The sequence below is a fragment of the Cyrtonyx montezumae genome, unplaced genomic scaffold (genome assembly GCF_038088225.1).
Source record: "Cyrtonyx montezumae isolate F1298 unplaced genomic scaffold, pur_monq_1.0 scaffold_4, whole genome shotgun sequence".
Lineage (NCBI taxonomy): Eukaryota > Metazoa > Chordata > Aves > Galliformes > Odontophoridae > Cyrtonyx > Cyrtonyx montezumae.
The window spans coordinates 9,149,951-9,271,846 of NW_027072045.1; the positions used below are offsets into that span (position 1 = coordinate 9,149,951).

General features: G+C 44.9%; 2 protein-coding genes across 4 annotated transcripts; one reads left to right on the forward strand and one right to left on the reverse strand.

Annotated features, from left to right (window-relative positions):
• The first annotated feature begins 55,433 nt into the window (after nucleotides 1-55,433).
• On the forward strand, nucleotides 55,434-62,907 carry SMNDC1 (survival motor neuron domain containing 1). Its single transcript, XM_065747023.1, has 6 exons — nucleotides 55,434-55,441; nucleotides 55,700-55,819; nucleotides 59,364-59,506; nucleotides 60,586-60,747; nucleotides 61,484-61,637; nucleotides 62,354-62,907. The coding sequence occupies exons 2-6, from the start codon at nucleotides 55,700-55,702 to the stop codon at nucleotides 62,489-62,491; spliced, it is 717 nt and encodes a 238-aa protein (XP_065603095.1). The 5' UTR covers nucleotides 55,434-55,441; the 3' UTR covers nucleotides 62,492-62,907.
• A 6,026-nt stretch (nucleotides 62,908-68,933) lies between these two features.
• MXI1 (MAX interactor 1, dimerization protein) lies at nucleotides 68,934-118,113 on the reverse strand. Of its 3 annotated transcripts, none has more exons than XM_065746651.1 (6): nucleotides 117,785-118,113; nucleotides 109,868-110,000; nucleotides 94,392-94,421; nucleotides 73,904-74,018; nucleotides 72,521-72,692; nucleotides 68,934-70,813 (listed from the first exon to the last, which is right to left on the reverse strand). In XM_065746651.1, the coding sequence occupies exons 1-6, from the start codon at nucleotides 117,963-117,965 to the stop codon at nucleotides 70,653-70,655; spliced, it is 792 nt and encodes a 263-aa protein (XP_065602723.1). In that variant the 5' UTR covers nucleotides 117,966-118,113; the 3' UTR covers nucleotides 68,934-70,652. The 3 variants fall into 3 exon arrangements, with proteins under 3 accessions (XP_065602723.1, XP_065602722.1, XP_065602724.1); XM_065746650.1 differs by having other exon boundaries at nucleotides 68,934-70,816; nucleotides 117,785-118,106; XM_065746652.1 differs by lacking the exon at nucleotides 117,785-118,113 and adding an exon at nucleotides 110,629-110,852 and having other exon boundaries at nucleotides 68,934-70,816.
• Nucleotides 118,114-121,896: the final 3,783 nt, after the last annotated feature.

Sequence of the window (121,896 nt, forward strand, 5' to 3'; positions counted from 1 at the left end):
GGAGCTGGCGGTTACGGAGTTAAAAGTGCAGAAGGGTTTTAAACTAAAGGCTTTGGGGAAGGAAGAAATGTGGAAGAACGCTGTGTTTGGCTGAAGCTTCCAAACCTCTGTTAAGAAAAAAAAAGATAGAACGAGGGTAGTGGAGTGGAAGTGAAAAAACAGAAAAGCCCCAATTAAGTTAAGTCCCTTGAGTAAGGACGTAAGCAAGCTCCTATATGTTGCTCTATCTGCATGTGTTTCAGAAGAAGTGGCACAGCCACCCATTTTTCAGGGAACTTAAATGCCTCATTTTTGTGGAGTTAAAGAATCTACAGGAAGAGAATAAATGATACTTGAGTTCATCCCATCTGGCAGCCAGGATCTGTTGTAAGATGCAGCTAAGAACAAATCCCTTCTTGTCATAAGACCATGTCAAATTCAATGTTTACCTTTAAAAAAGGGAACCACATGAAAGTGAGGAAATTCACTGAAGTGGATAGTTAGAAGCAGTAAAGCACTTGTAGATGATGTAATGTCGCCTGAAGATGCTATACAGCAGGCTCAGTGTCAGATAAAACATTCAGAGGAAAAGGTAAGCCAACGTGATTAAAGCATGTAACACTTCTGAGATGTTAAAAGAACTCTTCCAAAAAACAGGGTGTTAAGGAAGATGGAAAGTAACATGAAATCTGACAAAGGGGATACGAAGCTATAATAAAGCACAAGGAAATGAAGAAGAACTTGCATAATACTGGATGATGAGAATATTTCAAGCAGGAGTTTGCTGGTGAGATGGCATGGTGTAAGGATGTATGTGAAAGCAATAAGATAAGGCCGCTGCAGGAAATGAGAATTCCTTGTGTCAGCGTTCCTGGAGGAGCTTCCACGCAGGATTACTCTTTAAAAGGAATGGTCATAGGGCACACTTGCACTACATCTTCAGCTGCACCAGGCTGATGGCCACTTGTGCTTTCTTTGTTTTCCTTATTCCCTTCCTTGTCCCCTTCCACATGTCAGCACCAGCCAGGTTTCCTCTCCACACTGTGCCTGGGCAGCACTCAGAGGCCATGTATGGGTTGTGTGGTTCAGGCTCAAAGCAGCTGGATGCTGTCAGCCTGCTGGGATGACTCATGGAGGTTGGCACGGGCTGGTATTCTTTCCCTGATACAAAACTGACACAAAGCAAAACGTCCACTCTTTGTGCCTCATTGAACTCCTATATAAATTAAGAAAATGGCTATCTCAGGAGGTTGCCTCAAGAATTAACTGATATGGACAAAGCTTTAAGATTCTTGGATGCACATACAAATTATTTAAACAGCTTTTAAACAGTTCTCTTTTAAATGTGAAACAGACACTGCTACATCAAGGTCTTTTCAATTGGATATGCGACCAAGATGAAAGCAAGGGTCTGGAACTGATCATCTTCAAAGTGGAAGCACCTGGGGCAGCTGCTCAGCGTGGATGCCAGTCGCCAAACACGCACTGGAAATGCAAAACATTCTGGCTGGTGATTCGTTACATCAACCATTTTTATCTGAGCTGGATAAGGCTGTGAATCAATACAGCACGGACATCCTGTGATGGGCAGAGCCACTGCAATTACTTCAAGTAGGGGCATACAAAGTTGTATCCCCTTTTTCTCAATGTTTCTGCTTATTCCATAACTAAGCCATTTAAAAACTTTCTGTTTCCCCTCCAAACATCTCCCACAGGCACATACATTTAGCCATGCAGCAGCAGGTCCTAGTTCCAGAAGCAGGTTTTTTTTTAATGAACATATCTAGTTTTTAAAGGTAGCTCTCCCAGACTTTACTTGGAGCCGTGCAGCACCGAAACCAAGCACAGCCTGCAGTGCAAACAGATAGCTTCCACAATACTAATCAAAGCACGCTAACACTAATCACAACAAAATTAAATTAAGATAACGGGCCTTTGAAGATTGCCTCTCTTTCTTAAATTGATTTGGATTTTCCTTGTCACGTTTATCTTCCAAACTGAAAATTTAAGTGTTCCTGTTCTTCTGAAAGTGTGAGTGTGGTCTATCTAAGGGCACTACAGATTTCTCAGGGTGGAAAGCCTCTTTCCTATCTGTCCCAGCTGAGCTCCTGAACCACAGACGGAGGGCAGGCAAGGTCAGTGTTCAGATACTTCTTAGCAAAGCTGGCAATCTTGGTAAATGCTTTGGATGCATAGGTACTTTACTCCACACATCCCTACTTGAAATATCACACGATCCACTCATGCCATATGGTCTAACAAACAAGCTTAAGGTTTAGGCTGTAGTTGTTTCTTTAAATCAGACCTTAGGTCACCAACCATTAGGCTTTAGGCACTTTGAAGCTCATGCATGTAATTAAATCCAGTTAAATAAAGGTTAAAATCCACCTTTCTTTTATACCATCTTGAGCACTGAACTGAAATAAGCTGATGTTGTCTCTGCACTCTTCAGCACTGCCCAGAGATCAAGCCATCCTATTTCTCACATTGGGATTAATAAATGACTCTCAGCTAACCGAACCTCTTAACTTCCATGATACATTCAACTGTTCCATTTCCAAATATTCTATCCACTTCCAGGATTGTTTTTACTACAGTCTCATATCAGCCTCGCAGTCTCAAATGCCTGTGTGCCCTTCACATCTCCATGACAAACAGCTGCTCTTTTGCCAAGGCATATATGGAGAGCTCAGGGCAGAGAGGAGAATATACGTCACGCACTGCAGCAGAGAGCTTTCAGCTCTTTGGAGCACCCAGCTCAATCACCACACCAACTTTTCTCTCCAATTTTCCCTTCAGTAGAAGGTAGGGGCCAAATCCAACTGACACCTACCAGCGTGGACTTCACAGCCCTGCTGTCTTCAGCAAACCCAGCTCAAAGCTCTCCGTTCCTGCCAGCCTTCCCGCGTTCCTGGACTTCGCTGAGTAGCTGTTAAGGACAGAAATAAATCCTTTGTTTACTGTGGAAACCAAAGAACTGCTTTAACCTCTGGCTAAAAACAGGTGCATTTTCCTATCAGGTTCATGAGTCAGTCATCCCAGAACAGAGCGGTGAGCTTGGAAAGCCTGGCACTCACTGGAAAACAGGAAAGAACGACTTTTTAATTAAATGGTGGTAAATGTCATCATCCGTTTTTTCTGGGTGGCTTTTTTCTTTTTAAGTCATGTTAAATGATCAGTTTAACACAGCTCAGGCCTGTTCCTCACACGCTCCTCTCCTGCATGGTATTTCAGCATCATGTCCACTTTGGGATGGAAAACACTGCTGTTGTTGGACTCCTAGGGAAAACAGCATGGATAACATGTGTCTGCATAAACTGAGCAGGCAATTAATGCCTCTGTAATATACTGTGTGCTTGGCCCAGTATCATCAGACTTTCCAGCATAGGGATTTGTGTATATATATACATATATGTGTGTGTGTGTATTTTTTTTCTAAATGTGAAAACAAAGTGCTCCCTTTCTGTGGAACTGTTTTCACATAAAACAGCATTGCTTCTCACATACCACACAGCCAAGGAATTCTTAAAAGGTGACCTTCAAAACTCACTTCTTTTTAATGAATTCAAAGAAGTTTAATGCTGCAATGCCTTTCCTCTCCAATTTTAACACTAGAAATCCAGGTCTGATTGCCCTGTTTTTTTTCCACAACCCAAAGACTTCCGACAGTGTCCCAAGGAGCTGCTCTAAAGGTATTTCCTCACTGCACAGTTAACTCATGTCCTGATTCCAAGTGAAGTCAGTGGCTCTTGTAATACACACAGCAAAGGTGTGCTCCCAGTCCAGACCAGCTCACCCAGTTGCCTGTAGAGGGCAAGTAGGACTGGACCCTGTCTGTTTTGCACTACAAATACAGAACTGAAAAATAAATAACATATAAATCATCCATTCTGTCAGTTCTTCAGTGCACCTGTCCGAGTTCTCCCAGAGCAGCCAGGTGGCTGGGAAAGAATCCTGTGCCTCTGAACACAAGAAACGAGCAGCTCCATGGCCAGAAACCATCAACAGAGTCACAGAAACGTGTTGGTTTTGCTAGTGCTTCACTAGATCAGAGGTTTATGAAATAAGGAGAGATGTCAGGTTCCTGAGCAGCAGGGATGTTCAGAAGAGTTCTCTGCATGTTTCTGTCCTCCACAGAAGATCAGAGAGTGAACAGAAAAAAAGTCTTGGCATTTTTGGCACTCAAATTAAAATGGGTAAACGTGTCTTCAGCATAATGGAGGAAGACATAAATCCCCCTCAACAGAGTTACAGATAGTAGCAATCATCAAGCATCCCCACTTTATTAAAACCAGTCTTCAAAGGCTTTTCACTTTATCTCACAAACATTTCCAGTTCCTGTCCATCCCCACTCCATCTCTCTTAACAGCAGAGCATACAGACAGGTCAAAAACAGGGTGAAAAAGTGGTCTTTCTGCCCTGCCAATATTACAGATTGAAAGCTCTGGAGAATGGGAGGGTGATATTTCTATGTGCTTTCACAGCACAGAGGGAAAAGAGGTCAATAAAACAAGAAAATGAACCCTGCAGCTGCCATGGTACCAGTCCTAAAACGCACACCTTTCTGGGTCACCCAATAACAGCACAATATTGATAAATGAGAGTTAAGAATAGGATGGACAATGAGTGGAGAAAGCAATAGCAACAAAGGGAAAGCTGAGTGGGAAGGAGGCAGGGACTGATGAGCATGAGAAAATTAGGAGCCTACAGTTAGCCCTGGCCGCACACTGAGCGGGTGGTGACTGAACCACCACAGGTTGGGGAAAAAAAACCCCTCGTGCATTCCCAAAACAGCCACCAGCTGATCTGGTCCTGAGGTGACTAATAGCTATTTGACACTTCGTGGCTTTACTGGAAAGTTAATTTATTTTGCTTTATTTTTCCCGACATAAAGAGTTCCCTTGCTGAGTTCCAGGGAAATGAAGAGGGAACTCAAGAAACAACTCACTTCAAAGCTGCAAATGTCACAGTGATGTTCATGGGAGGGAAGTGGGGAATTTCATCTGGTTTGCACTAAAACATCCCAGCTCAATCAGGCTCACATCTGGCAACTCAAACACATCCTGCAGTGAAGGGACCCAAGAGCAGAGAACGTGAAAACACTCCAAAAGAGGAAACGTAGGCTGGTCTTTGACAAAACATAACGTGAGCCGGGTTTTGTTGTACTGTGCTCTTGTTCAACTTCTTGTGGCGCTTGGGGACACGGTGGTGATGGGTTCATGGTTGCATTAAGTGATCTTAGCGGTCTCTTCCAACCTTAATGACTCTAGGATTCAAATTAACCTTTCTGACTTGACCTGTATTTCTCTTGTTTCTGGCTGAAACCCGTTACACCTGCTCTCCAGGTTCATGGGAACACTGTCAGCCTTCAGAAACTCCTGCATTCCTCTTTTGAGCCCAGCTCCTGCAGCCCAGAGGTGTCAGGTAGAGAACCACCCTGGGGCACTCACATGATGCCATCAGAAGCCACCATGCAAAGTCAGTGTCCCTTCCTCACACAGCTTTCTTGGCACTTGTTCCTACAATTCACATTTTGCTGTAAGGGAGGAGCAGGAAAATAAACATGACCTGTGCTTCTCCAGGACATACTTGCAGCCCAGCAGCTCCTTCTGTCAAATTAGCAAAAGGAACTGGCAGAAAGGAGCCTGTTCTTCCAGCTCTGCCCATCACCTGATGACAGGAGCAATCGATTCCAAATGCAAATAAAATATTACGAAATGAGTAAGAGTCTGTTGTCCTTGAAAAAGGTTTGCAACCAGAGAGCTGCATTTTTTTTTCCCCCTCCCTTTCTTAGTAAGAAGTTCTGAAAACAGAAATAAATGTCAGCTGAGTCATCCGGAGGTGCTTAGTCTGCAAGTTTCTCAAAACACAATAGTGAGGGCTGAGATTTTGAGAAGCTGGAGTCAAGAAGAAAAAAAAAAGATAGAACCATGCTGGTCCCTTTTCCTCCCATTTTCTCAGCATCCTTACTTGCACTATCAGCAGAGATACAGAAACATCAGACCAGCAATTCAGGAAGCTCAGAAACATTAACTTCTTATCAAGTTTGCATTTTTGAACACGAGTCTTATCAAGTGGGATGAGGAAAAAACTGTTTTGTTTTTTTTTTTCTTAAGAAAACAATAAACAAGGAAACCACCCACGAAGCACACTACCACAAGTTACAGTTTCAAAGTGAGCGTTTCATGTAAACCCAATTCCTAGTTTTGTGAAATTGCTGCTGAGAAAAGCTCTGACCCACAAGTAACTCAATTAAAACACTTTCAGGCCTTAATTTCTCAGGACTCATACTTGGGGAATTTACATTCCCCCCCCCCCCCTTCCCCTGCTACAGCAAGTCAATCCTGCTCTCAGTGCTGATGGTACTGAATAGGCAGGGAAGGAGAACCTATCCTGATTTTTTTATGGCTTTGTCCTCAGTCACAAAGACCAGATGGGCAATTTCAAGGAGAATGATTTTTATGTCTGAATGGGAAACACACAGAACAAGAGAGCACAAAAGCCAACCTCCTGTATTGCAGGTCCCTCCTACAGCAATCCTCAGAGCTGAGCACAAAAAGCATCGCTGCCTCTCCAGACCCCTTGGAGAGGGAAAGGTTTGTAACACTACAGTGCTTTGTAAAAAGACACTGCACAATTAAATGCACCAAGTTCATAAACCAGTTTCTTCCTTCACAGAGAATACAGGATGGGTGAACAGCAAAAGGCAGAGCTCTGCTAATAGAAATACAATCAATCCTTTTTCTCTTGTGCCGGATCTCACGTGTGCACGTACTTGGCGTGCAAGTAAGGCAGTGCAAGATTATTTGCATTCAGTCATTACCTCTTACTGAATGGCTACGACAGGAAATAACCATTTCTACGACTCTATTTTACTCCACTCTCCAGTACTTCTCCCCATCCCTTTGCTCTGACTTAAACAATTATTTCTACACTTATACAATCCTGATGCTAACAGTCTCACCTGTACTGATTAAACCATTGTAAAGGGATTACCTTCAGTTAATCCTCATTGTCCTATAGAAACAAATTAGAGCAGCATTTGAAATGGATACCAGTCGACTCAACCTGTGTGTGTCTGAGGCCTCTGTTGTGCTAATGAGTATCTTCTCACTGCTTCCCTTTCCAAAACTCAAACATGGCATCCAGACCTATACAGCCCTTTACAATCCATGCCCATAACACAACACATAAGTTAATTAACAATCAGTTTATACTAATAAATTGTCACATGCTTTTGGAGTATATCTGAAGGACATACCCTGCATAACATTATCCCTTGTGCTTGCTTGAAAAAGATCAGATTTCATACTGTAAGACTTCTGCCAGTCTGGAAGTAAACAGTCTCTCTTTATGGCACCACCCACCAAATCCACTTTCCAGTGAGTGAAAACGAAAGGGTTAATTTCTCTGTCTCTAGTTAACCTTTCCAGGCTATTTAGTTTCCTTTCCGACTCCATCCCATCAGAGGCATGTGAGGTGAAGGATAGAATTACAGACTGGGCATGTTTCCTGTACTTAGTGGGTGGATAGAGCACAACTTCCGCACTAATAATGTCAAGGTAATTAGGACATCCTGCAAAACCTGTAACAGGGAAGAAATAACCATTGTTTATTGTCTGTTCTGCTGCTGAGGTAGTGGGCTCCCTTCGTAACTGTTCTTGCCTTTCATTTTGAACTCATCTCTAACTTATCAGAAATACAGTTGGGCCAAGTCCAAGAGCCCTGGGATTCCCAGTACAGTCCTGGACTAAAAATCTAGTTTGTATTGAGCAATCACCAGAGAAGAACAAGCCACACCTGTAGGTCTGAGCATGTGTGATATATTAAATAGCAATTCAAAACAAGATAAAAACTGGCAAATTTAGCTTATCTGATTGTGTACTTGTGAACTCTTCAATAGAGTCTCCTGCTTTGGAAGGGACCCACAAGGGTCATCACTGTCCATCTCCTGGCTCCACAGAGAATCACCTCCCCCCCCCCCAAAAAAAAAGAAAAAAAATTCAGACTGTGTCTGAGAGCATTGTCTAAACTTCTTGAACTCTGGCAGCTTGAGACCATGATGACTGAACAACCTGACCCTCCCCTGTCACATTTAGGCACCATTCTTTTGGGTCCTATTGCTGGTCACCAGGGAAAAGTGCAAACACCTTTGCATCACACAGTACAAAAATATTAAGTCAGACTATTTTATTAATATTATCCTCCTAAAAGGATTGAAGGTACCAAAGCCAAGTTTTGTTCTCCATCCAGGTACCTCATTCCCAAAGTACGAGTACAGGCTGCTCCTGGAATCAAAGGCCCTTTGACTTAGCTTAAATTCACCCAATAGCTCCACTTCTGCTTTTAGATCACATGGCCATCTACAAATAGAAGGGATCCTACCATAGCACACAAGGAATGCTGCTCTCTCTCTGAGCATCTGCTCTGTCTTTATTCAGCAGTAGTTTTACACCAAAGGCAGTGTTCACCAAAACTCAGGCATTTTGGTGCTTGCATCACAACCTCCGCTTAATCACCTAGCTACAGCTGAAGTGGGAAACACCTCTCCTGAGCAGGCAAGCTCAGTTACTGCTGGCCCACTACTCCTCCCAGCCCAGTCTTATGGGCCTGATGCCATCACTGACACCTGCATCCATCCTTCATGCAAGCACCTGAGCCACCAGGCTGCAGGAATATGACTCTGGATCAGTGGTTTATCAGGGTGACACAGTCTCAACAAGATGGTTCAAAAGTATGTCTTGCACACTGCCTTCTTCCACAAAAGAGCCCCCAGTCCTGTGATTGGGACATTTCTTGTGCTGATGAGTCTAAACTCAAGAAACCCTCAAAAAGGGCTCTCCCCATCCCAGAGGAGAGCCCCAAAGGACAGCAGCACCAACCTCCAAGTAGTGACTTTGGGTGATGAAGCCCAGCAGCCCCTTGAGGCCCTGCAGGCAACATAGCAGAGTAAGATTTAAATCATTCTGCTCAGTGTTTCCTATTGCCTCCCTTAGAAAGCTTCTCTCTTTGACACGGTCCTAAGTGAATGTTATTTAGGACCAGGAGCTCTTCCTCTGCCCTTTGGGAAGTCAGACTTAGGATGAAAGTAACAAGATTTTCTTGTGGGACAGGGAATGTAGCCAGAAGAACAGCAGACAAGCTTTTTAGCTCTTTTTCAGATCTCCATTTCACAAGATTTTTAGCAGCAGACAACTGACCCTGCAGGTTTCTTATGATCTGTTTCTCATCTCACTAAAAATATGTCCAAGATGGTATGATTGCATGGGTGTGACTTTGGGAACCTGCCCCAGCCCAGGTGTCCACATTCACTAAGGGGGATGAATGGAAAATGAGACAACTGTGAGACCATGCACAACTCTGCCTCTCAGAAAAGATCCTCTCTTGGCTGTTCTGGCTGCGGCCGTCACAGCCTGTGTGTGCAGGCAGATGCCAGCACAGCCCACCCCTTATCACAGGAAGTGGCTACGTGGTCAGATGCAGACAGTCATATGGCTGCTCAGCCCTGCCGGAGAGCTGTTGGGTTCCTGAAGCCATTTAGATGCATTAGCAAGGACCATCTCAGCAGCATTTAAGCCTTGGCAAGGGAACGTGACTGCGCAGGCATACCCTTGACTGGGGCCCATGGTTACTAATTCATGTCCATGCTGCCCAGCCAAACGGGCCTTATGTCCATTACGGAATACAGATAATGATCTGTTAAATCGTTGCTCTTTCCTTTTGTAACATTTCCTGTCTGCTGGGTGCTGATGTTTGTCAGCGCTGCAAGGAAAGCAACATCGATTTTTTCCTCAGCTGGAGGACTTCAGGATGCCATGTGCCTCTTGTTTACTCCTGCAAACACTCCTCCAGAGAGCCTTGGCTTTGCACACATTGCAAGCACAGCCTGCACCAATATCCTGAGGGGAACTGTGATTCTTAATTAACGACAGAGTCCTTCTAAAGGTGCCTCAATTAAACTTGTACATCAGGGCACCAGTGTGCTGGGAATTTTCCCATTCTTCTCACGTGGAACAAGCTGTTGCCATCTGCAAAAGATACTGATAATAATGCTGGGTCTGAATTGATAAGAGCGCTGCTGCTGGGCTTGTGGAGAGGGATACCTGTTATACAAGCATTTTCCAAAGGGGCTTGTGTATAGTGAAGTCCTGCACTTGCTTTTCAGATCTGCCAGGTTTTCCAACTACACTTGTGATCACCATCGAACTCAGACTGTGCATTTCAGATAGGGGGAGGAAGAGGAAGGGAAAGTGGATCTTGGGTCCTGAAATAATTAAAGACGGCTCTGAAAGACTTTTTCCAAAAGATAAGATTGTGAAAATAACTAACAGCAAAAGTCAACACAGAATTGCTAGCTAACAGAAGATAATGGAGGTCTGTAACAGTGCTCTTCACCCTGTAACATGACATTGGCGTCGAAAGTCTGGTCTACACTTAGAATTTGCTAGCATAATTATACTGCTAAAAACACCAGTGTAGCTCTGTTTGGACATACTTATTTCAAAATAAGGACATTCATATGGGGTGGAAATACTGGTGTAACATAAGGTATAATTATAGTGGTAAACTTCCCTGTTCAGACAAACCCTAAGGAAAAATAGTTTGCCTGGTCCATTGTGTGCACTGATTTTAGAAGCCACCTCTGACCTACAGTCTAAAGGAGCACCCCCACCCCAAGGGCAGATCCCGCTGCCTGTGTGCTTCTCTAGTTGCCAGTTTGGAAACAAAAAGCTGAATCTTACAGGAAAACTCACCTTTGCACAGAACTCTGGAAGGAGGTTTATGGCCAAAGTGACTAAGTGACAGCAATGCCTTTGGTCTAGCTCACTGCTTCCTCTTTGCAGCTCGAACGTGGGAACAAAGCTGTGGGATAACTGGGGGTGGGAGAGACGCAGGCATGGTTGGTCTGGGCAGTGCCTTTCTCTCAGACAGAGAATTCCGTGCACAATGCAGCCTGTGCTCGCAGCCCTCTGGAGGAGTGAGGGCCAAAAGAGGTTAATAACTGACCCTAACCCTGCTGCCTGAGAGTGGGTTGAGCTGGGGCTGAGGCAGCAGAAATTCCCACTGACAGGACCAAAGCAGTCACCTATTGATAGACTTCAGCTCTACACAGATTCTGAAGAACGCTCCTGCTGACAGTGTTGCTCAGGCCACAGAAAAGGTAGGGACCTCATTAAGCTGCTCCTCTGCAGGACTTTTCAGCTGGTTTTGCCCTGAAAATGAAAAACTTCAGCCACGGGACTTGGGCACTGTAATCCCACAGGCTATCTGTGAGCAGCCCGGACCTTCCTGCTGGCGCCTTGCTCAGCCCGGCCCGCAGTGACACAACACGTGGTTTTCAACCACTTCCTTTGCAACACTGCCTCGTGGATCTTCCCACCAGGAATGCCATTTCCCTTTGCTAAGTCTTTGTGTTATTTCAGTCATATCCAAGGAGCAATTCTCCCATGTGACTCAGCCCTTGAAGATACACAGCTCCTAAGAGAGGCAGGTGTAGGCTTTTAAGTCCTGAGCACATTGCACCAAACTCACAAACAAGGATTAAAAGTGAGGAAAGAAATGCTCTCTCTGGCCCTAGACTTTCCACTACTTATTTGTGCCAAAGGACACTGGAAACAAAGCAGAGAGGTCATAGCTTGGTTAAAGACAGAACTGGCCCTGCTCAGTGACCGCTCCACCGAGGCCTTCAGTTCCTCCCTCTGCTAACTTCTGAACAGAGAAAAGTTGCTCTCAGTTCTTCAGATTTTTGAATGATTTGTTCTCAGAGCTGTGTCTGCCCCCAGGAACTCAGAGGTGTTGGGGAGGCACAGCAAAGAGCCTCTGGCTCTTTTCTGCCTGTGCTCTGGCAAACAGAGCGTGGCAGAACACCGCAGGTGGGAGAGGCCTACAAATAATACTGCTAACATAGTTTTGTGAATTTATCAGTGGAAACCCTTCAGGAGAGAAGTGAGTCACCAGAGGGCTTCACAGCAGGCTGCAGACATCACCCAGCTGTCAGGGAGGAAGCAGATTCCCTTCATTTTGCAGTGCTATAAGCAAGCAACACATTTGCACCAACATTATGTCAGGAAAGAGCACCTAGAAGGGATGACTGATGCAAGCAAAGGAACCAAGATGTTCTGCAAGGATGCATTTTTAGAGGCCCTCTTACATTTTGCAGGGCTTCTTGACATCCAGAATGCTTCATGTTGCCTCAAGTGTTGCTGTCTGAAGGAGAAGCCCAGCTGGAGCATTCAGACTGTGCTGGGCTTCAGCTGCTGGCTGAGACCTGTACTGCTTCCTCTGTTGGTACTCAGCTGCCATAGGTTTTCATCAGACTGAAGTCACACAGAATGTGCACACATTTTAATATAATTCCTCAGAGGGGGACAGTCTTCTCTACGCAGTTATGACAGCTTTGCATAGCCGCAGGTGGCGAGAAAAATCAAAACGTGCTTTTACAACAGCAACTGCAGGAGGAAAGTGTTCCATCACTGATGTGAGGCCACGACCTCTCAGACCTTGCTCATGCTGGGAGCACCCAGTAATTCCCCTGACTCTTCTAAGGAAGAGGCAATCTCACTGAAGACATTGGCCACCGTTGTTGAAACTTCTTGCACAGAAGAGACAAGAAGCAGAGCCATTCCCCACCAGGAGACCCTGTAAGGGGTATCCTGCACAGACAGACTCTCCCTCAGCTCAACAGATAACTTTGCATAGCCACAAACACTACAGGAGCTCTGCCCAAGTCCCTTGTCCCAGCTGTTCGCAGCTTGCATGATGCAGAAACAGCACAGACTCCTCGTGAGAGACTCACAAAGTCCTGTCTGTTCCCATTTCACTCTGAATCAATGCCTGGACTTGATCCTGAGCTGGTTGTCCTGCAGGGACACCAGCACGACCCAGTGCCACCTAGCCACCAGCCACAGTGCCAGCAGCACCAAGTCCTGTGCACACAGTTGTCCCTAAGAGCCCGCAGAAGTCACCAAAACCAACTTGTAAGGCTGTGCTGCCAGCTCTGCCCCTGACGTGGGACAGCAGCTTGGTTTGGTGTTTGTTAAAGGCTTCCTGACCCAGCCTGGCCTCCTCATACCAGCGCTGCTCACAGACAGACTTCCGTACATCTTTGTAACAAAAAGCAAAAAGATAATGAGGGACCTATCATGGTTTTGGCTAACTTTCATTTCAGGCTTTGTAATTCCTCTGAATCAGAACCAAGAAGTGAAACCATAGGATGGGGGTGCAATGAAAATCCCCAGAAAGATCCAATCTGATGAGAACCAGTCTCCCAGCAGCTCTACAGTGCAATCTCAGCTACACCATGGCTGGACCTTAGCAAGAAAGTCACAGAATCGTAGGGGTTGGAAGGGACCTCCAGAGATCCTCAAGTCCAGCCCCCTGCTAGAGCAGGTTCTCTATAGCAGGTAGGAGAGGAGACTTGGTAAACAAGTCCAAGCAGGAAACCCAGTGGGCACCTGAAGATAGGATGGCTATGACATGCACGGAAGGAGAATCAATGCTAACACACACTAGCAGCTTTCATTAAAGGATTTAATGATCAGTTTAAACCAATCTGAGTCTGCTTCCTTCCTGCCATATATTGCCATGAGCTCTCTTGTGTGGGTACCAGTCATCACGGGATTTGGTGCAGTGCCAGACCTGCCTGCTGATCCAGTTGAAAAACAGCCCTGAAAGTAACATGTCTTCAGGCAGGCAGCAGCAGAATCCTTTCCAACCCAAGTGCCAGCACCAAGAAGGGAGGTGACAGGAAAATACAGCCACGTGCTCAAGGGAGGACAGGACTGCTTCTTTCAGAACAGTGCAGATCTAAAGTGTGAATCTGTACTCCTCTAGCAGCCTAGAGAAATCATTTAGTTCATAACAGGTGGCTAGGGGAATACACACGTGTCCCCACTGAGGACACTTACCACAGAGATGAACTTCCATGTGAAACAGTAGAAGATTACATGGGGCGTGGGGTATAAGAAGAAGATAATACACTGCACAACTCCTCACCTCACATGAGTAAAAGCCACCACATTTTAGTGGAAGAAGCTCACTCATGTCAGACTTATCCTTTGCATTAGTGTGGGCAGTTCTGTAGAGCTGAGCTGATGTGAAGCACCAGAAATGGGTTTCTGAGTTTACTGACCTGGAAACACCAAATTTTAGAGAATGTGGGAGTGGTACCATACTGCATGAGTCTGAATGATGCCAGTTTATCATGGGTGTTCTGCACTTCTGAAAAGAAATGGTCCAGCTTAGCTCACTGGTCACCAGAAACCAGACATAAAACATTGTACCCTGAAGCTGCATGTCAAACTAAGACATGCTTTTGCTTCCCAAATAAATGTTTCATTCTTTTTAGAACAGAAAGCTGCAAGGTAAACAAAACAGCTGCTTCTTTCTGCTTTTTGAAACCAGACTTCCTTGCCTCACTTCAGAGCCCTGAGCCTGACGCTCTCTACCTATAGGGCTGAGCACAGGGCTGTCCTTTTAGCAAATGATTCAGTTCTGTGTGGATGGTCTCACCTAGCAGAGACATAGCTTAGACATGAGCCACTCAGGCATTTCCTCTCAGACTGTTAGTACAGATGCCAGTCAGCACAAGGGGCGCAGACGGATTCTTACAGTGTGGAAATGCTGCTCCCCAGGAGCTCTGCGGGGGCTGCTTGCTCGTTTCACATATCAGTAGGCATGGCCAAGTCATGAGAGAGTGACTCGGTGTGGCCAGCTGTGCTTGTCCCCGGGGCCACAGTTTCCTAACTGTGGGATGTGGATGAGGCTGCTTTCACCAGCCCTCTCTCCAGGGAGACGAGGTAACAGTTCAAGTTGTACCCGTGTCCAGCTCACCCCACCCAGACAGTTTTGAGAGACGTGGTTTAATGGCATGATGGCGATGGGTTTGTGATCGGACTAGATGATCTTGGAGGCCTTTTCCAGCTTTAATGATTCTATGACTTGCTGGGCTGGCAGAAAGCAACGGAGTGACACTGCCTATTTGGGTTACAACCCATTGCACGTTTGAGAATTTGGCTTTTTGATTTGTAAGTGGTTCTTATTTTTATCTGAAAAGAATTTTAGTGCAGTTTGGAACCTGCACTTTCCCAAACAAAGGAAAAGCAAAAAGCACAGAGCTTCAGCTCCAGCCTATCTCCAGGAGAGAACTCAGTGAGGAAACCACTGACAGGACACAGCATTTCCAGCACGTTTGAAATCTGAGCAATTGTGGATCACCTCTGTGTTATAAGCAGAGGTAACGAGAGAAGTGAGGGAGTTGCTTCTGTGAGTGACCTAAATCCATGCCACTGGAGGAGAAAGAATAGAGCTCTACCCTTGATTCTGACACGAAGGTTTGATTCCATCAGGTCCACAACTCCACGTGACCCAGGAGATCTCTCCTGAACACCCACTTAGTTACCAGCCCCCAGCACACCAACTGAGGTAGCGACACGACGAATTAGCAAGGGATGCAGTGTCACACCATGAATCAGGTAGAGGTTCATTCAGGAGGGCACTTATTTACAATTAGGCTACGTCAGAGCAATTCTGTTAGAGCCAATTATTTGAAAGTTACTAAGAAGACCGGTGAGCAAACACAGAGAAAGGCTGACATTTGGGTAGATCCTCTCTATTTAGCAAGAAGGACACAGAAGTATTGGCCTGGCAGCAGCCTTTTCAATATAACAACATCACAGGGACAGGAAACGCATGCTGTTTTCCAGCACTGAATTTCTAATTCTGGCATCTTGCTTCCCTTGAACAGTTTTTGTCTTGTATGTAGCTGCACTAAAGCATCATTATCTTTTGAAAGCCTGGCTTGCAGCTTTTTTGTGCTACAGTCGAACATGAGCAGCTTTTTGGCTTTGTAAGGAGCAGTATTGCTCTGTCATCAGGGAAAATTGAGAAATTTCTTTAGCGACAGAGGAGCTACCGAGGGAGAGAGGGAGGAAATGCAGCTCTGTAGCTTGCTATGGGCTCTGCTGGTTTTGTCAGGAACTTTACAGCTCTTATATAATGTTTTTGGATAATAGCCAGCTCAGCCTCACAGAACTGATGTGGTCAATTTTTTTTTGGAAAACAGAAGAGGATTTGAATATAGCTGATATCTTTGGGTAATGGAATAAAAGACAAAGATGGTGCAGTGAAAGCTGCAGCTGGCATGCATGACTTCTAAAGGCAATCCCTGAGAAAGTGCCTTTGTCACTGATTCTTCCCTGGCTATGAATGGCAAAAGTATGACCAAATGCTACAATGGCAAAGAATCTGAAAAAATACTCAGTGCACTCTGTACAGCTTGGGGAGCCCCAGCCGTACCCAGCACAGAGGCACAATTGGCAGAGTTGAGTGGGAATAAGTATTGTGTTCTACAAAACAGCAGCAGAACGGCAAGAAGCTTCACAATATTACAGCTCTCATGGTTAAAAACACAACCCAAGAAACCCGTGTACCTAGTCAGTGTAGTTACACTGGTACCACAGTCCCCACCTCACATTTCCCCCACTTAGAACAATACACCAGGTGTATATCGGTCAGGCGAGCACCTTGTGGGAGTTGCCTGTGACTTGACATGCCAAAGTATTTGGAAATTACTGGATAGCAGGAAACCTGATCTCACTGTATGCCAGAGACAAAAATACCCCAGCATTGCATCATACCTGCAGCATTATGTATGGCTTGCATATTTACCTACAGGGAAAAAGGAGGCTCTTCAACTGTGAATTATTATTATTTTAACTTTAAAATGACCACTGTCCCAGTGAGTGCCAAAATCTCACTTGAGCTGCCCCCGTCGATGTTCTTTCCCTGTTGAACCTGCTCTGGTGGGGCAACTGTCACTGCATCTAAAGGTGGTTACTCCCTTTGCTGATCTGTTCAGGCAAACCAAGCATATGGCACTGTAATTTTGGGCTTATTGAGCAGATGACTGATTTGAATAGCCTAAAATCTGTCTCCAGAATCTACAGTATCAGTATCAAATTATACTATTCTGGGAAATACTGGATATAGCTGCTTTCTTGGTCAGGTCCCTTCAACTGCACCTATGGCACAACCCAACGCACTTGCCATGGCGTCAGGTCCCATGTCTGGGGCCGTCGTGCTGACATGTGAGTAGGGTGCAGCGTCATTGGGGACTTTTCAATACCCAAACATATCAGCTGGCACCAAGAAGGGGAAAGGAAGTGGTGAAAAGTCATTCCTTCTGGTGGCATCGAACCCTGAGATTGCATCATATGAACAAGAACAACCGCACTAAACCCTTTGTGCCTGCCTGGGGATTTGTGATTTCCATTTCTCATCTGTGAGCTGTAGCTGAATTTAGTTTCAAGCTATGACATTCCTCTCTCTTATTTGTTCCCATCTATATTCCTGGTTCATCCCAAATTAGCCTATGGCCCAATCTAGACCATAACAGCCAAGGACTCAATTATGACTTGTGTTGCAATCAGGTCTGGGAACAAATGATTTCCGTTTTGTGGTGTTGATGGGAACTGTGCCCCTGAAAACTTGAACCCAGAGAAAGCCAGATGGTCCCATCGCCTCACTGGGTGGGGGAAAGGAGCTGTGCTGGCAGAGCAGTTCCTGTGCTGCTGTGTTAGACTATTGCAAGTGAAAATTACTTTCTTCATCCTTTAACCCAAGCTCACATACACGTTTTTGGTGGGTGGCATGTTTGGCTCTCACACTTATTGTTCCTCTGACTGACAGCTGGCAGAGGTTGGTGGGTGATTTTCATGACAAAAAGGCTTTTGTTTGGCACTCCTTTCCAAATAGCAGATGAGAAGCAAAGGCACACAGCAATATCCAATGAACACAGCACAGCTCTTTCCAGGGATATTTTCTTTTGTGTCATTTTTCTATAACAAAAATAGCATTTTCACCTAAGTGTATGCACTTCTGGAGAATGAATATATATATATATATATATATATATATATATATATAATATATATATATTTGGTGTTACTCCTCCAGAATAAACATAGATCTTTTTATTTCCTATGTGCTGGGAAGACTATTCAGTTTGAATAGCTCTCCAATAGAATCTCAGAAAGAAAATGAGCAGATTGAACTTACATCCTAGCTTTAGATTCTCCTAACAAGTCTAAGCAAATTCAGCTCAGGTATGAATCTTATGAGTCTGAACAAAACCAACTTCCCCATAGCACTATGAAATAGGTAACTACTGCCTGCATTATATAAAAGATTATTTAAATTTTCCTTGTAAGTAAAACTGTTTGCCCAGTGTCACAAGAATGTTTTGGTAGAGGCAAGAATAAATCTGATTTCTTGTCTGCCAGTCTGCCTTTTAGGCAGCTGCAACTGAGCAAGCACTCTGGGGATGGAGATAGGCAAATCCAGACCAAACTGGGAATAGGAGGGGAAGAGAATTTGACATTGTGTCAGGACAAAAATTATCTTCCCTGTGGGAACTGTACTGCTAAGTCTCCTTCCAGCAGATGCTGGAGCTCAAATTAAAAGCTGATCTTTGTTCTTTTACCTTGGAAGTGCTGGGATCCCACAGACAAAACCTGAGCACCAGCGCTTCCCAGCCCTTCACTGACATCCCAGGAGAGTTCTCCTCTGACACCAATAAATACATTCACGCCAGATGGTTTTCAAATATGTATCAGCAAATATTTAAGGTGCATTATTCTTTTTTAGGAACAGCTGCTTTCTACTGCTTAAAGAAATGCCTGTTAGTGAGAGGATAAAAGATGAACTCAGCAGAGAAGTCAAAGGAACATGTGATTTGCTCTGACACCTCACTTCGTAAATTAGTTCAAGATTTTAACAGAGGGAAATGATTCTTTAGCATGCTGAAACGCATTAAGGCAAAGCTTGATTCCAGCCTCCCAGCCCCAGGTTCTGGGAAGCTGAGGAGTGCCAGCAGCACACCTGGCTGTGTGCTCCTCCAACGTCCCAGCACCAGCTCCAGCCCACAGGTCCTGCTTTGTCCAGGGGTCCTCACCGTGGCATAGCCTGGAAGATATTTCTTAATTCTGCCTTCCTCTGAGCAAAGAAACACAAAATGATGACCTGGCTGCTGAGAGGAAGAGCAGACTGATGTCCCTTGATAATGTTGTGTTTGGGTGAATATTGTTATATTCTTTGTCAAGAGAACTCACTGGTACTGACAGCACTCTGGTTTTTCAAGTCTGAATTTGGGAGGGGCTGAGGATATGCAGTGGGAGGAAGCAAGTGCCTCGAAGTGGAAAAGGCGTGTGAACTGTCAGCTGCTGTGCTGTCAAGTGATTAATGAAGACCATCCAGGGCTCGCCTGGATTACCGATGCTGAGCAGTGCCTCAACACACCCATCTTGGGCTGAGCCTCCCCATGCTCCTGGACACTGCAAGCAGAGACTGCCCTAATGCAACGCTTTGCAGGGATACCCCATGCCCTCCCGCTGGGACCAGTGCAGCCACTTACCTCCAGTCACTGTCAGTACTCTGACTTGCTCAGGTTAGGTAAAAAGTCCATCTGTAATAACCCGTCCGGATCGTTGGAGAAGACCCAGAGCCCCTCCTACACAGCATCTGTAGGAAAAAAATAGATTCAATTGCATTGGTCTCTGAGGATAAGTCCTCAGAATAAAGCCTAGGCCTGCTTAACTTAGCAGGCATTAATACTGACAAGAGTGCAGGGTTCATCAGTCAAGCTAATTTGTTGAACATTACCCTGCTGTTGCTTATCTGCGATAATCTTTCCTGCTGGGAGGGCAGCAGCAGGCTCCCTCACTTGGTGCCCCTCTGCATGAGCTAGCATTATATCCCAGCCACTGCTCCAAAGGCATTGTAACATGTCTGTTAAAAAGCAGTCACAAAGAGGGAAAGAAGTATACTGGGGCCCTTTTTGTTTCTATTCCACAAATTTCCAAGGAAGGCTTTCATTGTGCTGTAACTGTTTGGTGCCGTCATGAGAACCAACTGGCATCAAGGTGGATGAAACTGAGGGTTTGGGAGCAAAGTGGTTGTGAAACTTATTTCTGATAGCTCTGATTCTCATTTGTTTTCCCAATATGCACATGGGAGAAGTTGTGTGGGAGATGTCCCTACGTCTTCCATCAGGATCTGAGAAAACTTTTACTCACTTGTGAAATTCTCCAGCAAAAACTGCCTGAAGCCTTTCAAAAACACAGAACGTGCAATACTAAAAGAATACAAAAATATCCTTCCCTTGACAAAGCCTTCAACAAAGGCAGAGTAAATGATGAGAGCAGACTGCTTTAACAGGGCACCACTCATGGCAACAGAGAAGGGGAAGGGCTGAGGGACCATGCGTTCGCTGAAGCATATGGTTACCAATTTGCTGGACATATGTTGTAATTCCCCACAGGGCACAGGAGGACTTCTGGATTAAAGGGTGTAAATCATTGGTTATCAACATAGAATTACATTCTATTATAAATGTACAGAGTCTAAATATATACCTTTTCCTCCCTGGAGATCTCTACCCCTAGCTGTACCCAAAAACCACAAATCACAATGTGCATTGCTTTTAAGAAAGAAAAGGAAAATAACTGTTCACACAGAATTTTTTCCCCTTTGCTGCTTACTTTTGTTGTGTGTGGGGAGGGAAAGAAAATGGAAGTGGGGGGAGAGGAAGAAGAAAGATAGAAAAGTGTCTTGGGACACTTTATCTCATAATTTCCACTGGGAGCCATTGATCACAGATGTGCTTTTACACCATAGCAGCACCTAATTATTTTTCAGGACTGTTGTAATACATGTTTAGGAATTTCTGAATAATAGAACCATATGGTAACATTGTCAGAAGGAGAAAATAGGAACCCAGTGGGTTGGGGGAGGGAGAACACATTAAAAAGAGCTGGCTGTAAATAGAAAACAATTTGTCAAACAAAGAATGAGGAAAGGGCAGGAATGTGATTTTTTTTTAAGATAAAAATTTTCTTCACATTCTTCAGAAAAGATTCCAAGAATGTTGTTCTTTGTTTCTCAGCCTTTTTGCTAGAGTCATTCCCAGAACATCTGTCCTGTGAGACTCAATACAGCTCTATTGCAAAAGTTTTGGAGGATGGAAGAGCTTTACATCCGTCCAAGAGATGTGGCCATGAAATGCACAGGGAGCACTGGATGTGCCATTGGCTGTGTGAGGTTTGCAAACATCTCTGGAGCAGGCTGCACCCTCAGAAGCACAACCATACAGGAACCTGGTACCACTCCTCCTGAACAGGGCTGTCAGCAACACCATCACTTGCGTTGCAGCTGCCAGTTCCAGACTGGCAACAGTTCTTATCCAGACTCTTGCTGGATAAGATTCTCAAAAGGAAGAGGAATGCCTGAGAAAAAACACATGCTTTGTAGCGGGTAGAATTGTGCTGAAACATTACCAAGGCTGAGCTGCATTTCCCTGCCATTAGAGACAACCTTATTGCAAAATGGGCAGGTCAGAGCTTAGCTTCAAAGGCAGCCTGGGCCCTAATCTGTCTAGCCAGGTGGATGAGAGAACACACGCTACAAGTGTGTGAGCACTGGCATAAAGGTTCTTTGTCTCAGTGCTTAAAGGATTCAGGGAAGTTTCCAGGATAAACCTACAACACAGCACCAAGCACAAGGTGCACCACAGACACACAAAAGACTTTCTTTTTTTTTTTTTTTAAATCACACTGCCTGGGGTTAAGTGACTCCACATGATACACATGTGCATGGGCATTGCACTGCAGGAAATCCACCCAGCTGAAATCAAGGCATCACAAGGTGACCTGCACGGCAGTGGAAGGAGCCTCTCCTGAACAAATGGATGCCACTACAGCGATCACAATGTCCCCAGCATGAGGCTGGGGCAGTGGTAATTGTGCAAAGTGCTCCTTATCCATTATCCTTTACTGAAGCTGTGTTCTTGATTGTGTCTTTCAAAAACACGTCAGGGCCTCTTCTTCCTGGTCCTCAGCAAGATGCAATTTCATCTCTCCTCCTGCAGAGCACATTTTAATCAACCCGCAAAGGACCAACACATTTAATTGGCCCAATGAGCTAATTGTAAATCTTCATGCCTGCTTTCAGGTTCATTTCAAATACACTTCATGAATGAGCATCACTAACAATTTTAGGCTCACATTTTTCCAGGGGGCCCAAGAATTCCTCATTGCAGCTATGTTCTTCTGTATATGGAAACAACTGAAGTCACAAATGAGAATGGTTAATCATCTGGCTAAAAGTGCAGAGAGCACCAGGTTGCTGGACCTCCCTCCAGAGGTCATTCATTGCAACCACAGCTGATTGCAGGAACAAAATTGGAAACTGCTTCCCACACATAGAACCATAACATCACTGAAGCAATGGAGAAGGAAATTTGAGTCCTGCATTCCTCCCTCACCTTAACAAACAAACAATCAAACAAAAACCACAAAGACGACAATGAAAAACCAAGAGGACTAATGGACAAAGCCAAAAGCGACTGCTCAGTCTAGTCAAAAATAACTACAGATGACATTAAGATATGTTGCCATCATCTTTTGCTTAAATAAGTAAACTTCAAAGGAATGAGAATAAACTCTTAACGCTTATTTCTTTTGTTTTCCTGAAGCTAGCTGCAAAGTAGCTTGTCTGGGCACAGCTAATTACCTCCCTACACACCAGGCTTTTTTATTCTGCTAAGATTCAGCTTACAACTGGTAATTAAAGCAGTGTAACATTTTGCATAGACCAATCTTAAACTTGGTCCACATTAGACCCTCTGCACTGCCTGAGGTGCTGGCTAAGAAAGATGGTGACCGTGATGTAGCTAGCACTAAACTCAACTGTTTCTACCTGTCAATACTCAGACCTATTACTCTTCCAAGTACTTTTTAGTTTGACATTATCTTTCTGTTTTTGCATACTATTGCCAGATTCACCCCCTTTAACCTCTATTTAGCAATTACCATTTGCTGGATTTCTCTTTCTCACAGCATGACTTTTGGATGATTCTCTTCCCAAATTTAGAGGCTCAACATTGTTTTATTCTCAGGTTTTTCATTCTCCAAATCATATTGTATTGCCTTTTGTCAACACAGGTTGTCACAAAATCTCTCCTATCTTATCATTATGAGCTGTCTGCATTGTTGCTCAGGGTAGAATAGGACCATTTAAAATTTCCAGCTCAGCACCAGAAGAGCCCAGCACACTGCTCATGGGCCAACACGTTGCACAGGAAATACATTCCCTATAGACATTCTTAGATGGTAGACTGGAAGTTGTACATAATCAAACTCTGTTTTCTTAGTGATTCATGGAGGATTTACATCTACAACAGACATTCAACATAACAATAATTACTTGCCTACATCCTTAACAAACCGCACTACCAAGAAAGACTTTCCAGATGCATTTTACATGAAAAAGGTTCAAGTGATAGCTTCTTCTGCGTTTATAAACCTGACCTAGAGGCACTCCTTTGAGATACAAGGAATTTTAGATTTCATAGCTTGTTTCAGCATTGACTTATCACTTACTCTTTTATGAGGAGTATTCCAGGGAGTGCCAAAGATCCTTTCTGTAGAAAATGTTTATGTAAAAAAGTCACAGCAACCCATGAAATAGTACACATAAATGAAGTCTTGTTGTTTCAGTCACAATGAGGTAATAATAACAATATAAGAAGAACAAAACTGTAGACTGCAAGTAGAAAAAAATACTAGGCACTTTGTTTTTTTTTGTTTCTCTACCTGCTTGCAAAGATAGCCCCGCTCTCTGAATAGTGGATTGCTTTAAACTCCATGGCTGTAACACAGCCACCCTAGATAAAATTTAAGGCTTTCTGCACGGACACCAGTCAATCGTTCTTATGACTGTGAATTTGAAAACACATATTTCTTCAGCTCATGAAGGTGACAATTCAGTCTGTGACAGTCTATGAGGTGCTGAAGCTGGGCACTTCTACACGCTCCCTTGGGATGCTACGAGTCCAACTGTCCAGTACCTGTTGTGTCCCAAGAAGACAATCTGAGGCTCAGCTCTGAAAAAAGGCCACGTAAAACACTGTAGAACAGAGCCATTTTCGGTCTGCCGTAATGCTAGTGGGTATGCAACAAAGGAGTCACGTTTCTAACGTGTCAGCTCTGCTTAGCATCCTTTCATATTTTCTTTTTGTCATACTGCTGACTAACCTGACAGTTTAATACAGTGTGAAGCGAGGCAACATGATTGAAGAGCTTGAGAAATATTTCACCAAATACTTTGTGATAGAAGTCATCCCATTCCAACTGCTTCCCCTCCCTCCTCTTTTTTTTTGTTGAGAAGAGGGTGTGGAGAAATGTGTTGCTCAAAACCAAATAGGGTCTTGAGAACAATCCATGTGCATCCCAGACTTTGATAATTTGAAAGCTGGCCTCTATTTTAGAAAGTTTCCAGCAGTGCCAAAGACATACGGGAGAAGGGCAGAGAGAAGCCAGGGCCTTTCCTGCGCTGGCAGTGTGGGCCTGCCACTCCTCACTGGAGAATCCCCACAGATGACTCACAGATTAGCTTGATCAATTCTACTCTTCATTTTCTTTCCTCTCTATTAATCCTGACACTGCTCTCCCCCTAAAACAAAACCAGAGTTGTTCTTCCCCTTTATGCATTTCCTTCTGCTCTCTATTTTAAATACAGCTATTAAAGCACAGCATCCTAAGAAGACCACTCCATTTGTACTCAGTCATCCACATTTAGAGGCACTGGAAGGAAAACGTTGCTGCTACCCACAGCTTTCAGCCATTTTCCCAGGCCCAGGTAAACCAGCATCATTAATCTCTATTTCTTTCTTGTCTGCTTAGATGTTTTATATCCTGTGATACAAAGAATAGTGCCTTTTGCTGAGGAACTGTTAATCCTCTTAGCCTTAGTGTCATAACTGAAATTGTCTTCCTGTCTCATCAGCATTCAGGAATTTTGAGAAGGAAAGACAGAAACCAGAACACACCTTATTTAGCACCACCAAGATGTACTTCAAAACTGCAGAAACGTTCACAAACTCATACACCAAAACCTAGTTTTGTTCCCCCAAAACATCATCTGTTCTTTAGCAGGACTTCCTTCATCATCATTGGTTAATTTGCTACATTCCCACTCAGTGCACTTCAGCACGCATTTTTGTACCTGTGTGACTTTAGTTAGTGGTCAAAATAGAGCAGCTTTTTAAATAAAATTTTTAGCTTTAAAGCTTTAAGAAGATGCTTATATTCCAGAATAAAATGTATTAATATAAAGATCCTCATGCAATCGCATCTGCTATTGGAAGGATTACACTATACAAAATATGCCCATGTGTACACAGATCCAGCTACATTAGCACAGGCTCTGTGTATAGACCAGGCACAAATTTATGGTGCTCTGCTTCCCAGTTTCCCACTCCACTACGATGCAGACTTCATGTTCTGATCATGACTCAGGAATGAAATACATTGCTTCACTAACACTTCTTGTGGAGAAGACTTCCACAGTTCTGGATATCACATGCATAGGTGTAGCACTGGAAGAATTTATGATGAAAATCCAGAGAAACCTTGGTGACCTACAAAGCAAGCCTAAAGGCATCACTCCCTACCACCACACCTCTCTGGCCTACAACACTGGGGAGATAAACTGTAGAACAACATCGTTTAGTTGTTCCTGTGAGCTGCGGTGGTGGGAACATCCCAAAGCTAGGGGTGACAGCAAAGAGAAGCACTGGTGACATGCAGGCCACAGATGATGGCTGCAGACTCAATTAGAGCAGCTCTGAGATGGGTTTGTGATTTGTCTCACACAGCTCATAGTTTCAGGTTGAGTTGAGGTTTCAGTCAAACTTCTGTGTTCTGCTGCAGGTCTGGGGTACTGCTTGCTGGTTTGGAAACGTCAGCAACTGGAATCAAGTCAGGAATACAGATAGATACAGCTAGACAAGGGGACTGATCCAAGACAGGTCTTCTTTCAGAATGGGAAAGCTACAGGGAATCAGCTTTGCTCAGCAGCAGGTGATGTAATGTCTCTGGAAAGTAAGACATACAGACAGCTCTGATGAGTCCTCTCTGTCACAAGAACAAGAGCTGGGGATGGAGGACATTCACACAAACGTGGGAAAAAGCAGAACAGAGGGAGGAAGGAACAAGCAGACGGGGAGGAGGAGGTGCTGAAAAACGGCAGGGAACAGCTCTTTCTGGGAGAGAGTTGAAAGGATTTTGCACTGAGGAAAGCTGTCGCCAGTTATTTTTGTACAGATTTTAAAGTTCACTGAACCCAGCTCTGGAAGTTGCATGTTGTGTTTTTGGCTGGCAATATCAGCGTACCATATGGAGAAGCCTCAGTTTGAGCTTTACAATATTGTTTGGATTTGATACTGACGTATTTTCATCAGCACACCCACCTTGAATTGTATGTTCTTTTCTTTTGATGGATGAAATAAACCCATGAAACAAAGAAGAAAGACCTGAAAACATCAGAAGAATTGCCCAAGGAAACTCTTGCATTTTGAATTAAACCTGAAATTCATTGACTTTAGCATCCTGTCACTGACAGCATCTACCTGATACGGTTGATCCCAGACAAGAGGAAGAAGCAAGAAATATGCTGTCAAGACAGAAGGGCACCTTACTTTTCAGACCTAGCACACAGGAAGGATGTCCATAATTAAAGAGATCGTTGTCAGGGGAAACATGAGAGTCCCAAGGAGCACCCTACGAGCTGCACTGAGGAGCTACAGGACAATAAGGGAAGCCTAGGAAGACCAGCTTGATCAGGGCAGTACCAGCATTTGGGTCTCTGAACCGACTGCATTTTTAGACTCTTCAGCCAGCCTCTGTCCCTGCATGACACTTCTCGCTACAGACTACATTTTAATAATCTGTACTTTCCTCTGCTAAATGCCATCAGCAGCATGAGATCAAGCAATAGTAAGAGGTCCTCCTACACATCTCTTCCCCCTCCTTGCAGCCTGTGCTGCACTAAACCACATATTTGCATTTTCAGAGTCTGCTTGCCTGAAATGTAATTGAAGACATACAGATCATCTGTTTACAGTAACAAATTACAGTAATTTCGCTGAGACTTTCATAACAATTTTACTCCTAAACATGTCTATTTTTCACATGCAGTTAAAATACAAGAAAGAAGATGGCAAGAGGATCAAAAAGCCTGCAAGGATAAAGAAGGAATACTGAAGTAATCTGTGCTATGGATATAAGAAAAGTTATACTGAGTGATACTCCTGTCTAAGCAGTGTGGGTCACACTGCAGGAGGGAGCCTGATAGTAGTGAACTTGCTCTAAAACCTCCTGAGCATCCCTCTAGCACCCATGTCCATACTCCCTTCCCTTGGCATTTCTACTTGTTAATCATTCCACAGGCTACAGGATCAGTTCAACTCCTAGGTACTATCAGGAGCCACACCACACAAATTCAGATTGCACCACTGCCTGGTCACTTGCCTCTCTGTAGACATTCACTAGAGGGAAAAGTTCAATTGGATCTAATATTTCCAGATTTTTCCTGTACAAGTGGGGGAAAAAAAAAGAAAGAGAAACAGCATAGATTTGTATTTATTTGCACTGACTGACTCAATTTAAAAACTGAAACCATGATTTGGAAAACAACCAAAAAGAAACACTGCTTTTGATGAGATCACTTATATTGACTGCAGTTGACATGATTGATATTCCACCAGCCTGCCTACTTACTGCTCAGTTCCTGACTCCCTGTTGGTACTTCTGAAAGCAATTTTCCACCTCTGCTTGCGCTGGAGTTGGAGCAGTGTGAGAGAGACAAAAAACAGCTGCTGCACCACCACTGCACAGTCATTTCCATTTGTCAGCATTTCTGCAACATTTACCCAGTTCTGCCACCTCATAATCATTAGAAGTAATTACCATCACAAGCACTGCTGAGCGGGGAAGATGTATAGCTCCATCCATCACAGAGTACACTGAGCTGCTGGGTGACCAATGTCCCCAGTGATAGCAGGGTATGGAACTCAGGTTTACCAAACCAAGGCTCAGTGCTCTGCCACTCTTAGTCTGGTTAAGTTGAACTCTGCTCCACTTTCTCTCATGCTTTCAGCATATCCACCAATTTGTTCTCAGTTTTAAAGGAAATTAAAATTCATCTGCACAAAGTTTTTTTTTTTCTTTTCCATTAGAAATCACAGTTATGTACATTAAATCTTGAAAGTATTAAAACCAGTCTGGAACCCAAATTCTCCTCAAGTTTCACCAAACACTTGATTGCATACCTGTATTCATTTCTCCCACAGAATACCTAATTATCTGGCCTAAGTACCAGATGACAAATTCTAAACATACAAATTAAATTCATAAAACTTACAATTTCATGTTTACATCTACTATGTAATTGTCATCTGCAATGGCAACTTCATATTTGGAGGAACACTAGGAATGCCAGTTTCATTCAATCCGTATGGTTGCCCTCTCCAAAAACCAGCTCTCTGCCAAACCCTGACCCAACAAAGGCAAAAGAAATCTATTTCAGAGGGGCCAATACAATTTTATACTTGCATTAATGACTGACATCATATTCACATAAAATTGCATCTTTCTCTTTGCATGAAGATGAGAAAGTGAGATATCCCCATTGTCTTCAGCAGTCAGATATGAAAAGGAAGAAATGGCCTAGAAGAAGCTAGAAGCTCTTAAATACAGGCCCTAAAAGAAGTCCTATAAGCAGATTACTGTTGCTAGTGAAATTCTTTATTTTCATCACACGAGAAAGCAGATAAAGCACCGATGATATTCTATAGATTAATAGGATGTAGGAAGTATTATTCAAATACTCTGATCCCATCAAAGAAGTCCAGTTCTTTTCACAAAGCTGTTGATGAAGAGGTGACATCCAGAACACACAGCCAACACTGAGCTCCTAAACATCTCCCATGGGCATAACTGACTACATCAGGATGTGAAATGTACTTATTGACAAGAATTTTTGCATGGAGGCAGCTATAACAGACTGCAAAAAGCTTTCTTTATGAAAAGAATGACCTGAGAGGACAGAAAGTGACATCTTATGGGTATATGACAGTTCTGGAGGAAGGGTGCTGAATTCTGACACCCAGGTTATAAAGATATGGCTTCACATCTTCTCCTCATGAAGGAACAGCAGGTTGTATTTAGGTGTGATGTAAACACAAAATGGCCAACAAAAGTCTGGAACTGTCCCATTTATAAGGAAGATGAATTGACTTGGGAGAAATTCAGTTGTCCATTCATCAGCTTGCTTGCTTGGATACCCGAGCAGTAACTCATAACAATGTCACTTAGTGCAAAACATTTTCCTGTTTCAGAGGTGCAATTACTACTGCATTCAATTTAAAAATATAACATTTATTTCAAGCACTCCTCACTATCAGGTATGGTGTTGCAAAGATAGGGTCAGTACACACAGTAGGTTAGAACAGGCACTGCTCTGCCAAATTTGGTCCTCATTTACTTCAGAAGCTGCTCAGGTGTTAAGAGAGCATTGAACACAAATACCATCCTAGCAGACAGGGCATCACTGTCTATAGACAGCAATGCCCATAACAGCCACAGGAAGCAAGAGGCTGTGAAGTGTGTATTCCTTCAGCTGTATTTTTACCAGTATCACCTATGTGTGTTTCAGTTCCTATCTCACATCTATTTATATGATGTTCACGAAAGTATGTGAGCTGGCAGTAAACTCCGCTGCCTATCATTCTGCAGCTGAAATCATAGATTCCCCTGCAACAAATAAAGGTAGATAAACCCTTAAGATGAGCCAGCATCCTGACAGACAGAACCAGCAAATTGCTCTATTTCTGTAGCATACCTTTAGGGACAGCTCGGCTCCAGTCCACACAACAGTTCATTAGTGAGATACTACATAACACAACAGATGTAGGTGTGCAAGGGAAGCAAAGTCATCACTACACAAAGGATTTTGTAGATTTGAAAATACTTTTCTAAGAATTTGTAGTATCATTTGCCTCAAAGCCTGCTTAAACTCTTACATTCAGAGCTCTGTTCAACGGCATTTTAAGCTACACAAGAAAAAAATAATTACAATATCATGAATACTTCTGTAAAAAAAGCTAAGTGAATTCCATCCAAGTGAAAGGAAGCAAAATTGACTGACATCCCTGTGAGCTGAATTCTCTGTTTTAGTTGCAAAGCAGTTCAAGGGCAAACACAAAGCCAGTTTTCCTCCTACACTAAGTATGTTAACCTGAGGAACCTTCCAGGAAATTCAAGAAAGAATGCATCCATTCATTCACGTATTCATTTTCTGCCCTAAGACAGCCAGCTAAGAAGATATGGCCGGGGAAGAAAGAAAGATAAGAACTTCATATGAGGCAGAACCCTACCCGTTACAGCCTTGATAAAGGCCACCATGTGATTTTAGATGATCTTTAAACAAAAATAAAAGCCAAAACAAACAAAGATAGCCAACAGAAGGCATTCAAAAATCAGGTTCTGTAGTAAGGAAGGGATACACACAGCTATCTGTCCTGCCCTTAGATGCTTCCTTTAAGAAAAGAGAAGGGAGTACAGCACAAACACTGCTGGAGTCATGTGAACCTTTTCAGCAGCAGAAGCACTTCACTCTCCAGATGCATTAGGAGGGAAGTGACATTTATAGCTGTATTGAAAACAGAAATAAAGAAAAGCAATTTAGAGACCAGTTGTTTTCCCTGCTTTACTTCCTCTCTTGCTTCCTTCTAGTTCATATACTCTCCAGGAAGAAAGATTTGACTCCCCTTTGACTTCCGAACAGCTGGCCTGCCTCTAACAAATGAGACACCAGAAAAGGAAAGTTAGGAGTGATTGAGCTGCTGAAGAGACCCAGCTGACCTTAGGGTATCCTAAGGCCTCCCCTCTATTAGAAAGGCCCAACAGCTCCCAAGGAACAAAGTAGAGGCGTTTCCTCACTACAGTTCAGAGAAATCTCTGTTTTTCAAGCAACTGCTAATATTTCTCGTCATAGCTCAAATCCCACTCCTGAATTTGGTTTGAGGAAACCAAGAACATCATCAATGCTGGCTTTACTATTACACCACTGACAACTGCTATGAGCCTTGCATATGAGAGACTATTAATTTCAGGTAGGAATTTCAAAGTAGTTGACTCAATGGCATATGAAAAACGCCAGGGCAGGAAGAGAGACATTGTGTTTGTTAAGAGTTGCAGATGGTAACTGAAACCCATCAGATAGCAAAGTGCTGTGCACGTTCCTTAAGCAACTCAACTCAGCAAATACAGAATGCTAAGGAATGGTACATTCCTCAAATTGTTTCCAAAATGCTGGCCCCAGTTAAGACCTGCAGACCCAAAGCTCCTAATGAATGAACACGCTGGACTTTGATGCTCCGTGCACAGTGTCAGAACTGGCATACAATCTGTGGCAATATTTGTCAGAAATGTCCAACAGACCATATGACAAAGGGTGATGCTTCAGTTATTATCGATAGAGGATATTTTTTGCAACAGCTCTCAAGTTTCTTGAGATTTTACCCAGAACCTGTTGTCATGGTTTTATGAGGCTGCTCAGAGGAGTTTCTCTTTAAAATGCCTCATCTTGGAACTCTCTACTGTCTCTGCATCCAAGTGGAGTGAAGGTCTCCTAATGATGACAATCATCTTGGACATCATTGCATGAAGTCACTGAACTCTATATCCAGCTCTTATTAGAAGTGAGCTTGAAGTGGTAAATGTAGGTCCTTGTGCTGTTATAAAATGGCAGATGATCAGATGCAAGATTTAAGCCCTGTCTCATGTTTCGAGCAGATGTGTGAAAAGGCTTGAGAGAGTTAAGCAGTGGCAGTCTTTATCCCAAGCATGTGCTGCCATAACACACCATGAAATTGTTATCTTGCAATGACTTAATCTGTGACCTGAAAAGTATCCCCCTCCCCAGGAGGGGGAAATAATGCTGTCCAATCTAAGGCTGTCACTCACAAACCAAGTACAATTAGCCAGAGACATGTTGCTAGATAACAGCTATAATGAACCCCAAGCAGAGACACACCTTCCCTGGCAGGCTGCTATTTGGCCTTGGAAAACAGTTTCAGAATAAATAAAACAAAAACAGAAGCCATCACATTAGCTGCTGATTTTTCACCTCCTACTCAAACACTCCATGCAGATCCATGCTGGGCTCTGTCAAAAGCAAGTAATTACTCTCAATCAGAGATATTTGGCATGGAGGGAGCGACTTAGTGCATTCCTTGGGGTGGGTGGGTATTTTTATACTAATTCAGATAATGGAACTGCCTTGCTGAGTGGGAGAGGACTACTCATTTCCAAGACTACCTCCCAGCCCCCCTTTCACTCCATTCCCTCATTTTTAACATACTCCCACTGCTTTATGACTGGTGCATTACACATAACCAGCTCCTGAGATGACTGCTTCTGGGTAATAGGAGAGAATTGTTCACATTCCAATGTTGGGTGAGTTGATTTACTTTTTTTTGTATTGCATATAACAATGCATATATTTTACTGCAACGTATTACACATATTACAACGAACCACAATTTTCCCCCTGCTTCCTCTCCAGTTATACAGTTCAGCAAGGTGACTGAGAATGCAAGGAACAAACAAATCAGATTAATCTCTTGCTGTAGAATGAAGATATGGCCAGCTTGCTCAGAAGGTATCAGACTGGAGCCCAGTCATCTCAGCCAAAGCCAGGACAGGACAACTGATATCTGACTGCCTACAAGGCCTCCAAGCTGATATCCTGGGCTGACAGCTTGTCTGCACACGTACTAACTTCTTCCTATTTGCTAAGCTGGAATTTGAATTTCTGGCCCCTTTCACTCCTTGTCAGATGATAACGTGAGTCAAGGGAGAGCATGTACTTGTCATGCTGAGACCATTCCAGGTACATTCCTGACATACCATCAGTACAGGCAGCTTATTCCACAGGACAGCCAAGACCCTTCCTGCTTCCAGGACAGCCAAGACCCTTCCTGCTTCCAGCTACCCTAAAGCTGTTGTCCCTGCTGGGATCCATTAAACTGTGTCTAAATTGACATTTTATCTCCACTGTTTTGTAAGGACTTGGTGGTGTTTGTAAAAAGCTTTTTTGCTAATCAAATACTAAAAACTAGTGTTGCACAAAGTAAACTTGTTTGCTGCAGTTATTTTTGTAATCATGTGAGCACAACCCAAGAAAAAAACATCCAAGTAACACTTGAGCATTATGCACTGATAAGGTACTCCCCTGCTAAGCACACCGGGAGAATTATGCCACGTTATCACTGCCAGCCTCATTGCCTAAATGGCACAGAGGTGCTTGCTGGAAGATCATTTACTAGATGTTTATTTTTCTTTAACCCAAGAGTTTCCTTCCCTTCCACTTTCAAGTACAAACTCTCCAGAAGAGAATTAAAGATGCTGAATGATAGCAGCAGCAAAATGTCCTCCTAGCCTTATCAGGGCTGCACAACTGCCAGCTGCAGATGGCTGTGGCATCCAAGGCAAGATGTTCTCAGGGGCTGCTTCTGACAGCACACTGCACTATGACAAGCTGCAGCACAGCAGAGGTTTCATAGCGCATGTTCCTCACCAGAGTAATGTTGCCCACCACACAACTGTGTAAGAGCAAATAAATCAGAGGCATATCCAAATCTGAGTGTTCATTATGCGGAAACACTGCCAGCAAACTTCCCCTATGGGATACACAATGTGGTCTTCAGATACATTATCTCTAGCAGTAGACAGCTGGAAGACAAAGAGGAGCTATATGAGCCTTTGAGACGTGATGCCATACTGTTCAGCACTTGCATTCCTGCCACTGTGTTTTCTCCCCTGTTATGAATCACAGTACCTTTACCAGTCAGGTAGAGTAGCTGGCCAGAGGAAGCAAATCTTAGCTCTGTGTGATTAATTCTACAGTGAAAGTGATTAATTACATTCTTGCTCTTATCATTTCAAACAAAGCTGAAGAAAGGGAGCACCTTTCTGCCACTGGCAGTTTATTTAGATTAAGACAGGTGAGTCTTAAAGACAAGTTGGTATTTGAACTTAATCCAGGAAGAAGGAATGACTGCTGTGATTTACCAACTTCAAAGATGTGCTTTCGCTTTCCAGGTAAAAGAAGTTAAATTGAAGGAGGTATGATTTTTCTACAATCGGCAAGGCCACCACTTAAATTTATAACATTGAGCAGGTAAGTCCTCAGATTTTCAGAAGAAACACAGTTACTTGCTACAGAAGAGAGAGGAACAGTTATTTCTGAGGTAGCATGGCAAAGCATGCAAGAGCAGGGAAACAGGAGGGAAATACAACGGCAAAAGATAAAAGGTTTTAAAATGGGTTATGCATTAGGAAACAGAAATTACTCACTTCTCTCAAACTAAACTATGCTGAGTTTTACTCTGTTATATATATTTAGGCTTCCAATCCAGTCAGACCTGCATTAGCATCACAACACTGAGTCACTCGGCTGACTGATGCAGACGTATGGAGCTCTCCAGCTGAAGAACTTCAGCTTTCCAACTGAACAACAGAAACAGGGAGCCTTCCTTCTTTTCTTTTTTAATTTTGTGTGTGTGAGTGTGTGTTTGTGTGTGTATGTGTGTGGGTTTTTTTCCTTTTTTCACTTGCTTCTTTTTTTTTTTTAAACACATTCCTTCTCTTAATAGTATTGTCTTTAAAACAGTGTATCCTGAGTGTTATAACTTAGAACCTCAATTATCTTCTTGGACAATACAAACCAGGAACCTGAAAACAAATGTTACCTTTCGTGAAAGCCTGGTTCATCTGAAGTTGAATACCTTCTTTCCCAGTTACCTTCTTACCCATAAGTAGCAGACCCTCCCACAAACAGTGGCCATGGGAAAAGCTGCTGCCCAAGTACTGTGATGCCCCACATCAGTTTTAGTGGGAAACATTAAAAGTCCCAATTGCACAAGTATTCCTGGAACACCTGAAAGCAGTGAAAGCAGGTTAGCTGTGAGAGGTTAATGAATCCTGAAAGTACTAAGAAAGCCAATGCTTTGCAGCACTTCTCAAGAAGATCTGGCCACAGTAGTTGCCATAATGATGTCTCAAGTCACCATACATCTTAAACAACAACAACAAAAATTAAACCCAATTGCATCCTTAACCAGCCGTTTGTCTCTTAAGTCACTATTAATAAGCAAAGCGTAGCTCTTCGTCATCCAAACTGATGAGAGCACTTTGCCATTAAAGTCACTTGCCCATAAATCTAGAGCTTATCTCAAGCAATTTCTGACGTGTGTGCAGAGGAGTGAGAGAGGAACTCGGTGAGCAGCAGGCGGAGTGAGCACACAGATGCATGCTATGCTCTGGACCGAATGTGCAGATCACACAGAGATACGGCACAGCTAATGACATATTCCCTTGCCAGCATTAAGGTTCCATTAAGTGGTGAATCACTCTGCCATCTGCAAATAGCGGGTCCTCCCTCGTCACCCACCCCACTCAGGACAAGGGAAGCTTGAAAACAACTTTCAGCTCTTCTCACTTGTCTGTATGAGCAGCTTCATTGTCTCCTTCGGTGATATCATTGGTAATCTTTTCACTTTTCTCTCAATGGGATTTTACTACCATATAATGTAATGCACCGAGACCAGCAGGTTTTTAAACTGCACAAATACAAACATTAACAACCAAAATTGACACCTTTGCAGACAGCTGCATAGACAAATAGATGGTTTCATGTTTGTTGCCATTAAGCAAGGCAGCATTCATTTCAGAGCCCAAATCGAATATGAAATATCACAAGAGAGCATTAAGTTGGGAGGCTAGCAAATTAAACTGAATCCAGCTACTTTCTAAGCTACTGATCATGTAGCAAGTTCCAGAGACCATAGAAACCTGGCAGGTCAGCTGCAAAGAACAGCCTCATTTGCAGATGCCTGCCACACAAGTTGTACTTGGTGGCTGGAGCTCCAAGGCGATATCAAAGCATAGACAGGGAGCTCATGCCACCTGTTTCCACAGCTGCCAGTAGGACAACCATGTGCCAGGAACCGCTTCTCCTCCTTGTTCCAAGCAGGCCAGTGAGTCAGTCATTGGGGTGGCCAAAACCAAGACCGTTACAACAGCTTCAAAGCCACTGTGAATGTGGTTCCCCAAGAACGTCCTTAGTAGCAGTCCACGTTCCACGTCATTCCCATCAGGGAGCTGGCATGCCTCTTGGACACCCACGCTGGCAATAAGAATGGATAATTGATCCAGATGCAAAAAAAAAAAAAAAAAAAAAAAAAACACCAAAAAACAGAAAAACAAAACAAAACAAAACAAAAGGTTAACTTTTGCTGTGCTAGCAGCAAGAAGAACCTGGCATGGAAGCTGGTTCAGATGACTTCAGCAGTGTTGCCATAAAAAGCAAAACCACAGCCAAATGATCTGTTTTAACAAGTTCCTTTTTTTGTTTCAAGCTAGTTTTGAAAGCTGCAATTTAAACTCCATGTTAGATAGTATCTCCTCCCTTAACATCTTTTCTTTTTCTTTTTTTTTTTTTTTGAACATTCATCTGGCTTCCAGATCAAAATGAGACCGCTGATGGTCTTCAGATTAGTTTAGGGGGGAAAAGAAAAGAAGAAAAAAGCATTTCAGAGAGTCTAACAGGTTTCTACTGCTGAATGCAGACTTATAAACAACAGCCCACAGCAATCTCCTTTCCCTTGAGTTATCTAAAACCTAAGGCTGTTCCCTCTCTACACTTGGTTAAGAATAAGGGGCTTGGAGCCACTCAGAAAACACCTTCTCACCATGGTGATTCAAGCTCTAACTTCTATCAGGATAAATAAAAGAAGGGTATTCACAGTGCTCAACACCTACTTTACCAGTCATCCCTCCTAAATCCCACACTTAGGTAAATAAGAATTGAAACCTTGCCACGTTGCCATTACCAATTTCAAGGGCTCCACGCTGAATTGAACATGACACATACAAAATTGTTGGCTTTTTGGAACACCTGGGAAATCATTTCTAGCTCAAGAATTACTTTTTCAGATTTCGTATTTCTGAAACTTACTTCATTTTTCTGTACAGAAAAGTATCTGAAGAGAGAACAAATTGTACATACTGTTCAGCTAATGTGCAAATCTATCCACTCCTTACGGCATGAAGGTTCTAATCTCTTCTTCACTTTGCATTATAAAGAACACATTTTTGTTTGGTTTGGTTCTGGTTTTGGGCAGAGCATCTTTAAGTGCTGATTAAAACACCATTTTAAGTTTTTCTAAAACAAATATGCAGTTGACAGGTTTAAGTGGATTGCAGATGAGCACCTTTAACAAGTTTAAAATCAAAGAAGTAAACCAATGTTGTCCTACAAGAAGAAAACAATTACCAATTCATTAAGGCTAGTTCAATACACCACCATCCAACAAAGCTCTCGACAAAGACACGCAGATTGTCACAGCTGTCTTAAGCAGCCATTACAAAAGAATCATTCAAAACTACTATCCACTTATTGGCTTAAGTTATTCGGGTTCTCCCACTACTGTCAAGTGAGACAGCAATGCAGTGGCAACCCCCTGACAATTGCTACATGTCCATAGCGGGTGGAATAAAAAAAACTTTGCACCCTCTGGCAGAAAGCTCCTGAGAACCAGCTGTGCAGGGCCACAGCGAGCTGTGCTCAGAGAGAAGCAACAAACCGCATCACAGAATCACAGAATTGTAGGGGTTGGAAGGGACCTCCAGATATCACTGAGTCCAACCCCCCTGCCAAAGCCCTGGACCAGGTTGCGCAGGTAGGCAATCCAGGCAGGTCTGCAATGTCTCCAGAGAAGGAGGCTCCACAACCAGTCAGCCAGTCCTCATCGTCCACGCTTCTTCACCTTTGTGATAAGGATGCTGTGGGAGAAAGTGTCAAATGCCCTGCTGAAATCAAGGTAGACTACACCCACTGCTCACCCCACATCCACCCAGCCAGTAACGAAATCACAGAAGGATAAATATAAGCTGATATAGTTGAGCTTAAATAAAACAATTTTTCAAGGTCATCTTGTGTGTTGTGTAAATAAAATTACTGAATTCTCCAGGAAACTGAGGTTTTCTCCTTCTCTCCTTTTTTTGCCCTATTTTGTAAGATCCCACAAATAATACATTAGTACTGTACTCAGTGATTTAAGTTCCTTCTATTTCATGGTCAAGAGGTTTTTTATTTCTTGTATTCCTAGCTACCATTGCTCAAATTTCAAATATATTGTTTAAGAGCAGCTAGTCAAGCAACTTGGATGATGTTGTCTCCACTCTCTGATGGAAAAAGCGATGCATTTTATGGTAGTCATCAATGAAGAAGCATTCGTGTCATCTGCATGTCACTGACATCAGCTCTTCATATGATTTCTTCCTTGTGTTCCCTGCCATGGCCTCAATTACCCACAGCTTCTATGCTCTCTCTTCCCATCATAATGGTTTCCTCCTCACAGTCATAACAGCAGATGTAGGAGCTGGGGCAGAAGTGAATGAACATCCCTCTATTCTCTCTACATGTCAGTACTTTCCCCAAGTCACCATTTTGTTAACTGCACAGCAGTTAAGCTAATGCCTCAGTATTAGACTCATGGGATATTAAGAGTTACATAGGGGGAAGAGGATATGAGTAGCAGCAGGAAATGTTAACATGAAATGCTTTAAGCAAGTTTTTCTGTTCTTTTGCATCAGGTCTGTGTTAGTAATCAAACAAGATCTCTTACTTAAGAAGTAAAAAGAACTGAAAAAAACCCACATTTTAAAGTAAATGTAAAAAAAACACTGCAGGGAGCAAACGAACAACTTTCTTTGCAAGCATATGTGGCAGCTCTCCCTCTGGGAAAAGTTTTATTTTTCTCTTCATGATTTATCCACAAGTCAAACCTCCACATACACCCCACCCTCCAGTGGCTGTCAGTTCATATGGAGGTTTGAGACATGCCTGTCACTGATGCATTTCATGAGGAGGCTTTATAATGTCAACTTAATTTTCCATTCTGACCAACTCTCTCCTCCTTAGACTTCCCACAGGGTGAGAAGATGTAAGAAACAAGAGGAGTCAGCCACCTAGCTTCATATTTCAAGTGAGCGGCTGTAGCCTGAGCTGAATCAGAGCCTTTGAAATTGAGTCATTTTGTCTAGTTCACTCTAATGTGATAAGCTAGATGGAATAGAAATTCTATATATTATTAACATGAAATTATTTCAAAACACGGAGTTAAGATAAAAGCAGAGTCCAGGGAGGTCTAATCTGTGCCTGGCAGCCCACACTCTAATCACATGCCGATTACTTTGTTAGTCATCTCTTCATCAGTGCTCTCAACCCACTCCTGCTCCTCCTGCAGTAAACTTTAATTAACCAAAGAAACAGTGGACTTACTCACTGAGAATGGGAAAGCAGAAGAATGGAGGCACCAAAGGCCTTTTCTCATAGATGAGAGCCAACTGGTGTGGAAGTAAAGTTACCTTTTCAAACCAAGCCAGAAGGAATGTGTGAGTGAAACAGTTTTGATTTTGAAACAAACCAAAATTGAAGTTTTTTGTGATATTTTGTGTGCTTTCACATTTCTTTCCCTGGCATGCCTTTTAGGATAGCAGTTGGTCTTTTACAATAAAATAAATTGACAAAAAGCAAACAAAAAAAAATCAACAAAAAAACAAAAACCACATAAAACAAATAGAGCAAAATACAAGTCACCTGCATGGAGAGTTTGATAAAATCACCGTTCTTCATCTGCCATGCATTATCCCTATTCTGATGGGACAATTGTTAGCTAAATGACAAAAACAAGCAAGTCACATAATAACAACGTTTGTACTTCAGGGTGAGTTCAGTTCTTTCTAATTTTAGTGAGCTAGCACCACCCCTGCATGTCATGCTGATTACAACAGCAACAGCATCTGTCATGCCACCACCAAGTAAAATCTGAGGTGTTATGGTTTTGTTATGCTCTTAGGGATAATAATTAACCATTGATGGAAAGGAAACCACTTCAGTAGAGCGTGATCCTGCTATATAACCAGTTGAACAAGTTGCTATCACTTGACAAAGAGAACCTGTGATAAAGAGAACCTACGATGGAGCGAAGGCTTTACCCTCCTGGATCTCCATCCTTGCATTAGCAGCTAGCATGCTTCCTTACAACATCGAGCCAGGTAACACAAGGCCTGGAAGACAGTTAAAGGGAAATAAGGTTCTGACTCTTCAGCATTTCCATATAAATTCAGGAGCACTTTGCTTGAAGATCCTACTGAGTTACTTTAGCTATTAGGCTATTACTGGAGAAACTGACTGGCAGTCACAGGCTCTACTAGGTTTTACAACAGCAGCTATTTGGGCCAAATAAAAAGCAGTGCTTTGGACTGAAGCTGCCTGTTAGTCTTGTATGCTCATAAGACATTCTGCATAGTGTGCTGCACCAGGACATATGCATAACTTGCAGTACTGTAGTAGAAACCAGCTTTTGTGTTCAGCAACTTAATATTAGGCATCGAATGGATGTAGCTCTGTATTACCCAGTCATAACAGGCTGCTAATAGAACTAGCCTTAGGTTGTTAGGTAGATCTGTCATTTCCACAGCCTTGCTGCCTTCTGTTCTTCTCCTAAGCTGTATATTATTTTATCAATGTCCCTCTAAGCTCTTCTTTTTATCCCCAGTTCTCACCATAACTTACACACTGCCAATCCTCAGCACTGCCACCTCACTCCTCTCTTCCTTTCTCCAGGTCATAATGTGATGTACATCCTCAGGCCAGCACCTCCACTTCAGTCACAACAGGCCAAGATCAGCTACACAGGGATCCTGCTTTTGACAGTGAACACTGAAAACACATAGTGTATTTTTCCTCCATCCGTGGAACGACCTCTGCCCCTCACCTTGCTATCAGTTGGCACATGATCTCATGCCTGATCATGTCTGGACACAAAATAACCTAATAACTATGTTTGTGAGGAATGAGAGTAAAGCTGCATAAGAGCTCACCATCTGGACAGTGTTTGGTACAAAGCTGCCACTCAGTGCTACATTCACATACCAAACCAGATCCATCGTTAGGAAGCATGGGCTATACCCACAGCTGAAGCAGGGCATATCACAAAGAATTAATCTCTGTTTTTACATACTTTTTTTCTCAGGCAGAGCTGTAAAAGCAGCATCCCTGATCTGGCACTTTGGATGCTACTGCTGCACCCCAAAACAACAAAAGAAGTACCAAAGATAATGAAGTCTTGCTCCTCCTAAGCACAGCATGAAAGGCAGGAGATTCTTACCATTAAGGCTCATATTCCCTCTCAGGAAATTTCAGTTTTGCTCTGCAAACTGCTATCTCCCTCCCTGAATTAAAAATAAAAATAAAAAAAAACCTCACAGCACTAGGTGCACTCAGTCACTTCTATATTTCACATACCAGAAAGAGAATGCCTGTTGTTTTGGCACAGGAAGAACATACAGGCAGCCACTCTTAGACTTGCTGACCTGGCACAACATTCAGCTTTAATGTAGAGCTATTTTCCCATGCAACTCATTGTTAACATTTAATTGCAGACACTGTAGAAAAGGCTACAGGATTCGGAGAGAGGTTATGGGAAGAAAAGTGTTATCTGGAATATTGTTCTGAGGTCCAGTGTACAGCCACGGAGAAAGATAGCAGAGGCTGCTTAGCTAGACAGAGGAACTAGCACCATGCAACAGTCTACCACCAAGCACAAGAGAGCATCACCATAGAATCAAGTTTCGTAGTTTCTCTTATTCCCAGTATAAGAGGACATAAAAATCACATAAATAATAGAGGTGTAATAAACCATGACTTGAATCCCTGACTGAAGAGGCATGGCTTGGAGCTGAAGAAGCCCATGTTTCTAATGAGTGCTCACTCTGATTTCTGACATAGTGATGTGTAAGTCACATGAATCAGTAAAAGCATGCAAATCAAATGTGGATCAAATCAAATTCAACTCTGAAGCACAGAAAATTCACATACTAATGTAAAACTCCTCAGAATGTAAAGAACTACTATTTTGCTGTCAATTACGTGGTATTCTGATCTCCTGTTTGATTTAGGGCTTTCAATTCAGATACAGGTATGTCTTATGGACTGATTAATATCAAGAGGTCTCCTCTCCTTTGGAATGCACACAAGAAGCATGGTAATTAAATAATTACTCACACTCAGAAAGAACAGACTCCACATGCCTTCTGTCATGATGTGTTAAAATCCTTAAGCCAAAAATCACTGTTAAATGTTCTATCCAGCACGCCCACTATAGCAGACATTGATGAATACCTAAGTGCCTTCTCCATTCTCTTTCATACACCCTCATGCCCTGACAGAAGTTCCAGAATAATAACACAACAAATCAGATGTGTCGAACAACAACAAAAGAAGTTTTAACTGTTTCACAGTCTATTTACTATAAATAATTATCACACTTCACCATACCACCTCGACCATCACAATCCAAGTCCTTTCAGCTCAGTAGGACCCTTGAATCCCTTCTGATATCAAATTCCTACCACCAGAAGCTGTAATTTATTGTGTCACCCAGCTGGAATCCTTAGGATATTTAAAAAAAAAAGAAAAAAACCCGAGCCTTTCAACAGCATTCTCTTGATTACCTAATTTATATTTAAAATTAACAATAATAATGCTAAAACACCCAGCAGTCTAATTATCAGCTGCTTTTCATTTGTACTCCCATTAATTTCACAGCTGCTTTGCACAGTGACAGGCTGCTGTATGAAGACTGCCTTTGGTTCAAACCCCTTCCATTCCTTTCATAGAGAATGACGTCACAAAGCACTGAAACCTCCGCTTGGTATTCGGCAGATGCCACTTCCATGACACACTATTCAAACAGCAATCTGCAAGAATGACATGATGTTCTAAACAGAAAAGACATTTGCTCTTGAGCTAGAGAAAGTGTTAATTTTCACGTATCCTCTCATCTCCTCACTATCCAAAGCAATTCTACTTCGAGCCATGTGTTTCAGCTTACCTGTGTTGCAACAAACCATGGCTGAAAGAGGAATGGTGTAAATACAGCATCTGCTGTTGAGTGGTGGAGGCAGAAATGCTGGCATGTCGGGCAGACTCACGGCAGGACACTGAGGCTTCAAAGTACTCTCTTCCAAAACGGATCCAGCTGGATCCCTATCTTGGCAGGAACACCTCAGAAGCAAGAAAGAACCTGAAATTACTTGGCTTTGCTTGGCTTTTAAACATGCTAAACTGATTACTTGGCTTTTAAACACGCTAAACTGACTGAGTATATGTCAACTTCATGTTTCAGCTTCTTCAAAATATATTTTCTGACATATCTCTCATTTGCCAGGGCATTCTTCTGCCAAGCACGTGGGCACCTAAATGGTAGAACACAAATCTACACCAAGAACAAGCCTGCACCAGCTCATCTAAGAATATGAACAGCTCTGCAAGGCAGAGCCAGGCTGACTGCAGACTGGACAGTGTAGTGAAAAGCAAACAGATCTATTATACCCATGAGTTACATAGGAACAGCCTCAGTGTAACACAACCTGCCCTTGTTTTGGCCTTTGAACTGTCGCTCATAAACGTGGTTTGCTGAAAGTGATGCTGTTTTTATGTATGAATTCCTGCACACTATGAAGCAGGCTGGGAGCTGCATACCTGTTTCATGTTTAGCAAGAACTTCCTCTGTAAGATTTTACCTTGTGCCTGTATCAGCTGGAACCATTCTGACCACCAAAGGATAAACTATGTCTTCATAATCAACAGACAACCTGAGGTATTTAATTTTCCTTGGTCAACTAATCAAAATCAGCTGTCCACACTCCACCCAAAAGCATAATTCAGTGCTCTCAACTACAGTGACAAGTTCAACTGAGAAATCTCCAAGTAATTATGTTTTCACAGCAGCCAAACATATAATCATATAAAAAGAAGTAATTTCTATCCATTCACACTGCCCACAAATAAAGAACCAAGATAATACACAACATGCAAAATGTTGTTTTTAAAGCAGCCATCAAATGCCAAACCCAGCCCTTGGACTGAGATGTTTGTGTGCTCCTGATGTAGATCAGCAGGAAAATGGGATGTTTGGCTCCTGGTTTTCTTAATTAGATTCCTCAAAGTCACACTGACAGCACAGAGAGCAAAACAGAAAGGCTACAGTGCTGGACATGTTTCATTTCTGAAGAAATTAGCTGTGTCTAAAGGAGAAATAATTAACATGAAGAAAAGGTAACGATCCTTGTGTAAATTCCACCTGGAGCAGAAGATGCTGTTCTGCACACATAGATCTTGAGACTCGAGCAGCTTATAAACCTCAGGGAGTCCCAAAGCAGAAGGTACAGCCTTAAATACTAACTGGGAGTGAACGCCCCAACCTGGGCCAAGAGGAGGGAGGAAGGAAATACACATCTGCAATTTCAGGGGTTGAGAGCCAAAAAGCCAAGAAAAAACCCAAAGCCGTGATTTTTGCCGAAATTTTTGGATTAATCATTTTTGTTTGCTGTTAACTTTTAAAGATCAATCAAAGACCAGAAATAGTCATTTAAGGAAAAGTGTAATAAGCCCAATATCCTTGCAGAAATTTGTGACAGGATCTGCTTGATTTGGTTCATATTTTAAAACAAATCAGAGAGCAAGTTTGGATCCAGCCTAGGTTCTGCGTTTCATTTTTAATTATGCAATAACCAAACTATAAATAGTGCACTTATTTGAAGTTCTGTTACCACGTCCATCCAAAAAAGACTGTTTTGTCGTCCCTTCTAATTACTCACAGCCACCACACACAACTTACTGATGATAAACGCCTGATAAACTGCAACTGCGTTTCATGTCACCATACAGCTCATAAATGACGAAGTAAGCCGGAAGTATGCTTTTACAAATGAATCTGGAATTAATCTGTTTCAAGAGTTTTAAGATTTTGAAGTGATAAATGGCAAGAATTGGGAGGGAAACACACGAACTGCAGGCTAAGCACACGTTTACTATAAATGATGCTCCCTCTCTCTTGCACAGCTATAAACATTTGAGTGGTTTATTTTTTGAAGGGGAAAGGAACAGACGACAAAATTAGATTCAATGATTCTGTTTATCACAGAAAACATGAGGTTTTCATTTATTAGCTTATAATTAGGAGCTCTGGGACCTTTCGTGATAATATGCTTCGCTAGCTGAGTAACAGCATGCGTAGGATTAGTCATGTCTGTAGAAGTGTCCCGAAGTTTCATTTCCATTGGCGTATTTACCTGACAGACGCTCATTTTTTCCTGTGAGTTGTAGCTTTCTGTAGTTGTGTGCTTCAGAACCTTCTGCGTCACCTGCCTGTGGCTCAGCACATGCTGGTGCCACAGGCTCCATCCAGCAGCACTGGGGGAGCGCGAGGGTCAGGCTGCGACAGCAGGCAAGGAGGAAGGATGCAGTAGGGAAGAACAGAGGGCTCACAGCTTGCACATCAACATATGTTATGTGGGCCACAAGAGAGCAGAGCATGCGTCAGGCTGCCTCGATACTATTTTAAGCATCAATGGGTAAAATAAATGACTTAGCTGAGCAACCAAGCACCCTCCTTTCGTTATATGCTCCAGCTGAGGAGTCTGAATGGATGGCATAAGTCATGGGCCTGCTGCCCTCTATCTTGTGATATTTCCACTCTGCAGAAGTGCAGCAATGGTAAGATGTGACAAAATCAAATCCCTGTCAATACCTCTGGCCCCCATGCTTTGAGTTACATTCTTCATATAAATCCCAGCAAGACCCAGTCATCCCAAAAGAGTTGTCTGTAACTGCCTACAATCGGAACACCAAATGAACACTGGTGAGCTTATCTTAGCTATCTCCCCTCACAAGCTTGAACCAAATCTGAATATGGGTGCACGAACAACTTCACCTCACGTCCTCTTTTTTTCAGAGGCTTGCACGAATCAGAAGACCAGTATAGAAGCAAGAGCACAAAACTATAAATGGGACTCCTAAATGGTTTAATTGTGTGGTAAGCCTTCAAAACCTTAAGGTATTCAAGTTTTCTGCACCATACACAACTTTACACACACCCCAAACACGGCACTAAGACACAGGCCCCTTTCTATGGGGCCCGCATCCTCATGCTACCTGTGTGCTGTTTTCTCCATGGGCAGTTCACTGTCTGCCTAAGGGTCGTCTCAGACCCTTGTCCCCAACCAAGTGAATCTCCAACACAGCTGAAGTTAACTTGAATGGAAGCCCATCATAATGGAAAAGCAAGAAAAGAGAAAATCATACAGCAAAAACTACTTCAGAATGCATTTAACGAGCATGTTATTATAAGAACAGCCCCTAAATAAAAATACAATCTTTGTCACATTTTTATACACAAAAGCAAAACATAGTGAGGCAAAGATAGCTAAGCCCAAGCAGTGGCATTTAGCTGCTCTACTGTTTACAGCTTCAAAACCAAATTCAAACAGAGGCAGATTTCCCTAATGAAAACAAACATCTCCACAGGGCTATTCTGTTTGGGTATTTTTTTTATGAGGCAAAGGTGCATTTAACTTAGTTCAGTTCATCCATGCAGTATGCACTACACATTGACTTCTTACATTTCTTCTTGCATCACAACTCAAATTGTTAACCCTCATCTGCAGGCTAAACCACTCCTAATTTCCTTCCGTCTATTATTTCATATTCTCCTTCCTCTCTTCCTGTTTCTACTTTAAGGATATTGACATGTCAATAATTGGTCTTATTAGACACACAGAGTGTTTTAATACCACGCAAATGGAAATATACTCTCTGGAAGCTTGACTAACTCCAAATGATAAGTGAATCAATAGCTACTGAACTCTCTATACTAAAATCACCTGTATTATTAATACAGCTGATGATAATAACAGTCCACAGAGACTTGTAGGGTTTCAAAAACAATACTGTTCCCCGATCAGATCTGTTCAGAAGCTCCAAAGAAATATAGACAGAATATTTCCCAAGAGGTTTCACTAAATAAATAAAAAAGAAAGGATTAGCATGGCTGATCTAATACTTCAACCACTCTGAACCATGGTTCCTGACAACAGCTCCCTCAAGGTTAGCCTTAAAATTATATCACAGCCTAATTTGATCTTGCTTTACATTAGTCTGAAATCATGTCTATATTTTATTGAGCTCTTATTCTGTTACTGGTTTTACATATTAGCCAGATTAAATTTTTAGGATGGTTTCATGGTTTAGAAAAGCATCATCATCTACTGGTAGGCAGTTTTTAGTACAGCAGGAAATGGAATTAGGAAAGATCTCCTGACTTAACTGAAGACGCCACTAAAAGCATTTGTCAGCTGCAAACACAGTGCCCTCTCGATCTCAGCAGTGACCTGGGGGAGTGCTGAGCACACAGCTCCTCTCTGAGCACGAAGCAGCTGTGCTGCACTGATGTCTCCCACTACTGTTGTCAATATCATTTCGGAATGTGCAGTAATTGGGCAATGAGAATGATGTTGTGCCTGCTCTCGAACTCTAAAAGAAAAGTGGAAGAAAAACAAGTCTTCCATTTTCTCCTTTCTGGAAATGCATGTTTGAATCCCAAAAGGGATTAAAAAAGAAATTTACTTTGAAAAGTCAACCGAGGATATGCGAATAACTATTTCCTATGCTCCCTATTCTGGTTTAACAGGTAGTAGCTTTCTTCATTTTATTACAACAAAAGGGAAATTGAGAATGCTCTAGAAATATTAACATTACAGGTGTCAGGGACATCCGTCTGCTGGGAGATATCTCCAAAAAGAGGCAGAAAGAAAAAAAACCAAAAGAGACATTTTGTTATTGTGCATTCTCCTTGTGGCTTGAGACATCAGCATTGTGACTCACTGCAGGGACAGAGCTGCTCCCTGGGCAACACAACCTCCTCGTGCTGGCTTTGTTCCTCATTCTAGCACAAACTGGTCATCCCCTGACACCGAATGAAGAGATTTCCTTATTAGTCATATCTGGATCTATAATGCTGGCAGATGATGTTTAAAACAAGCCCACTGCTGCTTCAGGCATGCGGCCTCACGACATTTCAAAGCTAAGTAGTTTCATCAGGTATGGGAGGGAGTGCAGAAAGAGGAAAAAAACGTTAGACATGAAGGCGCGTTGTGATTCGTGTTAAAGCCATAGCAGTACCACTCACAGGCAGCTGGGATCCGTATTTAGCCTTTCACATTTATTTACCTGCTTGACAAAGCCCAAGGAGATTCTGAGATCAACACTTAAAAAAAACCAAACAAGCAGAAAAACCCACCAAGCCTTAAAGCCCAGAAGGCTCAGCTCTCAGCTGCACTTTGGCTGATCCGTTGTCCATCCTTGCCCATCCTTCCTCAGGCTGTAAAACATTGTGTCTTCCCGTTATGCAATTAAAAACTACACACCAGAGAACCCTGACAAACACAGGAACAGGTGCTGGTCGAAACATGCTCTGGCCCACACCTGTCCTGTAAAAGTTCAGTACATTACTGACCTGGTGTAAACCTAAAAACTGTGAGAAAAGCAGGCTGCATCTAAGTAATTAGTGTGACTGAAAACGAAGTTGATTCATTCAGAAGGTGCTGCAATAGTATCAAACCAGACAGACATTACAAATTAAACTTACAAGAGAAACTTACTCGGCTGGCATGCTAACGGGGGTAGCAGAGATGCTGGGAACTCCTGCAGAAATAAATTCAGATTTCCTCCAGTGGCAATGTGTTTGAATTTCTGTCAGAACTTTGCCCACTGCTGAGTACAACCATCTCCTCTGTCAATTCAAGAATTATTTCCCTTGGAAAAAAAAATCCCATGAATAGAACAAGAAAATTTATTAGAAGGGATAATGCCCATTGTAACAGTCATTGACCATAATTAGTATCATCTTGTTCCCAATCACAACGGCTGCTTTTCATTTTAAGCTCTCTCCGCTGGCAACAGTTCAGGGTCCACTGCCACCAAACAATGCATTTTACCCTCTCACCAAATGATGCCAGTAGGCTTGACCAAGAAGAGGACAAACACCCCCATTGTAGGAGATCTCATAAGAATCCATCACCCATCCCTAAACCAACGAAGTACCATGCCATGCTGCAAATCCTCCTGCAGCCCTGAGGCGTTGGGATAACTTTGGATCTATAACCACCCTGAAGAACTGAGTCCTCTCCCAAAGGAAGCATATCACCAGGAATTCAAATCTTCATGGAAAAAAAATACAGCATATGAAACTGCATAACAAATCGACTCCACGCTTTTTTCCTTTGTAAGTAAAGGGTGTCAATAGCACCCCTGAGAGAAAAGCTTGGAAGTAAAACTGTAAAAAAGCAACCAAACAAAAAGTTCTAGTGTTTTTGCTCAATACACAGTGAGTAACCATTATCCCATTGCCCACACGTGTTGACTCCTTTGTGTAAACAAGAATCAGATAGCATGCTCCTGATAACCTGCTGTCTTGGTTTCCCCATCGTATTATGATGGATATTGCAACATTTTAATATGAAAGTTAGCATTTAAAGAAATACCATCAGGCAGCTCTACATGCTTTTCTCCTTCAAGTGACATATAATACTGGAAATACTGATCAAGAGAGTTTCAACTGTTCAAGTGAGACACCCTCCTTTTATTATCAGCCTCTAGATAATACTTGCTCACCCAGCATCCAAACTGACTTTGTTTGGACACAGCTGCAGTGACATACACAACAATTACTGTAAGAGAAATTTCAGTTTCATTTTCAGAGGAAACATCTGCAGGAATTTCAGCTTCCCTAAGCATTGCATCAGGTGTAAGACAAGACAGCATTACCAAGAACAGGATGTTAAACCACATGAAAGCAGTCTTGCGGCTCAAGTAGTGACTAACACGATGTAGAAGAGAATATTTAACAAGTTCATTCTTGCAACAAGATGGGCTGTTGCCACATCTCGCCGCTATCTGCATACTTCAGAAATTCTCTCACTTAGGAGAACGTGTCAGGAAGTCTGTCAGTGAAGGGAATGATGGAAGAATTTGGAGCAGGGATGTGCATATTTTGGATTTTATGCAGACTATACATGTTTACGTTGGTGAAGAAAGTACATGGGTCCATGTGAATTCTGCAGCTACTATAGAAGAGCCAATGTTTCTCTAGAGGTTCATGCGTGATGTAAATAGCAAAAATAACCCTAGCGTAGTTCACTACTAGAAATGTTGACTCTGGGCAACTTCAAGGCTCCCAGCATGGAAGTAAAACACGTCATGACAAAGTAGACTTCAATAGTCTTTCATTCTGCTCACAACTTGGTTCAGTGTCAGCAGAACTTGCCAGAATAACTTCAACATTTCCACCTCTTCTTTCAGATAAAGTCTTTGCCAAGGACTCCTCAAATTCTGTTTTAAAGAGAGAATTCTTCCTTTTCTTACTGCCTTCCACTGATACTCATCAGTACTGCATCTCAGCATTCTTTAAATATTAATTTCCATAACATACTGTAACTTTATTATCCCTTATTCTACTGGAGGGCAGAGAAATCAAGACACAAATAACCAGAGGTGTCTGAGGGACTAATTAAAGTTCTGATCTCATTAACTTTAGAAGTGATGTCAAACAAATAGCACTCCTTTCACAAATAAATTATCCTGTCTCAAATTTCTTCATTCCATTGTTGATGACCCAAAACAACCACCCAGTATGGCTTAAGGAACACTGATCAGGAACGGTAACTGTTGCAGGTCAAGATGTTATGAATCTCTGAAACTAGGAACGTACACAGCTCCTGAAGGCAATCTGATTGTGCTCCACTGGCAGCAGCAGTACCTCCAGCTGAATCTGAGCTCCTTCAGTCACTTCTCAGTGTCAAGTCCCACGGGGCAACTTGCTCTAAGTTTACACTCCCCCTGACTTTTTGCTGTACATCATTCACACAGTGCAGGTATTCCTACGCAGGAAACTAAATTCAGATGTCTATAGTGGCACCCTGTTGCCCTCTCGCAAACCTCATTTTCTCTTCTTTCATCTTATTTTCCTTTAAAATATGACAAAGAAGCAGAACTTAAAAACTGCAGTCTCTTTTATTATTTTATCTACACATCCTTGATTACTATAAATCCTCTGTACTGAACGGAACAGAGAATAAGAAGAAGGGGATTTGAAAACATAGTTAAAGACCATAGCCTAACACACAAGCAGAAGTGCTCAAACTAAGGACACGTAGGCAAGATTCACGCTGGGATTTCAGGTGCTTGCCTTCCATTCTCACAATATAACATGCTTGCTTGCATCAACAAAAGACAAAAAGCGAAGTCGGTGAAAAAATGAAAGCAAAGTCACCCAAGGAGCCTGTTGCACCACTGGCAGCAGCAGGGGTGGGTGGGCTCAGGGCAGCACAGACAGATGCCAGCACAGAGCAGTGGCTGCTGGCACACAGCGGAGCTCCTGCGGGCAGAGCAGCTGCTGCTGCCAGGCTTCTGCCTCCCCCCACACCAATCCCTCCATTCATCACAGCAGCACTCCTTGTTCTGAGCTTCCCAGGTCTCTCCCCACACATAAACACAAAGTACCCCTACGCTGTTCCCATGTTAACCTCGAGTTCCTGCTTCCCAACACTCCCACGCTGCTGGCTCAGTGCGTCAGGCTCCTCTAATCCTCCCAGGCTCTTCTACCCACTGCGCTGGCCCTTGCTCCCTATTTCCAAGCTCCCATCATCTTCTCAGCTTTACTGTCATCTAAACCTCGTGTGAACAGAGGCAATCTCAGCCACAGCCTTCCCAGCACCCTGAGCTGCAGAACCAGCATCTCCAGCAGCCTGCTGAGGCTCCCAGGTGGCCAGCACTGACACGCTCACTGACACAGATCATAGAGTGCCTCGTAGAGAGAAGTCACACCCTGACTTGGCACATTCCTCCATACTGGAGGCACACATTGAGCTGAAAAACCACCTGACAATCTGCCTGTTGTGTAGGCCTGATGCAGACCCCTGAAACAGACCAGTTGCACGTTGGCAGGTTGTGATTTCCTACTGGAGCCACCATTCTGTGTGGTTTCACAAAGCTGACAACAGCAGGTGAACAGAAATCCCAGAACCTCAGACTCTTCTGGAGCAGATGATGCCCTAATGGATGCAGGTTTTCTGCCTAATTCTGACCTTTTCTTCTTATCTCCACGATGCCCCGCCCTGTCTCTTAATCCTCATTCAATTCTGATTCACCTCTCCCCCTCACTTTGAGTCACTGGGCCTTTTCACTGTTGGGGCATAATTACTGTAATCATTCAGAGTACAGAACATGTTAGAACTCTCAATTTCTCTTCTTAGCACCATACCTCAGGTTGTCTACTGGGGTTACTGAGAGTTTAATTATGTTCAGAGCTGTGGATGCTTACCTGGTTCACTTCACAAACAAACTCCTGTAAGAACAGGTATTTAAACAACCAATAATTAGGCCAAGTTTCAGGAGAGTCTAACAGCAAAAAGAAGCAAACAAACAAAAACAAGAACCAAACCATCCTTAAAACAAGAAGGATTTATGTATGTAATTTCAAGTCCACGATTTAGGACTGGAACCTCTCAGGGAAATACCTGTTCACCTGTAATCACATGCACAGCCCATCAGCAATTTTTTTAGTAATTCAGTTTTGTACATTAAAGCTGCTAAAGGTTTCAAAAGCCTTGCCAGAACCAAAGAGCCAGGGCAGAAAAAAAAAAAAATCAGCCCAAACTTTGCAGGAGCAACAAAAACAATGTCTTGTAATGGCAAATATCACTAACTGCATCTATGGACAAACTGGATAGCTCTGCTCACAATAACAGTTACACAAATAAACAAAAAGCAAAAGAGTAAAATCAATAACAACCACAAAAAAAAAAAAAAAAGTTTTGCTCAGAGGCACAGTTCAACTTAAAGAAGAACAAAAATATGTTCAAGAAAACAGAGCTCATAATTGAAGCATCAGTAGATACTTGGCAGTTTGATCCCAAGGAACAGACCACCAACTTTCACATACTGAGACATACTGCCCTGCGATCAGGGCCATACCTGCCAGAAAAGTGTAAGAGCTTCCAACATCTCCATTTTGGCCTCAATTTGGATTGCACTTCCTATGGCTGGCACAGGCTGCCCAGAGAGGTGGTGGAGTCTCCTCTGGAGATGATCAAGACCCACCTGGACACCTACCTGTGCAACCTGGGCTAGGGAGCTGCTCTGGCAGGGGTGTTGGACTAGATATCTCTAGAGGTCCCTTCCAACCCCTACAATTCTGTGATTTTTACTAGTGACAAGATCCCTGTGCTGAGCACAGCAATCCATCCATGTAAAGTTGACAAGGACATTAAGCCTTCGGGTATAATAGCTGCTGCTGCGTTACTGGCTGCTGAGCACTCAGCTCTCAGCTCCTATCTGACCCTTTACTGCTTCAGGATTTAACACGAGAGAATGCACGCATCAAAAGACTGGACAGACACAGATATCTTGGAAAATAAGTTCAGAGAGATGTTGCCATTAGTTCCAATTGAAAAAATAATGTCGAAAGAGACGTAATTTTGGTCGGACAAAAGACACGTTTCCTGCGATGCTAGTTACTCGGGCTCGCGGTGTTTGTGCAGCAGCAGCACCACCTATTGGACAACAACCGGCAGAGACAGCCCAAAAGCGTGTCCATACATCAGCTGGTACTACAGCATATGCACAGCTCATAAAACCCAAGCGTTTGTGAAGGGAAGAAGTTCTGCTGCCCAAATATGAAAGTGCTGAATACAGTTAGCAATGCCCAGACACGGCACAAACATGTGACCTTCCTTTGATCTCTCAACAAATACTGAAAGAACAGAATCTTGGCAACTGGATATACACTGCTTTAAATAGAGCTAATAGATAATCTCTAAATACTGAGCATTTCATGAGCTGTAAAACATACTGTTTGAGAAATGTAATCTCTCAGATAGCGAGAAGTCTGTATTATTATTATTATGGTTAGTTTCCAGTAAATCACCTTTATTTACCGAATTTTCTAACATTATTCTGTGTACTTTTAGTTTTCTATCAACCGGACCTCTCTATGCTTTTATGTTCTGAGTACTTCATATAGTTTTCCTTTCAAATTATTTGCATATTGTAATCAGGTCACTCCCAATCTACCTTGAACAGATATCCAGACTGAGTATTTAATCCTTTCACTGAGACGCTTTCTCCAGCCATTCAACAATGCTGCTGGATCTTCTTACAACTCTGAAGATCACACAGCTGCAGATTCCAGAACCGTATATATGATTTCAGTATTAATTACAAACAAAATGTTTTATAGAAGTAAAACAATCTCCTTAACTCTTGCTCCTACTTAGGCAATCACACTTTCTTCTTAAACTACATCACAGCAGAGATAAAAGAAGCTTGTGTGCAAGGTGTCCTTGCAGACAAGTTCTGCAGAGACTTGCACATTCCTTTCCATGTCTATACTTACTTTGTGAGCTCTCACCAAATAAGGCTTCAGTTACAAAGGTTGATCGACAACTCATGAACTTTGGCTTTCCCGTGCAGGCTTAATGGGCAAATTAATATTAACTTATCTTCCCTGGGTAGCATAAGTTTGGAGTTAATTACATATGCAACGCATGATACAAAGGGGGGTTACATACAAGGGAAGCATGTATTAGGTGGATTGGGAAGTCTGTCACCTCTGAGGAGTTCAGCCAGTGAGGAAAGAGGGACCATACAGCCAGCAGAGAGAGATGAAGAGGAGGTTGTGCCCCCTGCTAACCTGAGATGCCCTACAGGGAAATGCCCCCAGCAGACTCTCAGCTTTCTTTACTCGAATAAAGTGAAGACTGTCCTCTGTCTCTTCTTGGGACAAAGACAACTGAACAAGTCTATGTGAGCAATTTTTTTTCCCAACGATTGCTTTGGAGAGGAGTGCACAGCACACACCTCCCGTGCTGTTGCAGATACAGACTGGATTTCTCATTTCAAGACACAGGGCTGCAGCTAACTGCAGTAACGTGGCCTGTAGCTCACAGGCACGCTCACAGCAGCGAAAGGCTGCTCAACATCAGCAGCTCTGCTCACCTATACATGTGATTCAAGAGAGCAGCAGATACCAGCAGGACTAAACACCAAAACTGCTCTGCGCTGTTCGTCATGAAACGCTGCCTACCTCAGATCAGCACTTGAGCAGCCAGAAGACACCTGTGCTCGGTACTGCCAACCTGAGCCGCGCGAGCAGCACTGCCTCAACAGCTGGCATTAGTGATACTAGGGACACCGCTACAGCTGCGGGCAGCCCGGATAGGACAGGACACCCCACGGCCGCAGGGCAGGGCAGGGCAGGGCAGAGCTGGGCAGGGTTCGTCCCTGTCAGCACCACGCGTGGGCGCCACAAACCACCGCGCGCATGCGCCCATGACTATTCCCGGATGTGGCGCCGAGCACCCCCCCTTCCCCCCTCACCTTATTCCCCCTTTCACGTGACGGAGCCGCTCCACCAATCGGCGCCGGGCTCCGGCGGCACGTGATCCGCGGGGCCGCTCTCGCGAGAGCCGTCCCGCGCTGGCGCTTGGTTCCGCCCGCTTCCCGTCTCCTCACGTAGCGCGGCTCCGGCGATCGGGCGGTAGCGGCCCGACGGCACCCAGCGCGGCGCCCCCGGGCTCCTCCAGCGCCCGCCGAGGTGAGAAGCGGCCGCTCGGTCCCTCCCGGTCCTTCTTTGCAGCCCCGCGGCCTCCCCCTGGCCGCTGGGAGGCAGCCCGCGCTCGGGCCTGGGCCTAGGCCTGCGTGCCGGCCCGGTCTCCCCGCACGGCGCAGGCGGAGCGGCGCGGCCGGGCCTCGGGGCAGGGGAGGGCTCGGTAGTTGTCGGCGCAGGTTGGAAAGCTGCGCGCCCGCTGTCGTGGTGTGTGTGTGTGTGTGCTGAGCTGTGTGTTTCTTGCAGATGTCGGAAGACCTCGCCAAGCAGTTAGCTAGCTACAAGGCCCAGCTCCAGCAGGTCGAGGCGGCCTTGTCTGGGAACGCCGACAATGAGGACTTGCTGAAGCTGAAGAAGGACTTACAGGTGAGAGGGCGGGAGCAGCCCGTGGGTTTAGGCGTTTTTATCACCTTTCCTGGATGTCTGTGTGGCAACCAACACATTCCCTTGGTAGGTTTATTGCTTCCTTTTCTCATTAATTGTTGAAATTACAGCAGGGTTGGTTTGGGGTGGAAAGAACACTGACAGAGTTTGCTAAACATTAGAAAGTTACACACTGGTTAAAGGATGTCATTTCTTCCTGTTGCTTTTGCCATGCTGAAGCCCAGTAGGTAGGCTTAACAGTACTCCATTCTGCCTATCTTGGAGTTTTCACACCCTTGATCTAGGATCTGTGTGTTCATTACGTGCATTTGCAGAGATATAAACTTTAGATTGTATTTCTGTCTTCATTGTACGTCTAGCCCTCTGTTTAGACTTATGTAAGTGAGGAAGACAGATGTGTCCTTCATTTGCCACCAGCAGTTTCCGTAAATGCAAAAAGCTAAAACTATTTCTGCCCTTAGGGCACTGTTCAGTGCCAGAAAGACCCCCAGCTAATTTTAAGTTGATAAATGGTCTTGTGTATATAAAGATACATGAGCGTATAGGAAGACAGCAGTACTGTTCAAACCTCACATAAGAGCACAAGATGCTGCCTCCTTTCTGTTGTGCACTGCATTAACACGATGAAATTTTGAGATACATAACACTACTACCCAAAGTGGAGTAACCACTATTCCATATAGAAAAGCAGCAATAAAAATGATGCATCAGCCGACGTATGAGGAGTGCCTCCAGTCAGTGCTCTTTAGAATTCCTTTTCATTTATAGAGGCGTGGTGCCCACAGGGTACTTAATAGATCATCTTAATGTCCTTTGTTGTACACTGTTGAAAGCATGTGTATATGTTTATATTTTTAAAATGCACAGCAAAACCCATATGGGATGATATTTCCGATACCAACACGACCTCGGCTTTGATATGCAGAGATCATTGATGTGAAAGGACAACTTGCAAACTTTTTTGTAAAAGCTTTCTGCACAGAATGGGGAAGATGTTTACACTTTCGTCCCCAAAAGGTTTGCTATTCATATGTTCCACCTTGCAAATGACATAGACAATGTTTTGCAGAGTTGATATGTCAACTAAACACTTGTAAAAATGGGTTCAGTGAGTTGTATCCTGACTATGTAGCTTTTCTTTTGTTCAGAAAGACTGTTACTGTGAGAATGAAAGATCCTCCTGGAGAATTTTTAGATAGAGATGCACTACTGCGTTTTGTATACTGAGCTTATTCCTGAGTAACAGGATTGAAAGAAATCCTACAATAAACTTTCATACACACTTAGCTCTTCGCCTTTTGCATCACTGAAACACTTCTTTGGACACTGTCCGTACAGTAAAGCAACAAACTTCACATTTTGTGTGAAGAAGTATTGATGACTGCTGTCATCTTTTGTCGTTGGAGACAGCATTGGCAGGAGCTGCACTCTAGAACATAAAGTTCTGCCTGAGTTTCTAGAGGGCAGTTGGTGAGGAAGAAGCACAACAGACTGTCTAGAGTTCTCTGCAGGTCACGCTCCTGTGCCACAGGGCCATGGCAGCCAGCCCTGCTCAGCTCAGTTGGCCGTACTAAACTGCTGTGGCAGTCTCTCATTGAAAAACCTTCCTATTCCCTTAAAGACTGCCACAGAACTACCTTATTTGTTGCAATAACATTAGTGTTGTTATCCTGCATACACAGCACTGCATTTGTGGATATCAGGTGAAGGTTTTTACCAAAAGTTTGCTACTTCTGCTTGGTGTTTAAATGACTTCATCAAATTAGAAGAATTCTTGGTAGACTAGCTTTCAGCAACTCAGATTTTGAGTACTATAATAAGCCACCAAGGAATGTGGCAAGAACAAATCAACACTTCTGTATCACACTGGTACCCGATTTACATGTATTTGATGTGCTGAGATAGCACCCATTTCAAACCATGCCTTTTGATTTTCAGAATATAGCTGGCCGTGTGTTGATTCATGGTTTGGGATTTCTCACCTGAAAGGAAAAATTATTCTGATACTGTATTTCTAAAGAGCTCTCTCAAACTGTGCAACTTCAGAGTCTGTTCTGGCTCAGCTACGTTTTTGAAGACAGAGGCCAAAGTAAATAGAAGTAATTTTCAGCATGTCTTTGTGCTTCTGGTTACTACCTGTTGTGATTACTGTCACAGTTAGAAATGAGCAGCTCCTTAAAACAAAGAACAGAGCTTCTGTTAGAAAGGTGCTGATAAATGAAGACATTAACAGCTGTAACAGACAAACGAGCCATTCATTCCCATTGTTTAGGTTACTGGATAAAAGTGCACGTAAGGGTATGTTGCATTAACTTACTATTTGGGAACTGCTTATGATCCTTTATGTTCTTGAGGACTGAAGAATAGCTTCTCCACCACCTTTTCCCAAGCCAGTCTTTTTAAGTCCACAGCTGAAGTAAGCTGTAAGGAAGGTTAAGGCTCCACTGACCCTCAGATGAATATTGTTCATCTGTAACTGTCCTTTAGCTGATACATTTCCTGTTAGTGGGAAGAGTGTCAATGTTTCATGCTGTGATGCTTTTAAGGTGTGGAGAATTGTTTGTGACCAGAGTTCCTTTGCCTTGCACAGAAAGTTCAAATGTTCTTTTCGATGCTGGCTCCTAAATGTTCTTTAATTCTAGTCAAAATCAGTGGTCTTGACGTAGGGGAATAAGAATATAATATGGGCACGAAGATGGGGGAGAGGGCAGGCTGTGTGCTCCTGTCTGAATGAGCAATAAAGGAAGTGAAGGAATTCAGTAAGCACACAAACTAAAAACAACCAAACAAAAAAAACTCTTTGGACGAGTAAGGGAAGGCCTGACCTGAAATCTTGAGGTCAGTGCACGTGGAAAAAAAGGAACACCCAAATTGATTACAGAAATCTATTTCTTTAATGTGCATCAGAATGCTTTTTAGGGAAGATAGGGCTTTACTGAGTGGCAGTCTTAGAGAGCACGCTTCCACAATGGCTCTGAGTGCATCAGTTCAGCCAGTCCACCTGTTTCTGAATAAACTGAGAAGTGTTCAATTACTTGGATTTGCTGCAATTATAGCTGTGTATTTTATAGATGACTGTATATAAAGTAGCTAGTCCCAGCATGGAAGGTAAGGAAGTAAGTGCTGGACAGCCAGAGAACACAAGCATCACGTACTTTCACGTTTTGTCTTCAGAGCACCATCCTGCTGCTCTCCTGCTCTGCCACTCGTTCAGTGCTTTTTGGTCAGTAACCAAAGTGTTGAGCAGCCCTGTATACAAAAACTCACACCACTGATTTTTTTTTCTCAATTTCTTTCTGTCGAGGCCCCCTAGCTGTGTCTTTATGCCTACTGATAAAACAGTTCCTCTCAAAAGAAATTCTTTAAAAATAATAGGTAACTTTTTAAAGTTTTGGGGAAGGCATGGGGATCTTTACTGAGATACAGCAAGGCCCATACATCTTTTATCTGTATGCAACGAGTGAATTTGGAAATGTGCGTGGCAACAGGATTCGAAAAATTATTCTGTTATTTTTGTCTTTTATAGGAAGTCATAGAACTAACCAAAGATCTCCTTTCAACACAACCTTCAGAAACTCTTGCAAGTTCTGACAGTTCTGCTTCTGCCCTTCCCAGTCACTCCTGGAAGGTTGGGGACAGATGTATGGCAATATGGAGTGAAGATGGACAGTAAGTGTAGAAAACTTCTCTAACAGTTACATGAAATAGTTCCATGGTAAGAAACTTTCATTCAGCTTGAACTGCCCCCAGGGCAACTAATAAGCAAAAAAATTGGGAAAGAACTATGAAATCAGCTTTTGTGGTACCCCCTTTAATAAAGGTCAGTGCTGTAGATAAAAGCAAAGAGCTGTGGGATGATTTTCTAGAAGTGCCCTGTTTGTTATTAACCTTATAAAAGCAGAGTGGTGTTGGTAAATGAACAATTATTAATGTAATAAATGGCAGACTTTCATGAATTTATTTTATGGCAGTGCTTCATAAAGGTTTCAGGCTATAGGATTCATGATGTTATATTCAGGTATTTGTCGTTGATCACTGTCAAGAAAAAATGCTTGCTGCATCTCAATTTGTGTGAATAATTGGAAATTCGTTTTTAATTGAAAATGTTACTTTTTGGCTTTGAAAAAACTGACTATGTAAAGTAGCTGTAGAATTATTCACTTCTTGGATTTAAGTCTCCTCTGCGTTAACGTTTCAAGTTCTGGGAACCAAACCAGTTTATTCTGACTTGCTAATTTTTTAAACTTTGTTAAGTGTGGGAGGAGAAACATTTTGAATGCCTGAGGTTTTCTCAACTCCATGAACACGAAGATGTGGAAAATAATGGGACTAAATCTTTACTGTCATGAGCTGCCGTGCTCCGAAACGTCTCACTCAATTCCCTGAAAGCTGTATTCTTTGAACAGTGTATCTTGTTGGGACTTTTTCCAGTCCCACGAGCTATCAGAACTAGAAACAAAACTAGGATTTCTGGTTAGACTGCCCAAGCAGTAACCATTAGTCTTGATAACTGTTGAGACCGTTGCTTCTTGATGCTTAAGGCCACATACAACTGAACCTGGTCTTACACTTGTGCCCTTATGGCCTTAAAAACAACTTCTTGGTTTGATTTGCTTTGTCCCTGAAAATGAAGGCTGATGCTTGCAATTTAATTTTACTTAATGCCATTAGCTGGGTGACAGTGTAGGTGTTGACGGGCTGAGTATTAAACCTTTACTCACATGCTTACAGCCATGATATCTTTACAGGTGTTATGAAGCTGAGATTGAAGAAATAGATGAGGAGAATGGAACAGCTGCAGTCACTTTTGCTGGATATGGGAATGCTGAAGTTACACCGCTGTTCAACCTCAAGCCTGTGGAAGAGGGAAGAAAAGCAAAAGAGGACAGTGGCAACAAACCCATGTCCAAGTAAGTAATATACAGGCTGAAGTCTGAAAGCTACTCAAGTACACTTATCACTGCAAAGCTCCTGCCTCTGTCTCTCTGTTGATCCCATCACTGGGGACATGTGCTTTATTCAGTAGCCTACTGTGCCTAACAAAGAAAAGTACTAAAGGTATTTTTCAGGTTTGAAAGCTTTTGGGAACAAAAAAAAGGGAGTACAGTTTCAGAATTTGAATCCAGAGGGATCACTCTGAGGGATATTTTGGCATAGATTTATATTTGATCTTCCTTATCTTCAATGAAATAACTTGTGCTCCTTTCCTTCCACCCCTGCCTGATACTGGTAAACATGTGTGCTTCAGTTCTTCTGAAAAGCTTCGACTTTTCACTTAAGTAAGATAGCTAAATTTTCCAAACACTAAATGCTTCTGAAATGTATAAGTGACAATAGATATATTTCCAGTTTTGGAAATAAACTGCGTGCAGTCTTGTGGGCTGCTGCATTTGGCGTGGTCTCAATCAGGTGGTCATTATTATTATGCCCAAAATACATAAAGGAGCATTGTAACACCTTGGCATGGAGACAATGTTTCCCTCCTTGAATTTGAGGTCATTTACAGGCTTTGTTTTATGTATTTACATAAGAAAAACTGCTGTGCATGCCCCTCTCTTAAAGGGGTTTTAGTTTCTTACAGATACTCTACAAATATAAAGACGGAGGCACAAATGTAAAGCGTCTCTTTTTTTTCCTTTCTTCCAGAAAAGAGATGATAGCTCAGCAACGGGAGTATAAGAAGAAAAAAGCTTTGAAAAAAGCTCAGAGAATTAAAGAACTTGAACAGGAACGAGAGGACCAGAAAGTCAAATGGCAACAGTTCAACAACAGAGCATATTCTAAAAACAAAAAAGGCCAGGTTTGTTTACTTCATGTCTATATGGGAATAGTTAAAGATGATTAAACCCTGTGCAGTAATTAGGGAGAGGGGAAGAGGGCATGTTAAAGGTAGCTTGTTCACCTGTGACTTTTCTGAAATGTGCAGTTGGGTGTTGGTGCTTCCAAGGCCTGGCTGTGCACTGGCTGACTTTGGGGTGTTCTTATGACACTGAGCTTGCACTTACCTTGGAGAACTGGCTTCACTATTGGTTGCAGTGCAGCATTTGTTGGGGTTAAGATCCTGGGGCCTTTTTAAGGCAACAAAGTCCTCCTGTGTTTATGATGCAACACATGGCAGTAATGGCTGTGGACTAGTAAGCACGTTGCAAAAAAAGTTAGCAAGGACATCTTAAAGCTTTGCTTGCATTTGTATCCTAGCTCAACTGAGAGCTGCTGGATGTGCTAAAACTTAATTCTCCTTTGCGAGCACTTACTTACCTTCCTCATAAGGTGATCTCTGTTGAACTGCATTCATTGTTGGCTTGACCTGAGGCCACAGGGGCAAAGATCACATCCAGCATATTAGCAGGTGAGACAGGGCTGGGCTGGCACCACGCCCGAGGTGAGCTGGCCTTCAGGAAGCGTGCTTGCCTACAGAGCAGGGAGTGGAGGATTTTGAAACGCTTCAGATCGTAACGTTTGCCTGTTTCTGTAACCGAATCAGTCATTCAGTTGTGTTTTCTGTTTCGTCTGCAGGTGAAGCGGAGTATCTTTGCTTCCCCAGAGAGTGTAACTGGCAAAGTTGGAGTTGGAACATGTGGAATTGCAGACAAACCCATGACACAGTATCAAGATACCTCTAAATATAACGTCAGGCATTTGATGCCTCAGTAGCAGCGGAAAAAGGTCGAACTTCATCTCTGCAGGGCTTTTCACTTATCTTTTTATCATTATATTTTTCTAAAAGTAAATTATTTGTTGGCACATAGCAAGTAGTCCATTTTGTCACCATCACTTTGGCTTCAGCTGATATGAGCCTTAAATTTCCCAGTATTGATTTGACTCCCCTCATCTTTTTTTTTTTTTTTGTAGTTGCATTGAAATACATTCTGCAGGTGAATGCTTTCATGAACTGCTGCTGCCTTTTATGCTAAAAGCAGCAGTCATCTGGAAGTCTGATCTCCAGAATCTTCCATTTGTATGGATACTAAAGTTTTCTTTTTTCCTTAAGGAAAGTGGTGGTATAAAAGTGGCACCTTTAAAGCCTCCCTCATTGCTGTGCTGGTCTCAGTGACAAGCTCAGTGTTACAGAGCTGCTGCAGCACTGGGAGAAAGATTCCATCATAGCTCGTAAGTCACGTGGGATTGCAAGGGAGGTTCTTGAGTACTCCCTTCTGAATCCACTGAAGTAGATTCGTACAGCTGTGAATGAGGGCAGAACAGAGCTGATGTGATCCTTATTACTAAGTATGATTCATGTGCTAGAAACAATAAATATGGAGAGAGCTTTTTTTTTCTTTTCTTCAATACTCACCAGATATTAACAGGAAGTTATTGAACTGTAACCAGAACAACATAGGAAGAGACTCTGGTTCCAAAGAATGGAACTGCACTTAAAGCGATGTCCCCTTTGCCCCAGGGATTAGAGGTAGGAGAACTCCAGATTGTTATGCTTTGGAAATGTCATCGCCTCCCTTCTTTGTAGTTTCCAAACTTAACAGTTTTGATGGTACGGTCACAGACCTTGAACAGGCAGTAACATCCTGTCTGGGCTGCCTCCATCTCGTGAAGTAGTACTGAAGCATAGCAGGAATGAATGCCTAGATGCCACGTAGCTGTGAGTGAGTGAAGGTTAGTCTCGAGTTTCTGACTGTACATTACTGCCTGGCCCTCGTGTTCATTGTGACTTCAGCTGTAGTACAGTGCTGCTGAGCCCCTTCAGTTCTATTCAGGAAACCACGTGTAAAAGCTCTTGCTTTTTTTTTGTACTTTCTGTGACTTGCCTTTCTTCTGTTATGTCTCCCACTTAACGGTAGTGGTGCCATCTCTGAACCCATAATGTGTTTAAAGAACTTAATGGGTAGCCCTGTACACAATGTAGATATTATTTTTGTAAAATCTAGGGCTGAGTTAATGGACAAGAGTACATCAGCTGTTTCCCCCATGAAATGATTAAGGTACATCTTGTTCATTGACCCCAACCGTTACTTCCCTGTATATTACATTACTGTAGCTCATTTTGTAATTTGTTACCTAGATCAGGTCACGTCAGCAGTTGTTGATGCACTGATTGGTGGAGATGTCCATCACTTACCTGAGTCACAACTCAAGCTAAACTCTACAACTGGTAGTTTAGAATCCATGCATAGAAAGAAGTTTTCCCTATAATGGGAGAAAGTGATTTTTATGAATACAAAGTGTGTTAATTTCAGTTTTGTATGTTTAACTTTTATTAAATAAAGTGTTTAAAATCTGCTGGATATATTTGTCAAAGTCAGCGTAAATGTGTGGCTTGGGGGAGAGGCACACATGGGATCTGCTGCTGATGCAGAAGAGATGTCTTCCCATCTCTACAAGGGTATAGAGAACACGATACTCAAAAGTGAATCTAAAGCATGTCACTAGCAATGCAAAATCAGACAGATCCTCATTGCTCGTCTTTGCTGCTAGCTGGGGGTAGGTGTAAACTTCTTTCTGTCTAGAAAAGCTCTCTTAATTCATGCACACTGAGATAATCTGAAGGAAGACCCCACTGCTTTTTGGAGAGGGAGTTGGTACTGCACCTGCACCCTAACAACCATGCCTCAGCCATGCCATTGGAAGTAGTTCTGCAACACTTCCTCTCCTTGAGGAAAGTCACCTGTTGTCAGACAGCTGTGGCAGGATCCGTGCCACTTCCACTAGGCAGAAGGAGCACTTCCTCAAGGTTACACAGAAAGCACTAAAACAGAACTCAGAGTTAAGGGAAGGCTCAGATGCCTTCATGAGAACTCCATCTGATCAGTTTTCCTTACAAAAAAAAGAGGTGTGGAGAAAAGAGATGCAGACAGCAACACAAAGAAGGAGTTTGAACTCAAGCAATTACAATTCAACGCGGGATAAGTTTAGGAGGCAAAAAGGTGCTCTGCTCCTACCCTTCCTCTACTAGCCTGAGGTGGCACACCGGCACTGAAAGCACTCGTGGGTCAGGCCCAAGAGAAGTACCGCTGCTGCACAGCTGGTGGTGCTCTCGGCACTGCAGCACTTGTCCAATCTTCACCTGCTCTTTGAAAAGCTTCGTTTAAACCGCACTGCAAAGAGACAGAGGTGTCTGCATCATCCGTACGGTAACCATCCGTGCCGCAGAGCCAGCCTAGCTACCTGTGACCTGATGAAACGACTCTGAGGTTCTGACCTCTCAGTGAAGGCACATACACAAAAGCACTATTTCTGGTCGTAAAGGAGTTACCTTTCCAAGCTGAACTCACCTAGCTGTGATCCCTTGGTCCATACAGAAGTGCAAAGCCTTTCCCATGATGAATGCTGATGGAAAATGTCTGAGAATGTCTCACTCCTGCCTACAATGAAAGATGATTCTGCTTCCCAGAGAGAAATCCTCAGTGAAGAATCAAGCAATGCAGGCTTTACACCTTGTTTTTAACAGACCTATTGAACACCCACACAGCAATGCTGAGGAGATCCAAAGCACTTCATTGCTTTGAGACAAACTGCTTTGAAAAGGGGATAAATGGAAGGAATTTCCCAACCTTGGCAACGCCAAGCACAAACTAAATCACCAGTAGCCCAAGTCAAGGAATGAACTACATGCAAGCTCTGACCAGCAGCCATGCTTAAAGCCACCACGAAGTGATTTATGTTCTTCTGGTGACTTTTTGCTGTGTGTTCAAGATCAAAATTATTCACTGCAGAAATGCAGACCTGCTGTGGCATTCACAAGCTCAATGGAACGTTATGGAGAGGACAAACTGCCCACAGCTGACAGCACACAGGTTCTGGATCACTACTGTTTCTTGCAGTAGGAACCATGGGGGAGGCACATGAGAGCTACGGCTAGCTGGAAGGAAATAGGAAATGCCACTGTCCTCCAGACTCATACATACAACAGCCAGATCCGTATGATGAAACATCCCAGAGAATCTTACTGCTGAAAAATCCCAACCTGGGAGCATCCCTGGAAGTGGGATTAGTGCTATTAGCAGTGCTCAGACCCGTTTACTCGTTATTCCTCTCTGCCTGATTTCCTAGCTTGGTTAACACCACACCTCCAGTATGTGAGCACACCTCAGGGCTTCACAGGCACCGGCTGAACTGCTCCTCACTCCCTAAAATTGTGCTGAAGCCACGGCCCTCCCTCCACCAGCTGAGGATTGATGTAAAACCCATGCTGTGCTTTGTTTCCTCTGAGTAAATGCCATATTAAAATGAGGCTCCCCTGCACGACCCCGCAACACAGCAGACTACAATCCACATTTTATGGATGAATAAAACAGAGGCAGCTTGGTATCCAATAACTCGTTAAAGGCCAAATTCATCAGCTCATCCCACCAGCTCACTCTGGAAATCAGGATGTTTGGAAGAAAAAGTGGATGCGTGGAAACGTTCGGCTGTCAGCTGTCTCTCCTGTACCCCGAGGAACACAAGCCTCCCCAGATCAGTAAAAGAGCATCCTCCCTTTGGAGAGAATTCCTCAGCTTTGGTCAAACAGAGCTCCACCACCAACAGAAATCCTAAACCCTACAGACTTAATAGTATTCACAGCCATAGCACCAACACCCACTGCCTCTGCATTCCTACTCCTGCCTAATAAATACATCAGTCCTCTTTTCACAAGGAAATGAGCAGCAAATCGGGGCACAGCACAAACGTATCACCTTCAGTTCAACATCTCTGTACCATGCAGCTCCTCCACCCGATGCTCACCCTCCCAGCCACCACTCAGATCTATCGGCCAATTGCAAGCACGTTTGACAGCACATCAGTATTTCCAACAGCATTAATTTTCTAGATACCTCGTGCAGACCGCAGGACACAGAGGAAGAGAGGTGCACTCCTCTTCCCTGAGGGTCTGCAGGACAATCCAGAGGATTTATCTCAGACGAAGAGGAGTTCCAGTTGCTATCAGAGCACAGAGTTAATCACTCACCAGAGAATCTGCCACAGGACAAAGCCCCAGGAAAAAAAAAAAACAAAGCAAAACAGATTTTATTCTATTATTAATGGACTTTTTTTTTTTCCTCCCTTTGTTAATATTATTTCCCCTCTCTCTAAATTCAGAATAAAAACCACCCATCATCTTCCAGGTTGTTAGCTAAGTTTCTCTTTCTGGTGACACAGAGCTGGTGCCAGAAAACACGTAACAATAGAAGTTTATAGCTCAGTTCTGGGAAAAACAAGAGTCCTCCATTTAGTGAAGAAGACAGATCCCACATCCAGCGAGGCCAGGTACTTCTCTGGTTTCACCGACACAAAAACACAGCCTACAGACAGGGAGCAGCACGTAAAAGAGAACAAAGAGCAGCAAAGCAAGAGGCTGGAGCTCAGAGCACAGTGACAGACACGAGCAAACACGGAATGAAAACACAATGGCAAAAGCTGGAAAATGATCCATATGTGCAGTTAACCCCATTCCTGTTGACCTACAGATTTCTTGAGACAGACAGATTTGTGAGCACCTTCCGTCAGTGCCGCGCCTCTAATGGAACGGACATTAAAATGACCTTCAAGTGACAACTCATCACAGGATAACCGTGACAAATGCAGCCAGATAGTCATCTCCACCTTGTGTGCAGACACGGGATGACATACTGTAATACGCTTGTGTCAAAAGAAGGAAAATGCAGGATGGTCTTTTTAATGGGTTTGTCCGTAGCAAAAGGACCCATCAGAGATGCAATCTGCAGAGGGAGGACTTGGCACACAGAGCTTAGATGGGGCTGTGTGTGCTGCCTAAGGAAAGCACATCTGATTCAGTTCCACAGGAAAAGGTGCCGTATTCCTGTAAAATTAAGTGGAGAACAGTGCTAGGACTTCTGTTATACTCCCAACATAAAAGCAGGCCACAAAACAACAGCATGCAAGAAGAAAACCATAACAAGAATCTCACTCAATCTTGCAAATATAAAAAGGGAAATGTGACTCCGTGCCCACACTACTGCATTTCTCCAGGCGAAAACAACCTGCTGGGTATGGGTAGACATCTAGGGGCAGTAAATCTTGCTCTGTGGATTCTCTTAAACAGTGCAAGGGACCATCCTGGCTTTCAAAAGAGGAAAAACTTGACCTTACAGAAGTGCAGCTAAACATCATTTGCCCTTATGCTGTCCACAGATGCGTCCACACCACTGCAGAAGGCCATCAGATCAGCCAGGCGTGATCTGCCCTTGGTGAAGTCGTGAGAAACTCATCTCTCCCTGCTACATTTTCCCCCAGTATCTGCAGCTGATACCAGACCTGTCCAAGCCCACGGTGCTATGAAAGGTGGGAGACACCAGCCCTGTTGCATGCAAACAAACACTTCCAGCGTGTTGAATCCAACCACAGACACAATTTTATACCAACTAGGAGAACAGAGCAACCTGAATTTCACTATTTCTCAGGTGTGATATCTCTTTCCCCAGTGGCCATTTAAAAGAAAACAAGAGTAACAGGAAGGAGGAGGTGCTGAGACAGCTAAAGGAAAAGGCTATTAGATAAGTAATTCTCACTGGAATTCAGCTGCTCAGCACCAGGGCTGCCAGTGGTCAACTCTTACGAGCAATAATGAATAAATGAAGTCAGCTTGCTAGAGATTCCTCTTCTTCATCAGTACCCCAAACTCCTATCATCCAGAGCTTATATGGACCCCAAACAAATCAGAGCAGCACATTCTTCTTCCAAAACCCTTGGGCCCTATTAATTAACCTAGCACTCAATTCAGTCTGTGACAGACTCCTGTTCCTTCCAGGTCACCTCCCAGAAGGAAGAACAGATGTACTGAGCCACTGTACTACATACACAACAGTGAAATTAACAACAGCAACCTGGTCCAGACACGATAAACAAATTAAGAACAATTAAAAAGAAGATAGAAACAAGCACACAAAACAAACAGAAATAGTTCAGCCACGGAAAGATTATTTCTATACTCAAGTGTACGTGCTGTGTCTCTTATGGGGGATGACACGTTTTGAGAAGAGTGGGGAAAACACCGGAATATTTAAACACAGGCAATTCATCATAATGCACAGCTCGACAGCAGAACCACTCAGGATCTTCTTATCACAGGATCAAAGGGCACAAGAAGAACAAAGTGAGAGCTAAAGTGATACGAATGACCAAGATGGAAGAACACAACTCATTTCAGATACAGAAATGTTTAATGGCGTTAAAGTGCTACTTTAATGGGGAACCATATGCTAACATTTAAACACAATTCCACTGCACTGCTAAATATGGTTGTTTTTATTTATTTTTTTTTTTATCTTTTTGCCCAACCCTACCTAAAACAATAAAATAAAGTCTAAAGGACTGAAATTAACAACCCATTCAAATCAGCAATAAGTTATGAATTTTATAAAGCATTTTTTTTTCCTCTTCTTTTCTTAGTAATGAGGGGTAGTTAAATTACTTAAGGATATACAAAGTTTCAAACAATGCCATAGGTGAGAACTCTATTAAGGTTTTTAAAACTTGGAGAATGAAATAATCCTGGCCATTATAAAGACAAAAAATAAAAATAACAAAGCAAAGCCCTCAAAGTGCAGGTTAGAATGCTCATCTCTGAGAAAATTAGAAAACATTGCTGGAACAGCTCTTAACAGCACCTGCACAGGTGTGATGGCAAGGCCCTTGGGAACAGGACGTGCAGTCAAAAACATTACATTAATGTGAGAGACGTGCTGAGCTTAACTAGGTTAACTACTGGACTGGAACTTCAAAAGTCAGCAAAGGGAATGATTCTAAAAAGAAATCTGAAGAAACCCTCACCAAATCTGGCCTTCTGCAGCTAGCACAGCCTCCAACCACTGTGTGCACGGCAAAAAGCATCTTTGCATTTCATTGGGTCAAGTGCTTCATCAAAACAGAGACCTTTTCATGGCATAAATTCATATAAAAGACATCTAAGGTTTTGTGTGGACAAGCTCTAAAAAGACGCATCAGACTTGGGGTGTTTTCTCTCCCAACACATTTACAAATGTTTATCAAAAAATCTCATCAAATAAAAAGGTCATAGTGGCTCAGTATCTGGGCATGACTTTCTGGCATATCACCTCCTCTATGTGCTGGTTTCTTCCTGCCCTCAGTTGGCCGTGCGCCGGCACATGGGCACGCATCTACCGGGAGATCTGCTGTTGGTGTCACAGCCTGAGGCATGACACAGCCCGTGAAGTGCTGGTAGATTACAAGTGTGTACCCCATGCTTTAGCCACGCATCAGAGGTACTTGCCTTTTATGTCCAACAGAAAGCTGAGCTGAATGGTATTCTTTCCTGAACATCTCTTTGCTGCCCCTCTCTCTGGGCACAGAATGAGACCTTAATCATTACTGTTGACGTTGTTACCCCTAGGCTACATATGTCTTCAAAGATTTCCTAGTACATTACAACAGCATTGGATTGTGATAAATTGTAGGACGTGGTCCTTTTAGGGCCACAAAAGCTCTCCAGAAGGGCCTAAATTAGGTTGTTCAACCTGAATGCAACGTACAAAATTCTGACATTTCTCAGATCTCATGACAGAAAGAGAGGGATGAGTCTCTAGTATCCTCTTTCAAACAAATAAATTCAAAACAAAGTGTTTTGTCACTAATGTCTATATCCAGGTCCCACAGAAACAAATGGTTATCACTGACTTCAATGGGACTACGGTTTGGTCTAACTTTTTGCCAGCAGGAATTGGACTTGGTAACATGACCAAATGAACATGTGGGTTTCTTTCTTAACCCAAAAGGTTTTATTTACAGGTTTCTCCAGGACTAGCTGTCAATATGTCATTTCTGAAAGAGGATACTGGCATACAGGACCCAGTTTGATCACCCCAGTGAAATCATTCACCCTGCACTGTCATCTCACTTGGTTCTAGGAAGCAAACGAGAGCTTGACACTGGCGCTGGAGTAACCCTCGTCACTCCCAATACTCTGCAAGCTGCTGTGATCATCAATGTCACTGATGCTGGTTGTGCTGATATTGTCCACTTCTCCATGGGAGAACTCTGTGCTTTCAACGTCCACTTCAATCTCTTCTAAAAGAAAGGAAATGAGAGAAACACAACACACAGATTAGCACCACAAACACAACTGGCCAGCAAGCTGCCAGGACTCCCTCGCTCAGAAAGGAGGCAGCAGTCTGGCAAGAAGACTTTCAGTGTTCTTCCTTGAAGTGGGATAGGCACTGGACATGATTTATAAAAAGATTAGCTATGAGATTGGAGTTTTTCTTCGAGAGTTTGCAAAGGGAGTTGACTCCTCAAGCATACAGTCCACATTATCAGCATAGGCAGGCCATCCTATGAACTTGTTATTCTAACTCTGTTCTTTGGAATTCATTACCCCAGTGTTGGAAACAAAAAGAAATGAATAAAACAGAGCACGAGGTTACCATGCTACTTGCTTCACATCACCTGCTCAAAGCTAGGATCACAAATAGGGCATTACCATGAGGATTTGGGTTATTTTCAGATGGTGGAACTAAAAGCTTAAATCTATTTTTTAAGAAGAAATTAGAAAGCAGTAACCTAGTCAGCAAGGCATCTTGGTTTCCACAGCATTTAAAAATTTTCCAAAATCTATGTTTTTTTCCCCAAACTGCAAATTCAAACACAAACACAGGATGCTTGACTCCGCCAGTAAATATGGAAGTATCTATGTTGCCTACCTAGGATCCACAGCTGAAATGTTTCAAAGAAGAAAATTATCAGAACTCATTTAGCTATTCAGATCACATCTATCCAGTTTTCACTGAGATGACTTGCATAGGAAGCTTGGAAAAGGAAGGGAGGTGATGGTAGAATGATTCCTGGAATTTTAAGAATCAATTTGCTCAGTTATGTTTGTGTTTGGTTACGCCACAGTAGGCCCAAAAGAGGAAATACACTGGAGAGAATGAGAAGTTAGATGTTGCCTTGCAGCATGGCTTTTTGATGCCAAGACATACAAACAACAAAAAAAGCACAATGGATATTCCATCGTCGACAACAAGTATTTGGCAACCACCTTTTGACCACAGCCATTTATGTTTTCGTAAGTAATGCTTTCACTTCTTGGAGGGCTCTTCAGAGAACAGAGAACATTAAATGCCACAGAAATCCGTGAGCTGACAAAAGCAATGCTTCTTCCAAACTATTTAATCAATTAACTCATGCAAAGGACAAAACTTTTCATGTATGTTATAGAATCATAGAGTCCTTAGAGTTGGAAGGGACCTTTGAAGGTTGCCTAGTCCAACTCCCCTGCTATGAACAGGGACATCCACAGCTTGATCAGGTTTCTCAGAGCCCTGTTCAGTGAATGTCTCCAGGGATGGGCTTCCGTATCTCTGGGCAACCAGTTCCACAGTGCCTCACCACCCTTCACTGTAAAAAGGCTTTTTCCTTATATCCAATCTAAATCTCCACTCCTTTAGTTTGAAGCCATTTCCCCTTGGTCCTATCACCACAGACTCTGCTAAAGAGTCCGTCCCCTTCTTGTAGCTCCCTTTTAGATACTGAAAGGCTGCTATCAGGGCACCTCAGAGCCTTCTCTTCTGCAGACTGAACAGCCTCAGCTCTCACAGCCTGTTCTCATAGGAGAGTGTGTATGTGTGTTCATATATATGTGTGTACACGTGTGAGCAAAATCAGTAGCCTAAATACCAAAGGTCACAGAGAAGGGCATAGCTGAGAGACAAGAACTGGATCCGCCTCGTCCTCCCTCTTCTCAGAGCCCACCACCAGTTCAGAGACACCCACCTCGCTCAGAGTCCGAACGATCAGAGGAAATGGTAGATCCAATGCTGTCCATTCGTATTCGCTCTATCTCCTGAGGACCCTGTAGTTGTTCCAGTCTTCTCTTCAGAAATCTTTGTTCTCGTTCCAGGTTCTCAAGCTGGTGTTGGCTTCTCCTCTCGACCTCTTCAAGTTTCTGTTATGATCAAGTACATCTCAGTAACAAGTTTCATCCTTTACTCCTTCCCCTCTCACCTCTACTGCCCAGCCACCTGCTTTTTACTTAAAGACACTCCCAGATCTCAGAAGGACGTAAGCTGCAAAAGAGCACTGAAGGAAGCTGCCTTCCCTGTTCCAGAAGCCCCTCTTGGCAGCTGCCACGCAATCTCTTCCCAACTTTTCTGGTTTCCAAACCCTGATGAATCATACACATTGGTATCAAAAGGCTTTGAAGACAGGCCTCTCTAAATGAAACTAATGGAGACACAGCAGTTTGTGGGTCATTCCGCGTGGCTTCAGCTACATGCGTTACCAAGCATGTCCACAAAGGGGCCTCAATCCCCTTAACCAAACCAATCTACTATTTGTTACATTTCACTGTAACATAAAGACGTGCCCTGGGAGCTCTGCATTCTTTGCTGCATGGTTTAGTAGGATTTCTCAGAAACAGTTTTCTATTTAGTGAGCGATTTACATAACCTACTACAGATTTCTTTGATCACAGCTGGGAAATCTACCAGGGCACTGTTCTTTGTTTCCTACAACAAGCACATTGCATAAGGAGGAGTCATTTCAGGCTAACCCCATCCCTCCAACAGTGTTTTTTCTCCTTCACCACCCATCCTCCCTCCCACTATCCTGAGCTATGACAAAGGATTTCAGCTTTTTCCAGATACTGACAACGTTGTATTTTCTCTTCATGCTTCACTCTGCCAGAAGTAAAACTAGAAAAGTGCTGGGCTAGCTGGCTGCTTCACATACGAAACTTCAGTAAGCCAACCCTGTCTCGCACTCTTGGGGTTTTGTGCTAGTGCTTCAGCAATGAAAACTTACTAGCACATCAGAAAAATAAAAGTAGCATGGAGTGGAGTTATTCAGCAGTAGACACGTTTTTCATGTAAGAGCTTCAGTCATCAGCGACTGATCACAATACAGAACGAGACCCTTAGTCTCCAAATCAAATGTTTCCATAGTCAACAGAGTTCATTATGAACTCTTCAAACAATGTGGTTTGTAGTAACGATAAAGGATTAAACAAGGGGGCAATGCTTGTTTAAGGCACCTATATATTAAATAAAGGTGCTAGTCTCTTTTAACACAAAACCACCTCTCAGCAGCAAGAGCGAGCAACAGAACTGCACTTCCAGTCAGCCTGGATGGAAGGAAGCTGGGAAAAGCAGCTCTCACCTTGATATGTGCTTTGGCTTTGTTCAGCAGCCCAAGCGTTGTGTGCCTGGTGCAGTCTGGTCCTAGTGGTATCAGAACTTTTAAGCGTTCTAGACACAGGCGGAGGTGAGCTCGGCTGCAAGGGGAGAAGAGGATCAGAGTTAGCTTTCAGAAACACAATGTCACTCCCTTCTCTGCTTCCATTCTTTCACTCCATGAAAAGCGAGCCGCTTTTCATGTTTCCTTCTCTTCATAGTCACAAGATTCCCCACAGGTGCTGGGACAGACTGCCACTAAGCTATTTACACTGCAAACAACAGCTGCTCACCAATACTTGCACGATTGCTAACCTCTGACAGACACTGTTTATTTTCTTGCTGTCTGAACTGATAATCTGATTCAGTGGATGAACTTTGTGCAGACACAATGCACAGTCGGTACAAATACCTTGGGGGTTGCCTTTCCCTTAGCTACTTGCTGTTGCACTGAGATCTCTGAGAGAGCACTTTCAAATGACTAATACACTGTACACTTGTGCACTGTCAGTTCAGGGATGTTTGCTATGAATCAATCCAAGCAACATTTCTATCATTTCTTTGCACAAAATCTGAAAGAGTGAAGAACAAAACCGGTTAGCCTAACACACCCAAACAATCCCTGCTGGCAATTAAATGGCCCAAGCACCGCACTGGGCCCAAGTCTGAAAGGCTGCTGCGGAGCAAGGTCAGTGAGAACAAGAGAGCCTGAACCCTTTGGGCAGCCTGCTGACCTTGGCTCACACTTCCAGAGAGTCTCAAGCACAGCAGCATCGCTGATGGTTTGAGCCATTTTCTGCAGAACACGGAACCTGGGGAAAACGGTTCGGGCAGCAGTGGTGAAGCACATCATCCTCGGGCTGCACAGGAAAAGCAACCCTGCTGATCCTCCTCTGTACCACGTATGCAGGAACAAACAGCAGATTTATGGAAACTTATCAAGCCTGGGTTGCCTTTCCCCCCCCTCCTTTTCTCTTTCTCAGACATTAATGATTTATGTCTAAACTTGTCATCTCAATCAATAACACAATGACATCAGCTTCACCATTCTCATGCAAGAAACACCAGTGCAAAAGAGTCCTGAAAGCCTATCCCAACCCCTGCTCATACACAAAGAAACCAAATCTTAGCCTGATGCATCTCAATACAGGGAGAAAAAAAATAAAGAGCATGGACAGTTCATTTCCATTTGTTTTTCAAATTCACTATTGCTCCCAGTTTGAAAGGGGTGGGGGAGAAGAGTCTGTAATCAGGCAATTATGTCAGTGACAAGCAAGGATGATTAAGGGTGGAAGGGTCAGGGGTTTTGCTGATGAACTGTCAGCACAGAGAAGTGTTTGCTAGCAGTGCCATAGCTGTGAGCTCCTCAGTATTTCTATTATAAATCTCTTTACAAAGGGTCCAGCATTCAGTCTCAAGAACAGCCACGGGGCTGCGGATGACCAGCAAGGGCCTTGGAGAACATGAGTTTGTCATTAAACATTAACAACAAGGAGGGGTGAGAGTGTCATAATCCGAAAAAACAGGAAAAAGAAAAGAAAAATCACATCCATCTCACCTCTTCCTTCCTTAGACTGCTGTAGGGCGAACTCAGTACTAATACTAAGCATGTATGGCTAACACAAATTTTACTTCTTGGTTTTTAGCTTCCTAGAAGCCCATCTTCAACATACAAGCTGATCAACAGGAGCTGAGTGCAACCACTACAGGTGCTTAGCAATGAAAGAGCAGTGCTGCTTTGCTCTGGCACTTGTCACCCCACGTGACGGCGGGCACTGACTGCTGCAGGCAGTGGGGACTGAGGAGCAGGGCCAGCTCCACTTCGTAGGGTGCAACAGGAAATACGTTTTGGAAATCAACATCTGACCCGTTTCAGGTGTATCATGGTACACTCCTAAACATAGAGAAAAATGCACAGTGCTTTTATAACCTGTGTTCAATTACTGGGGGGGGGGGGGGGGGGGGAAGGCAGGAAGAAGGGGGGCCCTGAACCAGGAGCGACGGTTCTAGGAACAGAGATCATTCTAGGAACAGAGATCAGCACTGAGTAGCAATGGGCACAGACAGGATTGCTCAGGCAAAGTCAGACTGATGGCATCATGACCTGCTGTGTCAAAAGGTGGGTTATTCTGTACACTTGGCAAAATCAACCTTGTCAGGCATCTAAAAGCTGTGTGCAAAAATCCAACTACATAAAGGGAGAAGAGATGCTGAAACTCCAACTGGACCGGTCTTACAAGACTGTGTAACATCACAGAAAGCAGCAGCACTCCGAAAACAGGGGCAGAGCAGTGAGCTCCAGAGCCTCCATTCTGAGCCATCACACGAGCATGTTGCTTTCCAGGGCTCAAAAGCATCACAGACTTAGCAGAGCCTGTTTCAGAGTGAGAGCAATCACAAGCCTATTAATCTTCCTTATCAAGACATGTAGCTGTACCTGGGCAGCCGTAATCCCAGGGTCAGGGCACAGCAGGAATGCCTTTTCCACTTGCTTACCTGGACTCCTACAACATGGCTTTGACAACACTGCAGGTTCTCACACTCAGTAGAAATGCCAGTGTTGTGCAGGCTCCAGGCAGAGCCTGCTGGCTTTCCATGTAAACCACTGGGTAATGACAATATTTGATGCATCTGCCAATATCAGGAAAAACAAGCCTAAATGCCCATATTATTATGTAACAGAGAAACAACTCAGGCTGGGCACAGAGGGCTGCTGCCCCTCACTGTCCTGGGATCCCAGGAAGAGAGAGGACAGAAGGAGAACTCCAGTTCCTCAACTAGAGGGAACTGACCCACAGCAAGCAACGGAGCTGATGGTGGAAGAGAGGGTACCAGCCTCTGAAACAGCAGCTCTGTCACTGTATGCTGGGCACACGCTGCTCCCCCCTTTCCACCTTGTGCAGTGTGACACTTTCTGACTGTATGTAAAGTACCTCCTTCCAGCAGCCCCCTCGGTTCTCCTCCAGGCTGAGCCTCCGGGCTCTCCAAGAGGAGCCTAGCCCTTGCTCCACATTGCCCCTGCTTGTACTTGGCTTTGCTTGGCTGCAGAGGGCTGTAATTTCACAGACTGCTCTCCTCTCTGGCTCCCAATGACATCATCCTTTCTGATTATATAAGGTACTGGGAGGAAACCTTTATTTCTGCATGCTTTTTGCTCACAGCTTCAGCTGTCTCACTGCACAAGCCGCATCCAAATCCCACTGCGGAAACCGGGCTCCCCATTGCCTGAATCAAAACTGCAGTGCAGGAAGTGGTTTGGGTGCAAATACAGAAACAAACAAACAAACAATTAATCCCTATTACCTTCCCCTTACTCTGCCAGGGACATTTTTGAGGGGCAGCAGTAGGAGTAAGCCTCTGCACCACAGCCTCTTCTGTGCCTGGGGATTGCCTAGCCCCTGCCCCAGAGAGCTGGGGACACAGCTCCAAGCCTTGCACTTGCTGACCACAGAGGTGCTGGGAGACCACTTGCCCTCAGTGCCTGAGTAGCTCTTTTAGGGACAGCACTGCTCCCTGTGACACACTCCCTGCTGAGCTCAGCCTCTCTGCTTGCATTCTCTCTCTCCAGATTGTGACAGCATGGCCATGGGGTTCAAGGAGACACAAGGCACCCCTTGAATCTGCTCACTACTCCTAGAACAGCCCAGCCCAGGCTAACTGCAGCCAGATCTACCAAGAGATCTCAGTTCTAGTCAGATTTGGGCAAGTCTCTAAATGTGAGCATCACCGGAGAGACTGCAGCTGTTCTGCTGGTATGGGCTTTGTTTTTGTTTCTTTTATTTTTTTTCATTTCCACCTTCTACTATTGGCAGAAGCAATGGAAACTGAGAGAGAAGAAAGACTTTCTGCCTTGAAGTCATTAAACCACGTGCGTGCCTGGCTCTGAAACAGCACTTTACAGGACTCGGCACTACCCTGCAGCCACGCACTGCTGACAGACTGTGCTGAATCAAGGCTAGAACATCTGCAGAGCACACACACGTGCACTGACACAGACACTGCCCATCTTCAGAAGATCAAGCCTCCCTCCCAGCAGGAAGAAATGACCAACAGCACTTTGAAATGCTGAATTCCAGTTTCTGTACATTGGAAGAAAGAGCATCTGAGGGAAAAGGAAACCACAGATATTTCTGTGCTGTGCCTGCAGGTCTATAGGGCCTGAGTTCAACAATCCATTTCAGCCTGTGCTCAACATTAGGAACACCCAAGCTCAAGCCTCACTGAAGCTGGATCGGACAGCTGATCCCCAAGAGAATACATATGAGAGAAAAAAATAAACACTACAAAACAAAACAACACCATCAAGAAGTACTGGAAGCATCAGCACAAGGAAGATACTAACATGGAAAAGAATATGGTCATCTTTCCCCTGTGCTCTCTCTTCCTCCTCACCTTTTCAAAGTCGAGTCCAATTTAACCCTGAAATTAGAAACCACCAACTTTGTTTGTATTTCAGAGCTAATAGATGGCTTAAAAAATTCAGGAGGGATCACTGGTTAAAGAAAGCAATTCCTGGAGCGACGCAAGTGACCCCACATCAATAATTCATTGGACCAGAACGATTTTGAGATAAAAGTAATGAGAAACACATGCAGAAACCACAGAGCAGGGAAAATGGGGGGAAATATGGTTTCCTCCCATAAGCAATTCACAGGTCAGGGCCTCGCTTATCTATAACAGCCATCACACGACAACGGGCTTTGCCTTGTGCTCAGCTCTAATCCTTCCCCTCCCGTCCACAGAAGGATCTGATCCCTGCCTTTACATCTCCACAGAAGGAAGAGGAGATGCTGCCAAGTGCGTGAATCAGAAACTGAAAGCCAGGCAGGCGCTGCTGCAGAGCGTTATGTAAGCGCTGCGAGCTCCCCCCAGCCTGCAACAGCACACACTGCTGTGCAGGGCAGCTGGGAAGGAAATCTGGTGCACCAAGGCACGGTTAAAGCCCATCTTCTCCACCTGCACTCTGCAATCATTCATTCCTTCAGAATTTCGATCAGGTCTCTTTCCATGGTTATTTACGTTTTGCTGTTCGCTCCAAGCTGAACACGATGCTCCCTCACTCACCTCTGCTCCCAGCCCATTGCTACACACGAGCATTTGTATTGCAAATGTTAACAAACTGCATCATCAGAAAGTAACTGCGGGAGAAAACAAAACAAAAAAAGCCCCCAGACACTTTTTTTCCTTTAAGCCTATCGTTTGGAAGAAAAGAAATGAAACTTGAGGAATGACAATAAAAAGCCTTGACAACACTGTACATAGGGATGTAAGGGAATGAAAACATTCTGCGGGGAAAATGTTCAGCCTGATCTTAACCAGATCAGATCTGTGCACAAATGCTGAGAATTAGCACACATCTAACTGTGCTCTCAAACCAAGGGCGGGGGAAAAACAAACCACAAATTAAGAGACACGTAATTAAAAGCAGTAATAACAATAGCAATAATAAAACCAACAGATACATTGGGGCAACGCAGCTTTGCCAAGTAACACACTGCCTGACAGGCAGGTAAGTGGTGATGCATATCTTGAAGCTTTTCTCTCTGAACTAAAGGGCTAAAATACAGACTAGTCATTTAAATTAATACAATAATTAAAAAATGAGACCATTCGTAAACACACAACGCCCAAAACTAGGATGCTTAAAGGAGTGGCAAAAGAAAGCATTGAATACTGGTGGTCACAGCAAAAACAACGCTGAGAAAGTATCCCTTCGGAAGGTGCCTCCTCCAAAATGAGCTCTCAGCTGTTCCCAGCTGACTGCTCATCCTTCCCTAACCCCTCTGATCTTCAGAGGCACCGATGAGACAGGCTACCACTCAGTAGTAAAAGATCAAATATAGCAGCCTGCACTTCACAATGAGGAGGTGATGACAGCAGCAGAAGTGGCCATCTGCCCAGCGGAGGAACTGGGGTAAGCAATGCCTGGCATCTTCTCTCACCCCTTCATTTTCACCCAGCCCAAACACCACGCTCTCAGCGCCTCCTCATCAGTTTCTCCTCTCCCCTCGCAGCTCCCCTACAGCTTTCTGCCTTCCTTGGGAAGGCAATGAAATGGACAGTTGTTAAGAGACATCAAATAGCAACAGATGCTCTGGAGTCCATAACAATTTATCAAAGTTAATCTCCCCCTAAAATTATATATCGAGGGTCTATTATTATTGATCTTGGCCATTACGCGCAAAGTATTTTTAATCCTTGGTGAATCTAATTAACTGAACTTCAGTCTCATGTAGCACAATACACAGCACTGCCAGCTAAATCCCTGTCGGGCTCAATTGTGCTTGCAACTGTCCTAAATCCTACAGCCACCACAGACTGTAAATGCTCCACATCCCATTCACTTTCTGACCTCCTTGCTGCCAGTACAGTCACATCCAGGAATCTCATGCACGAGATCATTTGGCACCAACCTTCCAATTGTGCTTGTTCCCAGTGCTGCAAGTATCACAGTTCCACTACCTGGCAATAGGATACGGTCACTGTCCTGCACTTGTCTGTTGAAGAACATGCAAAGCAAGCCTTAAACATCAACATGCAGCCAAGTCCAGTTAATTATAAATAGTCTGGTCTAATAAATCTCTGGCTTTCTTAAAAGGCAGTTAAAAATAGAGAGCTGCTCTTTAAATAGCCAGTGGTGTCCTGTGCCCCCGTTCTCACTAATGCTGGTATAATCACTGCTGGGGACACGCAGCGTGCTCCTGCCCGGTGACACCGCTCTGAGAAGAGCTCTGTGCACCACTGCACCCACGGAGCAGCTGTGCTGGCCAGCAGCAGCCTCACTGCAGAGGAGGCAGTAACCTGCTTTGCTGCGACCTGCGGATTTTCAGCTTTACTGCTAGAATTAGGTCAGCAGCAAAGATAGCTGAGATTTTCCAAACTCGCCTGCTATTCTTGATGATTCCGTTCAGAGGTTTCCTGGCTAAGCACCGTGCCTGTGGAAAGGACTGCCGAGGTATTTTGGGCTCCTGCAGGGTTTCTGCAGACAGGTGCTGGGAACTGGACATGCTCTCCCCCAGAATCCTCAACTGCCTCCTCCAATGCCACATACCAAGCTCTCCTGGTGAGACCTACCTTGCCTTGCAGGCATGGTATGCCTGAAGGCATGCTGCTTGCACCAGAGTGGGAAGAACCTGAAGCATCAGCCAGAGAGCAGTTCCATTGCTACCCTAGACCTCTCACAGCTCCAGCTTGAGGTCCAGTGCAGCAAAGGCACTGACAGACCTCAAATCACAGCCTGTTTCTTTATAACACAGAAAAGACCCCAGACTTTGGTGCCTACTAAATACAGTCAGACTTTAAGCTAGTGACACCACTGCATCTGGAGTCACTAGCTGCAAGAAACAAGCACTTGTTGTTAGATGTCCGTTGGTCACAGAGCAAAAGGACACTGCCAACTCACCATTTGGGAAAACACCTTTCCTCCTTTCAAAATAACGAGCAGGGAACATGCCAGTGTCAAGAATACATTCTGTGTGGCACCAGTTGTTATTAAGATAGGACAGAGTTTTTCCTCATAGGAAAAAATAATCTTTATTTCTAAAAAACAACAACAACCAAACCACATCCCAAGAATATAACTGGATGCAGTATTTGTTTACACAAAATCTTTTACACCCGAAGGGAAGCATGTGCTGCTCATCTCATAGCATTCTGCACTGTCAGAAATATTTAAGGAGCCATCAAACGGCTGCTGTACCTCTCAGGTCCAGGGTGCGTGGATCTGGAACAGAGGAAGCAGTGCATACAATTTAACCTTGTAAAATTATTGTAAATTCAACCTCAGACTTCCCAGGGAAAAGGAATTATCAGCCAAGGTTGTTATAGGACGTGTGGTTGGACAGAAAGTGAGAAGAACATAAGAGACCCCAGCACTATTCTTCCTATTGGTAACACATTTTTGCACACAAACAACAGTATTTCAGAAGTCCTAGGAGTGAGCTAGCATTAAGCACCAAGCAGCTGTAATCTGAGTGAGCTCCATGCCCTGCTCAGCAGGAGAGCCTGAATGGAGAAGGGTGGCTCCCAGCATTACTGCAGCAGTTGGGCTGCGTGCTGATCGCGCACGTACTGGGTACCAGGAAAGAAGGGAGGTTGTGAGAAGTGGTATCAGAGAGCACAGAACACACCTTGCTTCTGCTCAACCAGTGTCACATGCTAACACAAACTCACCTGCCAACACAGCTCTTCCAACAAGGAGCAGGGTTTATCACCAGAAAATCGTATCTATCGTTATCTCTATGCGAAACTTTTATTTACCACCACACAACTACAGCAACGTGAACTTCAGAACAAAAAGCAAAATGAAACTAAACCTGTACCCTGCCCTTTCCCTTGCCCATCTCTGACAAATTCCTTGCATTTTCTCTCTCTTCTGCACGTAAGAAAGCAAAAGAGATGCAGGACTGCTCAAATCCCAAACGAGGAAGAAGTACGAAGCTGTCCACTTGAGAACTATTTCCATGGGCAAGGAGCAAAGCAGAATACATCTGTAATAAATGAAAATTACTCCGAGGTTTTTTCAGTTCAACTGTAAAACTCCTAATGCTTAGTGTACCTCAGAAAGTCAGTCTATTATGTGCAGGACATTCTTCCTAGAGCACTCCTGGTCAGCTGGATAAGATCAACACGGCCCCTGCCCTGGTCAGCAGTGCCACAAATGGATATAACTATTATTCCCCCAATCCAAGAACAGCTGCAGATGAGTAAACTAACATTTGTGGGAGGATTACTGCCTGACGCTTGCTCACCCTGCATCCTCCCAGCAGGAAAAATTAGGATCCCACCTGGGAACAAACCAAACACTGAAAGGTTTGTGGCTTGTTTTGGAAAGGAAAAAAAAAAGAGGAGGAAGAACAGCCAGTCCTCCAGTGTTTGGGGGAACTGGTTTCCATTCACTCAACTACCAGGCCAATATTAAAAAAACAGCCACACAAGCTCACAGAAATACCTGAAAGGCACTGCGTTAGCATTGTGATCACAGCCCTCCTTCCCTGCTGTTTTGTAGAGCTTATGACTATCACAGGGCCTCCTAAATCTAAGCATTAATTAGTGCTCCACGGCCAGATATCTCCTATCCCATCCTGAGATCACTCCTTGTTTGTTTAAAAAAACAATAAAACCACTAGTGTTAAAAAATAACTATTAAAAAAGTAAATAAATAAACACCACAAAACCCCAAAACATCTAAGAGGATTTTCTACCAACCATTCAACTGGGAAGAGGCAGCAGTGGGCTCCAGCATCAGGAGAAGCAAAGGCCCAGTGCTGTGCTAGCTGGGAGCCTGCACAACCCACACGCATGCTCAGAAGTGCAAAGCAGCAGCAAAAAGGGGCCAACATTTCAGCCCTCTCCACATCCAGGGAAGGGCTTTGCAGCAGGCAGGATGCTGAAGTGAGAGTTGGGAGGGCTGTGTGCAGCCAGTCTGCGTGACCTCAGGTAAATCCCTCGAGAAACTGAAGAACATACCGCACATCCACAAAATGGAGCTAAGCCTAATTCCTTCACAAGGTGTTGCTGAGCTAAATCCAATCTTGTTTTTCAGGTGCTCACATAGCTTGGTAACGACAATGGCACTCAGAGACAGCAGGACACTTTGGAAAGCTAATTCATCCAGCTCTCTGCTAGGCAGCGATATCCAGAGCACAATATGGCCATGTTTTTTCAGGATGAGTCAATAACCCCTCACTGCTTCTCCCCAGATAGGCAGCAAAAAGTCTCTTACAGCTGTCCCAAGGAATCCCTTAAAGGGAATTTCAACAGAGTTCAAAGCAGCCAAATCTGAACCAGGACTATGAGGCGAAGGCCGAACTGCTGACTTTGCAATCAAACAGTCAGAGAGCTTTTTATTTCTTTATAGCGTTTAGTTTCTCGTGTCCCGCTGTTAATCTGACATGCCCAGGTTATGACTTAGGCCCCATAAAATAAATATATCAGAGTGGTTCAGACATCACGTGACCATAAAAAGAAAACAAACAGTTCCTTCCCGTGTTTTAAATGCCACGGATGTACTACCTACCTCATGCTCAGGTTCCATGGTGGGGACAAAAGACTTCACTGCCAGGTGTTGGAAATATCACAGAATGTCACCAGAATTGCACGAAAGAAACTCCAAGGGACACTCATGCCTCCAGAGGGCCCGAGCATGCTTGCCTCAAGTACCGCACAACACATAAATTTCTCTTCTCCCCCCCTTAGCAACACCACTGAAATACGTCCCCGTATGTGCTTCTCCCCATGAACACCAAGCCTGTAAGCTGCTTTTCCAAGCCAACAAAAGTTTAAAAGAGGTCACGCCGTACAGAACAGTATCTGCATTTTTTCTTAGAGAGTCATATTACATTGAATATGCACTGGGACAAAGTGTTCCCAGGCACTTTCCCACTTCTTTTGGCATTAAAGTTGCTTGTCTGGGTAGATGAAGTGGCAAAAGTACTGGGAAAAGGGAAGAGGATGTTGGTGTTTTTTTCCATATTCCCTTATCTCAACCAGAATTCCTCAGTGTACTTCTGGGGTCTAACATTTATTCTTACTGTGATATATTCAGCATCCAGGACTCCCCTTCAAACACAGATGCACTCAACTTTGGGTCTTTACCCATTCCTAAAACAATGCTGAAAACATTTTCTTAATTAGACAACAAGAAAAGCTTTCCAGTGGTACCAGCAGTTGATCGATGCAATTTGGCCTCCCTAGGCAGTGTCACTGTCAGAAGCTTTTAGCACCACGTTAGATAAGCATCTGTCAGGTAAGAGTTTAGATGGAGCTTATCCTCCTCTGGGGCACCAGGTGAACTGTGCAGGCCTCACCCCATCTCTGACAGTGTCGTGAAACGCTGTGTAAACTGGAAGGGTGCAGCTTCCTGCCTTCTTTTAGGCATAGGTCCGAGCTGGCTGCAGAGGCACTGTGCTGAGTCTCTGGAAAGCAAAGGGGAATTCTGTCTCTCTGAGCTATGACCCTGGTGAGAAAGCAAGACTTACTCTGCAGTAGCAGCTCCGGCTGCTGTGTGCAGCTGGGAAGGGCCAGCAGTGCCACGTGTACGCAAATAGGCAGCCAGAGGGAAAGGGAGAACCAGGAGGCATCTGCAAGGCAAAGTTTCCACTACCAGCATGCATCAAATCCCTGCCCTACAGATTAGTGAGGACAGGACAGGAGAAAGCAAACACGGAGAGGCTCTGCAGATGCTGTGATAGTACTATGACTTGTAATTTTCCAGATCAGGTTTGGCTGAGGAAGAATCAGCTGAAGAGAAACGTGCACTACAGCAGGTAGCAGGAGACAGGAGGGAGGTGCCAGGAAGCACTCACAGCAAGCAGCAGGTCATCAGCACAAACAAGCGTCCCAAGCTAGACGAGAAACAGAAGGAAGCAGGGGGAGCTTGAGGATACAGGCAGCATAGTCTCAGCTACCACTGCTCTCACTCTTCCTTGCCTAGTGCAGTTTTTATTGCACAGGGAAGAACAAAGACCCCCCAAGCCAATGGGGGAAACCAGCTACGCCGCAGCCTCCTCTGCTAGCTTCTCTGCATGCAGTTCAGCAGCTGCAAACAGGCAAAAGAGCAGCCAGCTCTGAGGAGTGCCAGGATCCAGGCTATGAGAACACTGGAAACAAACACAGATCAAAGGGAAAAACCACGCTGTATACACAGCTGGGGCTCTGCCTTCCCCTTTCAAAAAGAAACGGGCACATAGATTTTAACTGCAAGCTCTTTGTGTGTCCTTGCACGTAAACTGTGTGCATCTGTGCAAGCGTGAGTACTCACCCCGCGTTTGGCCTCCTGACATTACTGAAGTGCAGCTAATGAATGGCATTCTCTGAGCTGTATGGAAGATTCCCACACAGCTGGGCAAACTGTGACTGGGCAACGCACAGCTCAACCTGCCCCGAGGAGCAAGGCCAAGTAGGTGGGAATTAAGGACAAGGAAGATACAAAGCAACCTCTTTTTAACCTCTAATTCCTGCTACAGAGCTCCTCTTCTCAGAATAACTCATTTGAAGAATTCCCCTGAGTTTCCAGAAGGAATAGAAGCCTTCCTGTCTGAGAAATGAACTTCAGCCTTGAGAAGTTACAGTGAATTACCCTAAGTGTTCAACAGGTTGTGCCTTCAAGTAGCACTGGAAAGTCCCTCCTGAGAGAATAGGGTGCAGGACACACCACTCAGAACCTCCAAGGTCATGGAGAGCCTGAGCAACCCCTCCTGCATAATCCAGCTTTGAGTAGAAAGAAAGAAGGAACGCAGTGCTGCTGCAGATGAAGTGCTGGCAGCTGTCTGCACTCAGGTCCTGAGACATTCTGGGCTGACCAAACTCTTCACGGCTGGGGTCAGTCACAACATCCTCAGGGCTCATCTCACCTCTGAGCCCGCCTGCTCTGTTCTTTTTCTCTCCTGAGCTGCTCAGAGGAAGGTCTACCCATACACAAGCACCAAAATAGATACTGACATCACTCCTGTCCACATACTCCTCTAATAGGTATGTGTTTTTGTTAGCCTTTACGTTTTTGCCCTTCCTCTAAAAATATATCCACCTACTCACATGCAGAGTGGCACCCACCAACGCCCTCCCTTTGTTGCAGTACCGTGCTCTGTCCTGGACAGCAAGGCATTGACTGTAGGAGCTCTTGGCACTGCTCTCTAAATGACCACGCACAGCTACATGCTTAGGGACAAGCAGAGGGAGCAGCCTGTACCCAAGCAAAGGAGCAAGTATTTATTTGAAAGTCACTAAGAGCTGTGCTTCTAAATGATTCAGATGCTTTTAGATATTCCACCCTAGCTCAGCAACCAGTCACCCCAGAGATAGCAGGCTGCACTCCACTTTATAAGCATGACTAAGTTTTGTGCAGCTGTTTACTACCTGCCATGATAAAACCACACCCTTATCATATGCAGTGTTATCAGCTCGGACCACGTGCAAACTCACTGATACTACTCACAGGCTCTGCTGAAGTAACACTGCATCTCAAGCTCAAGTCATGTTTCCAGAGGAGGTTTCAGTGCAAGAGCTTTTTGGATCAATTTCTGCAGTCTTCACCATTCCTTCAGCCACTCAAGGGTAGAACTTCTTCTGGATGCTATGCAAGTGCTGCATTCCCTCTCCTGCCTCAAGTTCTGCAATGCCCATTTGTGAAATCACTCATTCATGACAGTCCCTTCTCCATCTCGAGAGTTCTGGTTCTCAAACTCCTGAGCAAAAACTAACTGCAAAAGGCATCTGGCAAAAGCTTTTCATTTTGCTTTAAGTCATGCATGCTGTTTTCTGAACACATTCTCAAACGTAAATAATTAACAGGCAAGAGGGACAGAAAATCTTATTACAAAGCTAATGGAAAGTGATGCTTAAGCAGCAGTGTATACATAAAGGTACCCTCAAAAGACAGACACTACTTTTTTTAATGGCCTACTGGGCACAAGATTTGACTCGTGCCACCACTCCGGGATCCAGCAAATGCTCAGCATTCCTCCAGACTCTGAGGAATCCCAAACCTTTCTATGAGGTGGTCTGCACCTGACAGATTAAATGCTACCTCTATAAAGGGAGTTACTCTCACTTTGCAAAGGCACAGCAAGGATTTACCAAAGAGCAAGAGCAAAGAATGCTAGGCAGTGAGAACTTGTGTTTCTACATAAATTCAAACTCTCAAGACACACACGGAGGTGGGTGATGATTCCCTTGGGTCTCCATGGTGTCTCCCCATCGCTATGTTCTGACACAGTCCTGGCTTGGACCTGTCTGTATTACCCAGTGATTTTATGGGAGGGGAATTCCTGACCCTTGGTTGCATACAGCCCATCTAATTGCTTTATGGTTGTCACATGTGCTCTTTGGGAGGAAACCTGCCTGGTCTGTTTGCCCACAGCTATGCAAACTGCTCAGCACTGTTTGCAGCCAGGCAACAGCCACAGCAACTGCCAGGCAAAGCCCTGTGCTTTCATTTCCCAGACAAGGCTGGGAAAGTTTGTTATATACCTGCTTGCAAATCAAGGGGCTAGATTATACTGTGTGGAGCACTGCCACTCCCCTGCAACAGCAAAGGTACTTCACTTTGTGCCACTCTGTCCCTTACAAATGGGAGAAGAATCAAGGGCAGTCAGACAGCATCACTCAGCATGTCCCAGCCCTGGGCAAGGGGTAGTAGAGGCAGGTGCCTGACTCTCACATCTCTTGTTGAGATATCATAAAAGGATACAGATTCTCAATGCTGTAACACCCATCAAGGAGAATGTTAAAGTTTCCTACCTATGTTTCCTATTTCACACCAAGTTTTCCTTTGCTTATCACCAGGCTGCACAGGATAAGTTGCTGTAGTGCCCTCAACGAATGTATCAGAAACAGATAAAGATCATCACACAGACACAGCTGCAGGCAACTCTAGCTTCTACCCCAATAGTACAAAGTCTTGAAACTTGTAATTAACATGTAATCTATCTCAAAAATTGTGTTCCTATTACCTCACCTTCCTGAAGACAGAAAGTTCCCAAGTGGTAGTAATGCTTTCAGGCACACAAGCAGTGTTAATCACTTGAACAAGACAGGTTGCTGCATCGGTTTCTGGCTGCTGACACTTCAACAAAGAGCACCCCAGGAAAATAAAAAAATTAAAAAAAACCAACAAAACAACAAACCTGCAAAGTCTCCAGAGGCACACTTGGGAGAGAGATGGCAAGCACTGCACCCTGATGTGACTGAAAACTGAGTTAAGAAAGCTGAATGCTTGACTTAATACTTAAGACCACTCTTGTCTGATTCAAGCTCAGTGGTTACAGGGTGGATTTGCCCGGTCTTTTTTTTTTAAGGACATCCATAAACAAACAGAAACAGAGTTGTTTCACACTGAAAAAAACCCAACCAATCAACCAACCAAACAAAAACCAACAACTGCTGCAACAACCCCAAGTAAAATTTGAAGAATGCACATTTGGGAAGAGATTGAAGAACCATGGCTGGCAATGACAGGCTCCAAATTTGATACCGTTTCAGTACACCTGACTGCTTTCATTACACATCCACAGAAGTGACCAGACCCCCTTCGAAAGCTCTGAAAGAGTAAAAATCCCATAAAGGACCACTTGATTCCTCTTCTATTCACTACTCTGGAAATGGTAGGTACAGGATGCTGAATGTCAGAACTCAATCAGTAAGAAGGGAGGCCTTGCCACAAAAGCATGCCTCTTCTAAGAGTGGGATATCCATTCTGGGAAACAAAAGGACAAATGAATTCTCACCATCAAAACATTATAGCCGAGGCCAAGCAGACTGTGGTAACATATTTCCTTCTACGCTCTGGGAGGAAAACCAATCAGAAAGTGTCCCTGTGACACATGTTAATTGAGACAGGTTTCGTGATAAATACTGTTCTTTGAGAACTGGAATATGACAGTGATTTTACTGTGCAGCGTGGCTGAAACAGTTTGCTTTGAGATAGTTCATTCAAAATAGTAGTACTGTTCTTTCTCCTCTTCCTTCTCAATCTGTTATTGGATTCACAGGGGAAGTGGAGAGATCTGAGGGCAGAAAGGAAGTCAGGTAGTCATCTGTTCCTCAATGCATCACTTTGAATTAAAACAAACAAAAAACCCAAAGCAAACACACAAATACAAACTTGAAATTCTAATATGAACAGTGCTGAAGAACTTCCAACAAAACGAAGATCGCTTCATTTCCTTTCAATTTTGGCATGGAAACTAACATTCCCTTTTTCAGTAGCTTTACTCAGTTCAAGATGTTCTACTGCTCAGCAAATGCGAAAACAAACCCTTCACAGAGTTTTGTCTCTAAGTCAAACACTGCTTTTGCACAAGGGGACACTCTGCATGAGCAAGCGTGGGGGTCAAAGAGATCAGATCCCAGTATTGCAGCATCTGACTGCTGAGTTCCTGGAGCAATGCAGGAGAGTAACAGCACTACAGCAAAAGGCAAACTGACACTAAACAACCATGACTGCACCTGAATGTATGCAGGATGAACGCCTCTCTGATTACCTTCCTCCACAAACTACAGACTCCCCTTTCTGCGGGTTAAACACAAACGAGCATGGTGGTTTAAGTCAGACAATTTCCTAAGAGAGTGAGGCATCTTTCAGCTCATTGAAAACTGCTGGTCCCAGCTGAAAATGAATGCATCTGTCATCCAAACAGCAGCTGAAGATGGGTAGCTACCTCCAGCTCTTGTTCTGTGCTGGCCACAGACAGCAGTGCTCAGCTTCAGTTCCCACAAGGAGCAAATTGGACTGTGGCATGCTCCGACCTTTGGACGTGTCAAAAAAAAAAAAAAGATGCACGCTCAGCTGCACTGGCCTTGGTTTGACTGCAGGGAACATCACAGGATCCATGCTTTATAAATGAGGAAAATAATATGCACCGTCGATGTATGCTAACATGAAAACAAAGACCACTCCAGAGAACAAATGAAATTTACTGGATTAGTTTCTTGTTCCAGCTCTCCTGGATAAATAGCAGTGAATTCAACACCACTTTGATTAGTTACTTCAAGACAAACACTGATCAGATTGCCTTGGCAAGCGCATATAGCACAACAAAAGCACAATCATCAGTGTTTACTCTGAGCAGCAAGGATTCACTACACTTTCATTTCCCTTCCCTCCATCTTCCAGCCTAGAAGAGCATGTCTGCACTATTTAATATCCAAACTATTTAAATGCAGCAGGGCACTGTGTTCTGCAGTTAAATGCTTTCCCCTCCCTCTTGGTAATACAGACACACTCAAGCAAGTCTCTGACCTGCAGAAAGAGAAGCAGATTGTGCCATTGCTGGGAGCCTCAGAAAGCCCCATGTTTCAGCACTAACTGACCAAGGGCATGGTTTTCTCCTCAAAATTCAGTAGGGTTTTTCCTTTATCTCATTTGCTACCTCAACTATGCAACATAGCATAACTGCCAGCTCCACGTGAGAGACCACTTGGAGAAACATTCGACATCTAACAGTCTGTCTCACATTTAAAATGAGAACGCATGGGGAAATCACAGAAGACGGAAGGGAGATCCAGATAAGAGTCAAAGTTTAAAAGCTACAGTACTGGACCTCTGCTGCACTTGTGCCTGCTTTGCTTTGTTTCTGATCACCTCAAAAAACACTGGAAAGGATCTGAACATACTTTACTCTGTGCTTTCTCACTAAGCTCGCAACACTTCAACTTGGCTTAGAAGTAGATCTTCACTTTTCCTCATCTTTTATTTTAAACAAGTTACCTTTTGCAGAGACAAAAATCTGTGACATCTCCAGAAAATTCTGATTTCAATAGTTGTCCTCAGGTCTCCTTCCCTCCTCAGATCTACCTCTCAAGCTACATTATTGTTACCAGAAGCAAAATCTGCCCTAATAACTTGTTCCTCTCCCCGTTACTCAGCTTTGTTTCACTTCTTCCTGCGGCATTATGACGGAATCATCACTGAAGCAAATAGGTCAATAAAAGACTTAAAAAAAATAAATAATGTAAAATAGCAGTGTGATCAATAGCTTGATAATCATCTCTCATTCTACCAGGAGATGCAGCGTCAGTCGGGCATCCCCATGCTGGTCTACCAGAACTGCCACTTCACAGAAGAGCAGGAAAGCCATCTCTGTGCTGCATACCTTCCCTTCACACCACAGTGACCACATCCTTCCAGAACTGGCTTGTGTCTGAAATGTTCACAAACAGCAGTTCATTCTGCTATAAGACCTACGCACACACAAATTAACTTAAGCCTGAAGCCTGTTTTTAACGCCTTCTTGAGAAAATATGACACTACCAGTGTTTGTATTTCACTCACTTGCTTTACTGTGTTTGCCTTCAGAAAATGATGGGGTTTTGCTTAGGGATCAGTTTTTGGTAGGTGTGTTAAAATATTAAGAAGTACTGTTTTAGTTACACCTTTCAGCATACGAGAAACACAATTTCAGCTTCTTGCTTAAATGCTATGACTCATCCTGGGCAGAGAGAAACTGTAACACATTATCATTAAATAAAAAACACAAACAATTTTCCAACATGAAGATTAATGACAGATAATAACTATAAATTAACTTTAATCTTTTATAAATCAAACAAAGCCTCTTATATAAGCGTCACTGCTATTTCTTCAGATAAAAAAAAAACCACCAAAACCCAACAACATATCAAAGCAGAGAGAGAAGCCACTTCAGTGTTAATGCTAGCATTTAGTACCAAATCAAGCACCCCCTTAGCAGAACCATTCCAGCACTTATAAAGCATTTCCACACCTATGGGACAGCTTAAGACATTGCTTTAGTTTCTGAAAATGTTTTTTAGTTACTTTTGGACACCAGGAAGTACAAGATCCTTAAACCTGATACGCTGAAACTTTATAGCTCTGCAATATTGAGTCCAAGTCAAAACTGCTCATTCAAAAAGGAAGAGGAGAGCATTCTGGTTTTGTAACAGTCTTTTGCTACTGCTTGAAAGAAACTAATTGTTCAAGGGGTTAAAACACAACTGAACTGAATAGAAGGCGGCTGCTGTTCACAGACAGGAGGGGGAAAAAAACAGAGTCAGAGACCTAATAGTGGACAATTTTGAAAATTATAGTGTGTCAATAAAGGCCATAACAGTGAGATTCAAAAGGAATAATCTCAAATAATAGGGAAAATGAGCACCTGCCAGCCACAAAGCCATTAGTATCAGAGCTTTTATCTTTGCCACAGTTCAGTCTGGAGACACTGACAAACTTAAGAACGCTGCAAATAAAACATGGTGAAAATCTAACTGGGAAGCAATCTCACTGACTGAGAAAACACTGCCAAGGAGTTTGAAAATAAATGTTTCTAGTACAAAACTCACTGTCCAATTGTTGATAATAAACACTGCAAACCTAACACAGTCACTTTAGGGTCTGGCTGAGTTTGCAGATGCTACAGCCTGATCAGCTGCACACATCTGCACTGAGATCTCACCCAGAGTCTGAAGCTTTACCGCCTGCCCAAAAAGCCTAAGAATACAAAAAGGTGGTCACAGTTCCACACAAACTGCACCAATGTGAGAAGACCAGGCTGGTACAAGTGAAGACAGGGACAACTCTGCTCTAAAGCTGTGACCAGAGCAAGCAGCATTTACTGTAACAATTAGATATGCAAATAAGTACACTGAAAATTAGTGACAGTTTACTGTTGTCATGGAGGAAAAAAAAAGCAACCTCCATTCTGGGTCCAACCCATTTTCTTTCTCTTGGTGAACAAATAAATCTGCAGAGAGCACTGGAAACTCCAGGGGCCAGCGGTTTTTTAGCAGAGCCCTATTTGGGATCAGAGAGGTCAAGGCTCAAGGGGGGAAGAAAAGCAACGTAATCCCAAGAAAAACCTTCCAGAATCACTCCTGGAATCACTCTGGAAAGGTAGGGTCGTGACAACTCTGTAGGCTACCTCCTGAAGGAGGTACAACCACAGCCTGGGAGAAATCACCCCACACCATGCAACACTGCTGCTTGGAGGGCTCAGATGCGTGGGAAGCAGAGGGCAACATGGTACACAGAGTACTCAGCTCCAACTCTCTTGATGCTATATGTGAAGATCCAGTCTGAACTGAAATGCACAGTTGATCATCCTTATAATGCAGCCCCCATCCCATCATACAGGGGCTGCTAAAAGGAAAGACGTTGCAATCAACCTATTTATACTCAGCCTTCCCACCCTGAGGGCTTCTTCATAGGAGCAGCTGGCCAGAGCACTGCCTTTGTTCCAACAGCCACAGAAAATACAACACCGTGCCCACCCTCAATCCCTCAGAAGAGCCACGGTAAGTTTATAATGGAAACCCTGACACAACCTTAACTATAGCATCCTGAATGGAAGGCGATAATCTGATCTGTGTGTGAAGTAGCTCCCCTTGTCTCAATGGCATTTATCTTACTTTAACTCCTATTACAAAAGGGTTGAGTCATAAGCAGAGCTGGCCAAGTAACAAAAGTGCAAGCTTTGCTAAAACTCCAGATTCAAGGGTAAACAGGCTCAATCCCAAAACAGGTTAGAGGAGAGACTCCACAGGCACGCTCACCAGACCACAGAGCCTCTGGACAATGACATTTGCATCTGTGCTGCAGAGATTATTACAGTCCAGCAGAGGGGTGGGAGCGAGAGGGTGCAGTGCACAGGGCTCTGCCCTTCGCTTCATGGAAACACGTATTACCCTGGGCCCAAGAAACCTGATTCCGTAGCAACCTCATGTATGGAAAGAGCCCCAATCAGATTTCACTGTGTCAGGAGAAGAACAGTATTTACTCTGCATACAGATTAGTCACAAAACTGGGTCACTTCTTGCTTTTCAGATAGCAAAAAGAAATAAAAACAAGGCTTCTTTTTCAGATCTTTTTGTGTCTTCCTCTCACTTTTAGAACTATGTGATGCACAGTGGTCATTCACAGCTGCCTAAGCTGATCAAACAACACCTGCGTGTGGTAAGGTTAAAGCACACCGCACTCACCAGGCTTGCATTTCTTGGAATGTGGCTCATTAGCTACTTACCGGTTCTTTTCTAGTTCGTTGTGCGTAGACCTGGAAGATAAACAAAAATCTGCATTAGCCACCTTTGAACTATGGTGCTGAGAATTCAATCACCGAAAGCCATACACATCACCCATGGTGTATCTTAGCAATAAAGCCCAACAGCCTCCTTCATTAAAGCCCATAGCTATCACCCCCAGCCTCCCTCCCTGCTGACAAGATTCCTCCCCTCCTAAGTCTGTATTTACCTGCTATGTACATGTCTGGTGCTATAGAAAATGCAGCCAGGAGACTAAAAAGCACACAAAATTCCACAGGAAAGCACTGATAAGAAAAGAGGTCCAGAAACAGCCATTTCCAAACTATGCTGCCACTGCTATCAGCTCAGTCCAGGACAGCAGTTACATACCTTTGTTCAGCGTCCCTATCTATCCTGTAAAAATACTGCCATCACCTGCTAACACAGGAGCTAGTGGTGCATTCATTTACACACACTAAATACCTGGGGACCTTCCAGCAGCGCTGCCTCTGTAAGGACAACCCCCAGAGACCTTCAGCAGTCACATGCTGGATTTATCAAGCTTAGTAGAACTCCAGATATGGCCAGCATTTGGGCATGAAATAGGATGACCAGCAGTGCCATGTTTGCAAATATCAGCAGTACTGAGTAGCAGTTTCAGGATGCCTGGAAACCCCTCTGGGACAGAAACAGCAATGTCACAGCAGCAAAGTGAGCGACCCTTCAAGTGGCACTGAGACCATTTGACAAAGGAAGGGTACTGGTCTGTGTACCTGCATACAACTTCCCCATTTACAGCTCACAGCTTGAAAATGACACCAAGTAGAAGCAAAAGGGAAACAGGCAAGTCCGTTCTCCTGTCTGTGATGACAGCAGGAGCAGCAAAAACAAACCAAATCAAAAATACCCAAACTTAAAGCCTTTCAGGATTTCTAATCTAACGGTGTTATCAGAAACCTAGGTGAAGTTGTTGAGGATTATTTAAAATAGACATTTACCCAGCACTTCCCTTTAACAGAAGGTCACCTTAAAATAAGAGTAAAAGGAGCCCAAGAGCTTAATAAAAAGGATCTATTTTCTGTAATTTGGCATCACATTTCTTCCGGAGCTCTGAGAAGATTATCCTCTATCCCCCATCTGGAGAATCCCGCAGAGAACTCTACAATTAGGGAACTGAAAGGAGGATGTGCTCCAAGGGAAACCCTGTCATAATTAAATGCTACTCCAAAACCAGGAAGGAGGAGCATCTAACAGGTGCTAGAACCTTAGTGAGGATGTTGTGTGAAGTGTGGATGCCTGCAGAAACCAACACAGCTGAGTCCCAGCTTGCTGAGCCTGAGAGCTGGAGGTTGGACGGAAAAAAAGAAAAAAAACAACCACCAGTGCTCAACTGAAGGACAGAAAAAACAACAAACACTCAAATTAATGGTATGTCTGTGCAGTATACCCTGTACAGCAGGATAAAGGGTATCCCTAAGGCAAGACTGCTACAGCCAAATTCCTGAAGTAGAGGAAACTCCCAAAGCAATTGCTTTCACCTGACCTCCCCTGAAAACAGAGGGTCCCTTAGGAGTGGCTTTCTGACACAACATAACACAAATTCATAGTCCAGAAATTCACCCAAACCCACATTCCCCACAGGGGCTAAGCTACCACTTGTCCACAAATCTTGGATGCCCATCTACCCACTGGTGGCTGAGCTGAAACCACCAGGGCCCACAAGCTCCTTGGAACACGTTTATAGATCTTATTTACTGTATGTTCCTGCAGGAGACTTCACAGCCTTCTTCCCTATGACATTAGCAGTTATAAAGACAGAGATATGCAATGGCTTGAATTCCTATATTATTTTGAGCCAATTATCAAGGCCAGCACTGAAAGAACAAAGTTTGGCCCACTGCTGTGAACAAAATTAAAACAGCAGGTTCTCCCTACTCCTCTCACATAGGAGACTCTTTATTACCTATCTGCCTTCTGATGAACAACACAATTGAGAGGGGTCACCGGCTTTTCACCAAGTCAGGAAATTTATGCTGTGACTTTTAACCGTATCGGTGACAGGGGAAAAAAAAATAATTAAGAAATCAGTTCCCTCAAATGCTTCCCTACTGCAGCTGAATGCAAAGAAAAGAATCCCAGCTACACTGAATGAATCCTATGGGAATGCTGCCACACACCTGCCTATGGCCTTGCTTAGTTTTACTGGGGACATTTGGAAAATTTTTACTTTTTCCTTTCAACTAAACTTATGAGAAAAAAAACAAAACATCAGCACTGCCCCCCAGCAGCACCACCACAACTCACTGCCTCTGGTTTTCTGTGCCAGTTTCCCTTTGCTCAGACGATGGATACAGAAAAACCCTCTCTTCTCTGTTCATAATTCATTTTCTGTAGCTCCTGATCGAGAGATTAATCTTCTCCCCGTCTTTGGGCTGCATATGTTACTAAGATTTATTTGGAGTTAAACAAGGACAGCATTGATAGCAAAGCGGAAAAAAGCATGGGAACCTCTTTTGCTATTGCATTCAGAAAACAACTCAAATAGGTACAGAAAAAATGTAGCTGGACCTCTAGCTGAGATGGTCTCATCAACTGGGAGCCTAGAGAGCATCACCACACTGAAATCAAAGCTCCATCCTCGTAGGCCACCACCAGCTCTCTGAGCAGGATGAACAGCACGGCTGCGAGCCACTGCAACATGCAGGAAACATTCAGGGTCACTCTTACAACAGCAAGGAAATGGCACACGCAGCATGATGTTGCTCTGCTGCTGCTGACGGTTAGGCACTGTTTGTGTCATGCAGTAAAATGAGGACACTGCTGTTGAGCATGGAGCAGAACAGGGCAAGCAGGTCCTTGCACCACCTGCAAAGCTGAAGCCACAGCCATGTGGGCACAGACAGGAAAACAAAAGCCCAAATACACACGCACCAGCACTACCCTTGCTCAAAAATTGCTGCATTTTAGAAGGAGCTCGAGCATAAACTGTCCACAGGGTTCTCATTTAAAAGCAGGTTTCTACAGCAGTCAGTTTGTTAATAATAAATTCAAACCATCCATATAGATAACTATCCCTAAAAACTCGAGAGTGTTACATAAGGAGCAAAAACCAGATGAATGCATTTTGAAAACAGCTCAGGAAGAGATCACAAAAGAGTTTCAGAAGTTTAACATGAAGGAGCCAGGAAAACAACAGAAATAGCAGAGTACTTCCCACTGTGCTTTAAATGACAAAAGCTGTAAGAGAAGAAACTGAAGTTTATCCACCCCTACCCCATACCTTAAAGTGCATACAAAATAGCAAGAAAAAGGGAAAGCACTTGTCAGTCATGCCAGTTCAAGGTCCCCAGGAACCAACTTCTTTGCACCAGTTACTGTGATTCTCCCTGCAACCCTGCCACCCAACATTATAACAAGGTGCTGCTGCTGAAACACTGAACTACCTGAACACCCTCACAGAACGAGGCATTGCAAATCACTGAATGGTTTACTTCACTCTTTATTTGGATAGAATCCCTCCTGCCAGAATAGAGGCAGCTGAAATTTCCCCAAGCACAGGTAAGCCAGCAGAACAGCGTCAGCGAGGAACAGGCTCTAAAGAGCAACAAATTAGTTTGTCACTTCTCTACTGTAATTAAAATCATAAAGCTGCCACATGACATTAAACACAGCTGACCTTTGTGTTTTACACATTTCATATTGATAAATAGCCCAACAAATGCACTGGCAGCATATCTGCATTTTGTTTTGATTTCTCAGCGAGGTAACTTCCCTATAGGGAAAATACAGCAACGAGGAGTCCTGCAGTGGTGGCACTGAGACCCAAACCCTGCTTACACCCACCCATGCTGTGCCTGAACCCAGGGCAGCTCAGGGCTGCCCCAGCTGTGTTTCCACCACCCAGAGCCCACCCAGTGGCTCCTGCAATGCACATCCTTAATCCAACGCAGGGTCAGCACTCATCTTTCAAGTCAGATCTAACTCCACTCTGCTTTTAGCAAGAGGTTCATCGTTAAATAAATACTTCATCGGTTTGTGAAAACTAATGCACAGTTACCTGAATCACGTTTAGCAAAACAGCAAGAACATCCAGAGCAGGCCAACCATTTCTCTCACTTCATTCTGCCCATGCAGACAGCTCTGCATCATCACAAAAAAATACAAACTTCTCCTTCATTTTCCAGGCCATTCCCACATCAGCCTCTGCTGACCCCCACTTGGCCATCACCTTGCCCTCCAAGAAACGTCTTCTACCATTCTCCAAGACAAAAATCAAACTACCCTTCTGGAATCAATGAACTAAGGTACTGCCTTTTCTTTTATGCAAGTTCTTTTTTCACAGAAATGACTGCAATTAGAAGCAGCCCGATGACAGGACAAAACACACAAAAGGAAGGCTGATCAATTGCTTTGTTCCATTTCACATCCACCTGTGTCCACAAAAGCAAACCCAGCTCAAGAATCCCAGTGTTCTGCCAGGGTTTCAAACAGCAGTGAATCAACAACTGTGAGCCATCTCTGAAACTAAATGCACAATTTGCAGGCTGGGAAGCCTGCAGAAAAGCTCTGAGAGCAGCAGGGGGTGAGGCTGTCAGCCCGCTGGTAGAGCAAGTGATAGATTCACAGCTGCTCCACAAGTCCAGTGTTCCTGCCAAGGCAGAGATATGCAGGGGCTGCACCTGGAAGGAACTGTGAGTCCACCTTGCCCCTGGGAGCAACTCACCTCAAGTACCAGCCTCAAGCCCAGCAAGTCTCACCTCAGCCTCACTTAGCAGCCAAAAGGTATCTCAGTCACTGCTATTCCATGATCCTCCTACACTGTCTGGCCTTGATGTCCAGAGAAAAAGCATCTCCACAAAGAGCTGAAATGAGGAGACAGAACAGGCTGTTTCACCTTCTTACTGACGTCAGTGGAGATGCACCAGATAAACCTGGCCCCAAATTCTGGCTAGTCTTTCTGTCGCTCTTAGACTGACATGGTATCAGATTCATCCCAAGGCTCTGATCAAAGCTGTTTTCCCAGGATCGAGTCAGATAGTTTCCAAAGTTCACATTCTCAGTCTCCAGCAGAGAAGGGGACATAGCCACCCTGGCATCTGTTCATGTTTTTTCATCTTTGGAAAAGGAGAAACGGCCCCACAGTATTTGCATCTCAAGAGGGAGAAAAGAGCTCCTTCATGTGGTTCACGACTGCAGAAAGTCGCCTACTCCTCTGCTTCCACATGGAGTCCCAAAAGCCTCCTGCAACACTGTCAAACACTGCTTTAAAAGGTACCCGGCACGCACTCCTTGAAGAAGTGAAATCCACACAGCCTTTCTCATTTTGGGAACTAGCCCCATAATCACTGTTTCTGTTTGCAACACTTTGGAAATTAACTCTTCCCTAATGCTTCCTGTGCAGGAGGGAAACACAACATGAAATAATGTCCCCAAGGTCACCCAATAAACCAGAGGCAGGGCACTTAACTTCATTCCCTAAATGCCAAGGGGCAGCCGTGGGTTGCTATTCTCAGGCCATCCTGGTGACCCCTAATAAGGACATTAGTGCCAACTGACTCTAGGGTCAGAGTCAAAACCTGACATAACCATTGTATGCTGCAAGCAGGGAAATGTAGAAAAATCCCCACATAAATCAAACCTAAACAAGCCCTCATGTCTTACCAGCTGCCAAGTGAACCAGCCCTACTCTCAGACACCAGTGGATAAAGTGACAGAGAATCCCCAACACAGGATGCAGTGCTACTGTCGCTTGTTCTGCTGCCTCAGCACAAGGAAGGAGTGACAGCTCTCCCTTGCTGAACACCACGAGCCCCTCCCAACCCCAAAGTTGGGCTCCCCAGGCTCCAGAAGCATCCCGATTGAGCAGGGCAAGGTGGCTCACTGCAGAAGATGGCTCTGGTAAGCCAGGCTCCCAAACAAGAATGGTGTTTTGCATTCACTGCTGCAAACTGGGGCCAACAGAGATGCTTCCTTCCCAACTCTGGGAGCCACTTGCTGTCATGGCCCTACTCCTCTGTCACCTGAGACCTGAGGCGCAGAGCCTGGTCCTGGCTACAGAAAAACTGCCACACTGCACACACTCCCTCATGCAGGGCCCTGCATGGCCAAGAGGAACTGAGTTTGCTGAACAAGCAGCTATTCAGTATTTTGTTTTCTCCTCATTGTTCAATGCGTGGCCACAAGCCAAGCCCTGCTTAGAATACAGAACTGGTGGTTTTCTTGCAGGCTTTATGACAGTCTCACCAAGAGCAGGGCTAGGGCACTCACAAGTGTGTTCACTGTTATGTACCCTCCATTTTCAAATGGAAAGCCAAGAAATGGGAAATGAGAGCTGCAGGTTCTCATTCCCTCCAGTACCTCTATGAAGACCCCCAAGAGCCTGGTTTTCTGGGCTACTTTGTAAGTTCAAAGCACAACTCCCCCTCATGCTCCCTGCAGCTGCGCATCATCAGCACTTCTGCAGCTCAGCTCCCAGGCTCATACCTAGGAAAAAAAGCAGATGTGAAGAATACACTGTTTGGAGGTCTCCCTTGACAAAGCAGGCTTCAAGTGACTTGCTGAATGAACACAGGACTGCTGAGAGGGCTTGGGAGAAAAGTAAGTTATTCACTGCTTTGCTTGCCTGCCTTCTAACTTCAATGACAAGCGAATAAAGTTCTACAGAAACTCCTTCCCTTCCCAGCCCACAGTTAACCACATCAGAAGGGGCTGCTGCATGCATATCAGACACAAAGGCTGACACATGACCCAGCAGAGCCATGTCAGTTGGGAAACCCTAGCCCACCTCTCTTGCACATGTGACAGCTGACAGCTTCTGTAAAGACTTGAAACTTGGTCAAATTACAGTAGATCTGCACAGTTCAAGAAAAAATGTTCTCCTTGTTCTCACCAAGGCAAAATTACTGGTCATGGTCCACGATGCAAAGGAGCGTGAACTTGAAAGCAGATTCTTGACCTTAAAAACACTGACAAAATTATGCTTTTTTGGACACCACAAGGAGAAATATCAAGAGGCCTCACCATGGCACCTCCTCTGTGGACACAGAAGAATAAGGCACTGAGTGAGGGCAATGAAACAGACACTTCCTCACACCAGTGCCAGTCTCCAGGTGCTACCAGGGACAACAACATCCCTACATGCTTCCCTGCATGATCACCTGAAACAGATTACTAAGCAAAATGCATTATTTAAGTAGAATGATGCACAGACTTCAACAAAGGTAAGACTTCATGTGACTCCCACTAGCATCTTAATATCTCTGCCAATGACATTTTCCCTATATTCAAGCAGATTAGAGGGTAGGATAAGAAATCTCAGTGATTTACAGAAAGAGAACAATGACACAAGGGCAATTTTCAGATCTACCTAGAAGACTCAGGATCCTAAGCTGTATCTTCTTTCAAATAGTCACATGCTCCAAAACACCAATGCTGCCTTCTGAAAACAGGATTAAAAAAGCACATGCATTACCCCAATGAACAGATGGTGGGAACCATGTAGGGTACAGATGGCAGGAGCCACGCAGGTTACCTGACGTGCTCGGATCTTGCAGCCCTTCAGTGGCAAACTCAGGAATGGATCCAAGGGCACAGCACGCCAGTCCTTTGCCCCGTACCATGTTTCTTCCCACACACAATGCAACCCTTTTGAGGAAGATGGTCACATCCAGAAATAGCCTTTGTAATGTCATCTAAAGTGCAAAAGTCTGTTTGGGGAACATGCTCTTCTCTGCAACCTCTTCTGACCTAGAGAAACTGCCACTGAGGAAAATGAGGCTTTTGGACTAAATGCCACCTGACTGAAACCGATTTTGAAAAAGAACTGATGGTGTTTGTATGGCTGTAGGCCAGGCCAGACTTCCTTCACTTACTTCTATTCAGATTTGTTAGATATCACCCACATTACAATGACACTGCTGCAACACAGTTCCTGGAGATGAAAGCAGGGAGAGTAGTACTTGAAAACAGGAATCACAATAACTCTACTATTAGCTATAAGCTGTCTCTGGGAAACTGAAGCACAAAGGATAACACAGGCTGTAGGAAAATCAGCAAGAGAACCCCAGTGTACAGGCTTATATCCTGCCAACAGAGCATGCTCATCTAGAGTCCAGGAGATCTCTCACGGAAGGTTGGTAAAATGGGAGAGCTTGTTTTTCTTCTGTTCTTCCAGTTCTGGCTCACAAGCAGCAGGAACTCACAAGAAAGCAGCAAGGTGGTACCTCCAGGTGCTCTCAGATAGCCAAGCTATTTGCGAAGCAGCTCAAACTACTGCAGTTTAAGGATAACAGCTAAAGGCACCCCAGATCTGGTGCCATTCCATCTTATACCATGCTCCTTTAAATCATGTCCATGCCCAAGCAATGACCACGGGGGTAGCAGTCAGTCCAAGTCATCTGGTGTAAAATATAGTGTAAAAGGTAGAAGGAGATTAACAAGAAGTGTTCAGAAGACAACTGAGTATTTTATGCAGATTAATAAAAACCAAGGCAAAAGAGCAGCTCTTACTCCACACGCCTACTTGCCACATAGGAAAAAGTGACATACAGACAAGTAATTAAGATATTACTAAAAACCATCATCAAGTCTACTTCAAACTGGATTCATTAAGCCACAGAACTGAAGTGAAATCACATTCCTATCAGAGAATAGAAGTACAGTAGGCAGCACTGACATGAGAGATGGGAACACATCCAGCAGGATGGAAAAAGCAGGCCTGTTCCCTTCGAGCTGAGCAACACAGCAGTGTCTCTTAGACAAGAGACCCAGGCAAAGACCAGCCAAGTGCACAGCCCCAGTCTCTGGTCAAGAGAACCCAAAACTGCCAACAAAAACAAATCCTATCTTTGTTGGTTCAAAGCAGGCAAGGAGCAGGAGCCAACTCTCTCAAGAACAAACAGAAGTCAGTTTTTAAATTTGGGCAGAAGTTTGTCAGGAAAAGATCAGGAGATAATCAACCTCAGGAACTCCAACAAACAAGACCATTAACTTAGCAGCATGAGATGAAAAGATGGACTGGACTGCATGGGTCAGAAAGTCATCTAAAAGCCACTCTTACCCACAAGTGAGGGAGCAGATGGGAACTACACTAGAGGTGACAACCAAGTCATTGTTAAGCAAAGGATCAGGTAAAGTTAAACACCTGGCACACAAGGAATGCTACCTAAACTAGGGAACTGACTATATACTAAATATAGACTCCAGAAAAAAACAGCCAACTATGGACCAGATTTCCTCTCTGCCATCCTTAGACACCAAATCTCGTTAGAAGCTGGGACTAACAACCTTAATGTTTCAGAAGACCATAAGCACCAAAATCTGCAGGTCCTTGTCACTGCATCAGTACTGCTATCAGCAATGCAATTCATCCCACACTGCCTGCAGCACAGCTCTACCTGGGTATAGTACTGCAACACGAACAACACGAGCCCTGAGTAACAGTCCCACCACCCCAAAGCAGCACACTCCTGCAGAGGCCCACCCTAAATCTTAGAGGACAAAGGGATTATAAACCTTCAGCCACAGACAATTCAGAGCAGACAGATGCTGCAGCAATAAATTACAGCTAGGCTGCAGATAACATCAACAACTGGGCTTGTGGTTTAGAAAGGCCTCTTCATACAACTTTGACAGTTTAAAGAACAAATTACATTTTACGCCTACTGAAGGTATCAAAAGTCTAAATGCAGCCCAGAATCACAGATTTCTGCACAGTCCCTACAATACAGACTTCTCTCTGCTATATTACTCATAAACAAAGGAAAGCAGAAACTACAACTTCACAGGATCTTCTCACTTAGAGGGCTGTAAAATAGAGTGCCAAAGGAGAACGCAGTAGGCTCCACAATGGAAATTGTTTTATCAGCCCTACTACTGATACTGCTGCTTCAGTGGCCCCATTCCACACTAAGGAGTGGGACTGATATTTCTCAAGTCATTTGCTGTACTTTCTGGAAAAGAGTCAGCTGTTGTACCGTAGAGGCAAACATCACTGAGAGGACACTGCATGCAGAGCCTCACCTACACTGGGTAATTTTTGTCTAAATCACTGGCAGATTCTCAGCTCCTGATGTAGATTGGCAAAGACAAGGAAAAGCACAATGTAATGCCAGCAGGTTCAGCTCAATATCATCGTGGCTTGCCTGCCTGTACTTGCAAACTCCATTGGTGAAAATTACATCAATTGGGTAGATGGGATGTGGCTGAGGCCTTAAAGGAGCTATGTGTGACTGCAGCTCTCCTCGCCAACCTGCTCTGACCAACCACAACCTGGTAAAAACCTAGAAAAGTAAAAGGGATTTTAAGGGGTCATTTGCCTCCTGTGTTCAGCATAGCTGCACTGTTACACAGGCTCCTCCTTGACAAACAAATTTTAAGACTGCAGCATGCACAGATGATGCTGCAGTCAAATCACAACTCCAAAAGACCATTCCTGTCTGTGCTACATGCAGGTAACAGTGGGGGGGACCTGAGCACAGCTTATCTTGCCAAATGAACTAATGAAACAGAACGGACCTGCAATCTGCTTTCCGAGCCTAACACTTAAACTATCATTATGTTTTTCCACAGAGAAAGTTGTGCTTATGCCTAACTGTTAGTTAATTCCTATTACTAGCTCTAACAGAAGCATTTCTTAACAGCTCAACCCTCTCGTTTTCTTTCCTTGAAAAACTAGTAAAGAGTATATATTCGTATGTTAGAAGACCCTGCTCTTGCCACCTCCACTATTACTACACAAATTTCACAAGCACCATGAAGATTCCAGAGAGTAATCTCACTGTTGGTACATCAAACAAAATGTGACATAAACCAAAACATGCCACAACAAGCCTCATCCATCCTCTGTATCACACATGTGGACTCATACACAAAGTGAGCCAAGTCCTGAGCCATGAATAGTGCTCCCTGGCACGAGGGAGAGTCTCTAACCCCAGCACCTTACACAAGGGCCAGATTCTAACCCACCTACAAATAGCAAGTCAAAATTCAACTCCCGTTGCCTGTGGAGTGTGACCTAGTGTGAGTATAAGCAGATAAAAAGATGTCCCCAAACAAATAAATATCCAGAAACAAACAACCACCATCAGAGGCTAGGAAGGAGGGGCAGTGAATCTCCTCTGACAGAAAAGATAGAACGCAATTAAAGCTATGCCTATGCAAGTGTTCACCAGCCCCCCCTCCTCCCCTGCACAGTGCAGTACAGTTGCACAGCACTGCTGTTCTGGTAAATCAGGCTTTCCTGTGCAACAGACAGCCAAGGCTGACTTGCAGCTACACATGCCATATCCTTTTAGCTTCTGCACCTGCGTTCGTGAACCTGTGGCACATCAAGTCATCACCTGAGGCACGTGAGGTACCTTCTGCACACCATCCTTCTGCAGGGATGCTATGCGTGCATGAAACTTAAAACCAGGAGTACCTGAGGGTTTAAATAGCTACAACCCCCACCCCTACCCTTGAAAACCAGCTTCAAAGGTTATGAGAGCAAAGAGCTACAAAGAAGATTCAGCACAAAACCAAGCAATGGGATTTGGAAGCACGAAAAAAAGACAGTTTTTAATGGGACAGAGGAGAGCAAAAGTACAGAAAATGAAGATCTGCATCACTAGAACAGCCATACAGGCAAACAAGCCCTTAAGACTTGGAGGCTACCATGTCCAAAGCACCTCTGCATACACTCCTTCCAGCTGCAGATCTCAGGCCCTCCAGGCAACCTGCTACTGGGCTGAAGGTGACTCAAGGACCCTTGGGAAGCAGCCTTAGACTCAGGAGAGGATAACAGGAAAGAGGAAAATGAAAAGAAAAATACTGGACAGAGATCAAACCCTCCCCATGGAGCTGAGCAATAGATTATTTGAGAGCCCTTAACCACACAAGCCTCCTGGGAGGGCTAAGGGCTCCTCACATCATGGGAAAGGTGCTTAGCATTTCTCCCAATCAGACCAAAATGTAACAAGGCTGCTCTGTACATCTGAGAGTATAAAAAAAAAAATCTACAAACAATATGATATTGCAACCATTTCAGATTCTCTTATAAATCTTAACTTTATTAAACCATTTTTATTTTGTGTGAAAAACTAAAAAAAACATTTGGCATCTGTGCTGTTTATCCCGTGCTCACGTAACAATTTAAATTTATTAAAAGTTTATCTCAATTATTTTTCAAAGAGTGGAAGTATCAAACCAGTCTAATCTTAACTATAAAAACCCTACTGATAACTGTCTATTTAGAACTGCACATGGAAGAGATTGAAAGAGCAGTTTTTCAGAAACACTGAATGAAAGTTCATGTATCCACAGAGCTGTACTCCCAGAATGGACTACTTAACTTTTCTGGCAAGTTTTTAGAACCCAGCTTCTGTCCCAGAAATGTCTTCAGATGGAAGAAAAGCGATACCATATGTTAAAATAAATCTCTGCTGATTTTTACCCCATTCCAAAAATCATCAGGTACTCTTTTCAAGACAAACTGAAAAAAAAAAAAAAAAACCCTCTAATTTATAGATATAGTATGGGTTGGCTGACTGGCTCATCTTTTGTTGTTGTTTGCCTATAGCTGCATTTTAAATGGGACATTCTTTAGGAGGTTTCCCTTGGTTATTAAAGGCTCCAGATCACAACAACTGCAGCTCACCAAATATTTTCGCAGATTAGTCATTTTTAGTACCTAAATATCTCCAACTAAAACCAAGACTGCACAACTTTACATGCATTCAGGTTGTAAAATCATAGCACACCATATTACTCACGAATCCCCAAAAAGTCTTCAAAATATCCATGTAAAACACTGTGCATATACACAGGTAATGCTAGAGGACGGCCAATGGGAAACTCTCTACAGGGATCTGCTTAGGTAGAACTAAAATCATTTCTGCAGGCACTGGGAGACCATCCCTATTTCTGTAAGAATAAGATTTGCTCTATCGGTGCCATCCAAAGGTGGGCTGCCAGCTCCTCAAAACTCTGCAGGAATTTATGCCATGACAACACCGGGCTTGTTGGGAAGAAACAGCTGTTGCACAGAGCAAAGGGGAATGGATTTAATTTATAAAACAAAGAACACGTAAATACTTTGAGCCCTGCATTCATGGCTTATTTGGTTCAATAAAGATCAGCAATGATACTCAGGCATCTCAACTGTAGTTTGCCAAGTCGCTCAAGAAACAAATCTCTGAGGGGGAACATGGGCATAGGGTGCTGAGTACACCACTGCCACACAACCAGGGAGCATTTCCAGAAAGAACCACAGACTGACAGAGGTTGGAAGGGACTTCTGGAGGCTATACGGGTGGACTGTAAGAAAGAACAGACTCTTTAGCAGGGTCTGTTGCGACAGGACAAAGAGAAATGGTTTCAAACTAAAATAATGGAGATTTAGATTGGATATAAGAAAATAATTTTTTACAGTAAGGTGGTGAGGCACTGGAGTAGGTTGCACGGTGAGGTGGTAGATGCCTTGTCCTGACAGACATTCAAGGTCAGGCTGGAGGGGGCTCTGAGTAACCTGATCGAGCCGCAGATGTCCCTGCTCACTGCAGGGGAGTTGGACTAGATCTTTAAAGGCCCCTTCCACCTCAATCCATTTATGATTCTGTGATACGGAACCTCTTTAAACAAGGCTAGTGCTCTACTCAGCATCACACAAAACACACTGCAGTGAATTTGGAGGCATCCTGAACTTCACAGTTGTCGCTTCCCAGCACTGCAGCCATCTGGAAGGCCTGCCATCTCCTACAGCAAGTGCAAGCTGCTACGACTTGTGCTAACAGAAACTTCCATTTCCAACTGTGCATGTTAAGGTCTAAGCTGCTCCCCAGAAAGAACCACTCAGATCTCTGCCTGGAGCAGACCTTCCTCAAGCCAAAGGACGCTGCCTATCACCTTTACACTGAAGATTTCATTTGGTGCTTGGCTTTCCTTGAATAATGAAGGTTTTAAATATGGCTGGAAAGCATCGTTTGTGCCTCTCTATTACTTTACTCCCACCTCAAGCACCCTCCAACAGATTCAGCACAAAGGTGCCCTGACAGAGCTGTGCCTGGGGGCTCTGTGCCAGCAGGGCACACTGTGCACCCACACCCCAGAGATGGGGAGTGCTCTGCATCCCTTGCAAGTCCCGAGGCAGCAGGATTCGGTGCTAGGAAGCTCCTGAGGGGAATGTGCTTCCAGCCCTCCTCTGGAGAAGGGCAGGTTGCCATGACAAAGGCCTTTGAGAAAAAGAGGTGTGGGATGGAAAATAACACACAAGAAACCTAGGAGGGAAAAACACACATCTCAATTCAGCATTTGCTGCCATTTCTCAACACAGAGTGATTGAGAATTTGGGTTCATAGGAAATAAGAAATGACTCCAACTGCCCCAAATCAGGACAGGGTGGGTGAACAAGGCAGGCAACGTAAACACGCAGCACACAGTGAGCCCAGGATGTGATGATCCTGAGGCAGAAAAGTTCCCTGCAGCAAGGCATCCTAACATCACTTCAAACATCCTTTATTATCAAATGCTGCCAAAGCAGAATTACTGTAAGCAAAGACAACTTTCTCCATGGCCTCTAATGGTCTCTTTTCAATGGCCTTAAGAAAGCTTTAATCACATGAGCCACTTGCCACCATTTTATGGATTGTATGAGCCCCATGGCAGTAAAAGCAAGCTTGCAATTGGCTATTAAAAATTATATTTTATTTCTAAAGTTTGCCTGTGCTAGAAAATCCTCAGCACTGCTGAATAATTCCACAGAAAAAAAAGCAACAGGATAGCAACTAGAGGGGAAAAGCAGATCCTTTGATAGCACTGAGTGATTGGTCTAATCTGGCTTTCTCTTCTCGATTTAACAAACCAAGAAATATGGCATTGTTTAATAAGCAATGTGTCAAAACCGTGAAGTTCTACAATTACCAAGCAGTCAGGAAGCTGGGAAATCCCACTGCCCTGAAAGCCAGAGTGAAAGACAGCTTCAATTTCCTGAAGTGAATTTTTAACACATTACATGTAGCAGCCAGTCATCTCCCTCTCTCCCATTTGTTGAAGGGGATCCATTTCAAAACATCATTTTCTTGCTTCAAGTCATGCCTGTCATTACAACCCCAAAGCACTCAGGTTGCATGCATGCTATCCTTTAAGAGCAGTGACTTCTGGGTTGGAAAAACATCAGCTGCACATAATGGGAATAGCTATTGCCTATCTCCTCCCTACACCCTCTGAACAGATCTACCTATTTCTCTTCTCTCTGCAGCATCTAAGCATTGCCACAGAGTCAGCTGGCAGTATAGCAGATACAGCTCCCCTGTGTCCCTCTACTTTAAGTGCTACACATTCAGAAGGGATGGTCTGCCCATGTGCCCCAGCTCTGAATCCCTCTGCACTCAGATTCTTCCCATTTCCCTGGGGGAAAAATTTCTCACCTCTCATCTCCAGCTTTTCTCTTCAGCTCCAACCTCCCACCCAGCTCTGCTCCCACGCTTTCCTACCCATGTCATACCTGTTGGCAATACTTGCATTGCTGCCACTGCCGCTGTGTTTCCTTGCCCGGCTCAGCCTCCGCGTGGGCTTTGGGTCTTGTAGTCCAGGACTTGGAGCTGAGGGGAAGGTCGAGGCATAGCCATGTTCGCACTCTGCACAAGAATCAACAGGCAGGGCATAAAAAAAAGGGTCATTAAAAAAAAGAATAGAATTAAAAAAAAGTCAGCTGGCAGGCCTCACCACTGACCCGCCAGCCTAGCTGAGGAAGCCCTTAAGCACAACAGCACAGGGAAATAAACAACTGCTGATGCATTCAGAGGGAAGAGGACCAGGAGATGCAGAAAAGAGAAGGAGTGTAAAGGCTCTGCCAACCTCGCAGGAGAACCAGCACATCTCAGATACCTAAAAGCGTCAAAAGAAGCCAGGACAGCCCAGAGAGTGCTGCGTCTCTCTTCCTCACCAGACTCCGAACCGCTCTTCCTCACCAGACTCCGAACCGAGCACATCAGGCACGTTTCATTCTGTAACACCAGGACCTCCCACCCCATCCCTTCCTGTCCAGTGGGAAACTTTCCAGCCAGTCCTTGGTTTCCCCTCCAGAAATCACATCCACCACACTCTCCCCTTCCTACGAAACCCCCGCACCACCTGACCCACACCCCAGCCCCTCTCCTCAACCCCTGCTCGGGGATCGACCACCAGCTCCGACCCCCTTCCCCTCTCTCACCCCTCGGTGGGAACTCCCGACCTCAACCCCGCTCCCCGCGCTCCTCCCATTACCTCTCTCCCTCCGCTCCAGATACTCAGCCGCCTCCAGCAGCCGCTGGACGTTGATCAGCCGCACTCGCTCCATGGCCCCCGGGGCACCGGACCCCCCCCCCCTCGGCCCCCACGCTCCCAGCGGGGCACAGGGGGCTGCGGGGCGAGGAGTTGCCGGCTTCCCCTTAACCCCAGCCCCCTCACATCGACCCCTCTCTCCCCAGGACAGCTCTCCTCGGAGGGGCACGGAGGCAGCCCGAGCCTGCCCTCACTCCCTGCCGGGCTCAGGCCCCTCTGCCCCGGCCCGGCCCTACCCCGCCCCGCTCGCCTCCCCCAACGCCTCGCACCACTTTGTTTACCTCCGCCGGGCGCTCACGGGAAGGGGTGGGGGGAGCGGCGCGCCGCGGGGCTGCATGGGAAATGTAGTTCCGCGCCGCCGCGGGGCACTGTGGGACGGCGGCTGTACCCCGTGAGGCCGTGGCGGGACGCGCCGCGCGGCCCTGAGGCGATGGCGGGGAGCAGAGCTCAGGGCTTGTGATGGCACCCTGAGGTGCGCAGTCTGTGCCCCAATGCCAACAACGCTCCACAGACAAAAGGCAGCGCAGACTGCAGTGTGTGCACCAGGGAAAGCCTTCTCAACGCTGTCACACCTACAGAGCGCATCCCCGCTCTTCACAGTCCCCCCATAAAGCACTTCACATCCCGGTTTCCATGCAGACCCAAACCCTCACCGCTGCTTCTGAATTCTGCCAACGGCTCCGAGGTTTGCTGGAGCAGGGCTTCAAAACCTGATAGCGTTCGGCCGTGCGATAGCAGCGGCCAAAATACTTCATCTACACTTGGAACAGGAATCACAGAACGTGAAAAAAATAAAAAGATCAGAACATTCAGAGTTAAAATGCGAATCTCAAGGTGATACCAGCCTAACAGAAGAGCTGTTTGTCAGGGTTACTTTTCACAGGTCTGGACCTTCAGCTTGTGACCAACGACATTCTCAAGCATCCCTCCAACAGAAAGAGAACTGGAAAAGTACCTTAAAACTCCCCTGCAAAAATAAACTGGGGTTGTCTCTGCTTTGAGGCTGTCAGCCCAACATATCAGGGGACTCACGTAGAGTTACAACAGTTGGCGTGAAAGAAAAACAAGTAGACTCAGCGTAGATAGCTTTTCTTTAAATGTATTTCACTGATCCGCCATTTCTGAGGTTTCCTCAGAGAACTGCAGGCTTGCAGCTGACCGAGGTAAAAGTCATACCACTATTCAGTTCTTACACAAACCTCCTCGCCTCAATCTTAGCAGGTTGACTGGTTTGTTTCCCTTAAGATGGGGCAGTTTTCTCTACTGGAAGCTACCACCAGTGCAGATTATTAAAAGCATACATTAAAGCTCACTTTGGAGCAGGGAATACTTATATGATCTTGGGAAAAGGACACACTATGATCTTGGGAAAAGGACACAGGTACATGCACACTGCTCTGCACCAGTGGAGCTACTGCAACAGCATTTCTGGGCTCTAGTTCAACTTCCCACACCCAAATCGAGGCAGTCATTTGCCTTTCAGGATTAGCAATACTAAACATGAAACAAAACAAAATAAGAAACACCCACCATAATGATGAATCTCAAAACCACTGTACTGCAACCATCACTACTATAGCTTTCAGGGGGTACACGTGGAGATACGTGCTTCCTCAAAAAGGGAAAGCCACAGCTGGGATATAAAGGGGTGGTTTAGGAGTACGTCAAAGAATCAGCCTCCAGAAGCCAACATTCAAGACACAAAATAGAAGAGTACAGAGGAGAGGAACACGTACACATGGTGAATTAAATCAGCATCAGAATGAAGCAACAGCAGGATCAGTTCTTCATGAGATGATGGAGGATCGACTCCCCCATGCACACATCAGCTCAGCTTCCACATCTTTGTTTCTTAAGTAAGTAACGCACAATTTCCAAAAATCTGTGTGTAACAAAGACAAATCTGGGAGTAAACTGCGGGGATGTCTTTCCACAGAAGAGGCACAGCATATCTGTAACATCTTTCAGTTGTCATCTCAAGTGGCAGTGCGGGCAGGTGAGCCTGCAAAATGCCAGATTTGTGTGTGACAGAAACAAAAGTGGGTGGGAAGTGAATGGCATGAAGATGCCCAGTGCTATTCAACTACTGACCAAAAAATCCCCCAAAGTCACGTTTAAAATGGGGTTGAGCAATCCACAGGAGATGCTGCGGAGGGGCTTAAGGAAAAAGAATTTTAGGGGGGAAATGATATCATTTAATTTAGTGGCTCCAAATGATCTGTAAGTACAGTTTTTTGATTATGAGTGCTTGCTGCTTGGCATCCCTTCTGGCAGCTGTGATTCACTTTCATTGTGTGTTCTGCTGCTTTGCCCTTTAGAAAGGGGCTTTTTACATTTTATTAAATGGCACTTCGGCAGCCCTCCATTTCCAGCCTTAATAATGGATTTGTTAATCTCCCAGATAGCCTTTCCCTCCTCCTTAGCAACAATTTAAATATCCAGGAAGAAATCTGCAGTGCAGAAATCAATTAATATTTACATCTAAAATGTTGCTGTGTTATTTTATTCAAGTAAAACAGATGTGGTCTGATCTTTTTTTAACCAGTACCACAATCACTTGCACTAAAGTAGCCACTTCCATCAGGGGAATCTTCCAGGAGCTTTCCAGAAAGTAATGTTTTAAGCTTCTCAAAACTGCAGTGACTTTAGGTTTCTTTTCTTCCCACTCTGCAGGAAGGGAAACTGAGGCGCAAGCAGCATAATCACCCACATGAAGACATGCCCTCAGCTAGAAGTAGAACAAGAATATAGCTCACCCACCAAGATGCCCAACCCTCTGCTTTGGGCACGTGGCTTAGAAATAACATGGTGCTTTGCAACCTGGAAGTTATTTTCAGTAAAGACAGTACCTTAAGTTAAACTGCCTGGTTTTCTGTCCCTTCTCTGGCTTCTTCTCAAACCATCCCATCCCCAACTCTTCATAACCTCTTGGAGGAGCATGCACATGGCAACTGTTGTAGAGTTTGTTTGAAGGTGGCCAAGGAAAATCTTGCAAATTCTTAACCTTGCTTTCGAAGCCTTCAAAACTAACACCCCTTCAAAACTAACATTGCAACCAAGGCATGAACAGAGATGTCCATTAAGAACCATTTTCTGATGCTCTCAAATCAGTAAAAAACAATTCACAGGGGTGTCAGATGAGAAAATTTTGGGGGACAACAGACCCACAAAACTTGTTTCTGATGTCCAGGGGAGCAGCAGCTACAGCATGCCTGAATATCCCACCTACCAGCATGCACTGCAGCAACCAAGTCTCCATTCACCATACTCAGCACTCTTCCAATGCTTGCAATACCTTTTGCAAAGCTCCTAGAACACCTCTAAGATATGGCCTCATCTCTCACCCAGGAACCTTGTTCTTTTGCAAAGCATCAGACAATCCCTTTCAGCACTCCCACTGGTGCCTGGAGCCCATCCAAAGGGGAGGACAGAAATTCTTCACAGCCCGAGCACCTGGACAGCCAAGAGTTTGAGTGTGAATAAAGCATGTGTTGTATACTCTGATCCAAAGACTCTGCCAATGGGCAAGGCAGAAGCCAGGGGTGTACTTGCTCTTTGGGCTGCCTGCTCCCAGCCTCTGGGAGATGTACTGCTCTGTCTTCAGACTTGCACCATGCCCCAGTTCATTCCGAGTCAGTGACTCAGACAAACCATTCGACTGATCCACCTACAAAATTAAGAGGACCTCCCTCGAGAAAATAAATAAATAAACAAGCAGCAAAAGAACATATACAGAATGGGGTCCCTCTGTTAAAAAGGTAGGATTTTCCAGACAACAGCAGAAGACATTTCTCTGCCGGCCCTGAGGATGCCTTGCTGCCAAGGACATGATCAGTTCTCAGCAGTGCTCCTGGCACGGCCCTGCAGCTCTCCCTCTACCCTATCATTTCTCCTGCTGTGGCTTCCTTCTGAATTTCATGATGATGTACAAACAGCACGAGTCAAAATAACACAACCTGGAAGTAGCTGACACATGAATCACTGTGGCCAGGTTATGAACCAGGTGGAAGGGAGCGTATCATAAGCTGGAAGAAAAATAAATAGCTGAAAGAGCTGTGTACTGCACCATATCGCATCACTGTACGACCCAAGATCACCTATACTGACCTTGAGCCATGTGTTCAGCTCTCACTGACCTTATGGGAACCATCCTTTGGTTTGTTGGAAAAAGACCCTCAAAAATGCATAAGCAATGGAAGAAGCCACAAGCAGAATGTAGTGCTGCCTCACCCTCGAGGCTCAGTTCTGCTTCCCTTCAGACCGATTTATTGAAGAGCAAAGGACAAAATCTACAGCCACCCATTTGCTACTTTTGGTCAGAAGGTTGCTAAACATGGCAGCACTTTAAAGTCAGACTGCAAAGAAAATCTGGCTTTTTGCAGGGACCAAAGTCGACTGTCCTGTACGCATACACCTGTGCTAAACTGTGAATAAGGATAGCACTGTCACATTGGTTTGCTTGCCGTCATGCTTTTGGAAGAGGATGTGACAACATGTCTGTCTCTGCAGTGAGCTCAGCACATACACATACCACATCTGTTATAGATAAGGCATCACATCCAAAGAATTAATCATGTGTTTATGCAACTTCTACTGACATAAGCAGGAGCCTATGAACACACAGGTAAAGCTTGGCACGTACCAACCCCAGCTGAATTTATTTCAGGTCCCTCTAATAACTCCTTCCCAACTCCAACACTTCAGCTTCTGTAACCTGCATGACGAGCAGCGCTATCCCATGGGGTCAGCACTGCCTGCAGCTTTCCCAAAGCTGCAATACCAATCCCAGACAGCATCCCAGTACTTCCCTGCCCCGTCCCCATCACGTGCACAGGTCAGGCGGGGCCAGACACCTCTGTGCCAGTCCTGTTTTTTTTTCAGGACACGTTTCCTGGGGGCAGGCACTGTCACTTCACATGTGCACATCGCCCATCAGGGCTGAAACCCAGTGGTCACACCGAAACGCAGCAGAGCCTTGCCCGGCACCGGCACGCTGCAGGGAGCATGTGCCCTGCTCAGCCCCAAGCTTTTGGGGCTGCTTTCCTTTGTTGTTGCTAATTGCCAGGTAGGAGCCTGTACAGATAACACGGTCATTATCCCCGTCCGGCAGCCGGCACGGAGCGCTCTGTGCCAGCGGTGTTGCTCCAGCAGCCGAAGGGCAGCGGATCCCGGGGCGATAACGGGCTGAGCGCACGGCTCTCCCCCCGGCAGGACCAGGTACGCACTCAGGACATCACCCTCCCTCTCCTGCGGCTGTTCCTCCCTCTGAATCGGTCCCGTGGTGCTCAGGGATTGTTTTCCAATTCAAGCAGCAATTTTCTTTGTTTGGGAGCGACACGTCAGAGCCGCCTGCTCGCCGTGGTCACGTACCGCACTGCACACTCCGTAGCCAGCCCTGGGCCAGCTGAGACCGTTCATCCCAAAACGCCCTGCTTGCAAATAAACGCTGAGAGATTCTGCAGCATCTCCCGATGGAAGCGAGGGTTTCCCTGCTATGAGCGCGGTGCTTGTAAGCGGAAGATGTAACGAAAACAAGTGCCGGGGAAGGGAGCTGGTTGGATACAACTGCTTTCTTTCAATATTTGGCAACAAAACCCCCACATCCCCACGTGCTGCTCGCGCAGGGGAGCACAGCACGTCGCACTGAGCACGCACTCTCCATCCCCAAACACGAAACCTCGTAAAACGACGCGTTTTTTAAACAAAACATCACGCACTCTCGCAAGAAGAGGGCTGAACAATTCCGTCGGCAATCTCCCCGCCCCCAACGCGATTCTGACACTTCCTCTTCAAGCTCGGAGAAGAAGGGAAGGAAAAAAGAAAGACGAAACAACAAAACAAAACCCAACAACAACCGGCGGTCCCACAGTGGCTCCCGAAGCACCGCCGCCGCAGCGCTGAGCTCCGCCCGCTCCTCCATCCGCGCCCCACGGCTCCGCTCCCCCGATGCGAAGCGCTGCGGGATCATTACGAAACACCGATTCCCCCGTGTTGTTTTTCTTTCCCTTTTCCCCCTCAAGAATAGCCACAAGCAAACAGCGTCATTTCAACTTTAGAGAGCAGAAAAGCAGCGTGGGGCTGACGGTGGAGAACACGGTGTCCCCCCCAGCACCGCGGGGGCAGCGGCACGGGATCACTGCACGAGAACCGCGAGAGAGCGGAGCGATGGGGCGCGCCCATGGGGGGAGCGCGGTGCTCCGGGAAAACGGGGGGGAAAGACAGAAAAAACAGGGGAACAAGAGAAATACATGAATAAATAAATCAAACAAAACAAGAGGAAAATAAAAGAGTAAAAAGAAGAAAAAAATAGACATGGATATGAAATAGGAAAGGAAGGCAGCCCGCGTGTGACCCGGGGACACAACGGCAGCGGCAGCCCGGGCTCACCCCGCCGGGCCGCCCCGCACAGCAACGCGTGACGTCATGGGGGAACCCGGCGTCGCTTATTGGCGGAGCACGCACTCGTGGCCACGCCCCTCGGGTAGTCTCCGCCAATCAGTGCGGCGGGTTGCCTCCATGTGCGAACCATGTGGCCGCGCGGGGGCGGGGCGCCGGCCCGGGGCGCAGCGCAGCGGGGCCGCCCCGCGCAGCTCCGCGGTGCGCGCAGTGCCCCGCACACGGTGCCCGCTTTGTTCCCAGCGCTACGCGGCGGTGTCAGTCCCGCCGCCTCTCAACCCTCGCTCTCCCTTCGCTCACCGCTTCGTAAAAGGCAACGCGCATCCTGCGCGCTCGCGGAGCGGGAGGCCGGCGGTGAGGCCGGCCGCTGTCCCGCACCGCCGCTCGGCCCGCGTGGCCGGGCCGGCCCTACCCTCCCCGCGGCGACGTCGCGAGCGCGGCCGTTTGCCTACGTGACTGCGCCCATGCCCCGGCGGGGGGAGCGCGGCCGTTGACGCCGCCTCCTCCCCGCGGCCCCGAGCGGCGACCCCCTCCCGTCCGCCTCCCGCGGCCCTTCCACCGCCCCCAAACTTTACGCGGCGGTCCCACGAGCGTCCGCCGCTCGAGACCGGAGGAGGGGGGGAAGGGGGGGGGCCGCAGACGGCCCAAAGTTTGCGCGATTATTTATTTCCCCCCTCCCTCAGAGCCGCCCGCGCGCACTCACTTTTATTTTCCTTCTCGATCCGCTCCAGGTAGCTGGCGGCCTCCAGCAGCACCTGCACGTTGTGCAGGAAGGTATCCATTCCCGGCCCCGTGTTAAAAATGTCCCCCAGGGGACACCGGGCCCCGCCGGCCTCCCCCGCCGTTCCCCGCGGTTCCCTCCGCGGCCGCCCGCGTTTCCCCATGCCCCGCCGCAGCTCTCCGGCCCGGCGTGTGCGGCGGAGCGTGCGGCCGTGCCCGTGTGCGGCGGAGCCCGAGCCCGGCAACGCCGCGGTCCTAGCGCTGCCGCCGCCACCTCCTGCCGCTCGTGCGCTGTTTTCGTCCCGAGGGCGGCCGCCGCCGTCCCGCCCCCCCCCGCACCCCCCCTCCCCGCCCCACGTTCCCCGTCGGGGCGGCCCGGCCCGTCCGCGCCTGCGGAGTGCGAGCGGCGGCCGCCGCGCGGCTTTGAGAGCGGCTGCCGGGCTCGGAGCGGGGCTGGGGTGCGGGAGGGGCCACCTCGCGCCCCTCCTTGTGCCCCCTGCACCTGCAGAGCCCGGTGTCACGCCGTGTCACCCTGCGTTACCCTTGTCGCACTGTGTCACCTCTGGTCATCCCACGTTACTCCTTGTCACCTCTTGTCACCCCGTGCTATCCCACGGTCACCTCTTGTCACCCCATGTCACTTTCCATCCCCTCACCGGGGGATCAGTGTCTTTCCCACTTAGGGACACAGGGACTCTCGCTGCCCCATGCGAAGCTCTCGGTGCCACCACGGCCCCAAGGACTCCCGTGGATCCCCTGAAGACGCACCAACAGCAGTGTGACATCACGTCACTCTGAGTGGTACCCCCCGCGGCCCTCACTGCTGTCCCAGCGCTGCATCCATCCACACACATTACTGAGCACTAATTGGCTCCGTGAAGTCACGGGGACCTGAGTCACTCTGGGCAAACAAACCCCTTGGGCTCCCAGTGGCAGGGCTATTTTTAGGAGGCACGGCCACAGCATTTCTTCGGCCACACGCGTGTCCTGGGGCACGTGCTGGAGACAGGGCGGCTCCCAGCCAGCACAGCGAGGCTGCATGACACTGTGCCACACTCTTGGACCCTCCCATGCCGCTCATTGGCTCCCATGGCTCATTAGAGCAGGGCTTTCCATGCCGTGGGCAGCGCGTGCTGCTTCTCCCCACGTGACAGCTCCAGGTTCAAAGCTGCAACAATCAGAATTTTTATTCCCTTTCCTTTTAGCTCAGTTCAAGATGTCTTTTGCCCCCAAAAACACGCTGGGTCTGGCCAGCTCTGAGCCCTCAGTGCTCCAGCTTTCCTTCTCTGAGTCTGTTCTTGACTGCTGGGTGCGGGATGCTGAGCTGCCTGAGTGTGCTCTGCCCCACACACCTTTAGTGGCCCAAAATTACAGCCCCCGTATGAATATGGAGAGCCCAGGAAGAGGTGGGTCCTCAATGTGACCCGGGCACCTGCTGGGACCTGGACCTCTTGGGCTGCCCAGGAGGATGGGATGCCAAGGCTCCAAGGCAACAGACCCAGGAGAAATAGTGTTTCCAGAGAATATGGGCTGGGAGGCACAGAGGGGCATTTCCACAGAAGTCCCACCCCTCAGCATTGCCCACTGGGCACCTCGGCTTGCCACATTCCCTCTCTCTGCTCCTGCTACATACACGAAGGACAGGACAATCAAGAATTGAGGAGGTCTTGCTATATCCCCAGCATCACACACCCAGCTATGTGATTCTGGTCTAGGGGGCAGAACAGCTCTGGATTTTGGTCTGCAAAGCCCCCTGGGTGTACCTGCTCTCTCTCCTTTATAGACCATCATAATCCTTTTACAAAGTCCCACCTGCAGCAAGCTGCTGCCCTTTGGAAGGATGAACCTGTTTTCCAAGCAATAACCGTGCTGCCCATCTGTCAAGGGCAGACATCCCTCACTGCTCAATGGTGGCACAGAGATATTAAAAAACCTGCTTGGAGAGCTCTCACATCTCTCATTTTGTTTTGCCGTGGCTGTGCTCATGGATAGTGATGCTGTGATGGATCTGGAGGGAGTGACTCCTAAAGGGCCCACCTCGCTGCTGGACTGCCAGCACCAGGACAGCGGCAGCCTTGGTCTGTGCCAAGGAGCATGGCTTAGAGGAACTACGTTTCACTTAAGCCTTCCTTTTGCCACCCTTTTGCATTATTGGAGCGCCCAGCGTTAGCTATGGGATTAGTGCTTTTCCAAACATTGTTGTAGCTCACTTTTAGCTGCACCTGGGCAGACGGGCATGGCCGAGCCTGGCGTAGGAAGGTTCCCAAGTTCCTTCCCAGCTGCCATGCAGATTACAGCTGTTTCACCCCAGTGCTGCTGGCTGCACTACTCGTTGGGTCGGTATTTAATTGCCTCTCCTTAACAACGCATTGCACGAGGTGCAATTTGCCATTGCTGGGCAAACAATACAGATTAACGTGCTTTACGTCGCTATCTGGTTCTGCTCTCCTTCACAGCCGGCGGCTCCAGACATGGGTGGGGTGTGAAGCTACGTCTCGGCCTGCAGGATCTGCATGGCTGCTGTGGGCCCAGCAGGGTGAGGGAGTGCACAGGCTGTGCCTGGCTTGACCTGCAATGCTGGCTGTGTGTAACGTGGCTGTGTGTTATGAAAACAGATGGAAATGGATAACACTCAATATTGATCAGCGTCACTTTTACAGACTTGCAAATGCCCAGATCATAGTGAGCAGAGAACTGTGTGCAGCCTGGCACCAAGAGCAGAGGAGCTGAGGAGGCTTCATGGCGGCCCACAGCTCGCACAGGGAGCCAAGGGGCAGCACTGAGCTCGGGGTTGAGCTCGGGGTTGAGCTCGGGGTGCAGTGGCACAGCCTGAGGGAACGGCATGGAGCTGCATCAGGGGAGGGTTGGGGGGTTAGGGAAAGGGTCTGCACCAGAGGGCAGGGGCATGGAATGGGCTGCCTGGGGTAGCAGGCATGGCACTGAGCTGCCAGAGCTCAACGGATGAATTGTGTGTGGCACCATGTGGAGCCAGGAGTTGGATTCAGTGGTCCCTATGGGATCCTTCCAACTTGGGATATTCTGTGATTCTTAGAGCAGGAGGGCTGAAGGAGGGGTGTGGAGCATGAGGTGCCCATGCCCTCATCCTCTTGGAAACATGTACTGTTTAAGTTCTGTTTTCCAGATCTGGGGCATTGGTATGCCTTGACACCAAGGAGGCATGCTGCCATCACGGTTTGCAGGGGTGAGGAGTGGGCTGCTGGCCCGTGGCTCTGATGGATTTTCCCTTTTCAAGAGGTGGTTCACCTGGTCCAAGTGCTGGCTGTGCTGCTGCTGGGCTCAGCTCTCCTCCAGCCACACCTCAGAAGGTAAATCCCCGTAGCCAGGCTGCCGATGGGGCCCTGCAGGTCACAAGTGTATCTTAAGATAGCATCATGGTCTCACTGCTGCATACAGCCACCTCTTGTACCCACAGGGACAAGACCTCATGGACCCTAATCCTCCCCTGCACCCACACTGCCTCCTCCACGGCACACTCCCAGCTCCGTGCCCATGCAGTCAGTGTGGTTCTGGTGCCATCCACATGGACATGAGCAGCGAGGCATCCTGCTCTCCTTCAGAGACACCCAACTGGCTCTTCCTTGCAACAAAGATTTCTCCGATTATTTTGGTTTTTTCCTCCATACCCAGTAAAGAAGTCAAAACAAAGGCCTCAACCTTGTCAGCACAGAGCTCACCTGGGGCAGATGCCACCTGTGAACTTTTGGCCTTCGACTCCTGTTTACTCGACCTTTATGACCTGTGGCCATTGACTCCAATGACCTTGTGACCTCTGACCTGCCAACCCTTGGCACAATGATCTTTTGACCCCTGACCTTTGGATCTTGACCTCACAACCTTTGAATCTTGGGTCCTGTGGCTGCAAACCCTATGACCTTCAACTTTGAGGAATCGGTGTTGGGGGTGGCCAAGAAGCAAGGGAGGGAGCACGTTAACTAACACCTGATTTTAGGCAGTGGTGGGGATGGCTCAGCAATGTGCCTGATGAGGAGGCCCGGGAGGGCCTCAGCAGTCACACACATCACTGGGCCACGTCTGCACAGTGTGGGTGCACAAATACCACACTGAAGTAGGGAG

Bases quoted from the DNA above. Each gene is read 5' to 3' on its own strand.
- SMNDC1 (XM_065747023.1), top strand. From the start codon at position 55,700: ATGTCGGAAGACCTCGCCAAGCAGTTAGCTAGCTACAAGGCCCAGCTC. The intron at 55,820-59,363 runs GTGAGAGGGCGG...TGTCTTTTATAG, and splicing joins AGCTGAAGAAGGACTTACAG to GAAGTCATAGAACTAACCAA. The intron at 60,748-61,483 runs GTAAGTAATATA...CCTTTCTTCCAG, and splicing joins GGCAACAAACCCATGTCCAA to AAAAGAGATGATAGCTCAGC.
- MXI1 (XM_065746650.1), bottom strand. From the start codon at position 117,965: ATGGGGAAACGCGGGCGGCCGCGGAGGGAACCGCGGGGAACGGCGGGG. The intron at 94,422-109,867 runs GTATGACATGGG...TTTATCTTCCAG, and splicing joins AATGCAAGTATTGCCAACAG to GTCTACGCACAACGAACTAG. The intron at 72,693-73,903 runs GTGAGAGCTGCT...TGATCATAACAG, and splicing joins AAGCCAAAGCACATATCAAG to AAACTTGAAGAGGTCGAGAG.